Source organism: Coregonus lavaretus, assembly GCF_964263955.1.
Source record: "Coregonus lavaretus genome assembly, chromosome: 16".
NCBI classification, from domain to species: Eukaryota; Metazoa; Chordata; class Actinopteri; order Salmoniformes; family Salmonidae; genus Coregonus; species Coregonus lavaretus.
In genome coordinates, this window is record NC_140003.1 from 12,965,365 (window position 1) to 13,109,543 (window position 144,179).

A 144,179-nucleotide genomic window follows, 5' to 3' on the forward strand; every position below is an offset into this window, starting at 1 on the left:
CTCTCCTTCTTGATCAAATAGCCCTTACACAGCCTGGAGGTGTGTTTTGGGTCATTGTCCTGTTGAAAAACAAATGATAGTCCCACTAAGCGCAAACCGGATAGGATGGCGTATCGCACAGAATGCTGTGGTAGCCATGCTGGTTAAGTGTGCCTTGAATTCTAAATAAATCAGTGTCACCAGCAAAGCACCATCACACCACCACTTCCATGCTTCGCGGTGGGAACCACACATGCAGAGATCATCCATTCACCTACTCTGCATCTCACAAAGACACGGTGGTTGGAACCAAAAATCTCAAATTTGGACTCATCAGACCAAAGGACAGAATTCCATTGGTCTAATGTCCATTGCTCGTGTTTCTTGGCCCAAGCAAGTCTCTTCTTCTTATTGGTGTCCGTTAGTAGTGGTTTCTTTGCAGGAATTCGACCATGAAGGCCTGATTCACGCAGTCTCCTCTGAACAGTTGATGTTGAGATGTATCTGTTACTTGAACTCTGTGAAGCATTTATTTGGGCTGCAATTTCTGAGGTGCAGTTATTCTAATGAACTTATCCTCTGCAGCAGAGGTAACTCTGGGTCTTTGTCACGAGAATTTCTATCTCTAATTAATCAAACTTAATGCTCTGAATAATTCCCAGAGGGTGTAAGGCTCTGGTTTAATCATGAATTAAACAAAGGTCCACAACCATCAAGAATGATCTGTATGTTTAATCATGGAGAGCTCTGCCGCCAAAAAACACATACAGCCTATATACCACTTCACACAAAGGCACTTTGCTCCGCCCACCTTTAGGAGGCCTTTAACCAGTTTCTCAGTCCCCTTCATCCTGGAATGTTTGTCTCAGCAGTTTCTAACTCACCCCCTCTGTTAGTGGGTTTATAATGATAACCCTAACACAGTTCACACAGTCATCATCAGTATTGGGGTTAACAATTTTAGTCATAATCATAATCCCTCTATCAGTCTTCCTTTCCTGTGGCGGTCCTCATGAGAGCCAGTTTCATCATAGCGTTTGATGGTTTTTGCGACTGCACTTGAAGAAACGTTCAAAGTTCTTGAAATGTTCCGGATTGACTGACCTTCATGATGGACTGTCATTTCTCTTAGCTTATTTGAGCTATTCTTGCCATAATATGGACTTGGTCTTTTACCAAATAGAGCTATCTTCTGTATACCACCCCTACCTTCTCACAACACAACTGATTGGCTCAAACGCATTAAGAAGGAAATAAATGCCACAAATTAACTTTTAACAAGGCACACCCGTTAATTGAAATACATTTCAGGTGATTACCTCATGAAGCTGGTTGAGAGAATGCAAAGCTGTGGCAAAGTGCAAAGGGTGGCTACTTTCAGTGTTTTTTTTTTTGTCAGATGTTACTATGGTATACTGAAGTATAATTACAAGCACTCCATAAGTGTCAAAGGCTTTTATTGACAATTATATTAAGTTTATGCAAAGAGTCAATATTTGCTGTGTTGACCCTTCTTTTTCAAGACCTCTGCAATCCGCCCTGGCATGCTGTCAATTAACTTCTGGGCCACATCCTGACTGATGGCAGCCCATTCTTGTATAATCAATGCTTGGAGTTTGTCAGAATTTGTGGGTTTTTGTTCGTCCACCCGCCTCCTTGAGGATCGACCACAAGTTCTCAATGGGATTAAGGTCTGGGGAGTTTCCTGGCCATGGACCCAAAATGTTGTTTTGTCCCCGAGCCACTTAGTTATCACTTTTGCCTTATTGCAAGGTGCTTCACCAAACTGTTCTTGGATGGTTAGGAGAAGTTGCTCTCGGAGGATGTGTTGGTACCATTCTTTATTCATGGCTGTGTTCTTAGGCAAAATTGTGTGTGAGCCCACTCCCTTGGCTGAGAAGCAACCCCACACATGAATGGTCTCAGGATACTTTACTGTTGGCATGACACAGGACTGATGGTAGCGCTCACCTTGTCTTCTCCGGACAAGGTGTTTTCCGGATGCCCCAAACAATCGGAAAGGGTTTCATCAGAGAAAATGACTTTACCCCAGTCCTCAGCAGTCCAATCCCTGTACCTTTTGCAGAATATCAGTCTGTCCCTGATGTTTTTCCTGGAGAGAAGTGGCTTCTTTGCTGCCCTTCTTGACACCAGGCCATCCTCCAAAAGTCTTCGCCTCACTGTGCGTGCAGATGCACTCACACCTGCCTGCTGCCATTCCTGAGCAAGCTCTGCACTGGTGGTGCCCCGATCCCGCAGCTGAATCAACTTTAGGAGAAGTCCTGGCGCTTGCTGGACTTTCTTGGGCGCCCTGAAGCCTTCTTCACAACAATTGAACCTCTCTCCTTGAAGTTCTTGATGATCCGATAAATGGTTGATTTAGGTGCAATCTTACTAGCAGCAATATCCTTGCCTGTGAAGCCCTTTTTGTGCAAAGCAATGATGACGGCACATGTTTCATTGCAGGTAACCATGGTTAACAGAGGAAGAACAATGATTTCAAGCACCCTCCTTTTAAAGCTTCCAGTCTGTTATTCTAACTCAATCTGCATGATCGAGTGATATCCAGCCTTGTCAACACTCTCACCTGTGTTAACGAGAGAATCACTGACATGATGTTAGCTGGTCTTTTTGTGGCAGGGCTGAAATGCAGTGGAAATGTTTTTGGGGGATTAAGTTCATTTTCATGGCAAAGAGGGACTTTGCAATTAATTGCAATTCATCTGATCACTCTTCATAACATTCTGGAGTATATGCAAATTGCCATCATAAAAACTGAGGTAGCAGACTTTGACAATTAATATTTGTGTCATTCTCAACTTTTGACCACGACTGTAGGTAATCATGGCATTCTGCAATGAATAGACGGCAGACAGGGTATAGGCCAGGATGGTCCACCAGGTAAACGGGCTTTTCTGGTCCTGCTTCTTCTGCATCATCTTGTGACCTATTGAAAACAGTACAACAATGATTTAGCAAATGTAAGATGCATTATGTATGCCTTTTGTTTTGATGACAAAACAAAGTAGCCCACACACCTGTGGACGTCTGTCACTTTCAGGGTCCAACTCAAGCTCCAACTGACAGGCTGTTTTTTTAAAAAAAATTTGAAGGGGTAAGGCCATATCAAATTCCAATCAAATTGTATTTGTTGCATGCTTCGTAAACAACAGGTGTAGACTAACAGTGAAATGATTACTTACGGGCCCTTCCCGACAATGCAGAGAGAAAGAAAAGGCAATCAGGCTGTGTATGTAAATATCTAATTTCATATTCAATTCAGTTTCCTAATGCAGTAGCCCAAGGGAGGCTCAGGGATATATATATATACACACACACACACACACACACACACTGGGGGGAAAAAAGTATTTAGTCAGCCACCAATTGTGCAAGTTCTCCCACTTAAAAAGATGAGGCCTGTAATTTTCATCATAGGTACACGTCAACTATGACAGACAAATTGAGGGAAAAAAATCCAGAAAATCACATTGTAGGATTTTTAATGAATTGATTTGCAAATGATGGTGGAAAATAAGTATTTGGTCACCTACAAACAAGCAAGATTTCTGTCTCTCACAGACCTGTAACTTCTTCTTTAAGAGGCTCCTCTGTCCTCCACTCGTTACCTGTATTAATGGCACCTGTTTGAACTTGTTATCAGTATAAAAGACACCTGTCCACAACCTCAAACAGTCACACTCCAAACTCCACTATGGCCAAGACCAAAGAGCTGTCAAAGGACACCAGAAACAAAATTGTAGACCTGCACCAGGCTGGGAAGACTGAATCTGCAATAGGTAAGCAGCTTGGGTTGAAGAAATCAACTGTGGGAGCAATTATTAGGAAATGGAAGACATACAAGACCACTGATAATCTCCCTCGATCTGGGGCTCCACGCAAGATCTCACCCCGTGGGGTCAAAATGATCACAAGAACGGTGAGCAAAAATCCCAGAACCACACGGGGGGGGACCTAGTGAATGACCTGCAGAGAGCTGGGACCAAAGTAACAAAGCCTACCATCAGTAACACACTACGCCGCCAGGGACTCAAATCCTGCAGTGCCAGACGTGTCCCCCTGCTTAAGCCAGTACATGTCCAGGCCTGTCTGAAGTTTGCTAGAGTGCATTTGGATGATCCAGAAGAGGATTGGGAGAATGTCATATGGTCAGATGAAACCAAAATATAACTTTTTGGTAAAAACTCAACTCGTCGTGTTTGGAGGACAAAGAATGCTGAGTTGCATCCAAAGAACACCATACCTACTGTGAAGCATGGGGGTGGAAACATCATGCTTTGGGGCTGTTTTTCTGCAAAGGGACCAGGACGACTGATCCGTGTAAAGGAAAGAATGAATGGGGCCATGTATCGTGAGATTTTGAGTGAAAACCTCCTTCCATCAGCAAGGGCATTGAAGATGAAACGTGGCTGGGTCTTTCAGCATGACAATGATCCCAAACACACCACCCGGGCAACGGAGTGGCTTCGTAAGAAGCATTTCAAGGTCCTGGAGTGGCCTAGCCAGTCTCCAGATCTCAACCCCATAGAAAATCTTTGGAGGGAGTTGAAAGTCCGTGTTGCCCAGCGACAGCCCCAAAACATCACTGCTCTAGAGGAGATCTGCATGGAGGAATGGGCCAAAATACCAGCAACAGTGTGTGAAAACCTTGTGAAGACTTACTGAAAACGTTTGACCTGTGTCATTGCCAACAATGGGTATATAACAAAGTATTGAGAAACTTTTGTTATTGACCAAATACTTATTTTCCCCCATAATTTGCAAATAAATTCATTAAAAATCCTACAATGTGATTTTTCTGGATTTTTTTTTCTAATTTTGTCTGTCATAGTTGACGTGTACCTATGATGAAAATTACAGGCCTCTCTCATCTTTTTAAGTGGGAGAACTTGCACAATTGGTGGCTGACTAAATACTTTTTTTCCCCTGTGTGTGTGTGTGTGTGTGTGTGTGTGTGTGTGTGTGTGTGTATATATATATATATATATATATATATATATATATATATATATATATATATATATATATATAAAACATTTTTTTTTATAATACCTTAAGTGACTTAGACAGTGACAATTTTAAATAACATTTTAAAAGACTGCATGGGGACTTTAATCTTCTCTGAACAATTTGAGAACATGACTTTAAATAGAACCATGAGGAAACCTGTAGGAAACATTATGCTGAAGTACGGAAATTCCCCATAGAAGAGCGTTGTTAACGTTCTCTGAACTATTTGAGAACATTCCCAATGTCAAACCAGTTTGAGAATGTTCCTAGAACATTACATTCTGTTAAAGTAATGAAATACCAAGAAAATAACGTTCCTTAAATGTGCTGCTGATAATGTTCCAAAGCCAAGCAATTATCCTGCAGAATTCCCAGAAAGTTGTGGGAAGGTAATATGCAAAATAACCAAAGGACAACCACGCTCTCACCAAGGTCTAAGAAACGTATGGTTCTCAGAACATTTATACATTATACAATATTTATGTGCTAGCTGGGTTTAGCCCACTGATAAAGACAAGTGAATGAGTGCTGAATATCCTGGTCTGTTTAATCCATTTAAATTGTGGAGCACACTTGTCTGTGATGAACAAAATCTGCAGCCTACATTCAATACATGTTCCATTTATAAAATTGTCCTGTGCTTGGGTTTTCCCAAAACAACATAGCAGTCAAATGAAAACATTGTTTGTGAGGTATGATGACTCACCTCTGCATCTGGCACCACAATCAACTCTATTCTCCTTTTCTGATTCACCTATGTAGGCATATCAGAAGACAATACCACCTTGATCCAGTAAATAAATATTGTCACCAGAATCAACATGTAAGATAAGCAATATTTAGATTTCCCATTTCACAGTTTCTAAACTGCTTATAATCCCTATAATAATATAATATGCCATTTAGCAGACGCTTTTATCCAAAGCGACTTAGTCATGTGTGCATACATTTTTACGTATGGGTGGTCCCGGGGATCAAACCCACTACCCTGCCGTTACAAGCGCCATGCTCTACCAATTGAGCTACAGAGGACCACATATCGTGTTTATAAAGGGTACCTTGAAATAAAGTGGTGTATCTACCAACTAATTGTCCATCTAAAACCAATGGTCAAACTAACCTGATACATTTGTAATTCACCAGGGATACCAAAAACACATGAACACACATTGTTTTAATTGATGAAAGGCCATGGTGAATGCTATCTGCATATACCGGTAGGTGCTATACCAGTAAAATACTGTTCCTACTGTTGCAAATGTGTAGGGATTCACCAGAGCTGGACACAACCTTGCAGCTGTCAGTGTACAGTGTACAATCAAAGCCATTACACCAAGGCGTCTCACAAGTGATTTACTTCAGCCTCTGTTTACACTTGGCGCCAAACTACATGGTACAATAGCCAGGGCACTGCACTAGCGCCATATACTGTATGCACCCTGCAAGCTGTTCTACGGTACCTCAAGCCCCGGCATACCTCCTGGTCCGGTCACATGGTCAGGAAAAACTCAGCCCAATTTATAGCCTCTCGGCAACGCCATTCCAGTTATGAAAACAATGTAGTACATTTCGAAGAAAAAAAACTGTACTTCTCTGCTCAACAGTCCCTCACCCCCTGGCATGCCTCTGGTGTAGTCTGGGACTCTGTCCTCCATATCAGGTCCCTAGTGTAGATTTAAGTGCTGTAACTTTCAGAATGTAGAGGTCAGCCAACTGGGCAACAGAATAAGGTTAAGGGTATTCCATATACAGACCAAGTCCAACAACCACTCGAGTACTGTACTATTTACTGAATCCTTGCAGGACAGTGGAACTTGATAAAAAGTGCTTCTTTATTGACGAATGCGTCCTTAGCCATCAGGTTTTAACAATAAACACTTCCACTGTCCTTCAAGAATAGATTTATTTCCTCTTGCACCTTAGTTGAAGGGCGAGGTAGCGGCAGTGTTCCCTTCCTATCGTCTGTGAATCTGACTGAAGGCCTCCCATACAGCTACCTGCATGAACATCACTACACAACAGCCATGGGTGACCACATTGTATGCACTGACTACTGTAAGTCGCTCTGGATAAGTGTCTGCTAAATGACTAAAATGGAAATGTAACCCATTTCGAACCTACTAGCAAACCCTCTTTGAATGTGGGGGTTGTATTCACTTTCATTCTCACCTGATCTCTCTAGTCTTCAAGGCCAAGGCTACCTAAATGACATGCTGCCCCTGGATAAATAGCACAGCTTCAGGAGATGGAAAGAATGAGAGAAAGCAACAGAGAGGGAAAGCGAAAGGGGTGTGTGTGTGTGTGTTTTCCGTGGTGTCAGGCTGTGTAGGAAGCTGAAAAAGCAACTGCTTCAAAGAAAATGATTTGCCAGCTTAGTGATGAAGTTGGACAAATGAACTCTAGAAATGAATATGAAGAATTCAAGGCCCTCAGGATCTCTGAGCTCTGTTGAAGGATCATTATCACCACAGGCAACACTTTGCTTCAATGTTTTAATTGAAAAGCTACCAAACCTAAAAGCTGAGGGAAAACAAGTACACAAATAATATGCATTGCTGTCGTTTAGCAGTCCTGTAGTGGGAATTAGTCTAAAAAGCCATTTTCTATAATTTGCATGTAAATGGGAAGCAAAGTGAGTGAACAACAGGCCTGATACACAAAGCAGCGAAATTAGACCTTGTTAAAAACTACATCTGGTCATTGTGGATCAGTTCACAGTAAGTCAGGAGACCGATAAAATGGCAGTTAATATTGACCGTGGATCAGTCTCAAATGGCACACTATTCCCTATAAAGTGCACTACTTTTGACCAGATTGGTATTGGCCTTGGTCAAAAGTAGTGCACTATATAGGGAATAGGGTGCCATTTGGGACAGACTCATATTTCCTAGGATGTTGTCTATAAAATATTCTAAATTTGGAGATGCTCATTTTGGGTGCCAGTCAGTCCTGGCAGACAACTGACATCCATTGCTTTGCCCTTTACCGGCCCCATGCTGATTCAGGAATACAAATGAGTGCAGGTGACACCATTTACTGTACCATTCTAGACCTGCCTTTTGTTTCTGTTCGGGCAGGTGCTCCACAATTTTTAAGCAGCTCAATTTAGTCATTAGGGCCTAGCAAACCCTCTGACATTTCCCAAATGAAAATGTATTTGTTGCATTTTACAGCTGAGATTGAGCAGTGTTTAATATGGAAATGGATTAACATGCCCTACATACTTTGCTGCATTTCATTATTTGTTTAGTAGTCGACAAACTGGACACAAGAAAAGTTCCTTTGTGCAGTGAACAGCTGCAGGTCAGTAAGACTTTAGGGGCTGCGCCATGCCAAGGCAAGAGAACTGTCTAGCCCGGGGGGACAAAGGAAAATATGCAGAGCTGATGAAATTAAAATACGCTCTGGATTTGCATAACAACCACTGCTAGTACTCACCACGAGCATATTACTTATCCTGACATAGTTGCAAAACTGTGGTAACGTTCACAAACTTCAACCAGGATTGCATGGAAAACCTGGAAAGTATTCCAGATTTACTGTTTATTCCCACCTAAAGTCTGTGAATCTTCCAACTGTCATTTCTGGAAAACCTGGGGATTTTGGGAAGGTTACCAGAATTTTGCAACCCTATCATGGCATGTTGTAAACTGTGACAGATGAGACAGATGGCATCTACATGTTTTCTCTATTTAATTAATAGAAATCACTACTTTGATATAAAATGTAAAAAATAAAAAAGGGCTGAAGTCTGACTTCAATTACTTTGACAATGCACAAATTAAGACAATTACTTTACAGGCATACCTTCTGCTTCTGTATGAATTGAGTTCAGCGTCATCTAGTAAATCTTTTATTTGCTCTTTTAGGATTTGTCTCAAAGCTGATGAAACAACCAAACAAAGAACAGGTACATAATGTGAAATGTATGGCGATATAAAAAGTTTCTGCGACAGGATATGTTAGATGACATCTCCGAAGGAAGAAGTAAAGAGTGGCTATAACTGTCTGCAGCACAATTCTACAACACAGTGTGTTAGCTAAATTAGTTACAGGTTGGATGAAATACCAAGAGAATTGTTCTAACAGTATTGTAAACAGCAGTGCAAGAGAGATGCAGTCAAAGTAAAACTTAACTATTTTCTCCTCATTCTGATTACTGTTAAGATAGGGAGTTTGTATGGACTATAAACCAAAACATTTTTGGCAAGTTGTTTTTTTCCTAATGCAACAGTGCAAGCCAAGAATGCAAAGATTGCTAGTGCAATAACAGCAATAAAGCACAGCCAATATTGCTAAATTAAATATGTTCAGACGTTTCTCAAACTTAAGTCGTGTCAAAGAAAAATCGGCAGCTCTAAAGCGATATACAGTACTCAAATGCCCAGGTAACAGTTTCTTCCTTGAAGAACGTGACTATTAGTTCAATATTCCTATGTCTTAAAAGGGATAGTCACCTAATATCCAAGACTATTGGCAGTCTTTTAAATGCCCTCTAAGCCATCTTTGGATGCCAAAATGTGTCCCACCAAGGGTTTAAAAATAAATACAATGTGCCACTTTAAGAGCACTGAGCCCAACCAGTCCTTTTTTCTCCTGTGTGTTGTCCAGGGGAACCGAACTGCCTGCTGGACGTCTTTAAAGGCCTTTAGGTCTCCTCTCCCTTCGCACCAATGAGGAAGAAGCTCAACAGTCCATTTTAATTTTGTCCAGAGAGTTGTCGATTTTTGTCAGTGTCTTTTTGATGCGTAGTGCCGTTAATCTGGCAGATGGATTCTGGTACCAGCACTCCTTCATAAGTTTTGCGATGGACGTTAAAGTCTGGAAAGCAAGAGGAAATCAGAGTTAAAGTCCATCTCCAGCAATTCTTTTACTTTTCACGTTTCAAAATGATATCCCAGGTATAAAGTAATGAACACACGCAAAATAACGTTGTTTTCTTCTCATTCTTTTACTGTGAAAGTGTATAGTTCCGCAAAGCAAAGGGTAAAGCAATTATTCTTAAAATCAAATATGTTTATTGGTCCCATACACAGATTTGCAGATGTTCTTTCAGGTGCAGCGAAATGCTTGTGTTTCTAGCTCCAACAGTGCAGTAATATCTAGAAACAATACAATAACCAAAAAAGTATTTAAAAATATATAAACTCAGCAAAAAAAGAAACATCCCTTTTTCAGGACCCTATCTTTCAAAGATGATTCGTAAAAATCCAAATAACTTCACAGATCTTCATTGTAACATGCACCTATGGAACGGTCGTTAAGACACTAACAGCTTACAGACGGTAGGCAATTAAGGTCACAGTTATGAAAACTTAGGACACTAAAGAGGCTTTCTACTGACTCTGAAAAACACCAAAAGAAAGATGCCTAGGGTCCCTGCTCATCTGCGTGAACGTGCCTTAGGCATGCTGCAAGGAGGAATGAGGACTGCAGATGTGGCCAGGGCAATACATTGCAATGTCCATACTGTGAGACGCCTAAGACAGCACTACAGGGAGACAGGACGGACAGCTGATCGTCCTCGCAGTGGCAGACAGGATCGGTACATCCGAACATCACACCTGCGGGACAGGTACAGGATGGCAACAACAACTGCCCGAGTTACACCAGGAACGCACAATCCCTCCATCAGTGCTCAGACTTTCCGCAATAGGCTGAGAGAGGCTGGACTGAGGGCTTGTAGGCCTGTTGTAAGGCAGGTCCTCACCAGACATCCCCGGCAACAACGTCGCCTATGGGCACAAACCCACCGTCGCTGGACCAGACAGGACTGGCAAAAAGTGCTCTTCACTGACGAGTCACTGTTTTGTCTCACCAGGGGTGATGGTCGGATTCGCGTTTATCGTCGAAAGAATGAGCGTTACACCGAGGCCTGTACTCTGGAGCGGGATCTATTTGGAGGTGGACGGTCTGGGGTCTGGGGCGGTGTGTCGCAGCATCATCGGACTGAGCTTGTTGTCATTGCAGGCAATCTCAATGCTGTGCGTTACAGGGAAGACATCCTCCTCCCTCATGTGGTACCCTTCCTGCAGGCTCATCCTGATATGACCCTCCAGCATGACAATGCCACCAGCCATACTGCTCGTTCTGTGCGTGATTTCCTGCAAGACAGGAATGTCAGTGTTCTGCCATGGCCAGCGAAGAGCCCGGATCTCAATCCCATTGAGCACGTCTGGGACCTGTTGGATAGGAGGGTGAGGGCTAGGGCCATCTCAGCCTCCAGTATTTATGCTGCAGTAGTTTATGTGTCGGGGGGCTGGGGTCAGTTGGTTATACCTGGAGTACTTCTCCTGTCTTATCCAGTGTCCTGTGTGAATTTAAGTATGCTCTCTCTAATTCTCTCGTTCTCTCTTTCTCTCTGAGAACCTGAGCCCTAGGACCATACGTCAGGACTACCGGGCATGCTGACACCTTGCTGTCCCCAGTCCGCCTGGCCTTGCTGCTATTCCAGTTTCAACTGTTCTGCCTGCGGTTACGAAACCCCTACCTGTCCCAGACCTGCTGTTTTCAACTCTTAATGATCGGCTATGAAAAGCCAACTGAGAGACCTGAGCCCTAGGACCATACGTCGGGACTACCGGCCGTGGTGACTCCTTGCTGTCCCCAGTCCGCCTGGCCTTGCTGCTATTCCAGTTTCAACTGTTCTGCCTGCGGTTATGGAACCCCTACCTGTCCCAGACCTGCTGTTTTCAACTCTTAATGATCGGCTATGAAAAGCCAACTGAGATTTATTCCTGATTATTATTTGACCATGCTTGTCACTTATGAACATTTTTGAACATCTTAGCATGGTTCTGTTATAATCTCCACCCGGCACAGCCAGAAGAGGACTGGCCACCCCTCATAGCCTGGTTCCTCTCTAGGTTTCTTCCTAGGTTTTGGCCTTTCTAGGGAGTTTTTCCACCGTGCTTCTACACCTGCATTACTAGCTGTTTGGGGTTTTAGGCTGGGTTTCTGTACAGCACTTCGAGATATTAGCTGATGTACGAAGGGCTATATAAAATAAATAAAATAAAATTGATTCCCCCCAAAAATGTCAGGGAACTTGCAGGTACCTTAGTGGAAGAGTGGGGTAACATCTCACACCAATAACAGGCAAATCTGGTGCAGTCCATGAGGAGGAGATGCACTGCAGTACCTAATGCAGCTGGTGGCCACACCAGATTCTGACTGTTACTTTTGATTTTGACCCCCCTTCGAATAATGTGTCCCTGAACAATTTCTATTAGTCACATGTCTGTGGAACTTGTTCAGTTTGTGTCTGTTGTTGAATCTTATGTTCATACAAATACTTAGTCTTCCCATGTAGCTCAGTTGGTAGAGCATGGCGTTTGCAACGCCAGGGTTGTGGGTTCAATTTCCACAGGGGGCCAGTATGAAAAATGTATGCACTCACTAACTGTAAGTCGCTCTGGATAAGAGCGTCTGCTAAATGACTTAAATGTAAAAAAAAAAAAAAAAAAAGTAAAGTTTGCTGAAAATAAACGCAGTTGACAGTGAGAGGACGTTTCTTTTTTTGCTGAGTTTATTTCAGAATTAGTAATATAAAGGCTAGAATTCTAAGCACAAAAGATTTAAACCGCCAATCAGACCGTATTATGTTTTCAATGGAGCTGGGAAATGAGGTTGGCGGCTGACAGGCTGTTTACAGAGACACAAGTAACCGTCTGATGAAGGACAACCTAGCAGACAGTGCAGCATTCTGCACAGTTTATAAATAGACAGATTTGGAGAGGCTCGTATTATTTATGATTAACATATTAGCTAGTTCTCCACCTCTGCTTGTCTTTGTCTCTGTACTCACTGGGTCTGAGAACCATCTGTTGGGGATGTTGGGTCTCTGCTGGTCCACACACACCACCTTCTTCATGTCTTCAAAGCTGGGGTCGCTGGGCACCACGTCATGGAAGGGAGGCTTGTAGTCCTCTACAATGCCTACACAGAGTATGGGGGAAAATACACAACATAGAAATGTCTGAGATCTCCAATCTGCATGGGAATTTTAATATTGAGCAATATGCAAGTAACAGAGATTAGGAAAAATACATGAAAAATACATGTCCTCCTCTGAAGTCACATTCACTCATTTCATCAATGAGACTGTCAGCCCAAATATTGATTTGAATCATTGACTTGTTCTGCCAACAGCCAATGCAACTTTGTGAATAGCAAAGTGATACGGCAGTTTTGCTATTCGATTGCTAGACTTTCTGCGAAAGGAACACTTCCAGCTGGACACTAAATGATGTTCTACATATTATTATAGGTTTTCATTATGCCCTGACAGGGACATCAAATAATATTCCAAGAACAGCATGCAGACACAGACAGGCAGGTAACAGACAGATACCTACAGCAGCTCTGTATGATCAAACTACTACATGTCATGTAGTAAATGCATGACATTCTAGATGTTTGTTTTTATTCTACTTTTTACTGAATGCTTGTTATAGTTGCTGCACTGTTTGAGAGGAGAGCTTGCAAGTAAGTATTTCATTGTACTGTATACACTACACTGTATTCTGTGCATATGACAAATCAACTTTGATTTGATGGTAGATGAGTAAAGGAGTGAGAGAGAACAGAAGAAACCATTCAGCGTGTATTGTACTGACCGTTGCTGACCGTGCTCCTTGCAATCTCCCACAGGACCAGGCCAAAGGCCCAGATGTCCACTCTCTTGAAGGACTCAAAGCAGTCCATCTGGATGGAGTCGTCCAGGACCTCTGGAGCCATGTAGCGCTTCGTGCCTACTTTAGGGTTGTTGCCCACGTCTAACTCATTTGTGTCTTGGAAATGCATCACAGCAAGACCTAGGACAGAAAAATACATGATTTTTTATTAAATCACATTGCAAAATCATTAAAGGATTCAATATGGTGTCTATGTACCAAAAATGATTGTCCCTATAAAATGAATATATCCAAAGTAGAGTATACTGTCCTCCTGGTGGATTTGATTAAAATAGGAATGGTAAAACAACCAGATAGCTTAGGACTGTTGTCAAAAACAACCCTATTTATGAAATGACATCACGATCATGTCACGACAAAAACAACATCTTCTATGCGAGCAGAATGCAGCTCATAAACAACTTAATAAGGGTGACGGTCGTGATCGTAGTAGTAGTCTCAAAGAGTAGCCAGCGCTACCTGAAATGACTCACACTTTTATCATTAGCACCGAGAACTTTGAGTATGGGACATGAGTGCCCCTTAATGCATGTTTGGTTAAGGCTTAAAAAGCTTCATGCCCTGCTGTTCTTCCTCTAATGCTCAACAAACAGGGTAGACCGAGGGAAGAGGGTTGGTGACAATTTGAAAAGAAGCAATTACCACCACTTTTACAGCATCACAAGAAACAAAACAGGGCATTTTCTCCGCAGTTTGTTTTATCACAATATATAATATGGACACAATAACAGAACACGGTCACATTAAATTGATTAATTTACAACATCTAGTGAACAACAACCAGTGGAGGCTGGTGGGAGGAGCTATAGGAGGATGGGCTCATTGTAAAGGCTGGAATGGAATAGATGGAACAGAGTAAAATATGTGGTTTCTATGTTTGATACGGTTCCATTTATTCCATTCCAGCCATTACATTGAGCCCATCCTCCTATAACAACTCCCACCAGCCTCCTCTGACAACAACCTATACAAATTTTGAATGAACGCATACAGTTTGCTTTATATCCACAACACTATGCTCTTACCCAGGTCAGCGATGCAGCACTGGCCGTTCTTGTTGACGAGTATGTTTTTGCTTTTGAGGTCTCGGTGGGCGATGGCCGGCTTGCCCTGGGTGCCGAAGATCTCCACGTGGAGGTGTGCCAGGCCGCTGGCGATGGACAAAGCCATGCGCAGACAGCTGGCTGTGTCTAGGGTGCTCAGCTGCAGGTAGTCGTAAAGCGAGCCCATCTCGTGGAAGTGGGTGATCAGCCACAGCTGTGTACTCGAGTTTCGAGAAGTCATGTCCGAAGCGATGAAGCCTGCAGTCAAGGACGCACACAGACAGCTATTAGAGCTCAGGGAAAAGCTGGGAAAGGTCTTTCTTCAAAATCAATATGACACAGAAATCTTTTCACTAAAATAAAAAACACTGCCAGACAGATAGCGGTGAATCCTAACTCCCACAGGTCAAATTTTCACTTAGTCTTCCATTGACACCAATGCAGGACTAAGTAAAAAAAAAAAAAACATTCCACTTCAGTGGGAGTTTGGATTTGCCCCATATAGAGCAGCTCCTGTCAGACTGGGTTGCTTCGCCCAGAGCGTATCTGGAGGTACGTACCCAGGATGTTCTCATGCCTCAGCAGCACTGTGTTGTAGATCTCAGTCTCTCTGAACCAGGACTTCTCATCTCTGGAGGAGAAGATCTTCACAGCCACACTCTCCCCCTGCCACTGGCCTCGCCAAACCTCACCATAGCGCCCCTTACCTATAGCAGGGGGAAACGGGGGAAGAGATGAACACAGCAGACGTTCTCAATAAGCCCTGCATTCATAAGTAGTGTTGACCTAGGATCAGTTTAGCCTTTTAGATCATAATGAATTAAATGATATGGACAGGGGTGACCTGATCCCAGATTAGCACTTTGAGGTGTTTTGGGAATAAAGATCTGGCCATAAATGACAGAATGGCATCCATCAAATACAGTGGAAAAATATAAACCCATCAAACTACGACATGAATACCCCCAATGTTCTCTCCCAACTCAAATGTCAGAATCTCTGTATATAGAGATCGTTTTGCTGATTTGATTGGTTTTATAAAAGGTAGTTACACAAAACTGCAGACCATTAGTTAATGGAATACGCAGTACTTTTATTTTGGTCATCTTACTCAACTTGACCTTTTGCATGAACTACATCTAACTATATCCCCATTTGACATGAAACTCTTAAAAATATTTTTGTTGCCAGTTACATTGGCCATTTGGCCATGTTTCAGACCGAGCTGTAAGAAAACGAAGAAAAAGAAAAATAATACTAAGAAAACTCCCAGGGTCAGGGAACAGCACTGGCTCTGTTTTGCAAAACAAATCTGTTCCAAAGGTGCTACACTTTACTCCAAAACCATGTCCATGCATACAATGGATGCCCTGAGCCTAAATGTACACCTCAGTTACTGAACAAAGAGAGAACAGACTGTATTGGATACTGACCCACACACTCGTTGAGTGTGATTTGTCGGGCGACGGTTCTCTGAACTAGGAAGGGGAGTCCTGAGCCACTTCCCGACGTGCACGAGTGATCCAGCAAATCCTGAGAGAAGGGGAGGGACAGCCAATAAAGGAACAGCATCCAGAGGGATCAGATCAACCTGTAGTCCCTAGATGAAAAAGGTGGCCCTGCCCCAGACTCAACATAGCAGAGCATTTGGGATTCAGATGGGGAGCTAACATGGTCCCCCCTCTTTGATGTGCCTGATTGGAGCGGGAGTTGCTCAGTGCTCATACTGCTCAGACTCCAAGGGCTATCTAGCCGTCTCCCTGTCTGGGTAGTGGCCACGCTGGAGAGATGTCTGTCTGTCTGTCAAATCAAATTTTTGTCACATGCTTCGCAAACAACAGGTGTAGACTAACAGTGAAATGCTTACTTACGGGCCCTTCCAAACATTGCAGAGTATAATAGTAACACAAGGAATAAATACACAATGAGTAACAATAACTTGCCTATATATATGGGGTACCAGTACAGAGTTTATGTGCAGGGGTACAGAGTAATTGATGTAGATATGTACATTAAGGTAGGGATAAAGTTTCTAGGCAACAGGATAGATAATAAGCAGTAGCAGCAGTGCATGTGATGAGTCAAAAGAGTTAGTGCAAACGTGGGTCAATGCAGATAGTTCGGGTAGCTATTTGGTTAACTATTAAGCAATCTTATGGCTTGGGGGTAAAAGCTGTTCAGGGTGCTGTTGGTTGGTTCTGTCTGTCTGGCCTCCCTGGAGCAACAGAGAGGTCTCTGATGGGTAAACAACAGCAGTTCCTGGTGATTAGTGAGCTGAAGGGGCTGATAGATTTGATCTAATCCCAGCCCTAGACTCCAAACAGGCACAATGCTGCTAAATCTTTATTTTGTATCTCTCCAGGCCTCTGCAGGGCACCATGACTGACACAAGGGGGCAGTGTTTAGCAACTCCTTCAAATACAGCTGAGAAAAACACTAACAAGCAGAGAGGAATAAAATTGAAACATTTAAAATATAGATGCTGCATGCGTAAAACAACAGCTGTGTGAAAGCAAGTAAAGGGAAGGAATGGTAAATAGAAGCCGTAAATCCAAATGACGACTCATTTTGTCGTGAGTTTAACATCTCTGTTTGGTGGGAGGGCAGATCTGGGCTGTTCAGTGGAAGGGGAGAGAGGAGCGGTGGGAAATTCAGCCACAGCATTACCATAATCATAATCACCACAGACTTAGGCACCCAGGGCTACAGAGGGAGCTCTACGTGTGTTTTAAGGAAATGTGTTTACATTGTCTACTGAAACCACTGCTCCTAATAACTTTTCTCTGGGTGCTGCCAAGCACTTTTTAATTATACTGAAACAAACATTCTGCGGCAGCATATTTGGGGATTCCGTTGCCAAGTTCTCTGATGGGCTTTGAAAATAGCTTGAAATAGATCCAACATCAGCAATTCCTAGTCTAGCACACCCCAGCCCAGTGTTATCAGGGAGACTGGTCAGTGGTCACACTTTGCTGTAAACACTCTGTGTTTAGTGTTTTCCTTAAAGTTTTTAATTACATTTATGGGTTTTTCTTGGGTTTATCAAACAAATGCTGATTACAGTTGCGAGCTTAAAGCATTCTATCACTAGAGTAACCAAAATTCTACAAAACAAGCAATTTTGTTGAAATCATGTGTATCCGTGAAACACATGCACTCAATTTGCTATGGCAAAACAATACGACTATTTTCCATCACAGTTGTAGAACAAATACTTTAATTCCCAATTCACAGGACAAAAATTGAATCCCGGCACAGTTGATATAGGCCTACTACATGGACAACCAGGAACATGGAGTGCATGACTACCTAGCACACATTCTCTAGTCTAGCGCACACAAAAATGCTCTTTGGGCTCAACATAATGACATAGTTTGAGAGTCCATAAATGTTTTCAGTGCTGTACTGTGTGGACTAACCACTTAAACCACAGCACCACACCCAGCCCATCCCAGACCTTGGCCCATATTTTTAAAGCCTCTCACCAGAGTAGAGTGCTGATCTAGGATCAGTTTTAACTTTGAGATCATAATGAAATTACATTATTATGGACATGCAGGACCTGATCCTAGTAAAGCTCTCCTGCTCTGAAATTCTGATAATATGGGCCCTGGTATGGTATGGTACAGTATGATCATGTCCTACTCACCGCCAGAGTGCTCTCCCCCACGTTGGAGGCTATGAGTCCGTCTATTGTGCCGTACTCAGCCTCCCGGGCCGTCAGCCTCTCCATCTGGTTCTGGTGGATCCGTCTGAACACCAGGATGGCGATGCCTGAGAGGATGATGAGCACGATGACCGGAGCCACGATGACAATGGCCAGTGTAGTCAAGCTGTAGTTGGGAAGGTCGCCTGCTACGAGGACAAGAAAGAGGTTTAGGTTCATTTGAACATCTTGATACATACAGTACCAGTCAAAGGTTTAGACACACCTACTCATTCATTTTTACTATTTTCTACATTGTAGGATAATAGTGAAGACCTCAAAACTATGAAATAACACATGGAATCATGTAGTAACCAAAAAAGTGTTAAACAAATCAAAATTTGAGATTCTTCGAAGTAGCCACCCTTTGCCTTGATGACAGCTTTGCACACTCTTGGCAATCTCTCAACCAGCTTCATGAGGAATGCTTTTCCAACAGTCTTGAAGGAGTTCCCACATATGCGGAGCACTTGTTGGGTGCTTTTCCTTCACTCTGCAGTCCAACTTATCTCAAACCATCTCAATTGGGTTGAGGTCGGGTGATTGTGGAGGCCAGGTTATCTGATGCAGCACTCAATCACTCTCCTTCTTGGTCAAATAGCCCTTACACAGCCTGGAGGTGTGTTGGGTCATTGTCCTGTTGAAAAACAAATGATAGTCCCACTAAGCGCAAACCAGATAGGATGGCGTATCGCTGCAGAATGCTGTGGTAGCCATGCTGGTTAGGTGTGCCTTGAATTCTAAATAAATCACGACAGTGTCACCAGCAAAGCATCCCCACACCATCACACCTCCTCCTCCATGCTTCACGGTGGGAACCACACATGCAGAGATCATCCATTCACCTACTCTGCGTCTCACAAAGACACAGCGGTTGGACCAATTGCTTGTGTTTCTTGGCCCAAGCAAATCTCTTCTTCTTATTGGTGTTCTTTAGTAGTGGTTTCTTTGCAGCAATTCGACCATGAAGGCCTGATTCACGCAGTCTCCTCTGAACAGTTGATGTTGAGATGTGTCTGTTACTTGAACTCTGTGAAGCATTTATTTGGACTGCAATCTGAGGTGCAGTTAACTGTAATGAACTTCTCCTCTGCAGCAGAGGTAACTCTGGGTCTTCCATTCCTGTGGCGGTCCTCATGAGAGCCAGTTTCATTATAGTGCTTGATGTTTTTTGCGACTGCACTTGAAGTTCTTGACATTTTCCGTATTGACTGACCTTGATGGACTGTTGTTTCTCTTTGCTTATTTGAGCTGTTCTTGCCATAATATGGACTTGGTCTTTTACCAATCAGGGCTATCTTCTGTATACCACCCATACCTTGTCACAACACAACTGATTGGCTCAAACGCATTAAGAAGAAAGAAATTCCACAAATTAACTTTTAACACGGCACACCTGTTAATTGAAATGCATTCTAGGTGACTCCATTAACATTTTAGTCATTTAGCAGATGAATCTGGTTGAGAGAATGCCAAGAGTGTGCAAAGCTGTCATCAATTCAATGGGTGGCTACTTTGAAGAATCTCAAATATAAAATATATTGGGAACCAAAAACTCAAATTACATGCTTCCAGTACTGTGTTTGGACTATGAGTTAGAAATCATCAGTACAACCAAGTGCCTTCCCCGTTAGGCTCAGTCAAGGGGTCAAACACAGTGTTTACTAAAGCCCTCAGCTTTAGGAGGCATCATTCAAGGAGATGCGATGATAATTAGTTATGTTAAAGAATATATTCTCTCCCTCCTCCGCTGTCCGCTTGCCTGCCTTCCCGTCTGGACCACACTGAGGGGGACCAACCAGAAGCAGGCAGGGAGTCGGAGGTAAGAGCATGCTGCACACACTGCAGCATACAGCCACGGGTGGGTGGGCTACACAACCACAGGCTGCAGGGCTGCAGATCAGAGCCCACCACCACCAAAACCAAGCCTGGGGATATGACTGACTACTCCACATTCCAGGGAGGAAAGACTGCAGAGACTGCAGCACAGACAATGCTCGTCCTTTTCTCCCTTGCATACTGAACTCTTTCTCCTTCGCATAGCACACATAGTGGAATTCAAAGAGGCTAACCTAGCTCAGAATACACAGCATAGAAAACAACTGATTTTAGGGAGAAATTATGGCACTCAAGTGTCAATAACATTCTATACTGGTGAGACTTGCACACGGGAACAATAGAAAATATTGACAATATTTTCTACTGTTCCCGTGTTCAAGTCTCACCAGTATAAAATGTAATTGCAGCAGTTTATTGCAGCAGTGGCCAGTTTATTAGGTACATCACCCCGTTCACGAAAATGGTTCGCTCCTACAGACAGTGAGTCACGAGGCCGTGGCTTGCTATTTAAAGCAGGCAGACAAGCATCGAGGCATTCAGTTACTGCTCAATTGAACATTAGAATGGCAAAACAAGTGACCGAAGCTACTGTACTTTGAACGTGGTATGATAGTCAGTGGTAGGCGTGCCGGTTCCAGTATCTCAGAAACAGACAGCCTCCTGGGCTTTGCACCTGCGACAGTGCCTCGGTTTTACAGAGACTGGTGCGACAAGCAAAAAATAAAACTATACAGTCAGCAACAGTCCTATGGACAAATACAGTTTGTTGAGCAGTCAAAGGAGAATGGCAAGAATTGTGAAAGCTAACAGGCGTGCCACAAATAGGAAAAGAATGGCGCAGTACAACAGAACGGCATCTCAGAATGCACAACTCGTCAATCCTTGTCATGGATGGGCTATTGCAGCAGACAACCACAGTGGGTACATGATCACCAACACTGGACAATTGAGGAGTGGAAAAACATCGCCTGGTTGCGTTATGCTGATGGCAGAGTCAGGATTTGGCGTAAGCAGCATGAGTCCATGGCCCCATCCAGCCTGGTGTCAACGGTACAGGCTGGTGGCGGAAGTGTAATGGTGTGTGGAACGCTTTCCTGGTACATGTTAGGTCCCTTGATACCAATTGAGCAACGTTTCCATGCCCCGAAGAATGCAGGCTGTTCTGGAGGCAAAGGGGGTTAGACCCGTTGCTAGATGTTGTACCTAATAAATCGCATGTGTTTGTGTCTAATGCAAAACCGGGTCTAATCTCAAGGAAATATTGATATTTCAGAAATAATTCCATGTAAACTCAGCAAAAAAAGAAACGTCCTATCACTGTCAAATGCGTTTATTTTCAGCAAACCTAACATGTGTAAATATTTCTATGAACATAACAAGATTCAACAACTGAGACATAAACTGAACAAGTTCCACAGACATGTGACTAACATAAATTTAATAATGTGTCCCTGAACAAAGGGGAGGTCAAAATCAAAAAGTAACAGTCAGTATCTGGTGTGGCCACCAGCTGCATTAAGTACTGCAGTGCATCTCCTCCTCATGGACTTGCTGTGAGATGTTACCCCACTCTTCCACCAAGGCACCTGCAAGTTCCCGGTCATTTCTGGGGGGAATGGCCCTTGCCTTCACCCTCCGATCCAATAGGTCCCAGACGTGCTCAATTGGATTGAGATCCGGGCTCGTCGTTGGCCATGGCAGAACACATTCCTGTCTTGCAGGAAATCACGCACAGAACAAGCAGTATGGCTGGTGGCATTGTCATACTGGAGGGTCATGTCAGGATGAGCCTGCAGGAAGGGTACTACATGAGGGAGGAGGATATCTTCCCTGTAACGCACAGCGTTGAGATTGCCTGCAATGACAACAAACTCAGTCCGATGATGCTGTGACACACCGCCCCAGACCATGACACACCCTCCACCTCCAAATCGATCCCGCTTCAGAGTACAGGCCTCGGTGTAGAGCTCATTCCTTCGACGATAAAACGCGAATCCGACCATCACCCCTGGTGAGAAAAAACGTGACTCGTTAGTGAAGAGCACTTTTTGCCAGTCCTGTCTGGTCCAGCGACGGTGGGTTTGTGCCCATAAGCGACTTTGTTGCCGGTGATGTCTGGTGAGGACCTGCCTTACAACAGGCCTACAAGCCCTCAGTCCAGCCTCTCTCAGCCTATTGCAGAAAGTCTGAGCACTGATGGAGGGATTGTGCGTTCCTGGTGTAACTCGGGCAGTTGTTGTTACCATCCTGTACCTGTCCCGCAGGTGTGATGTTCGGATGTACCGATCCTGTGCAGGTGTTGTTACACGTGGTCTGTCACTGCGAGGACGATCAGCTGTCCGTCCTGTCTACCTGTAGCGCTGTCTTAGGCGTCTCACAGTTCGGACACTGCAATTTATTGCCCTGGCCACATCTGCAGTCCTCATGCCTCCTTGCAGCATACCTAAGGCACGTTCACGCAGATAAGCAGGGACCCTGGGCATCTTTCTTTTGGTGTTTTTCAGAGTCAGTAGAAAGGCCCTTTAGTGTCCTATGTTTTCACAACTGTGACCTTAATTGCCTACCCTCTGTAAGCTGTTAGTGTCTTAATGACCGTTCCACAGGTGCATGTTCATTAATTGTTTATGGTTCATTGAACAAGCATGGGACACAGTGTTTAAACCCTTTACAATGAAGATTGTGAAGTTTATACACACACACACACACGGTGTACAAAAACATTTAAATATTTTGTCTTGCTCATGCACCCTCTGAATGACACACATACACAATCCATGTCTCAAATTGTCTCAAGGCTTTAAAATCCTTCTTTAACACGTCTCCTCCGCTTCATCTACACGGATTGAAGTGGATTTAACAAGTGACATCAATAAGTGATCATAGCTTTCACCTGGAGCAGGTGTCCTTAATGTTTTGTACACTCAGTGTATACAGTGCATTCAAAAAGTATTCAGACCCCTTGACTTTTTCCACATTTTGTTACATTACAGCCTTATTCTAAAATGGATTATATAATTTTTTCCCCTCATCAATCTGGGTATGACACTACAAGCTTGGCACACCTGTATTTGGGGAGTTTCTCCCATTTCTCTCTGCAGATCCTCTCAAGCTCTGTCAGGTTGGATGGGGAGCGTCGCTGCACAGCTATTTTCAGGTCTCTCCAGAGATGTTAGATCGGGTTCAAGTCCGGGCTCTGGCTGGGCCACTCAAGGACATTCAGAGATTTGTCCCGAAGCCACTCCTGTGTTGTCTTGGCTGTGTGCTTAGGGTCGTTGTCCTATTGGAAGGTGAACCTTCGCCACAGTCTGAGGTCCTGAGCGCTCTGGAGCAGGTTTTCATCAAGGATCTTTCTGTACTTTGCTCCGTTCATCTTTCCCTCGATCCTGACGAGTCACCCAGTCCCTGCCACTGAAAAACATCCCCACAGCATGATGCTACCACCACCATGCTTCACCATAGTGATGGTGCCAGGTTTTCCTCCAGACGTGACGCTTGGCATTCAGGCCAAAGAGTTCAATCTTGGTTTCATCAGACCAGAGAATGTTGTTTCTCATGGTCTGAGAGTCCTTTGACCTCATGGCTTGGTTTTGCCCTGACATGCACTGTCAACTGTAGGACCTTATATAGACAGGTGTCTGTGCCTTTCCAAATCATGTCCAATCAATTGAATTTACCACAGGTGGACTCCAATGACGTTGTAGAAACATCTCAAGGAAACAGGATGCACCTGAGCTCGATTTCGAGTCTCATATCAAAGGGTCTGAATACTTATGTAAATAAGGTATGTATTTCTTATTTTATAAATTTGCAAAAACTTCTAAAAGCCTGTTTTTGCTTTGTCATTATGGGGTATTGTGTGTAGATTGATGAGGGAAAACATTTATTTAATCAATTTTAGAATAAGCCTGTAACGTAAAATTTTTTGGAAAAGGGAAGATGTCTGAATACTTTCCGAATGCACTGAACAAAAATATAAATGCAACAATTTCAATGGTTTTACTGAGTTACAGTTCATATAAGGAAATCAGTCAATTTAATTAAATTCATTAGGCCCTAATCTATGGATTTCACATGACTCGGCAGGGGCGCCATGGGTGGGCCTGGGAGGGCATAGGCCCACCGACTTGGGAGACTGGCCAACCCACTGGGGAGAAAGGCCCAGCCAATCAGAATGAGTTTTTCCCCCACAAAAGGGCTTTAATACAGAAATACTCCTCAGTTTCATCAGCTGTCCGGGTGGCTGGTCTCAGACGACCACAGCTATATATCGCATTCAGTCTGTGTCCCAAATGGCACCCTATTCCCTAGTACACTACCCCATGGGCCCTGGTCCAAAGTAGTACACCATATAGGTCAGTGTTTCCCAACTCCAGTCATCGATTTCCCCCAAAAGTACACATTTGTATTGTAGCCCCAGACAAGCACATCTGATTAAACTTGTCAACTAATCATCAAGCCCTTGGTGAGTTGAATGAGGTGTGTTTGTCCGGGGATACAACTAAAATGTGTACTGTTGGGGGTACTTGAGGACCGGATGTGGGAACCACTGATTTAGGGAATAGGGTGACAATTGGGATGCATCTCAGTTCTGTTCTGCTTTGCCCTAGAGCTCTGTGTCAAACCGCACTGACAATCTCAGAGAGGACAGAGGAGGAAGTAGACCGTGACTAAACAATATTCAAACGTCCGTCTCTTTCCTTAACTCTCCCCTCCTCTGCTGTGGCTGTGGAGGTGCTCATGGTGTAACCGCCACACAGACACTGAAAAGCAAACCAATAGATGGCCGTGCAGCAAACGGATCTGGCAGACAATTTCACACACCGCGGCGTCGTGCCCTCGCTGGAGAATGGCCAAGTGGATGGAATGAGCGTCCCTCGGACCTTAAACACGGGCAGAACTAAACCTTACGGACGGATACGTACAGTCCTAATTGGAAGAGGAAACCTAGTCTTGTTTGCACTTGGCCTGACAATAAGGCTAATCTGGCAGAGCATCATGAATGGGTAAGAAAAGTATATCCCAAAAGAAAATCACAGTGCCTCGACACCATTGGTTTATCAATTGAGCACCTGCCTGTGAACCGTGTCAGTGAATCCATTACAGACAGCAGATCACCAAAAGCATCTGGCACAAAAATGTTTTTGTTTTCCTGGCATGAATAACCTTGGTTTGAATGCAAATGTGCATCACACAGACCTCTCGTTAGAATAGGGATTGCATATAAATGAATGTGAGCCATTGTATTGTGTGTTCCAAATGGCACCCTATTACCTACAGTTGAAGTCGGAAGTTTACATACACTTACAGTGGGGAAAAAAGTATTTAGTCAGCCACCAATTGTGCAAGTTCTCCCACTTAAAAAGATGAGAGAGGCCTGTAATTTTCATCATAGGTACACGTCAACTATGACAGACAAAATTTGAATTTTTTTTCCAGAAAATCACATTGTAGGATTTTTAATGAATTTATTAGCAAATTATGGTGGAAAATAAGTATTTGGTCAATAACAAAAGTTTCTCAATACTTTGTTATATACCCTTTGTTGGCAATGACACAGGTCAAACGTTTTCTGTAAGTCTTCACAAGGTTTTCACACACTGTTGCTGGTATTTTGGCCCATTCCTCCATGCAGATCTCCTCTTGAGCAGTGATGTTTTGGGGCTGTCGCTGGGCAACACGGACTTTCAACTCCCTCCAAAGATTTTCTATGGGGTTGAGATCTGGAGACTGGCTAGGCCACTCCTGGACCTTGAAATGCTTCTTACGAAGCCACTCCTTCGTTGCCCGGGCGGTGTGTTTGGGATCATTGTCATGCTGAAAGACCCAGCCACGTTTCATCTTCAATGCTCTTGCTGATGGAAGGAGGTTTTCACTCAAAATCTCACGATACATGGCCCCATTCATTCTTTCCTTTACACGGATCAGTCGTCCTGGTCCCTTTGCAGAAAAACAGCCCCAAAGCATGATGTTTCCACCCCCATGCTTCACAGTAGGTATGGTGTTCTTTGGATGCAACTCAGCATTCTTTGTCCTCCAAACACAAGTTGAGTTTTTACCAAAAAGTTCTATTTTGGTTTCATCTGACCATATGACATTCTCCCAATCCTCTTCTGGATCATCCAAATGCACTCTAGCAAACTTCAGACGGGCCTGGACATGTACTGGCTTAAGCAGGGGAACACGTCTGGCACTGCAGGATTTGAGTCCCTGGCGGCGTAGTGTGTTACTGATGGTATGCTTTGTTACTTTGGTCCCAGCTCTCTGCAGGTCATTCACTAGGTCCCCCCGTGTGGTTCTGGGATTTTTGCTCACCGTTCTTGTGATCATTTTGACCCCACGGGGTGAGATCTTGCGTGGAGCCCCAGATTGAGGGAGATTATCAGTGGTCTTGTATGTCTTCCATTTCCTAATAATTGCCCCCACAGTTGATTTCTTCAAACCAAGCTGCTTACCTATTGCAGATTCAGTCTTCCCAGCCTGGTGCAGGTCTACAATTTTGTTTCTGGTGTCCTTTGACAGCTCTTTGGTCTTGGCCATAGTGGAGTTTGGAGTGTGACTGTTTGAGGTTGTGGACAGGTGTCTTTTATACTGATAACAAGTTCAAACAGGTGCCATTAATACAGGTAACGAGTGGAGGACAGAGGAGCCTCTTAAAGAAGAAGTTACAGGTCTGTGAGAGCCAGAAATCTTGCTTGTTTGTAGGTGACCAAATACTTATTTTCCACCATAATTTGCAAATCAATTCATTAAAAATCCTACAATGTGATTTTTCCTCAATTTGTCTGTCATAGTTGACGTGTACCTATGATGAAAATTACAGGCCTCTCTCATCTTTTTAAGTGGGAGAACTTGCACAATTGGTGGCTGACTAAATACTTTTTTTCCCCACTGTAGGTTGGAGTCATTAAAACTTGTTTTTCAACCACTCCACAAACTTCTTGTTAACAAACTATAGTTTTGGCAAGTCGGTTAGGACATCTACTTTGTGCATGACACAAGTAATTTTTCCAACAATTGTTTACAGAAAGATTATTTCACTTATAATTCACTGTATCACAGTTACAGTGGGTCAGAAGTTTACATACACTAAGTTGACTGTACCCTTAAACAGCTTGGAAAATTCCAGAAAATGATGTCATGGCTTTAGAAGCTTCTGATAGGCTAATTGACATAATTTGAGTCAATTGGAGGTGTACCTGTGGATGTATTTCAAGGCTTACCTTCAAACTCAGTGCCTCTTTGCTTGACATCATGGGAAAATCAAAATAAATCAGCCAAGACCTCAGAAAACAAATTGTAGACCTCCACAAGTCTGGTTTATCCTTGGGAGCAATTTCCAAACGCCTGAAGGTACCACGTTCATCTGTACAAACAATAGTACGCAAGTATAAACACCATGGGACCACGCAGCCGTCATACAACTCAGGAAGGAGACGTGTTCTGTCTCCTAGAGATGACTGTACTTTGGTGCGAGAAGTGAAAATCAATCCCAGAACAACAGCAAAGGACCTTGTGAAGATGCTGGAGGAAACAGGTTAAAAAGTATCTATATCCACAGTAAAACGAGTCCTATATTGACATAACCTGAAAGGCCGCTCAGCAAGGAAGAAGCCACTGCTCCAAAACCGTCATAAAAAAGCCAGACTACGGTTTGCAACTGCACATGGGGACAAAGATCGTACTTTTTGGAGAAATGTCCTCTGGTCTGATGAAACAAAAATAGAACTGATTGGCCATAATGACCATCGTTATGTTTGGAGGAAAAAGGGGACAGCTTGCAAGCCCAAGGACACCATCCCAACCGTGAAGCACGGGGGTGGCAGCATCACGCTGTGGGGGTGCTTTGCTGCAGGAGAGACTGGTGCACTTCACAAAATAGATTGCATCATGAGGAAGGAAAATTATGTGGATATATTGAAGCAACATCAGTCAGGAAGTTAAAGCTCGGTCGCAAATGGGTCTTCCAAATGGACAATGACCCCAAGCATACTTCCAAAGTTGTGGCAAAATGGCTTAAGGACAACAAAGTCAAGGTATTGGAGTGGCCATCACAAAGCCCTGACCTCAATCCTATAGAATATTTGTGGGCAGAACTGAAAAAGCGTGTGCAAGCAAGGTGGCCTACAAACCTGACTCAGTTACATTTGACCCAAGTTAAACAGTTTAAAGCCAATGCTACCAAATACTAATTGAGTGTATGTAAATTTCTGACCCACTGGGAATGTGATGAAATAAATAAAAGCAGAAATAAATCATTCTCTCTACTATTATTCTGACATTTCACATTCTTAAAATAAAGTGGTGATCCTAAATGACCTAAGACAGGGAATTCTTACTAGGATTAAATGTCAGGAATTGTGAAAAACTGAGTTTAAATGTATTTGGTTAAGGTGTATGTAAACTTCCGACTTCAACTGTATATAGTGCACTACCTAGGGAATAGGGTTCCATTTGGGACGCAAGTGTTTTATTTACCTATGACAGGCAGCGCCACAGTGATGTTCATGTTACACAGGTGGCCCTGGCAGCACTCAACGATCTGGTCGCGGGAGGGTGGCGTCTTGCAGGTCATCCTGCTCTGCTCGTACACCTTGAAGCAGCCCTTCTGGTAGGCCAGGTCTCCGTCGCTGACCGTCAGACTGGAGAAGCAGTGCTGGCCCATACAGCGCGGCCCGGTGACACATGAGCGCCCCTCGCACACACACTCGTGCTCGCCGGCAGACTTCACTTTATCCTCTGGACAGGTAACAGAAAGACAGAGTAGGGTGAAGTTGCTCCTAGACGCTGATCTTGGGTAAACTTTGAATATTTCCCACTAATGGTTAAGGTTAGGATTGGGTGATGGAAGCTGATCCTAGATCTGTACTTAGGGGACACTTCACCCAGGAGCAAGTTATTCCCCATTCTAACATTTGCTTTCCTGTTTGTAAACAAAATAAATGTGAAGAAACACTATATAGCCTAAAAAATTATATAATAATAATAGAATTGTGATACCATGGATGGTCAGTCCTTGCATCCTATAGCTCTGTCTATGAATTTGAGAGTGGTAACATTTCTCCAGCCCCATCCCGCAGTTATTTACCGAAACATGGGCAGGGATACTCTTTGTTATTGTTTCAACTGCTGATTGCTGCTTTAAGGAATTTCTGTACCTCTAATCATTAATTAAATCTAAATGAATCATGAAACAAAGAAGTGAGATGGACCTTCAGTGAAGCCATGATTATAAAAAATTACAGTAATGATTTCAGTGAAAACAGGGTGGTGGGTTACCTTTCACTGGTGCTTCCACAGTGATGTTCAGGTTACACAGGTGCCCGTGGCAACACTTGACTATGTGGCTGGGAGAGGGAGGGGTGGCGCAGGTGGCTCTCCCCTGGTCGTCATCCTGAAGGCAGCCCTTCTGGGGAACCACAAACCCGTCACTGATCTTCACAGAGGAGAAACACTGCTGGCCCGTACAGCGCTCTAAGCCCTCACACGACCGCCCCTCACACACACACTCATTGTCTTGCAAGACAGGCATCACTTCCTCATCTGTTAAAAAAAAGGAGAGGGAGATCAGAGAAATCCATGAATGCTTGTAATTCTCATTCATTTAGGAGAATATAACAACTCTTCCAGGAGTTTTGTTTATGCACGGATTTCACTTATGTACCCAACTGGCCTTGACGCAATTGAACAATGTAAATGTGTCATTAGCTAAATCTATGTGCAAAGTGGTCATGTGCTGCTTAGGTAGGTAGGTATCGGTAGTGGAAATGTTTATGACTCAGCACATTGCTAGTGCTAAGCCTAGGTTGAAGGAGGGATAAAAGCTTGTGTGCGATGACTCTAATCCAATGAGAACAATGTGTCACCTCTCGCTGGTGTTGCCATTGTGACATTCATGTTACAAAGGTCGCCATGGCAGCACTCCACCGTCAGATTATGGGATGGGGGGCTTTCGCAATTTATGGACTCCTCGCCCCGCCCCACAATGCATCCCTTCTGCTGGACGGACATGGCGTTCTGGACGGAGAGGGCCGAGAAGCACTGCTGGCCAAAGCACCGGTCTCCTCTGTCGCATGACGGCCCACCGCACACACACTCGTAGTCGCTCACGCTCCCCTTAACTGCACAGGAAACACAGTCAGAAGAACAGAAAGACATTGGATAGAACCGAAAAGGAAACACATTTTAAAACCATCGATAATTACATTTACATTTTAGTCATTTAGCAGACGCTCTTATCCAGAGCGACTTACAGTTAGTGAATACATATTTTTTTTATACTGGCCCCCCGTGGGAAACGAACCCACAACCCTGGCGTTGCAAACACCATGCTCTATCAACTGAGCTACATCCCTGCCGGCCATTCCCTCCCCTACCCTGGACGACGCTGGGCCAATTGTGCGCCGCCCATGAGTCTCCCGGTCGCGGCCGGCTGCGACAGAGCCTGGATTCGAACCAGGATCTCTAGTGGCACAGTTAGCACTGCGATGCAGTGCCTTAGACCACTGCGCCACTCAGGAGACTTTGGCATACAGTATACTATGTGGATGTTCGGCATTGTGAATATCATGGTCATATTGTGGTCATGTTAGTGCAAGAGCTTTGGTATATCCAACCTGCCTCATTTACTTCTCTCTTTGATTTGAGAGTTTTATCATTTAGCTGCAACTCTACAGTAGATTATGCAGAATAATAAGTATCCCCAGCCAGACAGTGACAGTGAGAAATCCTCAGTTCTCCCAGAGCTCAGTCTGAGCCTGTCACTGCAGTTGTTAAAAAATGCTGCAAGACAGCGGGGGGAGAGGGAGAGAGACATAGGGAGAAAATGAGAGCCATAACATGCCCTTGACAGGAAGATGTTTAACTCACTACACAGTTTCGGAGCCGTGTACTTGGCCGAATGAATGTGTGTAGTCTCTGAAGAGACACCCTAATGTACCCCAATCTCTTTGTTAGTGAGAGTAGCCATGTTTTTTTAAGGAGATGTGTCAAAATCTTACCTTTCACACTGGAAGAGGGTAAAACCAGAAGTATGAAGACCAGGAAAAACATGTCGCCATCTAACATTGTAGACCTGGAAGACAGGGTAGAAGTTGCGATTAGACCACCAAATTACATTGGAATAATGTGTTCACTAAACATGGACCTGCCCAATAGCTTACAATCTATGTACTCAGAAGATTCCCTGACAAGACGCACACATTTATTTGCATCACACAGAAATTGACAAGCAGCATCTGTATAAATGCCTTTGTCATGTTCACTAAAAGGAATTCAAGCCATTGGTGTGACGGGATAAAAGGAAAGAAAGAGATGAAAGTAAAGGGATTAGATCTAAGAGCACCATGACAGAGGGGAATTTTACTGAGAGAGAAATACCTTCCCTTGTTTTCAGTAAAGAGTCAACACCAAGTTTAAAATGCTCAAGTAAAGTGGGTCTCATGCCTTCCTGTTGTCCTGGCAACAAGGCATTGAGTGGCAAGCAATTGGGCGACTGGTGCTCTCCTATTGGCTGAGCTGTACTGTGAGAGTGAGAGACAGCCTGCTTGGCAGTGAGTGGAGCAGACAGACGCAGGAGAACGAGGAGGAGGACTAGATGATCACAGCAGGGAGCCCAAACAGAAACATTTCAAATGAAGAGGCTGCCTCTAACCCTTCAATATTGCATATGTCTTTAGGCACAACGACATAAATGTACATTTACCTCTGTTTGATTTCAGCTGTGATCTGTCTGACTGATTCAAGCAGAGCCCACCACACTCTACAGCAACACATCCACACTATTCCTGTACCAATTCCACATTGATAAGATTTGATGATTGTTGCTGTTGGCATAAATCTCCCTGCAATTCCGGCACCTATTCCCCATGCAGCGTGTTTTTGACATACTAAGCCCAGGCTGACCGATATCTTGGTAGTGTTTGTGTCTGCCAACTGATAAATACCCCAGTGTGTTTCCCCAAAGCCTTTGTGCCTGCTCCCAGACATAAATGATTAAGCACGTAATGTTAGCATTACCCCCACGTTGCTGTATGGCCCCGCTCACACACAGACCACATGCTGCTTCTTTAATCAGAGCACAAAACAGAGGCTGCCACTGAGAGATAATCAGGGGCTCTGTGCAGAGCAGAGAGGGGGCAGGAGGACAGAGGGGGGCACCCAGGGGGCACAAAAGTATGGCCAGGGGGCAACGAGAGGGCAGAGGGAGGGAGGGGGGGGGGGGGTTCCACTAGATAATGTAGGCAATCTTTCACAAACACAAAGTCCAAATTGGCTACACAAATGTAGGGTTAGGCATAAGGTTAGCATTGTGGTTAAGGTTAGGGTAAAGATTAGGTTTAAAATCAGATTTTAAGAATTACATGTTTAGAAATAGGCGAGCTTTAGCCATAATGACTTTGTGGCTGTGTTAACTAGTGACGACCAGGGAGGGGAGGACACTGAGGAGGAAAGGAGGGGGGCAGGTGAATAGTGGGCCACCCAAAAAGGAAGACAGGGCACAGACAAGTAAAGGGGTATTTATGCCCAACGGAAAAGCATGATTCGGAGCTCCGAAATTCGACATACTCCTGTGCCACATGAAAATTGGAATGTGCCTTATCATTCCTTGCGCAGCCGTGGGTGCAGTGATTCTGTATTTTACCACCAACTCGCTTTGTTCCTTGATCTGATCTACAGTGCCTTCGGAAAGTATTCAGACCCCTTGACTTTTTCCACATTTTGTTACGTTACAGCCTTATTCTAAAATGATGAAATGTTTTTTTTTTTTTTTTTTATCCACACAAACAAACACACATACACACAATACCCCATAATGACAAAGCGAAAACAGGTTTAGAATTTTTTGCAAATGTATTACAAATAAAAAAGAGACTCGAAATTGAGCTCAGGTGCATCCTATTTCCATTGATCATCCTTGAGATGTTTATACAACTTGATTGAAGTCCACCTGTGGTCAATTCAATTAATTGGATATGATTTGGCTGTGGTCTGTGGTCCTCTGTAGCTCAGCTGGTAGATCACAGCGCTTGTAACGCCAAGGTAGTGGGTTCGATCCCCGGGACCACCCATACACACAAAATAATGTATGCACGCGTGACTGTAAGTCGCTTTGGATAAAGCGTCTGCTAAATGGCATATTATTATTTGGAAAGGCACACACACGTCTATATAAGGTCCTACAGCTGACAGTGCATGTCAGCGCATAAACCAAGCCATGAGGTCGAAGGAATTGTCCGTAGAGCTCCGAGACAGGATTGTGTCGAGGCACAAATCTGGGGAAACGTACCAAAACATTTCTGCATCAATGAAGGTCCCCAAGAACACAGTGGCCTCCATCATTCTTGAATGGAAGAAGTTTGGAACCACCAAGACTCTTCCTAGAGCTGGCCGCCTGGCCAAACTGAGCAATCGGGGGAGAAGGGCCTTGGTCAGGGAGGTGACCAAGAACCCAATGGTCACTCTGACAGAGCTCCAGAGTTCCTCTGTGGAGATGGGAGAACCTTCCAGAAGGACAACCATCTCTGCAGCACTCCACCAATCAGGCCTTTATGGTAGAGTGGCCAGACGAAAGCCACTCCTCAGTAAAAGGCACATGACAGCCTGCTTGGTGTTTGCCAAAAGGCACCTAAAGACTCTCAGACCATGAGAAACAAGATTCTCTGGTCTGATGAAACCAAGATTGAACTCTTTGGCCTGAATGCCAAGCATCACGTCTGGAGGAAACCTGGCACCATCCCTACGGTGAAGCATGGTGGAGGCAGCATCATACTGTGGGGATGTTTTTCAGCGGCAGGGACTGGGAGACTAGTCAGGATTGAGGCAAAGATGAACGAAGTAAAGTACAGAGAGATCCTTGATGAAAACTAGCTCAGCTGGTAGAGCACGGCGCTTGTAACGCCAAGGTAGTGGGTTCGATCCCCGGGACCACCCATACACAAAAAAAAATGTATGCACGCATGACTGTAAGTCGCTTTGGATAAAAGCGTCTGCTAAATGGCATATTATTATTTATTATTAAAACCTGCTCCAGGGCGCTCAGGACCTCAGACTGGGGAAAAGGTTCACCTTGCAACAGGACAACGACCCTAAGCACACAGCCAAGACAATGCAGGAGTGGCTTCAGGACAAGTCTCTGAATGTCCTTGAGTGGCCCAGCCAGAGCCCGGACTTGAACCCGATCGAACATCTCTGGAGAGACCTGAAAATAGCTGTGCAGCGACGCTCCCCATCCAACTTGACAGAGCTTGAGTGGATCTTCAGAGAAGAATGATAAAAACTCCCCAAATACAGGTGTGCCAAGCTTGTAGCGTCATACCCAATAAGACTAGAGGCTGTAATCGCTGCCAAAGGTGCTTCAACAAAGTATTGAGTTAAGTGTCTGAATAATTATGTAAATGTGATAGTTTTTTATTTTTAATACATTTGCACAAATTTCTAAAACCCTGTTTTTGCTTTGTCATTGTGGGGTATTGTGTGTAGATTGATGAGGGAAAAAACAAATGTAATCCATTTCAGAATAAGGCTGTAACGTAACAAATTGTGGAAAAAGTCAAGGGGTATGAATACTTTCCGAATGCACTGTAGGCTATGCATCAAAGTAGTATATTTTTCATTGATAACCAAATATATTCATAGCGACTGTTCAAACAATAAACCAAACAACAACGTAGCCTTATTAATCCCCCCAAAAATGTATTTTGTTTAGAAGTAATAACTAGTGATTCCAGGCTATTTTGGGTTTTTTTAAACTGCGAGTCATGTGCTTTTTCTCCACGACTAAAACATGACATATTGTTTGCTGATATGGGAGTGAATACATTCAAGCATCACACTAAAAACTGTGATAATGTTGTAGGTTACACTAGCAAGTAAAATAATATTTTTCAAATTATAAAGCTGATAATTTCACATGGCGATGTGGGAAGCTAATCAACTTCAAAATCACTTCAATTTCAAGATTGCTGTCTTGGTTTAGCTTGGCATTAAACAAGCAGCCCATTTTGCATTAATAACCTAATATAATCCCTGTGACTGTTCAAACAATAAACCAGACAACGTTGTAGCCTTTATTAGAATCCCCCAACATGGTATTTTGTTTAGAAGGGATTACTATGTTATTCTATGCTATTTTGGAAATACAGCTGTAGTCATGTGCTTTTTTCTATCCATGACAAAAAATGATGACATTCTATTTTTAGCTGATATGGGAACAAATACATTGAAGTAGCATATCAAATTGGGTTAATGTTGTAGGTTACACTGACAAATATACAAATATTTGCCAGGGCATATTTTACGTAAATATACATCGGAGCGCAGTGGTCTAAGGCACTGCATCGCAGTGCTAGCTGTGCCACTAAAGATCCTGGTTCGAGTCCAGGCTCTGTCGCAGCCGGCCGCGACCGGGAGACCCATGGGCGGCGCAGAATTGGTCCAGCATCGTCCAAGGTAGGGGAGGGTTTGACCGGCAGGGATGTGGGTTCGTTTCCCACGGGGGGCCAGTATGAAAAAAAAAAAAAAAAAACATGTATGCATTCACTAACTGTAAGTCGCTCTGGATAAGAGCGTCTGCTAAATGACTAAAATGTAAATGTAATTATTTCACATGGAGATGTGGGAAGCTAAAAAGGCTAGCTAGCTATGTTTTTAGCCAGGCTAAAGCTAGCTGCTACTGCTACTACTACTAGCAACTAGCAAGGGCAGACAACTTTTGCTTGCTTTCACCACAAATAAGAAGACAAACAAAAAGACAGCCATCGCCCCCTTGTGAATGGGAGTCTAGGAAACACGGACCGGCGAGGTTATCATGTTACCAAAAGGTGTTTGCTGCTCCAAAAATCAGACTCCACCCACACTCGCATAGATCAATGGAACGAAGCTTGTATCGGCCTTAAGCAAGGACAATGAGGGGGTAGGTTGGTTACAGTGGACAGTATATTTTGGTTAGGGTTTGGTTAGGTTGCAAAATTACGGTAATTATCCCAACATTTTCAGGTTTTCCCAAAGTACTGGTTGGAAGATTCTGGATTTCCTCCTTATTTCCTCCTGATTGCAGAGATTTTGGGGAAAGATACCAGATTTTTGCAACCTTAGGTGAGAACAAACAATACGGGTGCAGAAGCAGATAGGGATGGCATAAAATGACACAGATCTCCCCAACACCCTGATACAGGATGTGGCCCTCCAGGCACTTAATATCCATCCTGACGGATCAATATATCACCTCAATTATCTGCCCAGTGCATCTCAGCCACTTCCACTTAATCTGCCACTAGCCTTTAACTAAATGGGGTGTTTCATTTGCTATCTTTTACATCCCCAAAAAAAATCACTGTCTGTCTGCAGTCTGCCTCCACACAAAGACGAGAATGCAACCCAATTTCTTAAGAGGATAGCCTAGCTTTTGAACCGTATCAAAGGCAAAACCCTATCGCCATCTTGAGAGGACAGCTAGCACCAATGCCGGTGATGAATAACAAGTCGGGTCGGGCAAGGCAGAGTCAGACTGATCTGATGCAGTAGTTTTGTTGAGGGATTAACATGCGCTCCCTCCTGATATTAGAGACCTCCGAGTTGGAGACAAACAAGGCCAGCAGCATCTGCAGAACACATTGAGCAAAGCAGAAAGAGCAGTACGTTTTTAGAGTTGTGTGCCTGTGTTCCCGCTGTCCCTGCATATTGAATTCCCTGGCAGTCTCTTAGCTGCAGTGAGTTCACAGAGTCGACATCCTGACAGGGGTGTGCTGCTTCCCAAACTCCCCGCAACCCCCCCTCTCTCAGTCTCAGGGAGGGAGGCCAGGCAGTTGTCGTTGGCTGCCATTTTCTGTATCTTGGGCTAGTATCTAGTATCACTGTAATAGTCATCCAAGGGAAGGCTAAAACACAAGAGGGGAGATCAAATACAGAGCGCCCTCTACAGTACATAAGCAGAGGATTGGAGCTGGGGTTGGCAGTGGAAAGGCTTTGCTGGGATGTTGTCGTTGAGGACCAAGTGGGACCAAACAAAAATGTGGCCAAGTTGTGGTCAAGGCAGTTCAAAAAAGAATCACGTTTCATGCAGTCTTCCTTCGCTTCCTAAAACTATTCAAAGTCCCTGCTCCTTTTCAAAACCCTAAATTTGCATCAAAATGAACATTTCAGTGTTGACTGTTGAGTCACATGCATACACCAGATATTTGGATTCATCCTCTTTTACCCAACCATCATGATTCCATCATATGTTTGGTTGGTTGTGATATGATTAGATAGTGCTCAAGTAACGATTGGTTCGATGCAGTGTATATTGAGTGAGTGAGTGAGTGAGTGTTGCTTGGGAGCCCTGCAAGAGTTGCAGAGTCATCAGGCTGCCGAGCTAGGAGACAGGAGGTGGAATCTGTGTCTGAGCTGGCATAGTTACCATGGCACAAATAGCCCCAGCGCCAGGGGAGCCACAGGGAGAGAAAGCTGGGCAGAGCAGGGCATAGCTGACCCAGTCTTGGCCTGCTCCGGGGCCCATGCCTCCCCTCACATGTCCCCGTCCCACTCAGCGAGGAGCGTGACACCAGGAACACGCAGATGGCCCGCTCCGAGATAGATGTGGGTGTGACACAGACAGCGCTGGGGGCAAACTAGCCCTCTGTGAGCTCACCTCGCGTTCACACAGCAGACTAGCACAGCATATCGAATCAAACACTCCTCCACCTCTTTCAGAGGGGCAATCTCTGCTCACAGCCAAGTGAATCAGAGCGAACAAAGTAAAGCAGACATAGATTTGCAGTGTTTATTTCGGTTGTTTACTAGACCTGTCTGGAAACTCTAAAGAGAGAGAACCGAGAATAGTCTGAGTTAAAGATAGGTGCAGCTACGATAAATAGAAATACTACTATAGGTTATATGAGGAACAGGCGTATCTCATAACTGCACAACAGATTGCAGCCCATGACTGGTTGTGACATGAAGAACGCCATATACAAACACAAAACAATCCCCCATTCAAATTGAAAATGTGCCAATTTCAACAAACACATTAGATGTTAATGTTTGTTATTACAGTGTACTAGGAGCAGGGAAGAAAATGTCCTTGCTTCCAATTGAACAGCAGAGAAATGCTGCACTTAAGTGTAGTGCTTAAAATCAAGAGCAAGGACAACTTCTGTCTTCCCCAGGCACTGCTGTTTAACTCATCCAATGATTAATCATCGTTTTTTTTGCTTCCATATTTATGCTGCATTTTGCACTTCCATTTAGGGACATTACACTTCAAGAATGTGTCATCCTACAACAAAAAATGCAAACAAAAGAAAATGAATAATCTACAGCGAGAGAGACTGCGCTGTAAAAGCGAAACAATCTAAAGAATTCCTGGGGCCGCAAACAACTCTGCTATGTTAATTAATTACGGCACGCTAGACAGCTAACAACTGGGGGTTGCCATAATCACACTAAATCAGTTCATTGGAAGAAAACACTCATTAACCTATGGAAATCCTCCTCTTTCCTTGCTAGGGGCCTCATCAAATGGGAGATTAAAGATGAAGTGAAAAGCCCCCAGGCAGCCCTCCGTGGGCCCTAGGACCCTATGGAATCTACGGTGGCCCAGTCGGCTCATTCTGACCCTACCGGAGCCCTGCCTGGGTCCGGGCTCTCTCTCCTTTCTCTCTCCAGGGCTTCACTCAGCAGCCGACTTGCTCACAACGTAAGGAATGTCATCAAATGCAAAATGGGCCTTTTCTTGTAAACTCACAGTACTGACACTCCTATCCTGGTAAGAGGCGAGCGCAGCAGGTTTGGTTCTAGGATATTGCAGGAAAGGGTCATTTCAGATACACACATAGGGGCATAATATGTATTAGATCATTTGTAATCAGAGACAAAAGATGTCTTCTCTTTCAGCAGTACTTTTTTTTACCATCACTCTGGCTTCGACAACAACCAGAGACCCTCCTGAAAACAGGCCATTTTGTTTCTCCTTAGTCTCAGATTATCCATTCCTCACTGAGTAGAATGAAGGATGTTGGCAGGGACTAATGATATAGTCAGACAACCTTGTTTACCTTGAAATTACATTGGATTGAGGAGATGGAGATTGCTACAGGTTTGATCCCATTGAATACAGCAGAGGATCTGAACGAGACATAACTCTGTAGCCTTCAGCCTCAACCTCTGACACTTTGTACAGGTGAGACTTGAGAGCAAGAAAGGAAAAATGTATGATTGCACCATCACAGAAGCTCTAAAATGTTCTAAAACCTCAAGCATAGAGTGAATTCCTGAACAATCAAATAAAGAAGGTGGTTTGTGCTACAGAGATGAATCAAGGGCAATTATTCAAGCACCACTGAAGACATTCCAAGACAAGAAGTCAGCATATTGATGGCCAGAGTATACTGCACCCGGCCGCAGTCACCATGGCACTGCGAAGTTCACTGTAGGGACCACCATCACAACACTCGACACGGCCAATTCAAACACTGTCTTTATGACCTTTAGCAATGTTTGCCTAAAGTGGAATGCACAAACATTCTCCCTCCGAATGACCCACTGATAAAGTTTAGTGTGCTGGAGTGACACGGCTCTCCAAGAGCACCTTGATTTGTAGCACACAGACCCTTGTTCCACCTCTTCTCCATTGTCAGACCTGATTGGTCACATTGGGCTCCCGGACAAGGATCCAAAGATACAGTGTGGGCTTCGAGAGGCGAAACGTCTTAAGACTATAAAACTACAGTATGGTAGCAATGAGAAGAAGAATCATAGGCGACATCACCAAGCACAGAATTTAAATCTGTTTCTATTGATTTTATGTCCTGTGGCAGAAACAGCCCATTCTCAATGGCAAAGCTGACTTTCTGCCACAAGATCAGTCTCCCCAGCCACACACATCACCCCCACTCTAGTCCTGCGTGTCTACCTGTCAGCTTGAGTCTTCCCACACTGACTGAGTCCCACACAGCACTACTGCAGCTGGACCATCACAGTCACACCTTCCTGTCAATGGAAGCTTTATGACCTGGGTTTTCTGATATTCCTGAGTGAGAATTCTTCGTAGGAGTGGGACCAACTCCCATTCAATTGTTCTTTCAATTACAGAGAATAGGTGACAAGACATTATAGATTATCTGGTGGATCTCCGCTCTCATTGATCTTGAAGCATAGGAGCACACAAAAGTTTCACTGTTCAATAGCATTTTTTTGTGTCTGGTTATGTTGTTGAATAATCTGGGAACATAATGTCATATTGAGAACAGAGATAATAGGTGACAGATTTGGGGCTCTTTATAAATGTATAAAAATATCAGGTGTTAGCTAGCTTCCTTACAAAGCCATGGAGATATAACAAATAACAGCATTGTAACAAGTGTAGAGAGGAGTAGGCAGGAGGCAGTCGCAGGTTTAGAACTACTGAATTTATTAAAGCACCATAGCTTAAAGCGGGACGAAACCCACAGAACTAAATATAAAGTACTCAGGAAATACAGTGGGGGAAAAAAGTATTTAGTCAGCCACCAATTGTGCAGGTTCTCCCACTTAAAAAGATGAGCGAGGCCTGTAATTTTCATCATAGGTACACGTCAACTATGACGGACAAAATGAGGGAAAAAAATCCAGAAAATCACATTGTAGGATTTTTAATGAATTTATTTGCAAATTATGGTGGAAAATAAGTATTTGGTTAATAACAAAAGTTTCTCAATACTTTGTTATATACCCTTTGTTGGCAATGACAAAGGTCAAACGTTTTCTGTAAGTCTTCACAAGGTTTTCACACACTGTTGCAGGTATTTTGGCCCATTCCTCCATGCAGATCTCCTCTAGAGCAGTGATGTTTTGGGGCTGTCGCTGGGCAACACGGACTTTCAACTCCCTCCAAAGATTTTCTATGGGGTTGAGATCTGGAGACTGGCTAGGCCACTCCAAGACCTTGAAATGCTTCTTACGAAGCCACTCCTTCGTTGCCCGGGCGGTGTGTTTGGGATCATTGTCATGCTGAAAGACCCAGCCACGTTTAATCTTCAATGCCCTTGCTGATGGAAGGAGGTTTTCACTCAAAATCTCACGATACATGGCCCCATTCATTCTTTCCTTTACACGGATCAGTCGTCCTGGTCCCTTTGCAGAAAAACAGCCCCAAAGCATGATGTTTCCACACCCATGCTTCACAGTAGGTATGGTGTTCTTTGGATGCAACTCAGCATTCTTTGTCCTCCAAACACGACGAGTTGAGTTTTTACCAAAAAGTTATATTTTGGTTTCATCTGACCATATGACATTCTCCCAATCCTCTTCTGGATCATCCAAATGCACTCTAGCAAACTTCAGACGGGCCTGGATATGAACTGGCTTAAGCAGGGGGACACGTCTGGCACTGCAGGATTTGAGTCCCTGGCGGCGTAGTGTGTTACTGATGGTAGGCTTTGTTACTTTGGTCCCAGCTCTCTGCAGGTCATTCACTAGGTCCCCCCGTGTGGTTCTGGGGTTTTTGCTCACCGTTCTTGTGATCATTTTGACCCCACGGGGTGAGATCTTGCGTGGAGCCCCAGATCGAGGGAGATTATCAGTGGTCTTGTATGTCTTCCATTTCCTAATAATTGCTCCCACAGTTGATTTCTTCAAACCAAGCTGCTTACCTATTGCAGATTCAGTCTTCCCAGCCTGGTGCAGGTCTACAATTTTGTTTCTGGTGTCCTTTGACAGCTCTTTGGTCTTGGCCATAGTGGAGTTTGGAGTGTGACTGTTTGAGGTTGTGGACAGGTGTCTTTTATACTGATAACAAGTTCAAACAGGTGCCATTAATACAGGTAACGAGTGGAGGACAGAGGAGCCTCTTAAAGAAGAAGTTACAGGTCTGTGAGAGCCAGAAATCTTGCTTGTTTGTAGGTGACCAAATACTTATTTTCCACCATAATTTGCAAATAAATTCATTAAAAATCCTACAATGTGATTTTCAGGATTTTTTTTCTCAATTTGTCTGTCATAGTTGACGTGTACCTATGATGAAAATTACAGGACTCTCTCATCTTTTTAAGTGGGAGAACTTGCACAATTGGTGGCTGACTAAATACTTTTTTTCCCCACTGTAGTAGGAGATTCCTCTCAGGAAAACAAGCAACATATACAATGACCAACAAAGACAAATGACAGAGGGAGTATATATACAGTGATAGAGTGGGGATTGGAACCAGGTGTGTGTAATGATGACGGGACAAGTCCGGGGGTTGATGAGTGAAGGGCGTTTGCCAGCAGCAGGTTCGGCAGCAGCTAGAAGGCCGGCGACGCCGAACGCCTGAGCTGGACAGGGGGGGGAGCCAAACCGAAGGCTGGTGTGACAAGCATCACAAAATGGAAAAGGAAAGGAAGTCCAAGTTGAACTGCAGCACACCACAGACGCACATATGTTCGATATTAGAGAGTGTAACTAATGTTAGTCTTAAAGGGATACTTCGGGATTTTTGTAACAAGGCCCTTTATCTACTTCCCCAAAGTCAGAAGAACTCATGGATACCGTTTTTATGTCTATGTGTCCAGTATGAAGGAAGTTAGAGGTAGTTTTGTGAGCCAATGCTAACTAGCGTTAGCACAATGACTAAATCTATGGGTATCTGCTAGCAGATAAATAAATCCTGGAAACGATGTTTGGTTGCAGAGGAGAGGCTATAGGGTCTTCTCAAACTCATGTAATGAAACGTAATGTGATACTTTGAGTATTTACAAGTCATGCCAAAAATGGCGTCTTTGTTATTCTCTTCAACCATCAGCTTATTACATAAGTATTAAATCACACAAAACCGTACATGCCACACAATTCTAATACTGCTCATTTTAACTTTCCAAACACAGACTTGACTTAAATAAGGGAATCCTTAAATAAATGAATGTACAATCACACAAATCAAGGGATCGATCAAAACAGAGGTCACTGCTAAATTAGGGAATTGATCATTGTTTAATTCTATTAGTAAACTAAATCCACTCCAAAGCCCAGGAATGGAGAGAGGCAGAGAAACCAAACAGAGCCATAACTTTCCCCCTAACAACTGAGCGATAAGAGCTTTGAAGCGAGTGAAGCGCTCATAAAATGTGTATTGCAGATGGTCTCCAGTGCAGTCATGGGGTAATAGGAGAGAGGGGCCAGGAACACTGCAGATCTTTGTCTGCTTTAGTCTGCATAGACAGCAGACTCCAGTCTCCTCAATTTGCCTTTCACCCACATCTGCAGAGAGAATAGAACTAGAAATCAATAACCCACTGGAGAACCACCAAAGGAGAGGAACCTGGAAGCAGACACACACACACAGAAGTAGGACCAAAGTCTGGCTGGGGCACAGTCGCTGTCTGACTTCCTGTCTAGCACCAAGCCGAGGCTACAGAGCCCGCTAAGCCCCAGACGACTAGGCTACACTCATCCTGATATGTTTCGGCTGCACTAGGCTTATGATTATTAAAGGCTCAAGGATGTTAACTAAAAATAACACTGTCCTAAAAAGCAGTGGAAAATGGGGTGAAACAGGCAATGCAACCCACATGCTGTGTTCCTCTGCAGCCCCGCCTCATCCACAACTGCTTGGTCCAATGCTAATCCAAACAGAAAACTAAAAGTACAACTTACTCGCATGTCAGCGTGCGGCACATAAGGTCAGGAGTGCCAACCTCACAGCTGATGGGTCCTTAAAACCTCATCAGTCCCAGGAAATGCCACAGTGAAAAAGCTCAAATTCACTACTTTCATTCATCTGCTTTCTCTGCCCTCATATTTAGCCTCACAACGAACTGTTTTACCATTTGCTTTTCAGGACAACCAGGGCTACAAGGAGAACACAAAACAATTTGAAATAAACCGTTGCATTCATGAGTTTTATTGACAAATGTCAATAAAACATTAAAGTCCGCCAAGCAAAAACCGGGAATTTTTTATTTATTTATAAGAATGCTGTAAGTACAGAAATTGTTTGCTCAGTGGGAAATTAATATCCAAGTAGTCAGTGACAACTGTGTGGAGTTTAACAACAACTATGTGAGCTTATTACAGTATTATAGGCACCATGTCCTGGGATTTCCTATGATCTTCTATGTAGAACTTCTTACCTTCTAACGACTCGTGTAGCTTGTAAGCGTCATAGAGCGAAACACAGCTCTAGCTCAGGACCCGTTAACGAATGGTTGGTATTAGCGGATGCAGAAGAAATAGACGAATCAAATGCAACAACCCAGCAGTCTGTAGCTCAAACACACAATGTTTAAAATGGGTTAGAAATCCAAAACGCGCAGGCGTCATGGTGAGACTGTAGGAGATTGCTGCTCTGTCGTTGGAGTCTCTGCCAAGTCCCACCCCCTCTCTCTTCCTCCGTCCCTCCCTCCCCTTCTCTCTCTCTCTCTCACACACACACATTCATACACACAGGGATACAACCAACCAACCACACACAGAGTGACACTACCTCCTATTCTCTCTCACCCCCAGGCTGGTTTGAGACGGAGGCACTTACACCACCACGCCTGAGCCAGCCCCAGATTCCTGCTCAGACTTGAAGCCCTGCGTCTCCGTGCATGGCACAGACTGTTGTTAATGACAAAGTGTGTAACTTGATCCTCTCGCAGTCCAGCCAGGGCTCCCTCGCGCTCTCTCGGAGCAAGGCAAGCTCTTCCCTTCTCCCTCTGCTCTGCTCTCGTATTGTCTCAGCCCATACTGCCAGCTGTTTCTGACAGCCAAATTACTGTGCACAGAGAAATGATTGCTGTCGGAGGACTATTTTTCCATCTCGCTCTTTCTTTCTCTCTCGCCTCTGCATTCTGAAATGTTCAGGCCTCAGTGGGCAAATTATACACTTTGTGGTGCACTGAAAGAGCAGCTGCAGAACGGATCTGCTGAGGAGAGGCCAGCATATCTGCTCCAATAGAAGTGGATATCATGTAATGTGGAAATAATGACTTTGATAATGTTTATGAGAGAGAATTAGAAACCTGAGTTTGGGAAACCCTGAACTAACCCAACATGAACACTTGGTATTGAAATTAACTTGAACAAAATATAAACATCAGAAAATAGAACATTTCTGGTTGCTGTACTCAGGCATAATATCCCAGTAGATAAAGGGTGCATGAATCAAACAGCCTCTAGAGATCCGTAGATAATAGTCCATAAGTAAAATAAAGGTTTGAAAATACATTAAGGAGTTATAATAAGGGAAACATGGTAATATCCAGAATCACATAGGCAAGATATCATTACAATAATATGGGTTGTTCCACCATCAGCAAAGCTTTAATAAACCTTTTCCATTGCTTTGACGGCTACTTGAAATTAACTTTACATCTTTATGGAAGAAAGGAGTGCTAAAGCTCTGAGGAGTCTACCATAGATTTTCACAACATTCATTAGTGTCACTGTCAGGAGGGACACTGGAGAAAGAGACCTTATCAGGACGTTATGGGTGAGCAGGCATGATCAAGTCAGATGGACCTTTCACGTCAGCTGAATAGAGTGGGAGCCCTGTCTCCGTCCAGACTGACTGACATCGTGCTATCTGACCACTATCAGCAGACTCTAGGAATCAGCTAACCTAGTGAGACACTCCAGATCACCAACGACTCACAGCTCCATTAGTAGGTACAAACATCCAACACAGCTCTACTATTCTGAACAACTTTCCTCATAGCAATTTCTATCAATTATATGCACCATTTCTAGCATTGTTTCATAGACAGGTCAGAGCTACAGATTCCCTTCAATATTGATGCCAACCAAAGAAATGACTAGTGATCAACACTCATTTGTGTATTCCAAACTGTCTAGAAGTCTATTCCATGACCAAATTCACCTGCCAATACACACATTGTTCACATGTGTGACAATGTCAACAGTAGGGCAGTCAATCATCAGCTTCAAAAATAGACTATTTTCAAGGTTCTAGGTGAGCTGTGAGGCATACCTGCCTCGACACATTACGATGATCTCACATAGTAGTCGCCACTGTAACCAGATTACTCAGACAGCCAAACATTTACACAACATCATCATGACCTCTTGACTCATTTGAGCATGGAGGCTAACCTTGGAGACTTTATGACACACTGATGCCTATGGGATGTAAGGAGATGATTTGTTTCATCAATTAGAAGGGACTAAGGGACAACTGATAATATTAATATTGACATTCACAGCCAATAACTGATTTAGTGTGTGTATAACCTGTTTGAGAAGTGTATTGAAAAAAGCAGGACCTCTAAATGATGATACCAATGACTTGTAAGTGTTACTATAAGGATTTTTGTTTAGTCATCATTCTTTTCAAATGAAATATGCACCACATTCAGATGCACCAGTCTGCTTTCTTTGCCTTGCAAATGCGTTTCAAATCTTCAAACCCATGATAATTGTATGACTTTTTTTTGCGCCTAATTTCTGTGATAGGGTTTGTCTTAAAACATACTAGTGCAACACGTAATGCAGAAATATTGAATACGTACATGCTATATAAAAAGTGTTCATATTATGTAATGTAGCCCAAGTGAGGCCAAAATTAATTAGTTAGTGTGCTGTCTGTGCATGCTCTTAATTAGTTAGTGTGCTGTCTGTGCACACAAAGTGAACTGTGAACTATCAGGTAGTAATCAATGTGTGCTCCAATGTCGTTAAATATTTATAGTTCTTCCCCCTCTCTGGCTACAGGACCATTGTGATGCTTATTGCCCAGCGTGGGCTTGATGGAGGCACACGATCAAGAAGGAGTGATGCTCCCAACAAAGTCTACATGACAAAGACACACTAACAAAGTGAAAAAATGTGATGCAATTTTCAGCCTACGAGTGACTGTAACCGCTGAGCATAGAAAATCGCCGCCAAACAAATACCCAAAATCTTCACATATTTCAGTTAACGGGAGTTTGCGTTGGCTATTGTGGTATTCCTGTCTAGGCTTCTGTAAATAATAACACAAATGTTTTCCTCCACAACAGTAATTTTCTATTGTTTCTTGTTTCTCCAGATTGAAATTTGTTTTGCCTAAAGAATAGTATATATAGGCCTAGTATTTCAAAGAGAGAAATTCACCTTATCTGGTTGACTTAAAGCTTGTCAGAGACTGAATGTGGCACTCGCTGCCTTATTAAGCGAGAAAACAACTGTGATAGTGGGCTACAGACAAGGCTACATTTGTACTATTTAGGGTCCCCGCAAGTCCAAAGAATAGGCTACGCCTAGAACTCTAGCCTACAGGTAGCCACACATTCCTAATAAAATATATAATTCTAAAAACAAACCAAAACAACTTACCTTGCATGTAAAACTTCCGAAGTGATTTGAGGACGCACAGACGTAGTCAGGCTATTCTGCAAGTCAGGCTATTCTGCAATCTCCCGAAAATTCACCGACAATAGCCTAACGTTATTTGTTTTGTTTCTTAAAAGCAAGACTCCGGTTTCAGCCGACATTGCCCTTCTTCGGCGTCGATACTATGTTACAATTCAACGAATGTTCATAATCTAAAGTGATGCAAAGTTGCGGTCAGTAACTTTGCCAGCGTTCCATAAGCTTTGGTGTTCTTCACTCGATATACGAACGGTAAAAACCCCTAACACCATATCTTATGTAGCGGAGCTAGGCTACGGCAAATCCTAGGAGGAAGTAGCCTGCAACTCACTGTAATTAGAGGACCATTACCACATCATTTCCTCTGCGCATATTTCCACACCAGCCACCTGGGGAGGCGGTCATCTATGACATTTGAATTTGAAATGTATACATTTTCAGTCATCTGACTTGAAAAACATGCATGTTAGGAAAATATTATAGCCAATGTAATAGTGTTCAACAAATTCTCATCCATGAGACCTACATTCAAGAACAAAAAATCACTGAATAGCCATACGCTACTTTATAAAATATACGGAGCCATAATATAAAACCAACCTTAGACATATCAAATCGAGTTAGATCAGTATGGAAGCTCATTCCTGCCACCAAAAATAAATACCTCTGACTACCAGTTATGAGATAGTAAGCAGGGTTGGTTAGGTTACTTTCTAAATGTAATCCGTTACAGTTACTAGTTACCCGTCCAAAATTGTAATCAGTAACATACTTTTTTGATTACCCCCAACTCAGTAACGTAATTTGATTACTTTCGATTACTTTTAGATTACTTTCCATTTAAGAGGCATTAAAAGAAGGCAAAAATGAATATTACCAATTGAACGATATCTATTGCAGGATAAATCAATGTTAGAGTTTACATTGCTGGCCATTAATGGATGTTGCATTTTACTTTATGTGTTGGTTATGTAGGCTTCTTTTAACCCATTGCTTTCTACTACAGATAAAAATACGATTAGTTTATATCTTTACATTAAAAACCAAAGTCTATCAGATTTCCAGTCATTCCAATTAATTGAATACCCCTTGATCTTCAAGAATATGACTTGGAAATATAGATTTGCCAAATTGTTTTACCTGAGCATAATCATTTTTTGGAACTCAGTCGGGGGCTCAACTTACTGTTGAGAGTTAGAATAGTAGGATAGACAAGATGCAATTTAGAAATGCTGTTGTGCATCTGCAGTTTTTCTCATGTTATGTCAGTCACAGACTGTCACTCAATTAGCCATGTCAGCTAACAATTTTTACATTGTTAAGTTATTCTAGCCAGCTATCTAAACTTGTATTAATAATGGCCGAATACCAACTGGGCATGCAGGGCACGTGCCCAGGTGCCCTTACCTCCAGGCAGCCCCCATTGATTTTGTTAGTCACTCTCACTCAGATATCATTGACATGTCATAAATCATGGCAAAATGTGTAGAAATGCAGGTAATTAGCTTTCTCTCTGCTGTCAGGAGGGGGGTGACTAAAGTGTTTTTTCCGTGAGGTAGGGGGCACCCATCCAAATCTCACTTAGGGCCTGTCATGCCAAATAGTGTCCCCCTGCCAGCTAGCTAGCCAAATAGTTTTATTTAGCTAAAGTTAGCTAGCTAGCTGGCTAGCTACTGTAACTGGTATGGTAGCGTTCTGTTTGTATGTAACTTGCACTTCAATGACATCCCTCGAGGAGATTTTCTTTTATCTTTCCAACCAGGCAAAGTACTATGAAGGCACCACTGATCTCGACAAGAGGCATAACATTCAGAGAAATTCACAATTCAGGGTAACGTTAAGCAGTTAACTTCTAGTAGATAACTGGACGAATCAAACTATGTACAACCATTTTCAACAACCATTTTCTATATAGCTAGTTGGTCATCTACATGTTACTAGCTATACATATATAGTTATATGTCTGTCATATTGAGGTATCTAGCTATAAATTAAACCTGATCAATCAAATGGATAGGTTTAACCAATTATGATAATTCCAAATGCCCTTAACTAGGTGTCTTTGCTAGACAGACACAGAGAGATAGAGAGGGGGGGATAGAGAGGAAGAAAGTGAGAAAGAAAGGATGAAAGTGAGAGCGGGAGAGAGAGAGAGGTGGGAAGAGAGTGGAAGACAGACAGAGAGAAATATGTAGAGAGAGAAATAGAGAGAGAAAGACAGCAGTGCAAATGTACTTAGACTTGAGTATTTCAACAACTCGTCTCTTCCAACTTGTTAGGCAATCACATGTATCTACGGTGTTAAGGATGGCCTGCCACACAGAAGGGTGATTTTTACTAAGGAGGAGAAGGAGGCCGTGCTGACCGAGATGCATGCTGGCCATTTCGGAGTGAAGCGCATGATTGCCAAAATCAACCTACGCTTCTTCTCACGGGGAATTGACAAGGAGGTGGACAGCTGGGCAAGTGAAATAAGCTTTGTTTACCAATCACATTCTATTATATCTGAAATTATTATGATTTCAATTAATGTAATATCAGAGAGCACACAATGTCTCAATGTGTCACTTTTTGCTTAAAGGTCAGTACCCTGTCTAGCCTGCTAGAAGTTTGAGAGGGTGAAGACTGTGGCGCCTGTGTTGAAGTCCATCAAAGTTGTTTCACCATGGCACATGATCGGTAAGTGTCCCAATTCAAATTTTGCCCTGATAAGTTGTTTTGTAACGGTTGCTTCATTTGACCACAGCAGAGTTCAATATTAAAGAATGTGTGTGTGTGTCAGTATCCTTAAAAATATGAAAATCTGCATACTGTATGACACAGATACGAGTAAGTATAAATTCATCTTCTCTCTAACACTTTAAATGTTAGGGGTGGACCTCATTGGACCCTTCACAGAATCCAGGAATGGCAACAGCTGGTGTCTGACGGTGACCGATCACTTTACCAAGTGGGTGGAGGCAATACCCATTAAGGTCAGTAAAGGAAGAGAACATGCTTAACTCTAAATTCCCTTCTGTAACCCATCAAAAAGGGTGCTTGGAACCAAAAATTGATTTTCGCTTTGTATGATACCCATCAAGGACGAGACTGGCAAGGCCACCTCCAAGGCGACGATGGACATCTTCCACACCCACGGTTCTCCTGAGGTCATCTTGAGTGACCGAGGTCATGAACGCTGGAACAAGGTACGGATGTTATAGGTTATATTCTATCACCAATGGTTTGTTTTATTAATTTTTTACAATTTGTTTTTGTTTTTCCATGGTACATAATCAGACATATTTCAATATCTTACAGTGTCAATAGATATCGCTTTCCTACCCCCCTCCTCCAGGTTTGGTGAATGGACCAACCAGAACCTCAAGACTGCCATAGGCAAGTCCCTTGACGGGTACCAGGAACGGTGGGAGAACAACCTGAAGGTAATTATCTTTGCACACAATAGCAGTGTCCAGGCCTCCACCAAGTAGGGACAGAGGTAAACAATGCAATTGTATATACAATTATTGCATATACTGTAGTCTTTCAAATTTGTGATTGACTTAGTGTTGTTTGTCTATTGCTATTTTTGTATAACGTACTTTCAGATCACTGAATCCCCACCTGATGTGGTGGAAATTGTCAAACCAGATCAGCACGCCTTCGAGGACCACCTTCAGGCACGGACTGAGAAGGATGTGGAGGTTTATGACCAGGTAAAAATGATTGTCCGCTGTTAATTTATTTTCTGGCCCTCCAAGAGATATGTAAGAAATGTATTTGTAATATGAAACATAATCGCATTTATTCCTGTTATCAATCAAGGTGAGACTGAACATGGAGAAGGCGCAGGAGAAACAGAAGGAGAGCTACCGGAGCAGAATCAAGAAGGGGACCAAGTGCTTCAACATCCGGGTGAATGACTTGGTTTGGAAGAAGGAGGAAAAGAAGGCAAGACCTGGGAAACCTCGCTGCTCTTTTGCTCCTAGCTAGGGTCACCATCTGTTAACGTGAATATAAAACATGACATTTACATTTTAGTCATTTAGCAGACGCTCTTATCCCGAGCGACTTACAGTTAGTGAGTGCATACATGTTTTCATACTGGCCCCCCGTGGGAAACGAACCCACAACCCTGGCATTGCAAGCGCCATGCTCTACCAACTGAGCTACATGGGGCACACAAAATAACCTAAAGCAAGTTTTAGTTTACCTAACACTGATATTTTTTACATTTTCTCTTCCTAGGGTTACCTCGGTGGAAGCCAACAATCTTCCCCAGTTGGATGGTCGACCACTGAAAGCCCTGACGCCCTACGTTCCCACGGGGGGCCAGTATGAAAAAAAAAAAAAAAAAAGTGTAATGTAAGTCGCTCTGGATAAGAGCGTCTGCTAAATGACTAAAATGTAAATGTAAAAATGTAAAGCCCAATAGACAAAGTATGTTAAGCTTTGGTGGACATTTGAGAAAGCAAGAAATGGTAGTAATGCTGAGCTTATAAAGATATACCTCTTCAATTTACCTTTCCAAATGACTTTAGGACCATCGACTGTCCGAGCCCCCCAGGAGGTATCCCATCCACCAGAGCCAGTGAGTTCGGATCAGTCTGATTCTCTGTGCGCTGAGTCGGAGGGGGACCAGCTTGAGGTAAGCTATACCTTTCAAAACTGTTGAAAGTACATATCTCCCATTTATAATACTGCACTAATCCATCAAATCTTCTCACAGTAAAGTGTAACCTGTGTGTTTGCTTGTTTACGTCTCTGTATCCTACCCTGTTCCCTTTAACTCTGCTCCTGTTCTCCAGGACCTAGGGGTTCTGCCCAACACCCAGACATGGATCCACCTGATGTCCTCCATTACCAACCACCCTCCAACTTTTCATTACATAATCTACAGCTACGGTTATTGTCATGTTCTCATTATCTGCTAAAAGGTTTTCTTGCTCTATCATAGAGAGCATCAGTGCCTGGACTTTGCAGTCTCCCTCTTCAAGTCTCCCTTCCGAGACTGGCTGCCTGTTGAGAACAAGTCACAGGTAGTACCTCCCACCCACACAGCAACCACCTCCTCTATATTCCACACACCAGAATTCAGTATTTTAGTCTATGATTGCCATGTGTACAAAAAATCTGTGAAAAAAAATGAATGACACAACTGTACCAAAAAAGTATCAACGTTTATGTATTAAAATCTTTAATATTGCCAGGTTGGTTTTCACAGCTGTTTCAAAAGATGTTGATTATTGTAGGTTGTAAGGTATCCTTTGATGGTATTTATTTGTTCCACATTATTAATTGTTGTATACTAGGACCTACAATAGATACATATACAGTGCCTTTGGAAAGTATTCAGACCCCTTGACTTTTTCCACATTTTGTTTGGTTACAGCCTTATTTAAAATAAAATAAAAATAAATTGTTTTTCCCCCCTCATTAATCAACACACAATACCCCATAATGACAAAGCAAAAACAGGTTTTTAGACATTTCTGCTAATTTATACCCAAATAAATATCACATTTACATAAGTGTTCAGACCCTTTACTCAGTACTTTGTTGAAGCACCTTTGGCAGCGATTACAACCTCGAGTCTTCTTGGGTATGACACTACAAGCTTGGCACACCTGTATTTGGGGAGTTTCTCCCATTCTTCTCTGCAGATCCTCTCAAGCTCTGTCAGGTTGGATGGGAAGCGTTGCTGCACAGCTATTTTCAGGTCTCTCCAGAGATGTTCGATCGGGTTCAAGTCCGGGATCTGGCTGGGACACTCAAGGACATTCAGAGACTTGTCCCGAAGCCACTCCTGCCTTGTCTAGGCTGTGTGCTTAGGGTCGTTGTCCTGTTGGAAGGTGAACCTTTGCCCAAGTCTAAGGTCCTGAGCGCTATGGAGCAGGTTTTCATCAAGGATCTCTCTGTACTTTGCTCCGTTCATCTTTCCCTTGATCTTGACAGGTCTCCCAGTCCCTGCTGCTGAAAAACATCCCCACAGCATGATGCTGCCACCACCATGCTTCACCGTAGGGATGGTGCCAGAGTTCCTCCAGACGTGACGCTTGGCATTCAGGTCAAAGAGTTCAATCTTGGTTCATCAGACCAGAGAATCATGTTTCTCATGGTCTGAGAGTCCTTCAGGTGCGTTTTGGCAAACTCCAAGCGGGCTGTCATGTGCCTTTTACTGAGGAGTGGCTTCAGTCTGGCCACTCTACCATAAAGGCCTGATTGGTGGAGTGCTGCAGAGATGGTTGTCCTTCTGGAAGGTTCTCCCATCTCAACAGAGGAACTCTGGAGCTCTGTCAGAGTGACCATCGGGTTCTTGGTCACCTACCTGACCAAGGCCCTTCTCCCCGATTGCTCAGTTTGGCTGGGCGGCCAGCTCTGGGAAGAGTCTTGGTAGTTCCAAACTTCTTCGATTTAAGAATGATTGAGGCCACTGTGTTCTTGGGGACCTTCAATGCTGCAGACATGTTTTGGTACCCTTCCCCAGATCTGTGCCTCAACACAATCCTGTCTCAGATCTCTACGGACAATTCCTTCAACCTCATGGCTTGGTTTTTGCTCTGACATGCACTGTCAACTGTGGGACCTTATATAGACAGGTGTGTGCCTTTCCATATCATGTCCAATCAATTGAATTTACCACAGGTGGACTTCAATCAAGTTGTATAAACATCTCAAGGATGATCAATGGAAACAGGATGCAATCAATTTCGAGTCTCATAGCAACGGGTCTGAATACTTATGTAAATAAGGTATTTCTGTTTTTTATTTTTAAGAAATTAGTAAAAAATTCTAAGAACCTGATTTTGCTTTGTCATTATGGGGTATTGTGTGTAGATTGTTGAGGGAATTTTTTTCTTTAATCCATTTTAGATTAAGGCTGTAACGTAACAAAATGTGGAAAAAGTCAAGGGGTCTGAATACTTTCTGAAGGCAACCACAAGGGTTTACTAATGAGCCATGCGAGATAGAAAAAAATGAATCATAATAGAGGACTACTGAAATTATATTATTTCACTGTAGATAAGGGAAGGGCAGGTTCAAATAAAAACATGACAGCCAGACAAGCCAGTGTATGAATCAAACGGATTTGCATATTAATTGAGTGGCAATGAGCTGACTTTGTGATCTGTAAGGTAAGTAACTTTAATGTGTCAAGTAGATTACATGTTTTCTTTGCTATTTCAGAAACATAGCAACGTTTACATGTTGTAATGTTAACAAGGTACCCAAAACACCAGTCTCAATGTCAACAGTGAAGAGGCGACTCCAGGATGCTGACCTTCAAGGCAGAGTTGCAAAGAAAAAGCCATATCTCAGACTGGCCAATAAAAAGAAAAGATTAAGATGGGCAGTCTGAGATATGGCTTTTTCTTTGCAATTCTGCCTAGAAGGTCAGCATCACGGAGTCGCCGCTTCACTGTTGACATTGAGACTGGTGTTTTGCGGGTACTATTTCATGAAGCTGCCAGTTGAGGACCTGTGAGGCGCCTGTTTCTCAAACTAGACACTCTAATGTATTTGTCCTCTTGCTCAGTTGTGCACCGGGGCCTCCCACTCCTCTTTCTATTCTGGTTAGAGCCAGTTTGCGCTGTTCTGTGAAGGGAGTAGTACACAGCGTTGTACGAGATCTTCAGTTTCTTGGCAATTTCACGCATGGAATAGCCTTCATTTCTCAGAACAAGAATAGACTGTTTAGTTTCAGAAGAAACCTGTAATCGAACCCCCAATTGCTGATGCTCCAGATACTCAGCTAGTCTCAAGAAGGCCAGTTTTATTGCTTCTTTAATCAACCGTTTTCAGCTGTGCTAACATAATTGCAAAAGGGATTTCTAATGATCAATTAGCCTTTTAAAATGATAAACTTGGATTAGCAAACACAACGTGCCATTAGAACACAAGACTGACGGTTGCTGATAATGGGCCTCTGTACGCCTATGTAGACATTCCATTAAAAATCTGCCATTTCCAGCTACAATAGCCATTTACAACATTAACAATGTCTACACTGTATTTCTGATCAATTTGATGTTATTTTAATGGACATAAAAATTGCTTTCTTTCGAAAAACAAGGACATTTCTAAGTGACCCCAAACTTTTGAACGGTAGTGTGTATATATATATATATATATATATATATATATATATATATATATATATATATATACAGTGGGGAGAACAAGTATTTGATACACTGTCGATTTTGCAGGTTTTCCTACTTACAAAGCATGTAGAGGTCTTTAATTTTTATCATAGGTACACTTCAACTGTGAGAGACGGAATCTAAAACAAAAATCCAGAAAATCACATTGTATGATTTATTAGTAATTAATTTGCATTTTATTGCATTGTGTATATATATATATATATATATACAGTACCAGTCAAAAGTTTGAACACACCTACTCATCCAAGGGTTTGTCTTTATTTTTACTATTTTCTGCATTGTAGAATAATAGAGAAGACATCAAAACTATGAAATAACACATATGGAATCATGTAGTAATCAAAAAAGTGTTAAACAAATCAAAATATATTATATATTTGAGATTCTTCAAAGTAACCACACTTTGCCTTGATGACAACTTTGCACACTCTTGGCATTCTCTCAACCAGCTTCATGAGGTAGTCACCTGGAGGATAAGTTCATTACAGTTAACTGCACCTCAGATTGCAGCCCAAATAAATGCTTCACAGCGTTCAAGTAACAGACTCATCTCAACATCAACTGTTCAGAGGAGACTACGTGAATCAGGCCTTCATGGTCGAATTGCTGCAAAGAACCCACTACTAAAGGACACCAATAAGAAGAAGAGACTTGCTTAGGCCAAGAAACACAAGCAATGGACATTAGACTGGTGGAAATCTGTCCCGTGGTCTGATGAGTCCAAATTTGAGATTTTTGGTTAGTGAGATGCAGAGTAGGTGAACGGATTATCTCAGCATGTGTGGTTCCCACCGTGAAGCATGGAGGAGGAGGTGTGATGGTGTGGGGGTGCTTTGCAGGTGACACTGTCAGTGATTTATTTTGAATTCAAGGCACACTTAACCAGCATGGCTACCACAGCATTCTGCAGCGATACGCCATCCCATCTGGTTTAAGCTTAGTGGGACTATCATTTGTTTTTCAACAGGACAATGACCCAAAACACACCTCCAGGCTGTGTAAGGGCTATTTGACCAAGAAGGAGAGTGATGGAGTGCTGCATCTAATGACCTGGCCTCCACAATCACCCAACCTCAACCCAATTGAGATGGTCTGAGATGAGTTGGACAGCAGAGTGAAGGAAAAGCAGCCAACAAGTGCTCAGCATATGTGGGAACTCCTTCAAGACTGTTGGAAAATCATTCCTCATGAAGCTGGTTGAGAGAATGCCAAGAGTGTGCAAAGCTGTCATCAATTCAAAGGGTGGCTACTTTGAAGAATCTCAAATATAAAATACTACATGATTGGTTACTACATGATTCCATATGTGTTATTTCATAGTTTTGATGTCTTCACTATTATTCTACAATGTAGAAAATAGTAAAAAATAAAATAAAGAAAAACCCTGGAATGAGTAGGTATGTCCAAACTTTTGACTGATACTGTCAAAGTTTGGACATATATATACAGTACCAGTCAAAATTTTGGACACACCTACTCATTCCAGGGTTTTTCTTTATTTTTTACTATTTTCTACATTGTAGAATAATAGTGATGACATCAAAACTATGAAATAACACATATGGAATCATGTAGTATGTTACAGGAGGGGGTCGCAGTTCCGGAGCGACCCACTAGGTGTCATCCTCCGACAACCTTAGGCACCTCCTCACTCACAGTCGGGACTAATCATCTTCCTATTGGTGTCACCTGTGTCTGTCTGATTCACCTGTGTATTTATGCCCTCACTTCCCTATGTTCCCTTGCTCAGTTTTCTCTGCTAGTTTCACTATGCCAAGCAGTACTAATCAGTGTCTGATCACAGGACGTATGGACAGGTAAGTGAGAAGTGTTCTCCCTGTTTATTATTTCAGTCATTGTTAGTATTTCGTATTTTTGGCTGTCTGCCTGTTTTTTGGAGTCTTATTTGCTCTGCCTTTCTTTTATTGTGTTAAGTCTGTTGTTTTGTATCCTGGCTTCGGGACCATCAGTAAAGTGCACTGCACCTGGGTCACACCTCACACCAACCCTTACAGTAGTAACCAAAAAAGTGTTAAACAAATCAAAATATATTTTATATTTGAGATTCTTCAAAGTAGCCACCCTTTGAATTGACAGCTTTGCACACTCTTGGCATTCTCTCAACCAGCTTAATGAGGTGGAATGCATTTCAATTAACAGGTGTGCCTTCTTAAAAGTTAATTTGTTAAATTGATTTCCTTCTTAATGCGTTTGAGCCAATCAGTTGTGTTGTGATAAGGTAGGGGGGGTATACAGAAGATAGCCCTATTTATGGCAAGAACAGCTCAAATATGCAAAGAGAAACAACAGTCCATCATTACTCTAAGACATGAAGGTCCGTCAATACGGAAAATGTCAAGAACTTTGAAAGTTTCTTCAAGTGCAGTCGCAAAAACCATCAAGCACTATGATGAAACTGGCTCTCATGAGAACCGCGACAGGAATGGAAGACCCAGAGTTACCTCTGCTGCAGAGGAGAAGTTCATGCGAGTTACAAGCCTCAGAAATTGCAGCCCAAATAAATGCTTCACAGAGTTCAAGTAACAGACACATCTCAACATCAACTGTTCAGAGGGGACTGTGTGAATCAGGCCTTCATGGTCAAATTGCTGCAAAGAAACCACTACTAAAGGACACCAAGAAGGAGAGACCTGCTTGGGCCAAGAAACACAAGCAATGACATTAGACCGGTCCAAATTTGAGATTTTTGGTTCCAACTGACATTTCGTTGTGTGGGTGAACGAATGATCTCCGCATGTGTATTTCCCACCGTAAAGCATGGAGGACGAGGTGTTATGGTGTGGGGGTGCTTTCCTGGTGACACTCTCTTTTGATTTATTTAGAATTCAAGGCACACTTAACCAGCATGGCTGCGACAATATTCTACGGTGATATGCCATCCCATCTAGTTTGGGCTTAGTGGGACTGTCATTTCAAGACTGTTGGAAAAGCATTCCAGGTGAAGTTGGTTGAGGGAATGCCAAGAGTGTGCAAAGCTGTAATCAAGGCAAAGGGTGGCTATTTGTTTACTACATGATTCCATATGTGTTATTTCATAGTTTTGATGTCTTCACTAGTCTACAATTTAAAAATAAAGAAAAACCCTTGAATGAGTAGGTGTGTCCAAACTTTTGACTGGTAGTGTATGTTTCTCTGCCTCAAGGGTCCCTTAAGAGCTTCAGCCCCTGTAAGCCTCTGCATTAAACAGGCCTTGGATCAGCTCTATGCAGCTGTTGCAAGAGCAAATTTTTCACTGGCTGTCCATGGTCGCAAAAACAATGATAGATGGGCAGCTTCAACTTATTCAGTTCAACCATTATTGGGTTAAAATACACAGACATTTGTGAACAGCCATCCACAACAACCACAATCGGCGAGGGGCAAAAATCTAAACGAGAGAACAGCAGTGTGATTCACATCAATGCACTATGTAGATATAAAAAGTTATATCCGTATCGCCTGTAGGCTACACCACTGCTCTCGTCATTACCCCCAAGTGTTTATTTAAGTTGGATGATCTTTGGATGCCGACAGCAGGCACACCATTGGAAGACAGCTTTGACTGTGGCTTATAAACACCTGTTCCTGCGATCCATCACACACATTTTTACATTTTAGTCATTTAAGAGACCCTCTTATCCAGAGCGACTTAGCGTTAGTGAGTGCATACATGTTCATACATATGGTGAGTCATCACAGTGGTCTCCGACTTGTGGTCAGACTCGCTCAGGTGGAACAAACTTAAACTTGCGCCTTTTTTCAATGCTGATTTGAATGTCATTGAGAACCGAAAGGTGTCAGATTTTTTTTCTGCAAACATCCGGTCTGAAAAGTAATCCTAGAAGTAATCATCTAGTTCTTAAAGTATCTGTAATCTGATTACAATATTATTGCTTTCACACCTACTCCCGCTCGACGTCGCCATTCTACTAACCACCGGCCCTGGCAATCATCATTGCACACACCTACTCCCCATCGTTACGCACACCTGGACCTCACCGTCACCTTGATTATTCTCCCTTTATTTAGCCCTCAGTAGCCGCAGTATTGGTTTTTGTCACTTCGGCACGCTTCTCCTGTTTTTGTGTATCTACCTTATCATTAGACTTACCTTCTGCACCTGCTTCCTGACTCCAAGCATATATGTTACATTTGCTGGTAATTGAACGGATTACTTAATATATATATATATATATAATCCGTTATATATCCCCAACCCTGATAGTAAGTCAATTATGAGATAGTATATCATAATAATGAGAAACAAAGTCATAATTATGAGAAAGTATTCACACCCCTTGACTTTTTCCACATTTTGTTGTGTTACAGCCTGAATTTAAAATTGATCAAATGTACATTTGTTGTCACTGGCCTACACATGACGTCAAAGTGGAATTATGTTTTTTGACATTTTTACAAATTAATAAAAAAGAGAAGCTGAAATGTCTTGAATCAATAAGTATTCAACCCCTTTCTTATGGCAAGCCTAAATAAGTTCAGGAGTAAACATTTCCTTAACAAGTCACAATAAGTTATATGGACAATAATAGTGTTAACATTATTTTTTAAATGACTACCTCATCTCTGTACCCCACACATACAATTATCTGTAAGGGCCCTCAGTCGAGCAGTGAATTTCAAACACTGATTCAACCACAAATACCAGGGAGGTTTTCCAATGCCTTGCAAGGGCACCTATTGGGAGATGGGTAAAAATAAGAAACAGACATTGAATATCCCTTTGAGCATGGTGAAGTTATTAATTACACTTTGGATGGTGTAACAATACACCCAGTCACTACAAAGATACAGGCGTCCTTCCTAACTCAGTTGCCAGAGAGGAAGGAAACCGCTCAGGGATTTCACTGAGGCGCATGGTGACTTCTAAACAGTTACAGAGTTTAATGTCTGTGATAGAAGAAAACTGAGGATGGATCAACAACATTGTAGTTACCCCACAATATTAAGCTAATTGACAGAGTGAAAAGAAGGAAGCCTGAACAGAATATAAAATATTCCAAAACATGCATCCTGTTTGCAACAAGGCACTATTGTGATACTGCATAAAATGTGGCAAAGCAATTGACTTTTTTGTCCTGAATATGAAGGGTTATGTTTGGGGCAAATACAACACATTACTAAGTACCACTATCCATATTTTCAAACATAGTGGTGGCTGCATCATGTTATGTGTATGCTTTTAATTGTTAAGGACTGGATAATTGTTCAGACTGAACCAGGTTTTTCATTTTTCAGAAACGGAATGGTGCTAAGCGCAGGCAAAATCCTAGAGGAAAACCTGGTTCAGTCTGCTTTCCACCAGATGAATTGTGAAGACAATAACCTAAAACACAAGGCCAAATCTTCACTGGAGTTGCTTACCAAGAAGACCGGGACTGTTCCTGAGTGGCCGCCTTACAGTTTTGACTTAAATCTACTTTAAAATCTATGGCAAGACCTGAAAGTGGTTGTTTAGCAATGATCAACAACCAATTTGACAGAGCTTGAAGAATTTTGAAAAGAATAATGGGCAAATGTTGCACAATCCAGGTGTGGAAAGCTCTTAGACTTACCCAGAAAGACTCAATCGCTGCTAAAGGTGCTTCTACAAAGTATTGACTCAGGGGTGTGAATACTTATGTAAATAGGATTTCTGTATTTCATTTTCAATACATTTGGAAAATGTGTCTAAAAACATGTTTTGACTTTGTCATTATGGGGTATTGTGTGTAGATGGGTGAAATGTGTTATTTATTTCATCCATTTTGAATTCAGGTTGTAACACAACAAAATGTGGGATAAGTCAAGGGATATGAATACTTTCTGAAGGCACTGTAAGTCATACTTATGAGATAGTATGTCATAATTATGAGGTAGTAAGTCTGAATCATGGACATTGAATAGTCCTGCAGGTGGACACCTTTTTAAAGGGGCAATCTGGGATTCAAACAATAACAAAGTGTACTCCACATCACTTTATTTGGTAAACAGCTGAGGAATGGGGCAGGAGAAATATGACCACTCTCAAATACATAGACGCAAGGACTCTCACATATGAACCCAAAATATAAGCTTGTTTACTCCATTGTTTGTAAACAATGTAGATGTAAACAAACACTGTATAGCTTCAAAACATGGTCAAGTCAATCATTTTGATCTCATTGATGGTCAGTCCTTGAATCATTCTTCAAGAATCAATGGCTATATATTAATAATTTTAACTTCCCAAAATGGATGTACCAATCCCAGATTGCCCCTTTAATTTAATGAATTAAAGAGATTATCCTGTACTTTTGTATACTTTTTATCCAGTAGTTCTGAAAGTAGAGGGACAAATTGCGTACGACGTCATATATATATATATATATATATATATATATATACAGATATGTGCACCACGTCATTGCTCTCTCTCGCTCTGCTGTGTGTCCATCTTGCTAGCTTTCACTCAAATGGCGAGGGGCTGAAGCTCATTGGCTAGAACTCTAATTGCTAGGGTGCTGCCCAAAGTGGAGGAAACTGTAGGGAAAATGGCGCAGCACTAGTCTGAGTACCAGTCTCTCTCTTTAGCTAACATTCCACTTGCCACTCCTTGTCAATGCCAAAGAGACTGGCCTTTCAGCAATCTCAATGTTCAATATGCACTGGATTTATGGCGGAGTTGCTCATTGGTTGTTGGAAATAACTTTAACATTTTCCATGACAAAATGTGGAGCCTCGAAACTATAATGAAAATGTATAACAAAGTCAAAAACAAACATTTAGCTGTTAGCTAGGCTAGTTGTATTTTGAGGCTTAAAATCAAAACGAAGATGTTTTGAGGTTGAAATTGCAGTATGTATTTAGTTTGAGAATTTAGACGTGAGCAAGCAACTGTTGACAGACTGGTTTCTAGACAAACAAAAAATGGATGCTGCGCAACCTGATACCAACATGTTCTGTGGAGAAAAAAGTGGAAGAGTTCCAATATTTGCATAATTGTTGTGATTTGAGGATAGCTGTGAGGGTGATTGAGTCAGGATCAAATTCTCTGTTCTCTTCGAGCACATTAATGATAGAATGTTCATATTTGAAGATGGCAGAAAGGCCAGTCTCTTTGGCACATGACATGGAGTACATGGAGTGGATTAGCTAAAGAAACTGGTACCCAGACTAGCGCAGCACAGCTTCCAGAAAAACTATTGCTTTCAAACTAGGGATTTCGAGGTTAATTGGGGTAAAACAGTAATTCTGCTCAGAGATTATGCATGTATGAACTACTAATTGACACATCCAGCCCAAAGCGGGAGGTTTAAAAAATACTTAGTAGTCGCCAAAGTTCCAGAGCATGTCTGTAATTAAATCTGATGTCAACCAGATGTCATCAAACAGGCACCAACTCACATCAACAAAACGCTCCACTCCATTAATATGGAACAATATCACCATTTTTTACATTTACATTTTAGTCATTTAGCAGACGCTCTTATCCAGAGCGACTTACAGTTAGTGAGTGCATACATTATTATTATTTAAAAAAAAAAAAAATCATACTGGCCCCCCGTGGGAATCGAACCCACAACCCTGGCGTTGCAAACGCCATGCTCTACCAACTGAGCTACATCACCACAAACCCCCTCTCTCTTTCTCTCGCTCTCTCTCACACACACGCACACTCACACACGTGATTGACTATAGGATATACATAAGGTAATCCTTGAAAGTTGAGGGCCCGATGCAAAGTGCACATTGGATTCATGTGATACAGATCGCCTAAAAGTATCTCATAATAATGACTTGCTATCTCATAATTATGACTTTCTTTCTCATAGTTATGACTTAGTAAGTCATGATGATAATAATATACTATCTCATAATGACTTACTAGCTCATGACTTACTATCTCTTTATTATGACTTACTATCTCATAATTATGACTCGCATATCTCATAATAATAACAATTTCATTATTATGACTTAATATCTCATAAGGACATACGATCTCGTAATAAGGACATACGATCTCATAATAAGGACTTACGATCTCATAATAAGGACTTACGATCTCATAATATTGACTTACTATCTCATAACTTGTAGTCAGATTTTCTGTTTTTGGTGGTGGGAACGAGCTTCCATAGATCAGAGACAGGAGGAGAGAAAGATGTTGTTTTTTCATTTGCTGCATTGCAAGGTAATTCATGGAAAATTAGCCTAATGTTTTAAGACTAGGCATAATATAGGTCTAATTACAAGGTATTCAAATAATAAAGCAGAAGATGAAATATTGTTGTTATTTTTAAATCTCATTTTATTTTTAAACTATATTGTGGGTTATGGATAGGCTACAATAACTGGCAGATAAAGGGTTTGGTGGATTATTCATAATTGAAATATCTTTATTTTCATGTAATAAACAGTCCAAAACAAAATATAGATATCAGCTCTGATTTAATTTAAACCCATTCACGAAAAGAGGTTATTGAACACATCCCTAAAAAGGCAACGCTCCAGCCCTGTTTCCATGGTAACAAAACACTCAGCACAGTCGGACGTTTGTTTTGTCACTCGCTGCCAGCTAGCTCAAAATCCATACTCGGGTTTTCTCCGCTCTCTTTTGCCGGTGTCCAGATTTGCAACCGCTGTATAGCTGGAAATGTAAGTAATGTTTTGCAATGACATCACATTAACTTACTAGCTACCTACACTTACATCCATGTACTAAAACGAACACGTATAGATACAGCTAACTAGCTAATGCTAGCTGGCAACGCCTTATTGCGCTAAGCTAACATCGTTACCGAGCTAGCCATTTGGCCAGCAGTGTTGGCTAGGATGACAATGTACTGCGTTCTTTTTCCATCAGAAAGACGACAGTAGACATGAACACTGACACAGATCGCCGACAAAACGACAATGGCAAGTACAGAGGGTCTTCAAATGTGCAAAGCTGACTAGCTAGCTAACTTAGCTAGCATAGCTAACTCCCGTTAGCTGTGAAGGCCTAGCTAATACCTCTGACTCTCTTGGCTAGCTAGCTACACCTCTTATTCTAACGAGCCTCTAAGATGTAACGTTACCAGGTGAAGGTGCTAGCTAGTTGAAGTAGCTAACGTTAGCTAGCGAACTAGCTACAACTTGAAGCAAAGCCTTATAATTGTGTTTGTGTTTTTTAGGCGTTGCCAATGGCGATGATTCAACAAAAGCTGCCCCGACCTCCCAGATTCCTGGGCTGTCTGAAGATGCTAACAATGGTCCTGAGGAGAGGTCTAAAGGACGCCGTACGGGAGTTAATGAGTCCGATTCTGCTTATACTAAACTGGCTAAACAAGGAGGACAGAGGGGTAAAAACTGTATTCTGTTTTAACTAGAAGTAACAAAGATTATCTCCCCTTTCATCTGTGGAAATAAAGTAAGTTATAGCTAGCTATCTGTCTAGCTCATAGACTGTAAAAAGGTGCAGCTAGGTAAAAGGACACACCCATCCAGTTTGGAAGGATGGCCTAGCGAGACTACTAACGTTAACTGGCAAACTCACTCGCTAACTAGCAAATAACTAGTAGTATTCCAGGGGATCCAAAACGTTTTCACTCAGGCCCCCCTTTCAGCATAGGGGAACATCCCGCATGACAGGAGGAAAACTGATGATGCACTACCCAATTTCAAAATTGCAGCTTGTGCATACTACTATTACAACTTTAAAGAGTAAGTTGAAAGCCGGACTGAGTTCCTTTAAAAAGGGAGCCCCTGCTGATCCCTGGGGCACGCCCCACAGTTTGGGAACCACTAGTGTACAACATTGATAACCAAGTTCTTTTCATTCATTTACAGGTTTATTGTGGCACGAGGAGACCAATTTGGACACCAAACCTAACTCTGCATCATCTTACAAAGCTCCTAACTGGTTCTCTGGATCTCCAAAAGCTCAAGAGCAAGCAAGGTAAAGGCAAATTAAGATGAGAATAATGACAGTCACTCTGGAATTAAAAAGTAATCTATTTGTGAAGGTAGTTTGTTAGTAATTTATGCCTACTTAGCTAGGCCAAGATGGATTGTGTGCATTGATCATTCAAATTGCATATTTGTTTAAGGTTGTATGGCATGTACCCTATTGTAAAACGGGTGTGTTCAGTTTATTAAATGTTTTGCTACATTGCGTGACGGTTTGTACCGAATGACACGTTTTCCCCAAACGGTGCCCACCGTTCTTCAACAGCCTTTGTATGTTTGTATGGAGTGTGGCCTGATCAATATGGGCGCGGTCACCATTTGAAATCGCAAAACTCATGCAAGACACTGTATACACATTCACCCTCTGGGCCACCGTTATCACAACATCCTTCAACTAGTCATTCAGAACAGCACCGTCTCTGTCGTATCAAAGCGTCTGCTAAATGACTTAAATGTAATGTAAATGTATCAAACATTGCACATTGTTGAGTCCAGCTGAACGCAGCCCAGTTATACAGGCTAAGGCTATTATTAGTATAATGGATTATTTGACATTTGTACATTTTGTCTTTCTTCCAGCCCAACTGAGAGCTTCCAAAACTACATGTCAACTAATGCTCCCTTTGGGAGTGATAATAAGTCAACTTGGGAAAGGGACTTTGATGACAAAGAGAAGGTAAATGGAGAAATCCTTGCAATTTCACTTCAGCAAATGTAACATTATTTCACCATTCATATCATATTGTGCTACTATAAATTGAGTTAATAGTTTATTCTCAGGTCTTCGAAGTACAGTATGCAGACAGACCTGTTTAGATTATTTAGATTTACTGATCTATTTCAGACATTGACTTCCTTTTTTGGCAGTATTATCACCTGCCTATCACCTATCATGAAAAGCTAAATGATTTTGGCGCAGTAAAAATAATAACAATATTAGCGAACAATGAATAGGGTTCTCAGACTTAACACCTACTGAATCTAGTAAACTTATAACCAACCACTATACCACCATCTTTGGCTATGTCAACCTTTGTTGCTGAAATGTATTTGATTAGCGTCAAATTGTCACTGGCGTTTACGATATTTGAATTATTCTAGATTTATAAGATTCCTCTCTTGCTGTTGCAGGGATTGAGTAGAACGTGACCAGTATGAAAAATGTATGCACTCACTAAAACTGTAAGTCGCTCTGGATAAGAGCGTCTGCTAAATGACTATAATGTAAATGTAGGTCCAATAGAAGCAGATTTTTGCCAACTGAAATAGGGGGTTTCATCTCTGTTCAATCCTGACGTGATTCCAGATGATAAATTACTATTCAAGACACTTTTGGTTTTGCTGTCAGATCTCTCCCAACAGCCAGATGGAGAACTTGTCCATAGCATCAGGAAAGAATGAAGATGCAGCAGGCAATTTCAAGAAAATGTGAGTGACCCCTTTGAAATATTTGCACCATATATCCACAAGATGGCAATGTGCTACTTTTTCATTCACAGCACAGAAGAGTGCAGCTCCAGACAGCTTGGGCACCTTTACAATATGTAACTCTTTGTTATAGGCTCAAAGATTCAGTCATATATATATATATATATATATATATATATATACTGTACAAAAATATAAAGGCAACAATTTAAACGATTTTACTGAGTTACAGAAATGAACATTCAATTCTCTGGCAACAGCTCTGGTGGACATTCCTGCAGTCAGCATGCCAATTGCACGTGCCTTCAAAACTTGAGACATTTGTGGCATTGTGTTGTGTGACAAAACTGCACATTTTAGAGTGACCTTTTATTGTTCCCAGTACAATATGCACCTGTGTAATGATCATGCTGTTTTAATCAGCTTCTTGATATGCCACACCTGTCAGGTGGATGGATTATTTTGGCAAAGGAGAAATATTCACAAACAGGGATAGTCTACAAATTTGTGTGCATAATTTGAGAGAAATAAGCTTTTTGTGCGTATGGAAAATGTCTGATCTTTTATTTCAGCTCATGAAACATCGGACCAACACTTTACATGTTGCATTTATATTTTGTTCAGTGTATTTACAGTCAAATAGAAATAGAGGTCAAACACATGACTTCAGTATGTAATTCATATTGATTGTTAATGATATGGGATTCTTTGTACTGTAAGGATACAAATAATTATAAAGTACTGTTTTGTAATGTAAAAAAATGGTAACAGCATTTCTGTGATCATTCTAAAAAATACTTCATAAATTGTGACAAAGTGTTTGAAGTAATATGGGAAAAATATATAATATGTTGCCGGTTACTGGTTTTGATAGAACAGGGGCCAGCTCTTAGGCCTATGTAGGATGAACATACTGTGGAAACAAACTAAGCTGCATATCGCCCCAAAATAGCCATAGTATTGTGTACTTGTTTACTGCACACATTATATAATGATAGAACCATGCAAACAAATGTTGGAATAGTTTTTTGCACATAAAATGGCCCTAAAATATACAAATGCAAAATCAATTTTATAAATAAAACAATTTGCCATATGGAAACACTGTGACAACGGTAATTCGTAAACTACAAAAATCATAACAAATGTTGGTTTCTAATATAAAGTAGGTGTTTGAATTATAATTGTATCGTTCTTATTCATTCACACTCTGAAATTATGTTTTCTTGAAATAAAGAATTCACTCTGGCCGTATTTTTAGTTTTACTAATGGATATTATACATTTAATTGTACTGTATTATCCATATGTATATAAATACATTGTTTGGCTATATGTTATCTTTACAAAAAAATATGTTAAATTCATATGACTCATGCCAATATTACTTTAAAATTACAGAAAATGACTTTCACTGTCTTTTGCCTAAGACTTCCAGGAACCTCCCACTTGAGTTGCAGTGCCATCGCACAGTGTTTTCATTTGGCAACAAATATATCTGATCAGTTTCCTAAGAACAAATACTTGGAAAATCTGATTTAATGTTTAATATCTCTTGAGATTGAGTTTCCATTTTTTATTGAAGGAGATATGTACAGATAGTTTTATGAGAACAATTTGTGGAGCATTTCAATAACGGCTAGCTATTTCTGCGTTCGCGGCTAGTCGGAACTAGGAAACTCTGACATTTCCGACTTGCTAACTGGTTGTAGTTATACAAGTGCTGCGTTCAACCAGTTAGCAAGTCAGAAATTTCAGAGTTTCCTTATTCCGAATAGCACATGATCGCGTCATGTGTGCGGGAGAGGAGGTGCATGTCATGTGACTTCACCAAAGGACATCATTGGCTAGTCTAAGGCCCCCCCCCTTTTGTCAAGTTCAATGGTGTTTGTATTTCTTCATTCATGGAAGCAAGTGGGTGAAGAGAAATGGTATGTTGCCACATGGCAACATTTTATGCATCAAATGTGAAAAGTAGACTCATTTACCAAGCTCAACAGTCTTCATGAGTGTTAATTAAAGCTACACTCTTGGTGTATTTGTGTTTCAGCCCAGCAACCCCGCTACCAATTGATGGGGCTGAAGAAATGTAACTATTTTAACATTTACAGACCGCTTTGGATGCAATTCCATGATATCATCAACATAGTTTTTAAAATGTTTGAAGCTATATATTGTTAACAAACGCATTTGTTTAAAAACAATGGAGTAAAGCAACATTAGATTTTGAGTTATGAAGGGTTAAGACCGTTTTACTCACAAGCTCGAGGCAAGTTATGTTATGCAATTTTTATTACATTATTCAAGAATCAATAGGTATTGGCCTCTTTTTATTTTGGTGACCAAAATCGGCTGCAAATATCCCAGATTGCACCTTTGTCACTCCAGAAGCTTGCAGATTCAATGTGCTGACAATATTCGCTGTGGTAGTCTTGGAACTGGCCTCCCTAGTTCTCATACAATATAGCACTACCCAAAACTCCTGCCCCACACTTTTTAAGAATGGATAAGGCCGCTGTGATGTGGCCAAGGCATAGAGTTAGTTAAATGACTCCTCTTTCTATCTGTCCCATTATGGCATCTGTAACAGCACGGGCAGCACCATTGAAGCCATCTCCATTTTGAAGTAGTCCGTTTTCTTCTTCTTTTGTGTTTGAAAAAAAGCATAAAGCTAATAATGGTGATTTACCACCACCTGCAGTGCTGGTGACCTGAACCCAATCTTGTCATTGATTTATTGTGGACACCAGATGGCGATGACATTTACAAACCATAGTTAAGTCAATTTGAAGAAGTAGACAATAGTGATGCGTGGGTCAGCTGTTTGTTCACCCGCACCCACCCGCAATTGCTAATAACCCATCCGCAACCGCCCGACTATATGTGATCAAGTGAAAATCTGGGACCCTAACCCACAAATAGGCCGATAGAAAATGTGATGTACAGTCAGACGGCAGAACAATTTTTCGACAGGGGGTGCAGGATTTCTTTTTTTAAGACTAATTTAGATATGTTTCTGCTTTTCAACTTGTCTATAATTAGATACATGCAGCTTTTCTTCTGTCATTACTGCCCTAGAAGACTAAATACACCCTGAATAATCAAACATCAATGTCATGTCATTAATCGACGAATTCAATCTAGTTGACATTGTTAAAGTTCCCTTTCATCTCTGCTTCTCTCCTGCAGCAGACATTTAGGGACTGGAAGAAAATGCAATAACCCCCAAATCTACAAATGACATCATTTTGACTGGTTTTAAGGAAATTAATAGCAGTGAAAAATAAATATTTCTGATAAGATTTAAATTAGTCTTGGATGCATATTTTATGTGGTTGAAATACTATCAGCTTTTAGGACGCTGATAAAGATGGCACCTTTACAGACGGTCCCTAACCGCGCATTCATTCTTTCAAGATGCTGAAAGAAATCACATTTCTCCATTCCTGTTCCCGAGTCAAAATGTACATTTGGTGTATCATTTTACTGCAAGAAATGCTTAATTCTGCAGGAGTTAATATTATATTAGGCTAAGTGAAGAGTTAATATTATATTAGGCTAAGTGAGAGGTTATACAGTGCAATGAAAAAGTATTTGCCCCCTTTCTAATTTTCTCTACTTTTGCATATTTGTGATACTGAATGTTATCAGATCTTCAACCGAAACCTAATATTAGATAAAGGGAACATAAGTGAACAAATAACACAACAATTACATATTTATTTCATAAACAAAGTTACGCAACACCCAATTCCCCTGTGTGAAAAAGTAATTGCCCCCTTACACTCAATAACTGGTTGTGCCACCTTTAGCTGCAATGACTCCAACCAAATGCTTCGATCAGTCTCACGTCGCTGTGGAGGAATTTTGGCCCACTCTTCCATGCAGAACTGCTTTAACTCAGTGACGTGTGGGTTTTCAAGCATGAACTGCTCGTTTCAAGTCCTACCACAACATCTCAATTGGGATTAGGTCTGGATTTTGACTAGGCCATTCCAAAACTTCCAATTTGTTGCTTTTTAGCAATTTTCATGTAGACTTGATTGTGTGTTTTGGATCATTGTCTTGCTGCATGACCCAGCTGCGCTTCAGCTTCAGCTCACAGACGGATGGTCTGACATTCTCCTGTAGAATTCTCTGATACAGAGCAGAATTCATGGTTCCTTCTATTAAGGCAAGTCGTCCAGGTCCTGAGGCAGCAAAGCATCCCCAAACCATCACACCACCACCACCATGCTTGACCTTTGGTATGATGTTCTTACTGTGGAATGCAGAGTTTGGTTTTCGCCAGGCATTACTGGAACCATGTCGTCCAAAAAGTTATACTTTTGAATCATCTGGCCATAGAACGTTCTTCCAAGAGTCTTGATGATCATCCAGGTGCTTTTTGTCAAACTTGAGTCAACATTTTGGACGAGATGGGTCCCATTATGCCTGGCGAAAACCAAACACTGCATTCCACAGTAAGAACATCATACCAAAGGTCAAGCATGATGGTGGTGGTGTGATGGTTTGGGGATGCTTTGCTGCCTCAGGACCTGGACGACTTGCCTTAATAGAAGGAACCATGAATTCTGCTCTGTATCAGAGAATTCTACAGGAGAATGTCAGACCATCCGTCTGTGAGCTGAAGCTGAAGCGCAGCTGGGTCATGCAGCAAGACAATGATCCAAAACACACAATCAAGTCTACATGAAAATTGCTAAAAAGCAACAAATTGGAAGTTTGAATGGCCTAGTCAAAGTCCAGACCTAATCCCAATTGAGATGTTGTGGCAGGACTTGAAACGAGCAGTTCATGCTTGAAAACCCACACGTCACTGAGTTAAAGCAGTTCTGCATGGAAGAGTGGGCCAAAATTCCTCCACAGCGACGTGAGAGACTGATCAACAACTACAGGAAGCATTTGGTTGGAGTCATTGCAGCTAAAGGTGGCACAACCAGTTATTGAGTGTAAGGGGGCAATTACTTTTTCACATAGGGGAATTGGGTGTTGCATAACTTTGTTTATGAAATAAATATGTAATTGTTGTGTTATTTGTTCACTTATGTTCCCTTTATCTAATATTAGGTTTTGGTTGAAGATCTCCCAACCCATAGGAATCTCCACCCAGTTAACTACTGAAAAATGGTGGAAGGCCTTAATGGCAATGTCCATACAAATATGGGTCCTCTAACTCTATGGGCCAATGCCATACATGCCTGTCTGCAAACCTCCCATGCCTGGCTGCAAATAATACTGATCAAAGAGCACAGATGTCCTCACAAACCGTTCAGCTCAGTTAGCAATATGAACCAATACATCAACAAGTCAATACAGGTCTAAGATTGAATCATACTACACTGGCTCTGACGCTCGTCGGATGTGGCAGGGCTTGAAAACTATTACAGACTACAAAGGGAAGCACAGCCGCGAGCTGCCCAGTGACACAAGCCTACCAGACGAGCTAAACCACTTCTATGCTCGCTTCGAGGCAAGCAACACTGAAGCATGCATGAGAGCACCAGCTGTTCCGGATGACTATGTGATCACGCTCTCCGTAGCCGATGTGAGTAAGACTTTTAAGCAGGTCAACATTCACAAGGCCGCAGGGCCAGACGGATTACCAGGACGTGTACTCCGAGCATGTGCTGACCAACTGGCAAGTGTCTTCACTGACATTTTCAACATGTCCCTGACTGAGTCTGTAATACCAACATGTTTCAAGCAGACCACCATAGTCCCCGTGCCCAAGAACTCTAAGATAACCTGCCTAAATGACTACCGACCCGTAGCACTGACGTCTGTAGCCATGAAGTGCTTTGAAAGACTGGTCATGGCTCACATCAACAGCATAATCCCAGAAACCCTAGACCCACTCCAATTTGCATACCGCCCCAACAGATCCACAGATGATGCAATCTCTATCGCACTCCACACTGCCCTTTCCCACCTGGACAAGAGGAACACCTACGTGAGAATGCTATTCATTGACTACAGCTCAGCATTCAACACCATAGTGCCCTCTAAGCTCATCACTAAGCTAAGGATCCTGGGACTAAACACCTCCCTCTGCAACTGGATCCTGGACTTCCTGACGGGCCGCCCCCAGGTGGTAAGGGTAGGTAACAACACATCTGCCACACTGATCCTCAACACGGGGGCCCCTCAGGGGTGCGTGCTCAGTCCCCTCCTGTACTCTCTGTTCACCCATGACTGCATGGCCAGGCACGACTCCAACACCATCATTAAGTTTGCCGACGACACAACAGTGGTAGGCCTGATCACCGACAACGATGAGACAGCCTATAGGGAGGAGGTCAGAGATCTGGCCGTGTGGTGCCAGGACAACAACCTCTCCCTCAACGTGACCAAGACAAAGGAGATGATTGTGGACTACAGGAAAAAAAAGAGGACTGAGCACGCCCCCATTCTCACCGACGGGGCTGTAGTGGAACAGGTTGAGAGCTTCAAGTTCCTTGGTGTCCACATCACCAACGAACTATCATGGTCCAAACACACCAAGACAGTCGTGAAGAGGGCACGACAAAGCCTATTCCCCCTCAGGAGACTAAAAAGATTTGGCATGGGTCCTCAGATCCTCAAAAAATTCTACAGCTGCACCATCGAGAGCATCCTGACTGGTTGCATCACCGCCTGGTATGGCAACTGCTTGGCCTCTGACCGCAAGGCACTACAGAGGGTAGTGCGTACGGCCCAGTACATCACTGGGGCAAAGCTCCCTGCCATTCAGGACCTCTATACCAGGCGGTGTCAGAGGAAGGCCCTCAAAATTGTCAAAGACTCCAGCCACCCTAGTCATAGACTGTTCTCTCTGCTACCGCACGGCAAGCGGTACCGGAGTGCCAAGTCTAGGTCCAAAAGACTTCTCAACAGCTTCTACCCCCAAGCCATAAGACTCCTGAACAGCTAATCATGGCTACCCGGACTATTTGCACTGCCCCCCCACCCCATCCTTTTTACGCTGCTGCTACTCTGTTAAGTATTTATGCATAGTCACTTTAACTCTACCCACATGTACATATTACCTCAACTACCTCAACTAGCCGGTGCCCCCGCACATTGACTCTGCAACGGTACCCCCCTGTATATATAGCCTCCCTACTGTCACTTTATTTTACTGTATATATAGCCTCCCTACTGTCACTTTATTTTACTTCTGCTCTTTTTTTCTCAACACTTTTTTTGTTGTTTTATTCTTACTTTTTTTGTTTAAAATAAATGCACTGTTGGTTAAGGGCTGTAAGTAAGCATTTCACTGTAATGTCTGCACCTGTTGTATTCGGCGCATGTGACCAATAAAATTTGATTTGATTTGATAACATTCAGTATCACAAATATGCAAAAGTAGAGAAAATTAGAAAGGGGGCAAATACTTTTTCATAGCACTGTAGACCTACAGTCAGTGTCCAGTTTTCAGTTAGGCTACAATTCCCTTGACGTGCCATATTTGAGAAAATAATAATAATAATAATAATATTTGAAGTCCCTGTCTTTTGACTCTCGAATTTGTGTAATTCATCACACATAACATAGTCGGCACTGCGATCATCCTCTTTTACCACTTCACCAAATCTTTCCCAAACATTACTTTTCTGGCCCTCCCTTTCAACTCTCCATTTCGCCGCTTTTCTCTTATTGAATTAAACTCCAACATTGTCCTTTTTGCCTCAGTGGACCGACGTTATTTCCTCCACCCAAGTTCCCAAAAGCACAGTTAGGCCCTAAAGCTAAGGCTTGCGCACTAACGGCAGATACAAATAATGAAAGAAACCTCAGTGTAGCCTATAGACATGAATTGCACAAGAAATATATTTATGGATTTTAAATGCATTGTTTTCTCTTTATTCAACCCGCCACCTACCCGCCCTTCAGGGGACTGCGGTTATGAGTCACCGCCCTACGGATATAACCGCGGGGACTGCGGGTTATGAGTCAACGGGTTATGAGTCACTAGTAGACAATGCTCTCAACATTGTCTGATCGCTCCCAACCCATAGGAATCTCCACCCAGTTAACTACTGAAAAATGGTGGAAGGCCTTAATGGCAATGTCCATACAAATATGGGTCCTCTAACTCTATGGCCCAATGCCATACATGCCTGTCTGCAAACCTCCCATGCCTGGCTGCAAATAATACTGATCAAAGAGCACAGATGTCCTCACAAACCGTTCAGCTCAGTTAGCTATATGAACCAATACATCAACAAACAGATCGCTAGCTTCAAATAGTGTGATGACATGACCACCCCCTGACTTAGTTTTTGCTTCCAATGTGGTCATTACTCTACAATTCAAGTCATTGTGCAAATGTTTTTTAAATGTGCCACCTGTCAGTGACCTGTGACATTGACCTGTCAAACATGGGCCTACAGATGTCTCTTTTAAGCATATAGCATGATGTCAGAGATGGCAAATAGCTACGGCTACACAGTCAATAAATTATTAGAACCATAATGAATAACAGGACATTTTAAAATGTAAAGATATTGTTGATCCATTTTGTAGGGTATAAAAACATGTATTAGTTCAACTGTAGCTCAGTTAGAGGTGTTTTCAGGGTCCAAATTCAATGTTTGCTGTTAGTGTACTCCCTCTCACCATATCAATATTACCATCAGCTGACTGATTCTCCCACTGTTTTTATGGTTGTTCTGAAGTTTTATGGTTATGAACCCTCCACTAGCTCTAAATGTTCAAGAGCTCAATGATTTTTACGTTTTGTTTCCGCATTTTGTTTAGGCCCCATTTTGCCTCCCGCTGTTTTTTAAATGGTTGCCTTTTGGTCTTGCAGATCTCAGAAATCTCAGAATTCGACCCCTGTCAACATGTCTACGCTCTTGAGCTTCGGCTATTTAGAGGACAAGAAAGGGGCACCAAATACGCATTCATCAAGTAAGTAGATGTTAGTGACTGTGGGTTGATGTTCGAACTTCAAGGTAATTTGAATTCAATTGGCAATTTGTCTCATTGCTCAGAAGCACATGCCCCATAGACTAACTAATAAAATATTGAATGAATATCAAGTAGTATAGATTATCTTTGATGACAAATCATGTATAGATCTACATAATTGATACAAAGGGCACCGAAGTAAGGTTGCAAAATTACAATGCATGTACTGTTCAGACATGATGATATGCCTGTCGGGAAAATTGGAAATCCTGACTTGCATTGTTATCTGTGATCATGGGGTGGGACAGCAAATGAAAATGTGTGGGGAAAACGCGCACACACAAATGAACTTGTGTGTATTCCTGCAGGTTCCAACGAGTAGAAGGGAGCAAGGGCAGTGGCGCACGACTGACTCCTCAATGTTCTCCTCCACAACGTTCCTTCACCAGGTTTTGCCTGTTCACAACCGCATATAGGTGAATTAAAGCAGTTTGTTTTGGTTCAAGTCAGAGTTATAGCACTCTTGTCATGCTACATGTTTATGCTTGTCCCAAGAAGTATACACAACTGCAAAATTAGATTGCACTCAGACCCGCTCTGTTCTGTGCCTGAAGTTGTTGCTAATGAACTGCATTTGCACTGTAACACTAATAACAGCTAATGTACTAGCCTGAGCTATGCTCTTGTTCGTCTGTTGTAGTTTTGGGAAAGATTGTTTACTTTTAAAAGGTGTCTATGGCTTAGAAGGGCTCCTCTAAAAATGCCTGCTGTTTGAAGTGTTATGTGTTTTTTTTGTGCCTCGTTATGGTTGCTATAAAGATTTGTTTTAAAAAAAATAAATGTGTTGTGCATGGAAATATTGGATGTGTTCTCATTCTCTTTGTGTGCTTAATGAAGCACTCGTCACTATTTGAAATGGCACCTAGACATGTATTTGTTGAAATGTGACTCATAGCTAGATTGCTCCAGAGACCTGTGATCTCTGAATTTACTTAATTGTTCCTTCCTCTTTCCCACTGTCATCATAGTAGAAATTATGTTCTACGGATGTAATTGACACAGGATACAAAGTGAATATGCAATATAATTGGACATGTTTCTCCCCATAATGATTAAACAAATGACTAGGATATGCGGCATATCTGAAACATCTGGTTAAGGTAATATATTTTGTTGATACACACACAGTCAAATATTTGTGCACACTCAATTCGTTTGGAACCTGAACATCATGAGATCCCCAGGATTCTGTGAAAATTACATAAGTCTAGCTCGTGTTTGAAAACTTGCCAGGACATAGCGACGTTGTTTATGTAACTTCATTCGTCACGTTTTTTAGAATGGTTGAATGCACCTGGCAATCAGAACATTGACTTGGCTTTTTACTATTTCACTACTTTTCAATGGCATGGCCGTTGTACAGGATTTTACACCACTGAAGTAATTCATAGGTTTTCAAAAAGATATACTGTGTCGAGTCATGACTTTGGATCTGGGCCAAGTATTTGTAATGTTTGGAACAGTGTTTGTTTGAGATCAGTTAACGTTTCAGTGGGAGAGACTGGACCAGACAGTCACTACCCCTCTCTCCACAACCAATCACTCCTGAGAGAGGTCACAGGTCAAAGCTATATCAGCCCAAGAGGCAGAGACAGGCAACGCGTATTTGGGAACTGCTACACAGCACAACAGAATATTACCCATTGAATTCAGAAGAACCTTTCTAGCCTGAAAGGTATGTGTTGCACTTGTGGCTGTATGTAATATTGTGCTTATAGTACATTGTGTGTAATATTGTAGCTCTAAGTATTGTGTTTATAATATATCGTGTTATAACTCAACAGTTGATAGTAATTATACATGTTTTCTTCATATTTATTTTAGTATACAGTGAACAACAGCCATGTCACCTATTTTACTGAACGGTATGGGGATTGTCAATGACCATTCTGAATATATTGAGTGAGTATATGTATTTTACTTTGAGGTTTTATTACACTACTGGTTATTGTTCTGCACTAGAGAACCTTCTGTTATGCAATTCTCATGTGCTCTCTCATATCAATGTTATTACAGACCCGAGGTCCCTTTCAAGAACCCCCAGATCCATGTCAAGAACCCCCACTTGGATACAATGGAAGAGGACATTCTCTATCACTTCAACCTGGGGACCAAGACCCACAACCTGCCTGAAATGTTTGGAGACATCAAGGTTTGTGAAAGTTGCCCAGACAAAATATTTGCAATACCTGATTACGAAAGCTAGTCTCATAGACAGAGGAATACAATGGTCTTTCTATCTCCCCATTAAGTTTGTGTGCGTCGGTGGCAGTGCCAATCGGATGAAGTCCTTTGCCCAGTTCATTCACCAGGAGCTGGCCTTGCCCGGAAACATGGATGACATCACAGATATCTGTGAGGGAACCGACCGCTACTCCATGTACAAAGTGGGACCCGTACTTTCTATCAGTGTAAGTATTGCACAATGGATACATCTCCCTCACACAAGATAATGATCTGACTTTCGATAGCCTGTATAAGACTTTAGAACTTGATAAGTGAAGATACTTTATGTAAGCCAGTGACTGACACCTGAAATGATGTAATATTATCAAATGTTTGTCCAGTTCGGTGTATTGCTGTATCTTATAATAATTGTTTGGATTTATATAGCGCTTTTCCACCTAGATGCTCAAAGCACTTTATGGCACCCACCTGGGTGATGCACAGCAGCCATTTTTGTGGCAGAATGCAATTCAACGTCTATTCCACGTTGGTTCAAAGAAATGTCATTGAAATGACGTGGAAACAATGTTGATTCAACCAGTGTGCCCAGTGGGAAGAGTGCATGTCGACCTGAGTTGCTTCCCACTGCACAGCTGTATCACTGTGTCGCCGGCAGTAGCTAACGTGGCCAAATGTTTTCCTCCAAGTAAGGTAGCAGCCTTCATGAAAAAGAATTGTTAATTTGGTAATCATCTGGATGTCACTGTGACCGTCTACTCGTTGGAGAGAGCATGCACGGCAAGTCGGTGTTTCACAACACCAGGACATAGTGTCCTTCGCCACCCCACCTGCGACGCACTGCTTTCCCGCAGTTCTGTTAACGTTAGTCGGTAAAGATTGTTAAGCTCACCCTTCTGTCTCTGCAGCATGGAATGGGCGTCCCTTCCATCTCCATCATGCTCCATGAGCTCATCAAGCTGCTGCATCATGCCCGTTGCATCGATTTTGTCCTCCTCCGCATTGGCACCTCCGGTGGAGTTGGTAAGAGCATCCTCCCCTCTTCCATTCTTCTTTCAAATGTTGATACACATGTTTATATAATTGAGTGCCACTGCTCTCTAAATCATGTCACTGGTGTCCCGTCACAGGTCTGGCACCAGGAACAGTAGTGGTCACAGACAAGGCGGTGGACTGTTTCTTCCGTGCCCAGTTTGAGCAGGTGGTTCTAGGTAAGGTGATCACAAGGGGCACAGAGCTGGACGTGGGTGTCTCCAAGGAACTGTTGCAGTGCTCCTCCGAGTTAGAGGATGTGCCCACCATCATCGGAAACACCATGTGCACCCATGACTTCTATGAAGGTAACCACATCATGTATCTCACCTCTGTACGCTCTGCTACACAAAAGCCCTAAGTTAAAGATAGTCTGCAAGTTGTTTTGTTTTTCGAAACGCAGACTGCCCCTTTAACTTAGGATGTACGTTCCCAATGTTGCCTCCTGGCCTTGATCGAACCCAGTCTGTTTTCTGTTGTGGTCCACCAGGTCAGGGTCGGCTGGATGGAGCTCTCTGCTCCTTCTCCACTGAGGACAAGCTGGAGTACCTGAGGAAAGCCTATAACACGGGAGTCAGGAATATTGAGATGGAGTCCACTGTCTTCGCAGCCATGTGTCGTGCTTGTGGCATCAAAGGTGTTATTCCAAATACATGACTGTCCCACTGTCTCCAATGCCACTAACTTTGACAGAGAGAACCTGTAATCAAATATGTTTTTTCTTTGTTTTGCCACTTTTGCATGATTTTTGTTTTACATTGTTTTGACATTTGTAACAGATTTCACTTTTTCTCCGCAGCTGCAGTCGTATGTGTGACTTTGTTGAACCGTTTCGATGGGGACCAGATCTCCACCCCTCATGATGTGCTGGTGGAGTACCAACAGAGACCTCAGGTTCTGGTGGCCCACTTTATCAAGAAACACCTGGGCCTAATCGTCTAAGCTCCCTCCGATCACCTCTGCTGCCCATGAAGTGTATATAGCTACAGACCCAACCGATATGTGGATATATGTATAAACATGTTGATATGTGATAAGATATTATTTAAAGAGTTCTAAGAGTACATGAAGATACATTTTACAGATTTGTTTTACGAAAATTGTGGTATTTGTGTATATTTGTATGGTATTATATATTGTGTTACTTTGACTGTATAGATTAAATTGTTGTTTGTTACTACTTGATGAAGTTAAGTCCTGTGACTTTTAAAATGAATAAAATACTGAAACAAAGAAGCTCTCTTCTGACTGTAATTGGATCAACCGTCTCATGGCTCAGGAGTTAGGCACTGGTGTTGCCGGGCTATATTTAAAAATGGAAATACATCTGACTTCATTGTACCTGACATTTTAAAATCCTGAATACATTCCCTTCAGGTCTGGCTGATATGGGTCCACATCCTCTTATTCCACATGGATTAGTAAGAAATTATTAGCTTCAAAATGGAGATGACACTACAGGATTGCAGCCAGAAAATAGTCTGAACTTTGCACTGACACGTAGCTGATGGTTACAACATCCATGTATGTCAAATGAGCAAATATATACAGCTAAATAACATGCCTGTCATGACAAACCTTTCATGTAAGTTTTATCTAACGTCACAGTGGCATGAAACACAGACATTGTGTTAAATGATGTATCAGATATTGATGGATTGCAGAGGGAGGCATATAACATTTTACAAGGAGTACATTAAAAGTTGAGCCAACATGGTCTGCATTGACAATCACAGAAGTAGCCCAAAGAAGACATACTGACAATACTCTGTGGACAAATTACTTTTTATCTTTATCTGTACCTGCAGCCAGGTTTCCAAGTTGCGTAAAAAGTAATTCAACTTCACATCAATGCAAATATGCTCTCTCACTGGCCTGGGAAAATGCTATTTACATTATGACTTATTCCGGACATCTGGTTAGTGGTTTTGATTGAATAGGGCTAAACACTCTTTGAGGAAGACTTGAACCCTGTGGAATCAGTGTCCCATCGAGGTGGTCTGGGTGGCTGGACTCCAGAGAGAACCTCCTTAGCATACAGTGTGTTGTGGAGTCCTGTTTAATCCTTACTCTTGGATCAGACACAATCTGGGATACAGTAGTAATAGGGCTCTGGTCAACAGAAGTGCACTATATTGGGAATACGGTGCCATTTGGGACACACTCATTGTAAGGTCCAAAAGGCACCAAAAAAAAAGATGAGGACGATACTGTTACACCCTTGTTCGTTATTCTTTATGATATTCTGGTATTCTAGTCAAACATGTCTATGTGTGTTCCTCACATTCCTCAAACCAAGGTCAGTTAGTTATTGATCACAAGTTTCAATTGGAGGAGATGATCTAACCGTCACTGGCCTGATTCCACAATAGACTGCAGGTAAACAAGTGTGCTCTCCTGCACAGTGGAGTCTTGACAAAATGTACCAGACAGATGTACTGTATGTTGATTCACCCACCGGCCTTGAGGGGAGGTCGTTTAAAGGTCTGTCTGCACGAGGGTAAGGTTTGGTTTAGCCAGGTCAAACATTGTTGTGAATGATTTTCTGGGTTTTATGTCAGTGTGAGGCAGAAAAGCAGTAAACACAAAATAGTACATTGACACGTTAACAAACTTGGGAACTAGTGGTGAAAACCAAACACTTAAAGCAGAGGTGTCAAACATATGGCCCGCATCCGGCCCACGAGGGGGTCCGATCCGGCCTGCGGGTGGTTTGAGTAAAACATTTTAATAATACAAAATGTTTAAAGGCCCAGTGCAGTCAAAAATGTGATTTTCCTGTGTTTTATATACACTGAGTGTACAAAGCATTAGGAACACCTTCCTAATATTGAGTTGCACCCCTTTTTGCCCCCAGAACAGCCTCAATTCATCGGGGCATGAACTCTACAAGGTGTCGAAAGCGTTCCACAGGGATGCTGGCCCATGTTGACTCCAATGCTTCCCACAGTTGTTTCAAGTTGGCTGATGTCCTTTGGGTGGTGGACCATTCTTGATACACACGGGAAACTGTTAAACGTGAAAAACCCAGCAGAGTTGCAGTTCTTGACACACTCAAACTGGTTCGCCTGGCATCTACTACCATACCCCATTCAAAGGCACTTAAGTATTTTGTCTTGCCCATTCACCCTCTGAATGGCACACATACAATCCATGTCTCAAGGCTCTCCTCCCCTTCATCTACACTGATCTACGAGTGACATCACTAAGGGATCATAGCTTTCACCTGGATGCACCTGTCAGTCTGTCATGGAAAGAGCAGGTGTTCCTAATGTTTTGTACACTAAGTGTATATTTCCACACTGAGGTTGGAATAATACTGTGAAAATTATGATAATGCCCTTTTAGTGTAAGACATTTTTGAAAAGACTGCCTGAAATTTCAGCGTGTTTTGGTGGGAGGGAGTTTTGGTCTTCCTTGGTGACATCCCCATGCTGTAAATAGACAATAAGAGAGTTCCAAACCACTCTGCCAATAACAGCTAATGTTCAGTTTTCCCCTTCCCACTCAAACCACTCCCAGACAGTCCTAGCAAAATTCTAGCTTGAGAAATTGCTCTTTGCTAAGAAGCCATTTTTGTTTATTTTTGACTATTTTAATTGAAAACAATTACAGTAAGGGGGGGACTCTATAATTTAAAATAACTACAATCAAATTGAAACTGTGTAGAAATGATAATGGTTTCAATACTGTGTCCAGCTCGCTAATAAAAATCTAAATGAAAATTCCCCAAATGATGGATATTTTATAAAAGGCCTCCGTATCTCCCATCATCCTCTCTGGGTCTGGCTCTGCCATCACTCCCAAATTGACCGTGTGGAGGGTGGGAAAAACCCTAGTAATTTCCTTGTATTGCTCCATCCCACCAGAAAGTGGCAGTGATGCCTCAAAACCAACATGAAACAGGGTCAAAACCCTCCACAAATCTTACCTGGCATAGCATTTTACATGGCAGATCCAATCAGGGCAGCTAATGGGAATAAGTGCTGATAAGAGACGTACCTAATTTCTCAGGGCCTCCTGACGACTGTCTCTCCTCTTCCCGCACCTCCCTCTACTCCCTGCGCTGCAGCAGCACCTCCTCGCAAAACTGAACCCTGAGGGCAGTAGGGACAGAAAGGGGGGAGGGAGAGAAGTGGCCAAGGACATCAGCCCAGGCACCACCTATCTGTGGTGGCACAGCGGCCCTGCAGGTTGAGAGAGCTTTACAAGCTGCCAGAGAGCTGCTCCTCACAGTCACAGCTATCTCATCTCCCCTCAGTCCTCCTCACCCTGCCCTGACTAACTCAACCTCTATCTCTTTCTCCTAGCACGGTTTAAATGCCAGGGGCTTGAAAGGAGGATACAATTTTAGCAAAGACCATGGATAAAGAGGAGACGCACGGAACAGAAAAGAAAACACTACATCGAATCATACCAGTGGTTCGTGAAATGCATGGGATATTTCCTCAATTTGTCATGGACTTGTATATACATCTCCATAAATGAGTCATTGTTAAACATAAAGAATAACATACAGAACATCATCCAAAGCCTGAACTGTCTTTCAGTCAGGTGTCGAGCTCTCTCCTTTAGCGTCCTTGAGGCTAAGCTGCTGCTGCTGCAGTCATGGCCCATAATGCATGCTTACCTCTCCTTATCACTCTTAGCTTGCTCTGCCATGAGTCTCCTCAGCTCTGTCAGTCTCTGCTGACCTCTACTCTCCAGCTCCTCTCTCCTCCTCTGTTTCTCCGCGTAATACAGCTTCACCTGAGATACAGAGGAACAAACATTCACAACACAAAGCAACTAAAAAGTTTACAACAATGCCCGCAGCGAGTCAACACGAGGGAAACTTTACTGTAATATCTTCAAGTCCTATTGATTGTGACATTGCGAAATCAGATAAGAGTAAATCAAATGAATGAGATAATATTTCATTGTCTGCAAGATGATTGTGGAGAAGTATATGTAATCCATTTCAGCCTAAACGGAATCATTAATCAGAGATTCTCCCAGCTGTTCTGTGCTACTGTAGCAAGCCCCACAGGAGGGGCGCAATTAAAAACAAGACCGGCACCCCTACACACCCTGGGGGGATGCCAGGGGCAATGCGGGTCAGGGACCACACACACTCACACACACGCACACGCACACACACGCACACGCACACACGTACCATTTTACCTCATTCAGCTGAATATACAATTAATCAAGCTAATGAAAATCATCATGACACACACGTTCCCTAACAAACATAGATAGGTCATTTCCATCTGACAACATTATAATCCATGGAGTTAAAACATTCAAATGAACCTGGGACATACTAACATTTAATGGATACTAAGCTGTTATTATACACTGTCAGAGAATCTGAAGAGCACAGAACACGTTCAAACATAGTATGACTGGGGACAGTGCAATATGCTGGAGAGTGTCGGGTGTAAGGAGTAAGTGGTCTTGACTTTCTCTTTCTGCAGTGACCTCATGGCCACGTCTCCTGCTCCCTCCTCAGTCTGTCCTCCTCTTCCTCCTGCTGCCTAGCAACAATGGCTGCCTCCAATGTGGCAACCTCCTCCTGATAGACACGCCATTGCTGCAGCTGGACACACACATGCATGGACGCGCACAAATGAACAAGCACGAGCCACACACACAAAATAACAAGCACACACACACACACATAAACACAGAGGCCCGTAGGTTAGTGCCGATACGTGATTTGCCTCTCTTGACCAAATCACGTGACCAGATGCCCAGCTGGGTACCAGCCCCAGAGTCTGGTGTAAAATGGAAAGGAAAGAGAGGTGTTGAAACAGCACATCTGTGTTAGAATACTTCAGGACAGTACAGAGACCCAGAAAACCCTGCTCCCACACTGTAATGTACGGGTAACTGCCAAAATAAAGGAAACACCAACATGAAGTGTCTTAAGAGGGAGTTGGGCCACCACGAGCCAGAACAGCTTCAATGCGCCCTGGCATAGATTCTACAAGTGTCTGGAACTCCATTGGAGGGATGCGACACCATTCATCCACAATAAATTCCTTAATTTGGTGTTTTGTTGATGGTGGTGGAAAACACTGTCTCAGGCGCCACTCCAGAATCTCCCATAAGTGTTTGATTGGGTTGAGATCTGGTGACAGCCATGGCTTATGGTTTAAATTGTTTTCATGCTCATCAAATCATTCAGTGACCACTTGTGCCCTGTGGGTGGGGGCATTGCCATCCTAGAAGAGACTACTCCCATCAGGATAGAAGTGATTCACAATATGCCTGTGTATTTATTGGTGTTTACCTTGCCCTCTAAGGGGTTGAGTGGACCTAAACCATGCCAGGAAAATGCACCCCACACCATAACAGAGCTGCCAGAACCCTCATTTACTCACGTGTTTCCTTTATTTTGGCAGTTACCTGTAGCACTTTATGCCCTAACCTGCACAACACTTATTTCATCAACAACATCCTGCCAAGAGCTATGGTCTCACAGTGACACTCACTCAACACATACAGTACCACCCACCCAATCAGACCTGGGAAAAAACACACACTTTACATATGCAATCAGACTGTGTGAAAGTGCGAGTACACACGCATGTGCACACACAAGCACACATACACGCACACACACACAGTTGTTGAGGAGTGAGTGACAGGTTGGTTATGCATCAGGGTCCCTGTGGCAAGATGTGCAGTGAAGTGTTGCATTCCAAACAGGCAGACAGATTTACAGATCCATCAACATAGGGCTTAGGAATCCCCCAAAGAGAGCCAAGCATTAACAGTGTCTATCACACATTAACACCAGCAACATCATAAATTCAATCAGCCTGCCTGCCTGAGAGGAACCAACAACTAGCTGCTGTCTGTCTGTTTGTGGAAAGCTTAGAGGAAATAACCTACCCTGCCTTAATCAAATTACATTAGGGTGTGTCTCAAATGGCACCCTACTCCATTTAGTGCACTACTTTTGAGTAGTGCACTAAATGGAATAGTGCACTATGAGAATTGGGTGCCAGTTGGGATGCAGACTTAGTGTTGGAAATATATGGAGTTTCATGTTTACATTAAGGCTCCTCAGACTGCCCGTAGATCAGAGCTGTGGGAAGTTGTCTCTCAGGCTTCAATATGCCAGTATAGTGTCTAGTCATCCTTGTTGTGGTGAGAGAGACAAGAGAGAGAGAGGTAAGTATCAGATGCTCAACATGCTCTGCTCACACCTACTGTAATGGTCCGAGCCTAAACCACACGAAAACAACACCAGACGCTATGGAACACAAAGCTTTTACTATTTCATCTTGGAATATACAAGGTCTGAGGTCATGTGCCTTTGGCCAAAAGAGCAGGAAACCTCATCAAATAAATTGGAAATACATCCACCAAACTACCAGGTGTGAAACAGGGAAGAGACTCAGGGGGTATGCTAATTTGGTATAGAGCAGACCTAACCCACTCTATTAAATTAGTCAAAACAGGAACATTTGACATCTGGCTAGAAATGAATAAGGAAATTATCTCAACAGAGAAAAATGTCCTAATATGTGCTACCTATATCCCCCCAATAGAATCCCCATACTTTAACAATGAAAGCTTCTCCATCCTAGAGGGGGAGATCAACCATTTCCAAGCCCAGGGACATGTACTAGTCTGCGGCGACCTAAATGCCAGAACTGGAAAATAACCTGACACTCTTAGCACACAGACGGACAAACACCTTCCTGGAGGTGAAAGCATTCCCTCCCAAATATGCCCCCCTAGACACAACTATGACAAAACAACCAACAAAAACAGGTCACAACTCCTGCAGATCTGTCGCACGCTGGGTCTGTACATTGTGAATGGTAGGTTTCGAGGGGACTCTTATGGTAGGTACACCTACAGCTCATTCCTTGGCAGTAGTACTGTAGATTACTTTATCACTGACCTCAACCAAGAGTCTCTCAGAGCGTTCACAGTCAGCCAACTGACACCCCTATCAGATCACAGCAAAATCACAGTCTACTTGAACAGAGCAATACTCATTCCTATGGCATCAAAGCCAAAGGAACTGCATAATATTAAGAAATGCTATAGATGGAAGGAAAGTAGCGTAGAAACCTACCAAAAAACAATTAGGCAACAACAAATGTAATCCATTCTAGACAACTTCCTGGACAAAACGTTTCAAATCAAATCAAATCAAATTTTATTGGCCACATGCGCGGAATACAACAGGTGCAGACATTACAGTGAAATACTTACTTACAGCCCTTAACCAACAGTGCATTTCTTTTTAACAAAAAAAGTAAAAATAAAACAACAACAAAAAAAGTGTTGAGAAAATTAAGTAAAATAAAATAACAGTAGGGAGGCTATATATACAGGGGGGTACCGGTGCAGAGTCAATGTGCGGGGGCACCGGCTAGTTGAGGTAGTTGAAGTAATATGTACATGTGGGTAGAGTTAAAGTGACTATGCATAAATAATTAACAGAGTAGCAGCAACGTAAAATGATGGGGTGGGGGGGCAGTGCAAATAGTCCGGGTAGCCATGATTAGCTGTTCAGGAGTCTTATGGCTTGGGGGTAGAAGCTGTTGAGAAGTCTTTTGGACCTAGACTTGGCACTCCGGTACCGCTTGCCGTGCGGTAGCAGAGAGAACAGTCTATGACTAGGGTGGCTGGAGTCTTTGACAATTTTGAGGGCCTTCCTCTGACACCGCCTGGTATAGAGGTCCTGTATGGCAGGAAGCTTGGCCCCAGTGATGTACTGGGCCGTACGCACTACCCTCTGTAGTGCCTTGCAGTCGGAGGCCAAGCAGTTGCCATACCAGGCGGTGATGCAACCAGTCAGGATGCTCTCGATGGTGCAGCTGTAGAATCTTTTGAGGATCTGAGGACCCATGCCAAATATTTTCAGTCTCCTGAGGGGGAATAGGCTTTGTCGTGCCCTCTTCACGACTGTCTTGGTGTGTTTGGACCATGATAGTTCGTTGGTGATGTGGACACCAAGGAACTTGAAGCTCTCAACCTGTTCCACTACAGCCCCGTCGATGAGAATGGGGGCGTGCTCAGTCCTCTTTTTTTTCCTGTAGTCCACAATCATCTCCTTTGTCTTGGTCACGTTGAGGGAGAGGTTGTTGTCCTGGCACCACACGGGACAATGGTAGGTTTCAGTGTAATAGTGAAGGTGTAAACTTGGCAGTCGAAAACCTAAACAGTATTTTTGACCTCTCAGCTTCCCTATCAAATCTAAAAGTGTTAAGCAGACAACCTAAGAAAATTAACAACAATGACAAATGGTTTGATGAAGAATGCAAAAACCTAAGAAAGAAATTGAGAAACCTATCTAACCAAAAACAGAGACCCAGAAAACCTGAGCCTATGCCTTCACTATGGTAAATCACTAAAACAATACAGAAATACACTATGGTAAAATAAGGAACAGCATGTCAGAAATCAGCTCAATGTAATTGAAAAATCCATCGAAAATAACCACTTCTGGGAAAATTGGAACAAACTAAACAAACAACTACACGAAGAGTTATCAAAACAAGATGTATGGATAAACCGGAGCCTGCTGGTTTTCTGTTCTACCTGATGATGAATTAAACACACCTGGTGTCACAGGTCTAAATCAGTCCCTGACTAGAGGGGAACAATAAAAAAATTCAGTGGAACTGTCTTCAAGGTCCAGAGTTGAGTTTGAGGGATATACATGATCAAATACAAATCTTAAAATCAACTATTAAAGATTACCAGAACCCACTGGATTCTCCAATTACAATGAATGAACTACAGGACAAAATACAAACCCTCCAACCCAAAAAGGCCTGTGGGGTTGATGGTATCCTAAATGAAATGATAAAATATACAGACAACAAATTCCAATTGGCTATATTTAAACATTTTTACATCATCCTCATCTTCCCCAATATTTGGAACAAAAGTGGAGACAAATTTGACCCCAATAACTACTGTGGGATATGCGTCAACAGCAATCTTGGGAAAATCCTCTGCATTATCATTAACAGCAGACTCGTACAATTCCTCAGTGAAAGCAATGTACTGAGCAAATGTCAAATTGGCTTTTTACCAGATTACCGTACGACAGACCACGTATTCACCCTGCATACCCTAATTGACACACAAACAAACAAAAAGTATTCTCATGCTTTGTTGATTTCAAAAAAGCTTTTGACACAATTTGTCATGAGGGTCTGCTATACAAATTGATGGAAAGCAGTGTTGGGGTAAAAACATACAACATTATAAAATCCATGGACACAAACAACAAGTGTGCGGTTAAAATTGACAAAAAACACACACATTTCTTTCCACAGGGCCGTGGGGTGATACAGGGATGCAGCTTGAGCCCCACCCTCTTCAACATATATATCAACGAATTGGCGGGGGCACTAGAACAGTCTGCAGCACCCTGCCTCACCCTACTAGAATCTGAAGTCAAATGTCTACCGTTTGCTGATTATCTGGTGCTTCTGTCCCCAACCAAGGAGGGCCTACAGCAGCACCTAGATCTTCTGCACAGATTCTGTCTGACCTGGGCCCTGACAGTAAATCTCAGTAAGACAAAAATAATGGTGTTCCAAAAAAGATCCAGTTTCCAGGATCTAGACACCGTTGCCCTAGAGCACACAAAAAACTATAAGTACCTCGGCCTAAATATCAGCACCACAGGTAACTTCCACAAAGCTGTGAACGATCTGAGAGACAAGGCAAGAAGGGCCTTCTACGCCATCAAAAGGAACATAAAATTCTACATATCAATTAGGATCTGGCTAAAAATACTTGAATCAGTTATAGAACCCACTGCATGGAGAATTCCTCAGTGTACAACGTAAAACAACAAATAATACACGCAGAGCAGAATTAGGCCGACACCCGCTAATGATCAAAAATCCAGAAAAGAGCCGTTAAATACTACAACCACCTAAAAGGAAGCAATTCCCAAACTTTCCATAACAAAGCCATCACCTACAGAGAGATGAACCTGACAAACACAAACAGAGCCCCAAGACAGCAACACAATTAGACACAACCAAATTATGAGAAAACAAAAAGATAACTACTTGACACATTGGAAAGAATTAATAAAAAAAACAGAGCAAACTAGAATGCTATTTGGCCATAAACAGAGAGTACACAGTGGCAGAATACCTGACCACTGTGACTGACCCAAAATTAAGAAAATCTTTGACTACAGTATGTACAGACTCAATGAGCATATCCTTGCTATAGAGAGATGCCACTGTAGGCAGACCTGGCGCTCAAGAGAAGACAGGCTATGTGCACACTGCCCACAAAATGAGGTGGAAACTGAGCTACACTTCCTAACCTCCTGCCCAATGTATGACCATATTAGAGACACATACTTCCCTCAGATTACACAGACCCACATATCTATTGGGTGAAATACCACAGTGTGCCATCACAGCAGCAATATTTGTCACCTGTTGCCACAAGAAAAGGGCAACCAGTGAAGAACAAACACCATTGTAAATACAACCCATATTTATTTTCCCTTTTGTACTTGAACTATATAGCCATAATATGACATTTGAAATGTCTCTACTCCTTTGGAACTTTTGTGAGTGTAATGTTTACTGTACATTTTTTATTGTTTATTTCACTTTTGTTTATTATCTATTTCACTTACTTTTGGCAATGTAAACATATGTTTCTCATGCCAATAAAGCCCTTTGAATTGAATTGAATTGAGAAAGAGAGAGAGACAGAGAAAGTGAGACAGAGAGAGAGAAAGTGAAACAGAGAGAGACAGAAAGTGAGAGAGAGCGTGAGAGAAAAAGAGAGAGAGAGAGAGAGAGAGAGAGAGAGAAAGAGAGTCCTGTCATTTGATGTTAATGAGCAGCCTGTGGATATTGCAGCAGCAGCTTCTGTGGGCGGCGTCCTCGTCCAGACTGAGCTCTAACGAGGTTAGAGGCATTTCTAAATGAGACCCTCACGTCTCAGATGAGTTCACTGTAATTGCAACAGCACTAACATGGAGTGACCCTGCCTGAAGCAGACAACTCCAGAGTGGAAAACAAACGCTTCCCATACATGAGTACTGGACCACACTCTTACAGTGCATTTGGAAAGTATTCAGACCCCTTGACTTTTACACGTTTTGTTACGTTACAGCCTTATTCTAAAATGGATTAAATAGTTTTTTCCCCTCATCAAACTACAAACAATACCCCATAATGACAAAGCAAAAGCAGGTTTTAAGAACATTTTCCTAATTTATTAAAAATAAAAAACAGAAATATTACATTTACATAAGTATTCAGACCCTTCACTCAATACTTTGTTAAAGCACCTTTGTCAGTGATTACAGCCTCAAGTCTTCTTGGGTATGACGCTACAAGCTTGGCACACCTGTATTTGGGGGGTTTCTCCCATTCAGGTTGGATGGGGAGTGTCGCTACACAGCTATTTTCAGGTCTCTCCAGAGATGTTCGATCAGGTTCAAGTCCGGGCTCTGACTGGGCCACTCAAGGACATTCAGAGACTTGTCCCGAAGCCACTCCTGCATTGTCTTGGCTGTGTGCTTAGGGTCGTTGTCCTGTTGGAAGGAGAACCTTCGCTCCAGTCTGAGGTCCTGAGCGCTCTGGAGCAGGTTTCATCATGGATCGCTCTGTACTTTGCTCTGTTCATCTTTCCCTCGATCCTGACTAGTCTCCCAGTCCCTGCCGCTGAAAAACATCCCCACAGCATGATGCTGCCATCACCATGCTTCACCGTAGGGTTGGTGCCAGGCTTCCTCCAGACGTGACGCTTGGCATCCAGGCCAAAGAGTTCAATCTTGGTTCCATCAGACCAGAGAATCTTGTTTCTCATGGTCTGAGTGCCTTTTGGCTAACTCCAAGCGGGATGTCATGCGCCTTTTACTAAAGAGTGGCTTCCGTCTGGCCACTCTACCATAAAGGCCTGATTGGTGGAGTGCTGCAGAGATGGTTGTCCTTCTGGAAGGTTATCCCATCTCCACAGAGGAACTCTGGAGCTCTGTCAGAGTGACCATCGGGTTCTTGGTCACCTCCCTGACCAAGGCCCTTCTCCCTCGATTGCTCAGTTTGGCCGGGCGGCCAGCTCTTGGAAGAGTCTTGGTGGTTCCAAATTTCTTCCATTTAAGAATGATGGAGGCCACTGTGTTCTTGGGGACCTTCAATGCTGCATAAATTTTTTGGTACCCTTCCCCAGATCTGTGCCTCGACACAATCCTGTCTCGGCGCTCAACGGACAATTCCTTCGACCTCATGGCTTGGTTTTGGCTCTGACATGTACTGTCAACTCTGGGACATTATACAGACAGGTGTGCGCCTTTCCAAATCATGTCCAATCAATTGAATTTACCACAGGTGGACTCCAATCAAGTTGTAGAAACATCTCAAGGATGATCAATGGAAACAGGATGCACCTGAGCTCAATTTCGAGTCTCATAGCAAAGGGCCTAAATATACATTTGCACAAATGTCTAAAAAACAGTTTTCGCTTTGTCATTATAGGGTATTGTGTGTAGGTTGATGAGTACATTTTCTTTTTAATCAATTTTAGAATAAAGCTGTAAGGTAACAAAATGTGGAAAAAGTTAAGGGGTCTGAATACTTTCCGAATGCACTGTATATGAAACTCAGAGTATTAAATAAAGTAAGCCTTTTCCCGAGCCAGAACAGTCTATAGGTCAGGAGGTTCTATAGCGTGAGGAAGCTTAATGCACTTGTACACCCCCTGGAAAGTCTGTCGCAGGGCTTGTTATTAATGATTGAGTTAGACAAAGACTTAGATATTCAGTTTGCTGCACATTACTGTAAGAGCCAGAGTGCATGGATGTAAGCTCTCTGTGTCAACATACAGTATATTACGTATTTTGAATTTGATATCTGAGTCGAAATAGTTGTGCAAAGTCTGAGCTGTGTTCGAATACTCACACTAACCGCACTTACCGTACTATTTGTGACATAAATATAATATATTATATATATAGTATGCTTATTGGTCATAGTATGGATATAGTTAGTATGCCAAAAGTTCCCGGATGTCGTACAACATTTGCCAAAATAGGAAGTATACAAACAGTGGACACTATTTCTGTTCTGTTAGGGCCCATAATGCGATTCTTCAGAAAATGGGCGTGGCTTCACATAGTTTTCAGATTTGAAGAAAATTGCTGAAAATATGCAGCCGAAGTCCAACGAGAGCAGATACAAATTCATTGCTTTAACTAATTATGACAAATGTTAAGAAAATGTTGAACAATGTAATAAAGTAATGACTTTTCAAATACGTTACCTTACACCAGGGTTCTTCAATTCCGGTCCTGGAGGGCCAAAACACCTCTGTTTTTCATCCTCTCCTTCTAATCAGGGGCGAATTCAGACCTGGGACACCAGGTGAGTGCAATTAACTACCAGGTAGAAATAAAAAACAGAAGTGTTTCGGCCCTCCAGGACCGGAATTGAAGAACCCTGCCTTACACGTTATGTTGGCTGACAATTTGTTAGCTACTCTACAAACCACATAGCATATCATCACAGCAGTATGTACCGGTATGTTAGCTAGCTACCTAACGTTAGTTGGCTACTAATACATCAAACTTGCCAGTATATTATCTATATGCTATCTAACTAACTAACCAACGTTTATTGACTTGATTATTCCCGTCATTCTTAGCTAAGTGGTATAGTCGTTGTGCGTTCTCAACGGACATTCGGGTGCTTTCGTAAATTCCCTCTGGCGATCTACTCCGATTTCAGAGCACTCTCGTCTGAGTGTACCAGAGCGCAGAATAACTGATGAATTTACGAACGCTCAACACCCGTTGAATATGGCCAGTGTCAGTAAACGTAGTAAAAAAAGGGTAAGTAAATTGTTGCCAACACCACAGTTACAGTCACCAACGCTCTGGATAACATGAAAACTAAAAAAAATATAATCTTCCATACACCAAAACAATACTTACAAACGCACAGACAATCAACTAATTGTGATTAAAAAGTCCCTTTTGATCAATACCTATTTTGTGTGCACTGTTTCTCAACCTGAGAGGCTACTCTCATGGATATATTATCTGTCTACGTCTCCAATGGCACCCAATTCCCTACACAGTGCACTACTTTTGACCAGAGGCTATAGGAGGTAATATAGTGCCATTTAGGACACACCTTTGTTATGTAACCAATGGAGGTGAAAAAACCCACCAGAGAAAATCTAGGTTTTTAAAACCCTCGATAACTAGCACACATATTGCACCATCAATCAAACTCTGCTCTGGCCTAGATAAGATAGGTGCTTGATGCTGGGAATGTGGAGAAATGTGAGGGAGGCAAACAACCTGGTTTTGTGTGTGTGTGTGGCCCCGTGTAGCTCAGTTGGTAGAGCATGACACTTGCAACGCCAGGGTTGTGGGTTCGTTTCCCACGGGGGGCCAGTATGAAAAAATGTATGCACTCACTAACTGTAAGTCGCTCTGGATAAGAGCGTCTGCTAAATGACTCAAATGTAAATGTGTGTGTGTGTGTGTGTGTTTTCTGCCATTGAAATCCTTGGGCGGGCCGCCTAAGCGTTTTTTCGGGATGACTAAGTCCAAACAGTGTAAAAAATATATATTTTTGAGAACTAACACTTTATTTGGATAGTCCGGATTGTCCATCTGTAGAGCAAACCATCTGTTGATAAGCAACTGCTTGCTAAGGTTACAGTTAGGGTTAGGTTTATAATAAGGGTAAGGGTTAAGGTTAGGGCTAGGGTTAGGGTAAGGGTTAAGTTTAGGGTTAGGATATGGGTTAAGGTTAGGGCTATAGTTAGGGTTAGGGCTATAGCAGATAGTTAGTTGAAATGTCACTGATAGTCTATAGAGCATCTACAGATGGACTATTCAAATAAAGTGTTACAGATTTTGTTATGTTTGAGCAAAACAACACAGCATTAGCCATGTCAAAATCCATAGAATTTAAGGAAATTTGCTTTAAAACAGCAACATTTCTCGCAGCTCCATGGAGAAATGTGTAGAATTGTAGGAAATTGGCATAAAAATATTAACATTTCTCTACACCACCAAGATGGGGTCCTCTAAACTGTTAGCTAAAATTCAGCCACGCCGACTGCGCCCATTGCCACACCCCCTGTCACATCCTCCTCACGCCCACCTCCAAAGCCCCTTTTTGATCCAGAAAAAACACTGTGTGTGTGTGCGTGCATGCCTCTTTCTGTCAAGTTAGCCCTTTAGCCAGTCTTAGTGTTTATCATGTCCTCTCCTGAATATGACTATGTAAATATGAAGAACCAAACAGCACAGTGTAGTGTCTGTCCATCATAGCCAACTGACATCTTAAACTAATCTTACTTAATCTTCCCCAAGTTCCCAAGAAAACACTGAAAACTATGCCACAACAGTTGAACTGATTGGGTATGTCTTGCTTGTTTAGGGCTGGATGAAAATGCATTTTTGAGAACACAAGTGGAATAATATGCTCATTACGTACAGTCTACAACAATTCATCACTACAATCTCACTTTCTGTGCCTCGCTGCCAAATACAAACATACTTTTTGAACATGACAGCCTTAAAAAATTAAGACTAAATCTAGAAATGTCAGAATGATAGAAGCTCAGCTGCCTTTTACATCTGCAAGCCCTGCCTTCCCCAAACCAAATTCTAACATGGCTCTAATGTCTGCCTCTGATGTCTGCCTCTTTGATGCTGGTGGGGGGGCAATAGGTTCCCATTTCACTTTACTCACTGACAGACTAACCAATGAGTGATCAGCCAAGATATTCACAGCATCAATTTGTACAATTCCTTGTACAATAAGAAACAGTGATGGTGAAGTGGATATGAAGATTGAGTGTGGCACTGTATGGTACCACTGTAGCTCTCGCCATGCAATACTACACTTCTGGCCATGATTGTGGTAATTTCTATGGAGAAATACAATGTGTTTCCCAAATGGCACCCTTTTCCCTACATAGTGCACTACCTTTGACCAGAGCCCTGGTTAAAATAATTGCACTATATAGGGAATAGGGTGCCATTTGAGATACTGCCTATATTTATTGTGTCAGTCTGGGTGTGACAGAGGAAAAGGATATTGTAGACTCCACTCCAGTCATGTGCGTTTAAAGGGACAGTGGACTAGGCCTTTGTCTTCAGGATGATAAATCCTGTGGGAGATCAATTTGACCCAGATTAGTATCTAATTATTGGGAACTGGCAGCTCAAGCACCTTGTGTGGCCCATGCACAGTCTTACACACCACCAACTGAAGCTCCCTAAACACCAGTCCATCACATGCAGGCTCTCTGTCTCTCTGCTGGGTGCTGAGCAGAACCTGAACCTCCTACTCACCATCTTCAGAACACCATACCCTGAAATCAGCGCATTATGTACCAAGTCTCTCAGAGTAAGTGTGCTGATTTAGGATCAGGTCTCCCCTGGCCATGTAATCTTATTCATTGGGAGATAAAAGAGAAAACAAAGCACTCGTACTCTGAGACCCCTGGTATACGGCCCCAGAAACCCTTCCTCCAGACACTGAGGCTACGGGGGGGATACACAGAACATCTGCCTGAACACAAGTTAATTTATAACATTGTTGTTGCTACTGCCAAGTACTACAGATAGCACTGACTCAAAAATGAGCTCTTCCCCCATCTTACCAATAAAACCTCCCTCTTTCTCTCTTTTTCATCATCTGGTGTACAGGATTGATTTCCAACGCAATCCATAATCTAAATGGTTAATTTGTTGATGTGCTAAGCATAATAGTTAATCATATATCTAAACGGGAGACAGCTGTGGAGGAGTAAATGAACAATGTAAACAAGGCTATTTGGGTCCAACTAGCCTAACCATGGCAATGTCCTTACAAGTGGTAGTCTTAAAATGGGGGCCAGAACAATGTACAGTCGTGGTCAAAAGTTTTGAGAATGACACAAATACTAATTTTCACATAGTCTGCTGCCTCAGTTTTGATGATGGCAATTTGCATATACTTCAGAATGTCATGAAGAGTGATCAGATGAATTGCAATTAATTGCAAAGTCCCTCTTTGCCATGAAAATGAAAATCCCCCAAAAACATTTCCACTGCTTTTCAGCCCTGCCACAAAAGGACCAGCTGCCATCATGTCAGTGATTCTCTCGATAACACAGGTGAGAGTGTTGACGAGGACAAGGCTGGAGATCACTCTGTCATGCTGATTGCGTTAGAATAACAGACTGGAAGCTTTAAAAGGAGGGTGGTGCTTGAAATCATTATTCTTCCTCTGTTAATCATGGTTACCTGCAAGGAAACACGTCCCGTCATCATTACTTTGCACAAAAAGGGCTTCACAGGCAAGGATATTGCTGCTAGTAAGATTGCACCTAAATCAACCATTTATCGGATCATCAAGAACTTCAAGGAGAGAGGTTCAATTGTTGTGAAGAAGGCGTCAGGGCGCCCAAGAAAGTCCAGCAAGCGCCAGGACCGTCTCCTAAAGTTGATTCAGCTGCGGGATCGGGGTACCACCAGTGCTGAGCTTGCTCAGGAATGGCAGCAGGCAGGTGTGAGTGCATCTGCACGCACAGTGAGGCGAAGACTTTTGGAGGATGGCCTGGTGTCAAGAAGGGCAGCAAAGAAGCCACTTCTCTCCAGGAAAAACATCAGGGATAGACTGATATTCTGCAAAAGGTACAGGAATTGGACTGCTGAGGACTGGGGTAAAGTCATTTTCTCTGATGAATCCCCTTTCCGATTGTTTGGGGCATCCGGAAAACACCTTGTCCGGAGAAGACAAGGTGAGCGCTACCATCAGTCCTGTGTCATGCCAACAGTAAAGCATCCTGAGACCATTCATGTGTGGGGTTGCTTCTCAGCCAAGGGAGTGGGCTCACTCACAATTTTGCCTAAGAACACAGCCATGAATAAAGAATGGTACCAACACATCCTCCGAGAGCAGCTTCTCCCAACCGTCCAAGAACAATTTGGTGACGACCAATGTATTTTCCAGCATGATGGAGCACCTTGCCATAAGGCAAAAGTGATAACTAAGTGGCTCGGGGAACAAAACATCGACATTTTGGGTCCATGGCCAGGAAACTCCCCAGACCTTAATCCCATTGAGAACTTGTGGTCGATCCTCAAGAGGCGGGTGGACAAACAAAAACCCACAAATTCTGACAAACTCCAAGCATTGATTATGCAAGAATGGGCTGCCATCAGTCAGGATGTGGCCCAGAAGTTAATTGACAGCATGCCAGGGTGGATTGCAGAGGTCTTGAAAAAGAAGGGTCAACACTGCAAATATTGACTCTTTGCATAAACTTAATGTAATTGTCAATAAAAGCCTTTGACACTTATGGAATGCTTGTAATTATACTTCAGTATACCATAGTAACATCTGACAAAAATATCTCATAACACTGAAGCAGCGAACTTTGTGAAGACCAATACTTGTGTCATTCTCAAAACTTTTCACCACGACTGTACTCTAACAAAAAATATATAATTAAGTCAGTGAACACGAAGTCTGCTTGTACATTGTGTGAAATATCTTAAGAAAATAACTATTGATTACGTTACATTATTTTCAATTTCAGCTAGCAGATGTGTTTCTTAGCTAAACTCCACTTTTCTTGGAAATTACATTTACATCATTTAGCAGACGCTCTTATCCAGAGCGACTTAAAAATTGGTGCATTCAACTTAACCAGTGGGACAACCACCTTTTTGTTTTATGGGGGGTGGGGGGGAAGAAGGATTACTTTATACTATTACCTAGTCTAGTTCTCGATTCCATATTCATTTATGGAAATGTGCCAACTCATTATCTATGCACCAACATGGGGGACTCTCAAATCAAGATGAAGTAGCATCAATAAACCTACAGCTGTACAATCTGTAATGTAATAGAAAAACATCTGTAGATAATAATTGATGTCATCTCTGTCCAGACTTGATTTTCCCCACTCCCATGGGAGTTTCGTCAGCCTAGTTTCCCTTGATCCATGCAGCCATCTGTGCTGCCTGATCCACAGCGTAGCTAGCAGGGGTGTCATGCACCCCAAAAATCTGAGGGGGCACAAATTACGTAAGGATGGCTGGGGAGGGGGGGTATCTGGTTTTTTATTAGGATCCCCATTAGCTGTTGCGATAGCAGCAGCTATTCTTCCTGGGCTCCACACAACACATGAAATAATACAGAACATGAATAGACAAGAACAGCTCAAGGACAGAACTACATACATTTAAAACGTCACACATAGCCTACATAGTAGGACATACACACAACATTTCTAGGTCAAATAGAGGAGAGGCGTTGTGTGGTGAGGTGTGTCTTTATCTGTTTATGAAACCAGGTTTGCTGTTCACTTAAGCAATCTGAGATGGAAGGGAGTTCCATGCAATCATGGCTCTATATAATACTGTACGTTTTCTTGAATTTGTTCTGGATTTGGGGACTGTGAAAAGACCCCTGGTGGCATGTCTGGTGTGGTAAGTGTGTGTGTCAGTGCTGTGTGTAAATTGACTATGCAAACTATTTGGAATTTTCAACACAAGAAGTGATGCAGTCAGTCTCTTTTGTTGCTGTCTCAGGTTCTTGTTTGTTAATGTCTCCTTTGTCTATCCTCTTCTGTTATGGCCTGTTCTTTTCTTTTAGTGTTTCTCTCCATCAACTATTATTCTGTTGCTGTCTCTGTGTCTTGTCTGGTGTATTTTTTTATTGTGAAACAAACAAGAAATAAGACAAAAAAACTGAAAACTTGAGCATGCATAACTATTCACCCCCCCAAAGTCAATACTTTGTAGAGCCACCTTTTGCAGCAATTACAGCTGCGAGTCTCTTGGGGTATGTCTCTATAAGCTTGGCACATCTAGCCACTGGGATTTTTGCCCATTCTTCAAGGCAAAACTGCTCCAGCTCCTTCAAGTTGGATGGGTTCCGCTGGTGTACAGCAATCTTTAAGTCATACCACAGATTCTCGATTGGATTGAGGTCTGGGTTTTGACTAGGCCATTCCAAGACATTTAAATGTTTCCCCTTAAACCATTCAAGTGTTGCTTTAGCAGTATGCTTAGGGTCATTGTCCTGCTGGAAGGTGAAACTCCGTCCCAGTCTCAAATCTCTGGAAGACTGAAACAGGTTTCCCTCAAGAATTTCCCTGTGTTTAGCGCCATCCATCATTCCTTCAATTCTGACCAGTTTCCCAGTCCCTGCCGTTTCTGGGTCAATTTGGCCCAGAAACATTTATTCTGGGGCTCCTCCCACTGCACACCATAATAACCCACAGGAGAGCTGCTCAGTGGGTCATCAGTATCAGTCTACAGTATACAGCAATAAGCACACAGCCCAACTCCCAGCTCCCAATGATGCCAGCAGCCCAGCACCACCAGCAGGCCTTCTCCAGCACCACCAGCAGGCCTCCTGCAGCACCACCAGGCCTTTTCCAGCACCATCGCCAGGCCTCACCTCCTCAGGCTCCATGATTTCAGTACATCACAGAGAGGATCATGGGGAGGCTTGAAGCATGATAGGGGTAGGGAATCATACTGATTTACCAACATGTCCCCTCAAATTATGATATAAAATACAACATTGTTTGAATTGTGCATGTGAATCAAATTTTTTATAAACCAATTTAAATCATACTTTACCAAAGCTTTACAATAGTATGCAATGAAATATACTGAACAAAAAATAGAAAGGCAACATGCAACAATTTCTAAGATTTGACTGAGTTACAGTTTATATAAGGAAATCAGTCAATTTAAATAAATTCATTAAGCCCTAACCTTTGGATTTCACTTGACTGGGAATACAGATATGCATCTGTTGGCCACAGATACTTAAGAAAATGTAGGGGTGTGGATCTGAAAACCAGTCATTATCTGGTGTGACCACCATTTGCCTCATGCAGCGTGACACATCTCCTTCGCATAGAGTTGATCAGGCTGTTGATTGTGCCCTGTGGAATGTTGTCTCACTGGCTGTGCGAAGTTGCTGGATATTGGCGGGAACTGGAACACGCTGGCGTACATGTAGATCCAGAGCATCCCAAACATGCTCAATGGGTGACATGTCTGGTGAGTATGCAGGCCATGGAAGAACTGGGCCATTTTCCGCTTCCAAGAATTGTGTATAGATCCTTGCGACATTGGTCTGTGCATTATCATGCTGAAACATGAGGTGATGGCGGCGGATGAATGGCACGACAATGGGCCTCAGGATCTCGTCACGGTATCTCTGTGCATTCAAATTGCCATCGATAAAATTTTATGCCTGCCCATTCTATAACCCCACCGCCACCATGTTGCACTCTGTTCACAACGTTGACATCAGCAAACCGCTCGCCCACACAACTCCATACATGTGGTCTGTGGTTGGGAGGCCAGTTGGACGTACTGCCAAATTCTCTAAAATGACGTTGGATGCGACTTATGGTAGAGAAATGAACATTCAATTCTCTGGCAACAGCTCTAGTGGACATTCCTGCAGTCAGCATGCCAATTGCACGCTTCCTCAAAACTTGAGACATGTGTGGCATTGTGTTGTGTGACAAAACTGCACATTGTAGAGTGGCCTTTTATTGTCCCCAGCACAAGGTGCACCTGTGTAATGATCATGCTTTTAAATCAGCTTCTTGATATGTCACACCTGTCAGGTGGGTGGATTATCTTGGCAAAGGATAAATGCTTACTAACAGGGATGTAAACACATTTGTGCACAACATTTTATAGAAATAAGCTTTTTGTGCATATGAACATTTTCTGGGATCTTTTTCAGCTCATGAAACATGAGACTAACACTTTACATGTTGCGTTTATATTTTTGTTCAGTGTAAGATAATGAAGTTGCAGAAGTGGATTTCATCCTGATGAATATGTAAATAATTGTTCATTTAGCAGGGCTCCTGGAAACAGACAAAAGCTGCAGAAACAAAGCATTTGTAAGAAGGCTGACAGAATGGCAAAGAGAATCCATTTTGTGCTCTGTTCGTGTCACTGTGTCAGGATGATAAAGGCCCTGAGAACCCAGGAGAGATTTGGCTGGAGGGAGACTTCCTTTGTGCTCCAACTCCACTCCAGCACAGAAATATACAGTTTGACTATAATGGAACTCATATAAGGTAAGGTTGGTAAAGACTCTGATTAAGTTGGCAATGCGTTTGAATGAGCGCACAAAATGCATGAATTCCCTCTATTACAGTCTGTGCATTGTGCACCGAGGGGGCCATCTATAGGTCATGGGACTATTATTTTCTCTCTATGTGGGCCATAGATATGATATGATCACTTTTACCACAAGGTGTTGGTGAGGCACTGATGTGTCCATCTAGTGTATGTATTTTTGTGTATCTACTGTATGGTACAGTATGTGGGTAATAGATATGACAGGCCAGGTGATGTTAATGTAAACAGTGCGTGGGAAGCCACGTGTCCACATGTGTACTATGGCTACTTACACCAGGTCATTAGGAGTTAGTCCAGGTCATAGAGCTTCGTTATCTAATCAGCTTCAGTACGACTTAAACCTCCAAGCCCTCATAACAAGCATGCTATAGACGGCTACATAAACAAACAGAGGTTTTCATCATTGACAAGGAAACCTAATTATGATGCCACACAGCAACAGTGGGGGAGTTTTTCCATGTACGCAACTTCGTTGTTGAGCGAACCAAACATACCCAAGACAGTTAGATCATATCAGCAAGACAAGGCTGTCCTTATTAGCTTGTTAGCATTCACAGCCCATCCCCAGTGGCTGCCCAAACCGAGCGTGAGAAGCTAGCTGGCAACAGGAAGTGAGTGTGAGTGTGAGTAAGCTGCCTCCTTAGTGGAGACCTTCTGCACAGTCAGACAGAGCGTGTATTTGTATTTAGTAAGGATCCCCATTAGCTGCTACCAAGGCAGCAGACACTCTTCCTGGGGTCCAGCAACAATAAGGTAGTTAAATACAATAAAAATATTCCATGACCTTATATTTCATAAACTACTAGAACACAGCACGGACATCCATACATACTCCACAAGACATGCCACCAGAGGTCTCTTCAAAATCCCAAAGTCCAGAGCAGACTATGGGAGGCACACAGTACTACATAGAGCCATGGCTGCATGGAACTCCATTCATGCCTGGTGACATTAATATTATTAATGTTAGCTCTCCGTGTACATTTAAGGGCCAGCCGTGCTGCCCTGTTCTGAGCCAATTTGTGGCACCTGACCACACGACTGGACAGTAGTCCAGGTGCGACAAAACTAGGGCCTGTAGGACCTGCCTTGTTGAAAGGATAGATCCCGAATGGCACCCTTTCCCCTATATAGTGCACTACTTTTGCCACGGGTTCTGGTCAAAATAGAGCACTATATAGAGAATAGGATGCCATTTCAGATGTAGGATGTCATTTCAGTGTACCCCATATACCTCTACCCTGTCTCTTAAGCGGGAGAAGATGTCCTGATGGTGCTGGCAGTCTGTGTGGAGGGCCTGCCTGGCCGCCTCCAGGGTCACCAGGGCTTTGAGCAGCAGGTCAGCTCGTTCCCGCTGCCAGCTCTGGGCCACCACACTCAGCTGGGTCGGGGTAAAGCGATGCCAGTCCAAGCTCCGCTCGTGTTCCGTCTGCAACAAGACAGCCATGGAGATATAATTACAACTATAACAGAAAACAGAACAGGATTCGCTGCAGTGGTTTCTATTCTAGTTTTTTCTTAACCTTTATTTAACCAGGAAAAGGCCCTTGAGGTTAGAAACCTATTTTGCGACGGGGACCTTCTGCTAGGTTTATGTAGCGATATAGCCTGTAACAACAGTGCTATCACAAATTGGTCATAGTGACATATAGTAATATGTAACATATAATATGAAACAACATATAGCATATACAGTTGAAGTCGGAAGTTTACATGCACCTTAGCCAAATACATTTCAACTCAGTTATTCACAATTCCTGACATTTCATCCTAGTAGAAATTCCCTGTTTTAGGTCAGTTAGGATCACCACTTTATTTTAAGAATGTGAAATGTCAGAATAATAGTAGAGAGAATTATTTATTTCAGCTTTTATTTATTTAATCACATTCCCAGTGGGTCAGAAGTTTACATACACTCAATTAGTATTTGGTAGCATTGCCTTTAAATTGTTTAACTTGGGTCAAACGTTTCGGGTAGCCTTCCACAAGCTTCCCACAATAAGTTGGGTGAATATTGTCCCATTCCTCCTGACAGAGCTGGTGTAACTGAGACAGGTTTGTAGGCCACCTTGCTCGCACACACTTTTTCAGTTCTGCCCACAAATTTTCTATAGGATTGAGGTCAGGGCTTTGTGATGGCCACTCCAATACCTTGACTTTGTTGTCCTTAAGCCATTTTGCCACAACCTTGGAAGTATGCTTGGGGTCATTGTCCATTTGGAAGACCCATTTGCGACCAAGCTTTAACTTCCCGACTGATGTCTTGAGATGTTGCTTCAATATATCCACATAATTTTCCTTCCTCATGATGCCATCTATTTTGTGAAGTGCACCAGACCCTCCTGCAGCAAAGCACCCCCACAGCATGATGCTGCCACCCCCGTGCTTCACGGTTGGGATGGTATTCTTCGAATTGCAAGCGATCCCCTTTTTCCTCCAAACATAACGATGGTCATTATGGCCAAACAGTTCTATTTTTGTTTCATCAGACCAGAGGACATTTCTCCAAAAAGTACGATCTTTGTCCCCATGTGCAGTTGTAAACCGTAGTCTGGCTTTTTTATGGCGGTTTTGGAGCAGTGGCTTCTTCCTTGCTGAGCGGCCTTTCAGGTTATGTCGATATAGGACGCGTTTTACTGTGGATATAGATACTTTTGAACCTGTTTCCTCCAGCATCTTCACAAGGTCCTTTGCTGTTGTTCTGGGATTGATTTGCACTTTTCGCACCAAAGTACGTTCATCTCTGGAGACAGAACGCGTCTCCTTCCTGAGCAGTATGACGGCTGCGTGGTCCCATGGTGTTTATACTTGCGTACTATTGTTTGTACAGATGAAAGTGGTACCTTCAGGCGTTTGGAAATTGCTCCCAAGGATGATTTTCCCATTATGTCAAGCAAAGAGGCACTGAGTTTGAAGGTAGGCCTTCGAATACATCCACAGGTACACCTCCAATTGACTCAAATGATGTCAATTAGCCTATCAGAAGCTTCTAAAGCCATGACAACATTTTCGGGAATTTTCCAAGCTGTTTAAAGGCACAGTCAACTTAGTGTATAAAAACTTCTGACCCACTGGAATTGTGATACAGTGAATTATAAGTGAAATCATCTGTCTGTAAACAATTGTTTGAAAAATTACTTGTGTCATGCACAAAGTAGATGTCCTAACCGACTTGCCAAAACTATAGTTTGTTAACAAGAAATGTGTGGAGTGGTTGAAAAACAAGTTTTAATGACTCCAACCTAAGTGTATGTAAACTTCTGACTTCAACTGTATGCAGCACAGCAACACGTAAACCTGTATTCATACATTAGATTAGACTAACGCGCTAAAGCAGATATTCAGAGATTACAGAGTAACAACCAGGTCTTGATATTGGCTTTAGATACACTATATATACACAAAAGTATGTGGACACCCCTTCAAATTAGTGGATTTGGCTATTTCAGCCACACCCGTTGCTGACAGGTGTATAAAATCGAGCACACAGCCATGCAATCTCCATAGACAAACATTCACAGTAGAATGGCCTTACTGAAGAGCTCAGTGACTTTCAATTTGGCACAGTCATAGGATGCCACCTTTCCAACAAGTCAGTTCGTCAAATTTCTGCCCTGCTAGAGCTGCCCCGGTCAACTGTAAGTGCTGTTATTGTGAAGTGGAAACGTCTGGGAGCAATAATGGCTCCGCCGTGAAGTGGTAGGCCACACAAGCTCACAGAACGGGACCGCCGAGTGCTGAAGTGCGTAAAAATCGTTTGTCCTCGGTTGCAACACTCACTACCAAGTTCCAAACTGCCTCTGGAAGCAATGTCAGCACAACAACTGTTCATCGGGAGCTTCATGAAATGGGTTTCCATGACTGAGCAGCCGCACACAAGACTAAGACCACCATGCGCAATGCCTCGGCTGGAGTGGTTTAAAGCTCGCCGCCATTGGACTCTAGAGCAGTGGAAACGCGTTCTCTGGAGTGATGAATCACGTTTCACCATCTGGCAGTCCGACAGACGAATCTGGGTTTGGCGGATGCATAGTGCCAACTGTAAAGTTTGGTGGAGGAGGAATAATGGTCTGGGGCTGTTTTTTAATGGTTTGGGCTAGGCCCCTTTGTTCCAGTGAAGGGAAATCTTAACGCTACAGCATACAATGACATTCTAGATGATTCTGTGCTTCCAACTTTGTGGCAACAGTTTAGGGAAGGCCCTTTCGTGTTTCAGAATGACAATGCCCCTGTGCACAAAGCGAGGTCCATACAGAAATGGTTTGTCGAGATCAGTGTGGAAGAACTTGACTGGCCTGCACAGAGCCCTGACCTCAACCCCAACAAACACTGTTGGGATGAATTGTAACGCCGACTGCGAGCCAGTCCTAATTTCCCAACATCAGTGCCCGACCTCACTAATGCTCTTGTCGCTGAATGGAAGCAAGTCCCCGCAGCAACATCTAGTGGAAAGCCTTCCCAGGAGAGTGGAGGCTGTTATAGCAGTAAAGGGGGGACCAACTCCATATTAATGCCCATGATTTTGGAATGAGATGTTCAATGAGCAGGTGTCCACACACTTTTGGTCATGTAGTGTATGTGGTGTAAAATTGACTTTTTCCTTTATGGTAAAATGTGCCAGAGGAAACCTCTAGGGTTTTCCATGAGGGTCGTCTGTAGCCATTTATCATTGTGTCAGCGATCACACAGAGGCAGCTTCACTTGGTTACCTTTTTGGAACAGAGGGAATGATATTAATCTATGGACTAATAGTGGCTAACTGCCGGTGTAAAGGCATTATGCGGCTGACTGGTTTTATTGAAAGTGAGTGAGCTGACAGATCTGCCAATGTAACATTCGGCGCCACGCCAGAGGCAGCCGAGCATATCTTGTTTATTGATGCACAACTTTACAACTTCAAGAAGATCCATCATTCTTTTCCTTCTCTGTCTCTCTCTCTCTCGATGTTTCTTTCTCCCTTGCTCTTTCGGAATTTGTGTGTGTGTGTGTGTGTGTACAGTGCATTCTGAAAGTGTTCTGACCCCTTGACTTTTTCCACATTTTGTTACGTCACAGCCTTATTCTAAAATTGATTAAATAAATACAAATCCTCATCAATCTACACACAATACCCCAAAATGACAAAGTGAAAACAGGTTTTTAGAAATGTTTGCAAATGTATTAAATATAAAAAGACAGAAATACCATATTTACATAAGTATTCAGACCCTTTGCTATGAGACTCAAAATTGAGCTCAGGTGCATCCTGTTTCCATTGATCATCCTTGAGATGTTTCTACAACTTGATTGGAGTCCACCTGTGGTAAATTCAATTGATTGGACATGATTTGGAAAGGCACACACCTGTCTATACAAGGTCCCACAGTTGACAGTACATGTCAAAGCAAAAACCAAGCCATGAGGTCGAAGGAATTGTCCGTAGAGCTCCGAGACAGGATTGTGTTGAGGCACAGATCTGGGGAAGGGTACCAAAAAATGTATGCAGCATTGAAGGTCGCCAAGAACACAGTGGCCTCCATCATTCTTAAATGGAAGAAGTATGGAACCACCAAGACTCTTCCTAGAGCTGGCCGCCCGGCCAAACTGAGCAATCAGGGGAGAAGGACCTTGGTCAGGGAGGTGACCAAGAACCCGATGGTCACTCTGACAGAGCTCCAGAGTTCCTCTGTGGAGATGGGAGAACCTTCCAGAAGGACAACCATCTCTGCAGCACTCAACCAATCAGGCCTTTATTATAGAGTGGCCAGACAGAAGCTACTCCTCAGTAAAAGGCACATGACAGCCCGCTTGGAGTTTGCCAAAAGGCACCTAAAGGAGTCAGACCATGCGAAACAAGATTCTCTGGTCTGATGAAACCAAGATTGAACTCTTTGACCTGAATGCCAAGCGTCACGTCTGGAGGAAACCTGGCACCATCGCTATGGTGAAGCATGGTGGTGGCAGCATCATGCTGTGGGGATGTTTTTTCCACGGCAGGGACTGGGAGACTAGTCAGGATCTAAGGAAAGATGAACGGAGCAAAGTACAGAGAGATCCTTGACCTCAGACTGGGGCGAAGGTTCACCTTCCAAAAAACCTGTTTTTGCTTTATCATTATGGGGTATTGTATGTAGATTGATGAGGGGAAAAAACAATTTAATCAAGTTTAGAATAACGCTGTAACGTAACAAAATGTGGAAAAAGTCAAGGGGTCTGAATCCTTTCCGAATGCACTGTATATGCGCGCCTATGTGTTCATGTGTGTGCATGTGAGTGTGTGTGCGTGTGCTCATATTCTATAATACAGCAGTATTAGTTCAGCTGCTGACTGACAAATCCATGCAGAGCCCGAGCCATCACTGTGAGGGCTGAGGCAGCCGTACCATGATGGGAAGGAAAGTAAAGACAAATCCTCCAAGCCACTAGAAAAGATTAAAGAACCTAAATTAATTCCATAAATGCCAAGGAACATTATTTGGTAGCTCCATTGAATGTTAATAGCAGACAATTGGCCTCTCACTTTTCTTTAGCGGTGACATATGACAAGGAAACCATGACCATTAGAAATGGAAACATTCACCAGCCATATCCACCAGGGGGCATAGTGCACTCTGTCAAATGGACGGCAAACCTCAGCATCCCTCTAATCCAGGGAGGAAGTCACTTTTTCCCCATCCCTAGCAAACACAGCTGATTAAACTAATTGGATTTTAAACTGAAGATCATGATTAGTTGATTATTGGAGTCAGGTGTGTAAGCTGGGGCTGCGGCAAAAGTGTGACACCAATCAGGCCCCCGAGGACTAGAGTTGTCCATCCCTGATAATCATCAAATGACTATGGGTTTAAAAACACCTACTATATTTTCATATCAAAAAGGGGGGGTCGTGCATCCCAAAAATCTGAGGGGTACAAAGTACGTGAGGATGGCTGGGGGGGTAGTCAGGAGGGGGGCTAAGTTGGAGAATTTTGCATTTTTCAAACACCTGAAACAGCTTTTTCCTGCAATAATGATTATGCTTATAGAAACAAATAAGGAAGGGGAGCGCTGCTAAGGTACACAATACTACATTTTTGTAGACAGAAGGTGCTCTTTGGTAAAAGGGGTAAATTGGTTATCAAAAAGAAAGGAGGACAAAGGAACTCTTCATATAACTAATTCAAATGTTAAATGGAAACAAAGATTAAAAACTGACGCATTTCGGCTGCATGGCCTTCGTCAGGGAGTACAAAGATATGATAATACTATGTCCTCTTTTGAACAGCATTTTCCAACCAACCCTGATTTGAAGAGGGAGTGTTTACATAATTCATTGGACAACACCTAGTAAGCAATACTATACACATTAAAAAGTGAAATACTGTAGATATGTTATCAAAATGCAAATCAAGGCTAGAAACATCAGAACCCCTGTATTTTTTCTGCATATCTAAGCATACCTTTCGAGCTGTCTGTATCCTTTTTTAGGTTTAATTTATTTGCACCAAAGAAAAGATGTGAAAGACAAAACAGTACAGATAAAAAACAGTGTGCAGGTGAGGTTGGAAGCCCAAAAGGGCTTATGAAAACCACACCACAAATATATGTACAAAAACCTTTGTTCAGTCAGTTAAACAAAACATATGAATTATAATTGTACATGATATACTCAGTATACAAGAAAAAACATGTTTGATTATGTGTGTGTGTGTGTGTGTGTGTGTGTGTGAGAGAGTTAGGCTACATGGAGGGGAATATTGGGTAGTTTGGTTCATCAGGCTGACCCCCAGTCTTCGCTTGAAGTAATTGAGGGATAATGATGTTTTGGCAATGTGATGATAAGAATTCCGGAGTATGGTACCTCTGTATCTGATAGAGAATTGACTATGTGAGGTGTGGCAGTGGGGAGGGTGAAGCTTATCACAGAGTCTTATGTTATATAGATGGATTTCAGAATTAACATGGAAGAATCCATTGAAGGGTTTAGGTAAACTGGGAGGTATGAGTATCTGTAGATGAAAGTGCATAATTGGTGTACATTAATGTCGTAAATAAACAAGACATTGAGTTTCTTAAACAAAGGTGCAGATGGAGCCAGGTAATTAGAGGAGGTGGCTAGTCTTGCAAATGTATTTTGTATGATGAGTAATCATCAGTAAATAGTGTACTGGCCCAGACAATATTACAGTAAATTAGATATGGGTAAATTAAGCTGTAGTATAGAGTTAGGAAGCAAGCCTGATAAACCAAACCACTAGTCTGTCTGATGATACCAACAGATTTCCTCACTTTGCTACAGACACATTGAATAGGATCTTTCCAGGATAACTTTCCATCAATTAGAACTCTGAGGACTGAGTACAATCTGGGTAAAAGATTGAAAGGAATGTGAGTCTACATTTAGTTATTTCTTGCTTTTCTAGAGTCTACCAACCTTGCCAGCAGGCATGCCAGCTAATATAGTTAGACAAGCTAGCTACTCTAACTTGATTGATGCCTGAAATGGCTACTTTGTAGCTAGTTATGAGGTTGGGAGATTGGGAACCTACAGTGAGGGAAAAAAGTATTTGATCCCCTGCTGATTTTGTACGTTTGCCCACTGACAAAGAAATGATCAGTCTATAATTTTAATGGTAGGTTTATTTGAACAGTGAGAGACAGAATAACAACAAAAATATCCAGAAAAACGCATGTCAAAAATGTTATACATTGATTTGCATTTTAATGAGGGAAATAAGTATTTGAACCCTCTGCAAAACATTACTTAGTACTTGGTGGCAAAACCCTTGTTGGCAATCACAGAGGTCAGACGTTTCTTGTAGTTGGCCACCAGGTTTGCACACATCAGGAGGGATTTTGTCCCACTCCTCTTTGCAGATCTTCTCCAAGTCATTAAGGTTTTGAGGCTGATGTTTGGCAACTCGAACCTTCAGCTCCCTCCACAGATTTTCTATGGGATTAAGGTCTGGAGACTGGCTAGGCCACTCCAGGACCTTAATGTGCTTCTTCTTGAGCCACTACTTTGTTGCCTTGGCCGTGTGTTTTGGGTCATTGTCATGCTGGAATACCCATCCATGACCGATTTTCAATGCCCTGGCTGAGGGAAGGAGGTTCTCACCCAAGATTTGACGGTACATGGCCCGTCCATCGTCCCTTTGATGCAGTGAAGTTGTCCTGTCCCCTTAGCAGAAAAACACCCCCAAAGCATAATGTTTCCACCTCCATGTTTGACGGTGGGGATGGTGTTCTTGGGGTCATAGGCAGCATTCCTCCTCCTCCAAACATGGCGAGTTGAGTTGATGCCAAAGAGCTCGATTTTGGTCTCATCTGACCACAACACTTTCACCCAGTTCTCCTCTGAATCATTCAGATGTTCATTGGCAAACTTCAGACGGGCATGTATATGTGCTTTCTTGAGCAGGGGGACCTTGCGGGCGCTGCAGGATTTCAGTCCTTCACGGCGTAGTGTGTTACCAATTGTTTTCTTAGTGACTATGGTCCCAGCTGCCTTGAGATCATTGATAAGATCCTCCCGTGTAGTTCTGGGCTGATTGCTCACCATTCTCATGATCATTGCAACTCCACTAGGTGAGATCTTGCATGGAGCTCCAGGCCGAGGGAGATTGACAGTTATTTTGTGTTTCTTCCATTTGTGAATAATCGAACCAACTGTTGTCACCTTCTCACCAAGCTGCTTGGCGATGGTCTTGTAGCCCATTCCAGCCTTGTGTAGGTCTATAATCTTGTCCCTGACATCCTTGGAGAGCTCTTTGGTCTTGGCCATGGTGGAGAGTTTGGAATCTGATTGATTGATTGCTTCTGTGGACAGGTGTCTTTTATACAGGTAACAAGCTGAGATTAGGAGCACTCCCTTTAAGAGTGTGCTCCTAATCTCAGCTCGTTACCTGTATAAAAGACACCTGGGAGCCAGAAATCTTTCTGATTGAGAGGGTGTCAAATACTTATTTCCCTCATTAAAATGCAAATCAATTTATAACATTTTTGAAATGCTTGATTTTGTTGTTGTTATTCTGTCTCTCACTGTTCAAATAAACCTACCATTACAATTATAGACTGATCATTTTTTTGTCAGTGGGCAAACGTACAAAATCAGCAGGGGATCAAATACTTTTTTCCCTCATTGTATCTGGGCTAGCTACAGCCAACTTCATAAAATTGCTAGGTGGCTAGTAGTACTACAGAGAAACAACAACAACAACAACAAAATTATCCATTATGGGCATGACGCCTCTGATATCAAGTGTCTCCGCGTGTCCATTGGTGAGGACAGGGACAGTGGCCGGAAAGTACAACTTGAATAGAGGTCAAGGTAGAAGTGATTGTTAGAATTGATCATAAGTGCACTGTCTAAGAGTCCAGAGAGCCGTTCATTCGGAAGAAAACGTATTTGATAGAGCAACCACACCTCAGGTAAAGTGTACTACAGAGGAAACAAAACAGGTCATAATATCAAAGCTTTGACTGGGCTGTTGACCGTTCCATTCATCTCCTACTGCTCTGGTTTGATCAAACATTACTCCCTTACCGCTCCTCAAATGTGAATGAATTGCAAATGATGGACAATAGCTTACAATCATCCCCCAAAAAAATCTCCCCAAAGTAAATAAATGAAGACGGAATGGGAGAGTAGTTGAACAAAGCCCTGTTAACCCTGGTATAATGACAACCATCTTCCGCTCTGATTTTCAACTAGCGAACTGTAGCCAAAAGCTAAGTAGTAAGTAGTTGTGGTTATATGACTTCTCTAATCCTCATGTTCACGATTAGGCTTTACAATGGCCACATATGTCTATGGATGAGCTCAGAGAATGATGTTTTCCAACAACACACACACAGGGAAAATGTGGCAACAACACAGCTGCGATGCAGTAAAGTTGACGTGTCTAATGGTGCAAACCGAGTGTGAGGAACACATATTTCTATTATCACTGTCAGTGTATTATGTCAATAAAACTGTTTGTACCATTCACTGTGTGTATATTGTGAGAGTAAAAGTATGTTTCTACCATTCACGGTCTATGTATTTCGAGAATAAAACTATGTTGAAATAACTGTCTGAGCTTGTTTTTCATTTTCATCGTTGAGGAAAACGTTTCACCATGGGACATATCCTTTTTCATCAATTTGAGATCAATGTGAGAGTTTGGCAATGCAAATACTGCTTAAGGAAAGAAGACTCTGCCTTTTTCGTACCAAACTTCACAACAATGAGGTTTGCCATTTTGCTCAAGGGGCTGATTACCAATAAGAATTGAGCCAACCTAATTGTGACTAATAGCCGTATTCGGTGCAGTCTGCACTACATTGACTGTGTCGGGTTGGAAGATGAGGAACGGAGAGTGCAGGAGAAAATGGCTAGATCTATCTCATCACAGCCACTTGAGGCTGAATGTGGCCCCTAAGTGTAGCACCCAGCTGGAACAGATATGAGGAGAGGTCTGGAAAAGGAGGGAGAGGAGGGAGAGAAGGGGGAGGAGAGGACCTCCCTGGCGGTTGTCATGGAGACGGGGGAGCGGAGGCAGTGGTGTGAGGGCTGAGATGTGTCCACATAGGGTGACACGGCACATCCTGCAGCCTGCCAGGCACATAATTCACTAACCAGGGAGATGGAGAGTAGAGACAGAGAGTCTCAGAGCTCTGGAAGAGGATGTTTGCATGTAAAGGGGTGTGATGACAAATAACTTTGCTGGGCTGAGTCCTAAGTGGTACCCTATTCCCTATATAGTGCACTATAGTGTATACACTGAGTATATCAAACATTAGGAACACCTTCCTAATGTTGAGTTGCATCCCCCCCCCCCCCCCCCTTTGCCCTCAGAACAGCCTCACTTCATCGGGCATGGACTCTACAAGGTGTCGAAAGAGTTCCACAGGGATGCTGGCCCGTGACATCACTAAGGGATCATAGCTTTCACCTGGATTCTCCTGGTCAGTCTAGGTCATGGAAGGAGCAGGTGTTCTTAATGTTTAGTACACTCAGTGTATATAGAGTATACTTTCGACCAGGGCCCAAAGGGTGCCATTTGGGACGCATCAATAGAAAATCCAGAGTGGTAACTGTTGTATAATGACAGCTCCTGTCTGAATCTGTGTGGGAACAGTCATGGCAGCATGTCCACGTACATGGCTCTGTGGTTGTGCAGGTCATCAGGGTACTGGCTCACAGTCATCTGGAAGCGCAGATGGTCATCTGCCGACCAGCCACAGAACCTGGAACAGTTTGGACAGAGAGCAAAGAGAAACATGTCTGGATCACCCACTGCATACACAACAAAACACATGCTGAGAATTTTTGTACAATGACAACCACTCTTAATGTCTCATTCCTGGCAACATTACATTTTCACCAAAGAACGTCTGTATGATGAAGATCTGAGTCTTTTTTGAGTGTGTGTGTAACTGTGTTTAGCAACAATGGAGATGAAAATCAAGGTATTAGTAGATTAGTAATCAACCCCCTGGTGTGTTAGACTCGACTTGTTTAACAGACCGCCTCCCTGGGGAGAGTAAAATCACTATGTACATATTTGCTCTGCACATTGTATGCTGTAGGGGGGAGAGAAATCACTAGATATGCTATTCTCTAGAGTCTAGAGTCTACATATGCTCTAGGCACCAAGCTGACACTCATCTCTTATCAACATCCACACTGTGCACCATTGTCTTGTCATACGGCAGGATCTCTCTGCATAAAAACAAGAGCTTTACATTGATTCGTTTTGAGCAAGATATCAAATCAAAATGGTGGACTCTCAATCACCCCGTCGTATACTGTATCCGCTCAAGAGGAGCTACAGCCTTCAGGCAAAGACCACTATAGTTGTGATCAGTCAGTGCTTTACCTATCCAGTCTTTGTAGGCGGTCCTGAGCACTCTGCAGTCTGAACTGGTACATCTCAGACAGGGATTGGAACTCTGGATTAAGGACGCTGTCAGTTCAGGGTAGGAGCACTCTGATTACAAAACCTCCTCTGGAACCTGGTCTACCTCAGCCAGACAGCTGGCAGTTTTGGTGGGACACTCCTGGAAGGATTATGTGGTTATGCCTTTTGAAAGACAAAAGACTCGGTGGCAGCACAATCAAACAGCATGGTGAGAGATAAGGTTGGGAAAATGTTCCGATTCCCACCCCTCCTCCCCCGAAATCCTGGGTGAAAGATAAGCAGGAGGGAATAAACAGGAATACAGGAATCCTGATAACATAATCTCTGGAAAAATCTGGGAATTTGGGATCAGAATTATGCAACCCTAATGGTGAGAGACCTACAGTTGAAGTCTGAATTTTACATACACCTTAGCCAAATACATTTAAACTCAGACATTTAATCCTAGTAAAGATTCCCTGTCTTAGGTCAGTTAGGATCACCACTTTATTTTAAGAATGTGAAATGTCAGAAGAATAGTAGAGAGAATGATTTATTTCAGCTTTCATTTCTTTCATCACATTCCCAGTGGGTCAGAAGTTTACATACACTCAATTAGTATTTGGTAGCATTGCCTTTAAATTGTTTAACTTGGGTCAAACGTTTTGGGTAGCCTTCCACAAGCTTCCCACAATAAGTTGGGTGAATTTTGGCCCATTCCTCCTGACAGAGCTGGTGTAACTGAGTCAGGTTTGTAGGCCTCCTTGCTCGCACATGCTTTTTCAGTTCTGCCCACACATTTTCTATAGGATTGAGGTCAGGGCTTTGTGATGGCCACTCCAATACCTTGACTTTGTTGTCCTTAAGCCATTTTGCCACAACTTTGGAAGTATGCTTGGGGTCATTGTCCATTTGGAAGACCCATTTGCGACCAAGCTTTAACTTCCTGACTGATGTCTTGAGATGTTGCTTCAATATATCCACATAATTTTCCTTCCTCATGATGCCATCTATCTTGTGAAGTGCACCAGTCCCTCCTGCAGCAAAGCACCCCTACAGCATGATGCTGCCACACCCATGCTTCACGATTGGGATGGTGTTCTTCGGCTTGCAAGCAACCCCCTTTTTCCTCCAAACATAACGATGGTCATTATGGCCAAACAGTTCTATTTTTGTTTCATCAGACCAGAGGACATTTCTCCAAAAAGTACGATCTTTGTCCCCATGTGCAGTTGCAAACCGTAGTCTGGCTTTTTTATGGCGGTTTTGGAGCAGTGGCTTCTTCCTTGCTGAGCGGCCTTTCAGGTTATGTCGATATAGGACTCGTTTTACTGTGGATATAGATACTTTGTACCTGTTTCCTCCAGCATATTCACAAGGTCCTTTGCTGTTGTTCTGGGATTGATTTGCACTTTTCGCACCAAAGTACGTTCATCTCTAGGAGACAGAACGCATCTCCTTCCTGAGCGGTATGACGGCTGCGTGGTCCCATGGTGTTTATACTTGCGTACTATTGTTTGTACAGATGAACGCGGTACCTTCAGGCGTTTGGAAATTACTCCCAAGGATGAACCAGACTTGTGGAGGTCTACAATGTTTTTTATGAGGTCTTTGCTGATTTCTTTTGATTTTCCCATGATGTCAAGCAAAGAGGCACTGAGTTTGAAAGTAGGCCTTGAAATACATCCACAGGTACACCTCCAATTGACTCAAATGATGGCAATTAGCCTATCAGAAGCTTCTAAAGCCATTACATCATTTTCTGGAATTTTCCAAGCTGTTTAAAGGCACAGTCAACTTAGTGTATGTAAACTTCTGACCCACTGGAATTGTGATACAGTGAATTATAAGTGAAATAATCTGTCTGTAAACAATTGTTGGAAAAATTACTTGTGTCATGCACAAAGTAGATGTCCTAACCGACTTGCCAACACTATAGTTTGTTAACAATACATTTGTGGAGTGGTTGAAAAACGAGTTTTAATGACTTCAACCTAAGTGTATGTAAACTTCCAACTTCAACTGTACGTACCACTCCCAGAGGCAGGGTGTCTTCCTCTATGGCCAAATACTCTTTGTGAAGTTTTTCATTGATGGCTTCCTGCTGGTCACAGAATGAATTGTTGAACACAAACTCAGTTTCAAGAAATTACTAATTCAGTTCTCTTTCCTCCTCTACATCCAAAAAATAACAGTCTGCCATCCTTCTCTGATATCCATCATGGTATAAGGAGCTCTTTATCTGATGAAATATAATGAGAGGAAACGTCTCTGTTAGAGTACAGAACCCATAGAAATCGAATATTTCCCTTTCCTCCTGTAGTTTTTCTTCATTTTCTACTTGGTGGACAAATACAGTGAATCCTATAATCAGAGCAATTCACTGACGGCAAGTTATCGGTAATCATACCCTCTTTCTGTTTCTAACAGGTTTGATTTTTGATGCCACTCAGAGGGAGGAAACTCAGGAAAGCAGTTTATTGTGAAAGAGTACAGTGCCTTGCAAAAGTATTCATCCCCCTTGGCGTTTTTCCTATTTTGTTGCATTACAACCTGTAATTTAAATGGATTTTGGGGGGGATTTCATGTATTGGACATACACAAAATAGTCCAAATTGGTGAAGTGAAATGAAAAAAACAACTTGTTTCAAAAAATTCTACAAAATAAATAACGGAAAAGTGGTGCGTGCATTTGTATTCACCCCCTTTGCTATGAAGCCCCTAAATAAGATCTGGTGCAACCAATTACCTTCACAAGTCACATGGTCCTCTGTAGCTCAGCTGGTAGAGCACGGCGCTTGTAACGCCAAGGTAGTGGGTTCGATCCCCGGGACCACCCATACACAAAAATGTATGCACGCATGACTGTAAGTCGCTTTGGATAAAAGCGTCTGCTAAATGGCATATTAACATAATTAGTTAAATAAAGTCCACCTGTGTGCAATCTAAGTGTCACATGATCTGTCACATGATCTCAGTATATATTCACACCTGATCTGAAAGGCCCCAGAGTCTGCAACACCACTAAGCAAGGGGCACCACCAAGCAAGCGGCACCATGAAGACCAAGGAGCTCTCCAAACAGGTCAGGGACAAAGTTGTGGAGAAGTACAGATCAGGGTTGGGTTATAAAAGACTATCCGAAACTTTGAACATCCCACGGAGCACCATTAAATCCATTATTTAAAAAATGGAAAGAATATGGCACCACAACAAACCTGCCAAGAGAGGGCCGCCCACCAAAACCCACAGACCAGGCAAGGAGGGCATTAATCAGAGAGGCAACAAAGAGACCAAAGATAACCCTGAAGGAGGAGGGGGGGGGGGGGCGGGGGTGAATAGTTATGCACGCTCAAGTTCAGTTTTTTTGTGTTATTTCTTGTTTGTTTCACAATAAAAAATATTTTGCATCTTCAAAGTGGTAGGCATGTTGTGTAAATCGAATGATACAAACCCCCAAAAAACCCATTTTAATTCCAGGTTGTAAGGCAACAAAATAGGAAAAATGCTAAGGGGGGTGAATACTTTCACAAGTCACTGTACATACTAGATCACAAAGATAACCCTTAGATTGTCCTTCCTGCTGCACATTCTCATTAAAAACATACAGGAAAAGTGAGGAAATTTCGACTTAACCATTCAATTTAATGTATAGTGGAGAGTGGCAGTGAGGTCATTTTCGCTCACCTTCTGAAGCCTTAATGCAGTGCAGTACGTCTCAGACAGGCCATTAGGCACCCTATTCCCTATACAGTGCACTACTTTTGACCAGAGCCCTATGGGTCCTGGTCAAAAGTAGTGCACTATAGGGAATAGGGTGCCATTTGAGACGTAACCACTGTTTTAAAGCCATACAAAACGTCTCAGGTTAATCTCAAACCTCAACCCTTCCCTCCAAACAAGTATGGAGTCGTAATTAAGTGTTTTAAGGGAATGGTATTTAGCATGGTGGGTCACTGAGTACAAGAAGTATGCAGGCGGCTAGAGAGAGGAGAGGAGTCAGTAACTCCATTATGGTGAGGCTCTCAGGTGGGCAGGACTGAGTGGGGGGGACAGCAGGGGCTGGATGAAAGAGAAGATGAGTGGGGGATGGAGGTACGCCAGAGACTGACTCACTCACACAGGGGCAGTCAGGCAAAAATGGCTGGCAGTGTCTTCCTCATCCCCCTATATGGCCCAGTTTCAAAGACATCCCTCCTCCTGCCTGCTCTTAATCCCACCATTCTCTCCCTGAGAATGAAAAAGCCTCCAGGAGTCAAAAGGAGAATGAACTTAAGAGAGGTGACTTACGTAGCGTGGAGTTCTAACAAACACCAGATTCATGGGGAATGAATGTTGCACTGTGGGCAACCAGAGGACTTTTGGTAGGATCTGCAGAGTACGGTCTATTAGTTTGGTACCTGTAGAGATTGAATGCCTTAAGATTCATCGCAGTATATTGTGTGGATTGAAAAAACAGAACCACAGTTTTCACAAACAAATTCAAGGGCTCCACTTTCATATGAAGAAAAGTAAGTTCCTCTGCAGCTTTCTGAAACAGTGGGCACAGAGCTCCTCTCTCAGGTTATGGGATGCGTCCCAAATGTTACCCTATCCCCTATCTAGTGCACTACTTTTGACCAGAGCCCTATGGGACTCCCTATGGGTCCTGGTCAAAAGTAGTGCACTACATAGGGAATAGGGTGCCATTTGGGACGCAGCCATGTTGTTACCTAACTGCTGGAGTACCTGCTCTCAGTCTGCCAGCTGAGGAGGCTGGTGGTGCTGCTGGTGTTGGACTTCACTCAGTCTGTACTGCAAGTCCTCCCTCAGCTGCCAGATGGGCTCCACAGTTGCACACCTGAACGCCTCCCGCTCACTCTCCAGAAACAGTGCACATAAACATGCGTTTGTGTACAGACACACACGTCATGTATGCCCACACAAACACACACACAGCATGGTCAGCATGGTATTGTCTCACTCTATAGGGACTGAAACAGTATCTATACACTCAGGACTGAGAGGGGTACTGTACCGTGGTCCAGTAGCTCAGAGAGGATTGCCCATATCTGTTCTACTGGCCAGACCATTTGGTCCCAGAAATCCTTGTAGCTCAGCTTCAGCCTTTTCACTGCAACATGGAAAGAGAGCAAAGGGAATTCCATTAAGCATACAGTACCAGCACTACTGAACACAGGCAACTTCCCAAATGGCAACCTATTCCCTATATAGTGCACTACTTTTGACCAGGGCCCATAGGGAATAGGGTGCCATTTGGGATGCATCAACACAGTGTGCTCATCCAATAGTCCCAGCTAAAATATAATGGGATTGTAACTATAGAAACAAACTTTTTCTCCCTTATCTTATATCACCTTCACACTAATGAATTCAGTGGCTATGTGCGGTTGCTGTGGTGCAGTCGGTCGATCTGTGTGTCTGTCTTCAGAGAAGGCTCATTACAGGAACCCACGCTTGTGTACACCATTAACTTTGGATCGCGCCGACACAGTCATTACCCCGAGAACAGGCTACACCCCAGAGCTAGCGCTGCCCTTCTCACTTCACAATGCATGACACCAGCGGGCTGTGGCAGCCCAATGCTTCCTCTGTCTCTGCCTCATCATCACACTAGGGAGTCAATTTTACAATGCTACATCAGCTAGCTAGCAACCTCCACTGAGCTACCCCTTCCCTCTCTCGTTGTTTCTCTCTCTCTCTCTTTCTGTATTTCATTCTTTCTGTCTTTCTTTGGTCACGGAAAGCCATTTCAATTCCCCCATCTCATTTTACAGGGGCTTATTTTAGTTTTGAGCAGTGTTTGCCAGAACTGAATGGGGCTGAGTAGGGTGGATAGTAGGCTACAGACTACAATACAGTATATGGTGTAGTGGTTCATGGTCATGTGTGTGCTGGGAGGGGTTTCTTACCCTGCATTGACTCATCTGCTGTTCTCTCTGCTCCACACCTGTCTGTGCTGCTTCAGTAGGGAGCTCTCTTTGGTCTCCTTGGCTGCACGGAGAGTCCTTTTCACCTGAAAGACAGCTCTTAAATCAGCCAACAGCTAACTGTGGAACACTGTGGTCATTATAAAATGTCCTCTCACAAGTTTATGATAACATGATCACGTAATGATAGCATTATCATGTAATCGCTGATATCATTATGACCAATCATGACCAAAGCATAGACTGCAATCATGGTAGATTATGGCTGCATCCCAAAAGTCGCAGCCTAAATTAACTTTATGTTCTTTTGACCAGGACCTATGAGTAAAAGTAGTAGGCCTCTGGTCAGAAGTAGTGCACTATGTAGGGAATAGGGTGCCATTTGGGACCCAGACTATGAGTAATACATGGTATAAACATTACCAAAAAGGAGTCTTCTCCTTAGTGCTCTATGTTCCTAGTTTACTGAGCAATACAGAATGAGAGATTGGTCCATTTGTCCTTGTTATGCGTCACGGGGAAAAGGACCTTTATTCAGCAGTTCAGTCAGTGTGTGTGTGGTTTTGTCTTTGAAATATTTACTTTGAAAGGCTCCTGATCTGCAGGAATTCATGTGAAACATTATCGCTGTTGAACACTTGAAAGGAAAACACACATTGGAAAATTGAAATATTCAGGTGGAATATACATAAGGTGTGTTTCTGGTGGGAATAGAAGGAGGGGGTGAAGACCTTAATCTCCTTCCATTTAGTTGCCTTTTCCATTATGAAAATGCACCCTCTGTGCAGCCCTTGATATTGTCCTCTATCGCAGGGAATGTGCCCTTAGTTCTGTTCCATTTATACAGTCTAAGGAAAGAAAGGTGCTATCTAGAATCTTAAAGGGTTCATCGGCTGCCCCATAGGAGAACCATTTCAATAACCCTTTTGGGTTCCATGTACAACCCTTTCTACAGAGGGTTCTACATGGAACCCAAAAGGGTTCTACCTGTAACCAAAAAGGGTTCTCCTATGGGGACAGTCGAATAAGCCTTTTTTCTAAGAGTGTAAGGGGGAAAAGGATGTTTGATATTAACATGCGTAAAATATGTGAAACTACAAATAAAACATATCGGTGATATGAGATTAAACCACACACCTACAAGCACAGGCAAACCACTGCTCTCGATTACCCTGCTAGAAACCCCAGCCATTAAAGTAGGCTGTGAATTCTCCCTTTACTATGTGTTGACCTAGGGATCTTATCAGGATCTCTCCTTCAAAGATGTAAGGCCTTAGCATCTGATCACATCCTGCGGCGACTTAAGTAATTTATTTCCCCTCTATCACCACTTGGAAATCCACAACAGAAAGCCTGCCTTTCAGCGTGGCGGGCGTATGCAAACACTGGTTGCCTTATCTGGTCCATGCAGAGAGCTGAATTGGAGGGAGCCATGGGCAACCGTAATGAGACACACACAAAAAAGCTGCTGCCAGTTTACAAATTAAAACACTGCAGGTCTACAAGTATAATCCTCATGCCCCCTAGGGTTAACTTCTCACAGTGCTAGGATGCAGAGAGATTGGGAACTTCAAACAGCTTTATGGTTGATCCTCCTGCAGACTCATGAATATTCATATTTGATGTTGATATTCTTCTTAAATGCTATATATTTTGGAGAGCCCATATACAGTAGGTTATGTAATGGTCTGCTGTTTTATAGTAAATCCACTCCTCCGGATCATTGGTGTCACGACTTCCGCCGAGGCTGCCTCCCCTCCTTGTTCGGGCAGGTTTCGGCGTTCGTCGTCACCGGCTTACTAGCTACTGCCGATCCCATTCTCATCACTCCACTTGTCATGTCTTGTCTTGTCAATCACACACACCTGGTGCTCATTCCCCTAATTAGTATGTGTATAAGTGTTCCCTCTGTTCCCCTTGTCTTTGTGAGTGATTGTTTCATTGTGAGAGCGAGCAGCTCGGTTGAGCTACTCTTCCATTTGGTTTTGCCAAGGTGGAATATTTCCCTTGTGATAGTTTCGTTTTGACGCTGGGTGCGTTTTATTTATGTAAACGGAATAAACTCTGGACTTCTGTGTTTTACCTCCTGCGCCTGACTCCTTCATTCACACCTGTGTGTTCGTTCATGCCCATGATCTTTGAAACTCTGAATGAAGGTTTCTACCACCGTAAAACTGTATTATGATTCAGAAAGAGCTCATGGTTGTTAATTTGAGAAAGAACATCAATTCCACATATCATGCAGAGGCATGCATGCACTGTCTCAGTCTTTTACCGTCCCATTATGTCAACAGATCTGTCACCCATCAACTGTCTCCCTACTGAAAGTTGCACATACAGAATCAGTATGTTGCCTAAAAGAAAAGCTGAATTATTTAATGAACATGGTAGCTTGCACCTAAGGATGTTCAAGAACATACTGTACTATGGAATTACAAAATATATATCATACCAAATTCAACTTTTTACGTTATACATTCTTCAGCCCTTTGCTTCTGGTATGGGCTTGTATTCACACAGTGTCTCAGAGCAAATCAAATCAACAATATCTACCTTTTGCGCGATGTGTGCAGACTACAGTCATTTGGCTTTTTTTGTGCTTTTTGTTAGTCATTTAGCAGACACTCTTATCCAGAGCGACTTACAGTTTTTTAGTGAGTGCATACATTTTCATACTGGCCCCCCGTGGGAATCGAACCCACAACCCTGGCGTTGCAAACGCCATGCTCTACCAACTGAGCTACACGGGACTATGGCATCAACTACGGCTTGTAGTTTCTCATATTCAGCCGGTTTATACTGAGCTTCCAAGTCCATCCTTCATCAGTAGAGTCAGTTTCAAAGAAAGAAAGCATCAACTACAAGATAAAGCTGTGTTCTAGTAAGCATTGATCATGTGAAAAGTACATTAACCATCACTCACTCAATCAACTGTCAATTCTTAGGTCAGGTGTTATTTATGCTGATGACAGCAGAGGAAGGAAGTGAGATGGAAATGGCACATTCTCTGACCCATCCTCTGTCTTCCACTGCATCCCAAATGGCATCCTATTCCCTATGTAGTGCACTAATTTTGGTCACTACTTTGGGAATAGGGTGCCATTTGGGACGCACCCTTCATGATGAAAGATATCCTATATAGGAAGTAGCAAGGAGGGAGGGAGGAAACAAACTGGCCATGTCAGACAGGCAGGTCCTGACTAGTTCAGCTGTGTCTCCATGAGACAGGTGAATAAACACAAGCCATGTTGCTGCCACTGACAGCGCACACATCAAGGTCCTGGCAGACGGTTGAGACTGCAGAATCTCATAACACTGGGACTTCAGGTCAAATTTGCTTAAGAGAGCAACAGACTATGAGGTTAGTGAGTCTAGAGGAAAGAGCAGTCAGCATTGGTTCAGACTGGAGCTGAGCTGACTTACCTAAATCTTCTGTTCGGTTGCTGGTTATAAAGCCATGTAGGTCACTTCCACGCATAGCTTCACATCTGTTGATCAATAGTACATGTGATTTCAACAAGGAATTTAGGGTAACACTTTACATTCATTTGCCCGTATACCTGTGTGATGGTAACACAGTTATTACTCTCGTGACAACATTGTAGTAATATGTTATGTAATATTACAACATTGTAATCATAGAATTTTGTCAAGTAAAATCAGCCAGGAGGAAAAAATGAATATGTAAATAGAAAGGTTTGTTAAAGTTTGACAGAAAGGTCACCACACCACCTCATCACCTTCCTGCTGTTGCTTTAATCAGTTTAGGCCTATTCTAAGGATTAACATTTACATTAAAGAACTTAAATGGAGAAAACCACTATCACTCAACTTCTCCCAAAACAGCCTATTCAACATTCAGGGTCTAAGACGTTATAGAAATAACCTCTGAATTCTCATCAGGGCCCAGGTTTTCAAAAGTTATCGGTCTGAATTTCGCCTATCGTATAGGATTAAATGCATAGAAATAATATAATGGATTAATCATTGACTTGATTGGGGACTCCTGTTCTATTCATTCTATTTCTATGCATTTAATCCTATCCGATAGCCGAAATCCAGATAAGTTTAGAAAAACTGGGCCCAGATCTTCAAAGTGTCTGTGCATGAAAGTTAACGACAGATGGTACACTGTAAACAAAGTGTGGAACTGTAAAAAGTGTGGAATATCCTCCTAAATACATTCAGAATTTATCATGTAAATGACTTGTAATATAATTATTCTGGTGTGCTTTATTATGGTAAATTACACTCAATAAAAAAGTGAATTCATACAGTTTCTACCCTATCATAACATAAGCAAAACTGATAAATGGAGACTGACTTAAAATGTCATTTAAAGTAGAAATCAATTTAACATGGTAGGACTGTGGGAGGGTGTTGAGGAAAGAGAAAAACTGAATAATAATTCATGCTGAAGTGTTTTGAGGTTTCTTTACATTGTATTGGATTAATTCCATCCATACCTAAAGTGTGGAAGATTTTTTAAAGGCATTTTTGTATGGAGATCAATAAGATAGTGTCGAATTTGGTCAACAGAAAATGTAATTGCTAATTTGCTACATGAGTCTTATTTGATCGAATAGAAGTTTCGTAAGGGTTAGGTTGTTGTTACGAATGCACTGATATAATCGGACTTTGAAAAAAAAAACGTATATTGGAGTTGTGCCTGTTGTTCACACGCGTATCGGTCCATGCATTGTGCTAGAATGGTCCCACCTGATCTCGCCTCCTCCCGCCTGCCTTCCATCTTTAAGGACATGTAGGCCTATTTCCATTGTTAGAGCGGTCACTCGACTATCTTGTCAATATAAAACAAAATCTTTGCTTATAGGTCACTGACCAAATGGTGTATAGGTACACAGGTGACCGGAATCGTTAGCACGCCACTTCGATTTAAAGAGATTTCCGTAGCAGGTTAGGAGAGCATTTTCGCTAACCCTAACCCTTTTCCTAACCTTAATCTCAGTCTCCTAACATGCTGCATAAGTTCTCCTAACCTGCTACAAAAAAGTCACTTCGGTATCGAAGTGATGTGAAAAGAGTGTTTCCCGTTTTGACTAGGTGGAACTATACACAGAGACGGAAGTGGAAGCGAGACACCCCACTCACTGTTTTTTTCAAGATTTTTTTCTGTTTCAATGAACTATCTTTGGTATACAGCTACAACCGGAAGTTACTTATTCATAGCAGGTTAGGAGAACTGAGGAGAAACATCTCAAGGGTGATCAATGGAAACAGGATGCACCTGAGCTCAATTTCGTGTCTCATAGCAAAGGGTCTGAATACTTATGTAAATAAGATTTGTAATACATATGAAAAATATTCTACAAACCTGTTTTCGCTTTGTCATTATGGAGTATTGTGTCTAGATTGATGAGATTTTATTTTAATCCATTTTAAAATAAGGCTGTAACGTAACAAAATGTGGAAAAAGTCAAGGGGTCTGACTATTTCTGAATGCACTGTATTCACACACACACACACACACACACATACAGTGGGGGAAAAAAGTATTTAGTCAGCCACCAATTGTGCAAGTTCTCCCACTTAAAAAGATGAGAGAGGCCTGTAATTTTCATCATAGGTACACGTCAACTATGACAGACAAATTGAGAAAAAAAAAATCCAGATAATCACATTGTAGGATTTTTTATTAATTTATTTGCAAATTATGGTGGAAAATAAGTATTTGGTCACCTACAAACAAGCAAGATTTCTGGCTCTCACAGACCTGTAACTTCTTCTTTAAGGGGCTCCTCTGTCCTCCACTCGTTACCTGTATTAATGGCACCTGTTTTAACTTGTTATCAGTATAAAAGACACCTGTCCACAACCTCAAACAGTCACACTCCAAACTCCACTATGGCCAAGACCAAAGAGCTGTCAAAGGACACCAGAAACAAAATTGTAGACCTGCACCAGGCTGGGAAGACTGAATCTGCAATAGGTAAGCAGCTTGGTTTGAAGAAATCAACTGTGGGAGCAATTATTAGGAAATGGAAGACATACAAGACCACTGATAATCTCCCTCGATCTGGGGCTCCACGCAAGATCTCACCCCGTGGGGTCAAAATGATCACAAGAACGGTGAGCAAAAATCCCAGAACCACACGGGGGGACCTAGTGAATGACCTGCAGAGAGCTGGGACCAAAGTAACAAAGCCTACCATCAGTAACACACTACGCCGCCAGGGACTCAAATCCTGCAGTGCCAGACGTGTCCCCCTGCTTAAGCCAGTACATGTCCAGGCCCGTCTGAAGTTTGCTAGAGTGCATTTGGATGATCCAGAAGAGGATTGGGAGAATGTCATATGGTCAGATGAAACCAAAATAGAACTTTTTGGTAAAAACTCAACTCGTCGTGTTTGGAGGACAAAGAATGCTGAGTTGCATCCAAAGAACACCATACCTACTGTGAAGCATGGGGATGGAAACATGATGCTTTGGGGCTGTTTTTCTGCAAAGGGACCAGGACGACTGATCCGTGTAAAGGAAAGAATGAATGGGGCCATGTATCGTGAGATTTTGAGTGAAAACCTCCTTCCATCAGCAAGGGCATTGAAGATGAAACGTGGCTGGGTCTTTCAGCATGACAATGATCCCAAACACACGGCCCGGGCAACGAAGGAGTGGCTTCGTAAGAAGCATTTCAAGGTCCTGGAGTGGCCTAGCCAGTCTCCAGATCTCAACCCCATAGAAAATCTTTGGAGGGAGTTGAAAGTCTGTGTTGCCCAGCGACAGCCCCAAAACATCACTGCTCTAGAGGAGATCTGCATGGAGGAATGGGCCAAAATACCAGCAACAGTGTGTGAAAACCTTGTGAAGACTTACAGAAAATGTTTGACCTGTGTCATTGCCAACAAAGGGTATATAACAAAGTATTGAGAAACTTTTGTTATTGACCAAATACTTATTTTCCACCATAATTTGCTAATAAATTCATTAAAAATCCTACAATGTGATTTTCAGGAAATGTTTTTCTCAATTTGTCTGTCATAGTTGACGTGTACCTATGATGAAAATTACAGGCCTCTCTCATCTTTTTAAGTGGGAGAACTTGCACAATTGGTGGCTGACTAAATACTTTTTTTCCCCACTGTACATATTCACACACACATACATACAGTGCATTCGGAAAGTATTCAGACCTCTTCACTTTTTCCACATTTTGTTACGTTACAGCCTTGTTCTAAAAATGATTAAATAAATACAAATCCTCATCAATCTACACACAATACCCCATAATGACAAAGTGAAATCAGGTTTTTAGAAATGTTTGCAAATGTATTAAAAATAAAAAACATAAATACCTTATTTACATAAGTATTCAGATCCTTTGCTATGAAACTCGAAATTGAGCTCAAGTGCATCCTGTTTCCATTGATCATCCTTGAGATGTTTCTATAACTTGATTGGAGTCCACCTGTGGTAAATTCAATTGGATGGACATGATTTGGAAAGGCACACACCTGTCTATATAAGGTCCCACAGTTGACAGTGCATGTCAGAGCAAAAATGAAGCCATGAGGTCGAAGGAATTGTCCGTAAAGACAGGATTGTGTCGAGGCACAGATCTGGGGAAGGGTATCAAAAACATTCTGCATCATTGAAGGTCCCCAAGGACACAGTGGCCTCCATTATTCTTAAATGGAAGAAGTTTGGAACCACCAAGACCCTTCCTAGAGCTGGCCGCCCGGCCAAACTGAGCAATCGGGGGAGAAGGGCCTTGGTCAGGGAGGTGACCAAAAACCCGATGGTCACTGACAGAGCTCCAGAGTTCCTCTGTGGATATGGAAGAACCTTCCAGAAGGACAACCATCTCTGCAGCACTCCACTAATCAGATCTTTATGGTAGAGTGGCCAGACGGAAGCCACTTCTCAGTAAAGGGCACATGACAGCCCACTTGGAGTTTGCCAAAAGGCACCTAAAGGACTCAGACCATGAGAAACAAGATTCTATGGTCTGATGAAACCAAAATTGAACTCTTTGGCCTGAATGCCAAGAGTCACGTCTGGAGGAAACCTGGCACAATCGCTACGGTGAAGCATGGTGGTGGTAGCGTCATGCTGTGGGGATGTTTTTCAGCGGCAGGGACTTGGAGACTAGTCAGGATCTAAGGAAAGATGAACGGAGCAAAGTACAGAGAGATCCTTGATGAAAACCTGCTTCATAGAGCTCAGGATCTCAGACTGGGGCGAAGGTTCACCTTCCAACAGGACAAAGACCCTAAGCACACAGCCAAGACAACGCAGGAGTGGCTTTGGGACAAGTCTCTGAATGTCCTTGAGTGTCCCAGCCAGAGCCCGGACTTGAACCCGATCAAACATCTCTGGAGAGACCTGAAAATAGCTGTGCAGCGACGCTCCCCATCCAACCTGACAGAGCTTGAAAGGATCTGCAGAGAAGAATGGGAGAAACTCCCCAAATACAGGTCTGCCAAGCTTGTAGCGTCATACCCAAGAAGACTCAAGGCTGTAATCGCTGTCAAAGGTGCTTCAACAAAGTACTGAGTAAAGGGTCTGAATACTTATGTTATATTTCAGTTTTTTTTTTTTTATAAGTTTGCACACAAAAAAATATAACCTGTTTTTGCTTTGTCATTATAGGATATTGTGTGTAGATTGATGAGGGGGAAAAAACAATTCAATCAATTTTAGAATAAGGCTGTAATGTAACAAAATGTGGAAAAAGTAAATGGGTCTGAATGCTTTCCGATTGCACTGTAACTTAGCCTACTGTTCTGACTTGATGGTGCTTATGTAGCCTATTGCCAGTTTTAGAGAAATGTTATCGAACATTGTACGTAATTTCTTTGACTGCTTATATGCCCCTTTTATTTATCCTATGGTTCTGACTTGGTGTACAGGGAGAATCCTGTAAGAACGGCCCATGTTCTGAATTCTGTCACTGTACATTTCAAAAGTGCTGAACAAATAGTTATATTGACTACGTCTGTCCTAGCTCGCTCATTTATGTCTTAATTGAAATTACAGATTGCCTCTTATCCGCACGTCGTTCCCTTATGCCATAGTTTGTACATCTCAATTGTCAGTAGAAACCACATTTGTTTAAGCAAGTCAGCCATATCAGCTCTGTTTTTTTTTAAAGGCAGTTAATGAGGCTGAATGAACTGTTTCACTGCCAGACAAGGCTCTGCTGATAACCAGGTGTAGCGGTGGTAAGGATTCATTCCATGGTGCTGAAAAGAAAGCTCTGCTGTTGGGATAGCTTTATGAAGGCCCTAACAGTTTGTGGGCACTGTTTGTCACTGGTATTGTGCAATTAATGTATTTCGTGTTGTGTTGTGTAATGGCTTTGCTGGCGTGCATCAAAAAATGAAATAAATGTGTTTGCCCCACCAAGATTTATATGCTAAAATCCTCACTGATTACATCATATTGGTTGACTATCATTCATATTCCATTCACCCAGTTCAATGTAACATTGATAGGTTTAGGCTACTACATGATAATCTAATTTTCTCTATACCCATCATGAGGTTGCTACAACCTAGCCTATGAATGAACGTTTACAACGTAGGTGCACACAGGTCGAGCGAAAAATTTGAGGTGACAGACAGTGACTCATGGACAGACAGTGACACATTCAATACCGCCTTGCAAACTCTCGCCTGCATCTAGCTGATCTACGGTGTAATCATTAGTCCAACAGCTGCAAACGAGAGTTTCTATTGGACAAATCCAGGTATGTTTATCACCGTTTTGTTCTGTTTGCTTCTGTTTAAGAAACGTTTTACAACAGAATCGGCGGAATGAATACACCCCTGATCACACGTAAACACAGTTCACATTCATAGCAGCCACATTGTATTACTTCTCGCGTTTATGCGCTCTCCTCCTCTCACCTTTTCCCTTCGCTTGTGGACTTCAAATGCACAACACATCAGCTGTATGTGACCAGGCGAAAAAACCTTTCCAAGCCAAACCATATCATAACCGCTACACACAGCCTACATTGTTGTCACCATATTTGCTAAGGTAACATCATAGTCAACATAGCTAATAGAACTAACGCGTTAGTAAACCCGCTACAATCATGCAGTAACGTTACAGTTCAATAAGCAGTTACACCAGCGAGCCCCGGTGGCAATAAAATAGTAAAACCAAAAGCTTACCTTGACTTGGAAGAGTTCCAGTGTTGTGTTGGATAGTCATAGCCAGCTAGCTAACATAGCATCTCTCTGTTTGAGGGGTAGGGTAAACTAGCTAGCTAGCTGCATTTGCTAGCTAAGTAAGTGAAAGTGAAAAATAATATATACTGTATATATTTTTAATTAGTTGTTTATACAAAACTTTATTGCATTTTGTCATCATTTGAAAGCTTTGATAGTTGCATCCTTCCTCAGGGAACTGTGTGCAGATAGCTGACAACAGGGTGGCAGGTTTTTTGATGTGCTGCTCTAGAGTGCCACAGCCCAGCAGACTCATCTGGATAATAGTCTGGGAGACTTTTACTGGGAGGAGAGAGCATGAGTTTGCGTGAGTACAGTAAATCCAATCAGTGGCCCTGGATAATATGCTATGTATCATGCAATGTAAAGGAAAACAATAATATCATTTCTTACTAACACAGAGTGCTCCATGTTCCTGCTGGTAGCAAGCCTCAACCTGGATGCAAAGAAATGTCCTGTCTTGTAGTATGGTTGCATCTATCTCCACCAGGCTCCAATAAATCAGATGACAAACCTGCAGAGATGAAGAAAAGTAAATGCTACCTGTATTTAGGATTCATGCATCAGTCTGCCTACTTCACATGACAACAATAGAACTGATTAAAAGTATGCATGCCATTTTGTGATAATGGCTACGACCACGTATATGGCATACATGTGAATTTATAGCTAGCTAAGCTATTATTTATATTATGGCACCACATCTCGTCTCACTAACAATTGCTAAGGTGAACAGCAAATTCCACTATTGTGGCTAATCCTTATTCTGGCTAGCTTCACATAGGTGACTTATTCCATCATGACAACATCATGCTCCTCCTTATTTGACTGTAGGTAGCTGCTAGCTTAGATGCCTGTGATTGTTGAGACCTACTTTTGTAGCCAAACTGCTTCAAAGATCGATGATGTCGAGAATTAGCCTAGGTAGCTAGCTTTCTAGCTAAATGACAACCCTGATAAGTAACTATCCACTCTATCGCTTAATTCAGAAAGTAGGCTACACCTCTTAGTTACATCTGTAAGATACATTAGCTAGTTAGCTAATGTGATCTAGCTAATGTGAGATAGCCATCATGCATTGCTTCTGACACATGCTACGATCCTGCTTGCTTTACATCTGACAGATATTTAGCTACTGTAGCTAGCTAGATAATAATGGTTTATGATAATTGCAGTTTAGTTCATTATCTAGCTAGCTAGCCAAGTATAAAACTAAGAGTATGGCTGTAAAATGCAGATAGCTAGCTAGCCAACTCGACTTTATCAGTTGTAGTCAAACTAGCTAGCTTGATACTCACTCAGTAACGTTAGCTTACCATGATTTTCTGGCCAACTGGACATGAGCTATGTGTAAAACTGAGAGTATGGCTAAGTGTAAAACAGAGTCTGGCTGTAAAACGCAGCTAGTTAGCCAACTTGACTTTATCAGTTGTAGCCAAACGTTAGCTTACCATGCTTTTCTGGCCAACAGGACATTCCTCTCGCCAAACCCGGTCGACTCTTTCTTGCCTACTCCCATCTCTTAATCTTCTTCTAGGTTCAAAACTATATGGCTGTAGTCTGGTGCCTTATTGTCAAAAGCAACCAACTCGTAACACAGCCACCTGGTGCAGTCAATGGCTCAGTGTTCCAAAACTGTTCACCTGTTTCTAAGTAAAGCAAGGACAATGTTCCACTTGTTATTTTGTTTTTATGGTGCGCGTGTGGCACAGTAGTATATAATCAATTTAATCTCCAATGGCAAAAAAAAAAAAAAGGCTACATAGCTATATGCACTACACATTATTGTTTGGGGGGTGGTAATGTGGAACATGGTGTTTAAATGTTGAACATCGTTCTGTCATACTGAACGCAGCCCAGGCAAATGCAATCGAGCAATGTGCCATGGCATTGATCAACCAATGGTGTGTTTCATACCACCCACATACATTTGCTTGACAGCCCTTCATTATCATATTGGAGGAAGAAATACTTAAATAAATACATGAAATAATATAAATAAATAAAATGAAAGAAAGTGGGGTGAATTATTTAAATAATGATTTATCTATTTATGTGTGCATTCATCCATTTATTTATCTATTTATGTGTGCATTTATATATTTATTCACTCATTTCTAATTATGGCAGGTTTGGTCCTCCATACTTTCCATCTCACTAAAACACATATAAATGCATTGAAAGCAGTTCATGATGCGTTCACATAGAATTGGTATTAGTTGGGTGATTTACTTCAGAATATAACATAAATAGTTCCAAAACAAAAATGAGAGCTCATCACGTTTGTACGGTAATATTTTGGAATTACAACTATTTATGTTATATTCTGCAGTAAATCACCCAACAAATGCCAATTCTATGTGAACGCGTCATTAACTGCTTTCAACCTGTGCAAGTGGCGTTTCAAAGGGAATCAACACTACACTGCCTACATTTACAATAAAAAGTTGTTTTGGCCTACCTGTGCACTGCTCACTAATCGCATCCGGAATGTTGTGGACGTGGGGTGTAGAGTCTAACCTGGCTGGACAATAAACATGGATTAGGCCACAGGAGGTTGGTGGCACCTTAATTGGGGAGAACGGGATCGTGGTAATGACTGGAGTGGAATCAGTGGAATGGTATCAAGTACATCAAACACATGGTTTCCAGGTGTTTAATGCCATTCCATTTGCTCCATTCTGGCCATTATTATGTGCCGTTCTCCCCTCAGCAACCTCCTGTGGATTAGGCAATATTTATTATTAGGCCAACTCATGAAGAATATAAATTCATGTTTTATGCCGCTGTATAGGCTACTGTATAAAGCAATTAATGCGTAACCTAGGGTGGATATGACACAGAACAGACTACCCTACATAAAGGTCAGTGGCGGCTGGTGGGAGGAGCTATAGGAGGATGGGCTCATTGTAATGGCTGAAATTGAATAAATGGAACAGAGTCAAGCATGTGGTTTCCATATGTTTGATGTGTTTGATACAGTTCCATGTATTCCATTCTAACCATTACAATGAGCCCGTACTCCTATAGCTCCTCCCACCAGCCTCCACTGATAAAGGTACATAAAGGGACTGACATTGGGAAACAATTTACTACATGATTATGGTATCCTGCTTGACAAAATGTGTAACCAAGGAAACTATTTTTCCCTTACCATTGGTCTATTCAACAATGCGAGTCTCAAATGAAACGCCCTCTTTTCCAAACTAGACCCAATGAATACTGAAGCTGCAAACCTACAGTGAGGTGACGTCATGCATACTCGTATTCCTTTGGAGTGGAAGCGGAGAGAGAAGGGATCTTGTTCTTGACTATGGAGGCGAGTTACACTGCATGGGACTAGGAGCGGACTTGTAGAGGTGCTACTTCCATGCTGATGAAGTTACATGTTCCAATGTGGATCCACGCCAAAACACAGCGATCACAATAATACTCCTTAAGGTACAGGCTTTGTTTTCATTCATTTTGAAACCATGGAGAATATCTGTAAAAATGAAAACATCTGCAGGCTAAAGGTCTGCACTAGACAAGCTACTATTTAAGTCCTAAATTCATTTTATTTTTTTACTATACAAACAGTACAGCATGTGTTGTTTTATTTTCTGCTTTTGCCATAGCCTATACATAGCAAGCAAGGATATTAATGCAAACTAATCTTTCTCTTGTGACTGATTCACTACCACGCACACCTCTGAGGGTCATTCACTGGGTATTGAGTGTGCCCCTTGATACATTGTTGCCGAAACTTTTGACTAGTCCATTATTGTATCTTGTGGACGTTACACGAAGTGTTACTTTTTGTAGGACTATGACTCTGAACGAAATGCACCGGTCGAGAATGAATAGGCAGGTGAGTTTAGTGTGTGGGAATCTGAGGAATGCGAGGTTTAGGGGCAGAGATTAATGCTCTTCCCTACATCTTAATTTTCTCACGTTTATTTAGGTTTAAACTCACGACTGTATTCAATGCCCTTACCTGGTCTAACAGTCACTATATTTGCCATTGGCATAGATGCTTATTTTTTCCATTCTCAAATTACGTAGCAAGATTGTTTTACAGTTCTGCACCAATTTCGAACCAAAACGAAAAAAAATTGGTCACGCTCGAGAGTGACTCTCGTCCCTTAAATGTCGCTTAATTTAAGTTATAGGCCTAATAGTTGTATGCCTATCTAACATTAATACAATTTATTTGGGATTGACAATGCTGGTGTTTTATTTCGTCCGGTTAACATTTTCGTGTTTTAATTTCAACTAGTCTAAAGAAAGAAATCAGCTAGACTACTTCACGTGTCCCATGGCCGTTTGCTGGATTCATGCAAATCAAGGCAAAAGACGTTTGGGCAAATTGATACTAGGCAACTCGACTGAAAACTGCAAGTCGTGTCAATTTGAAGCCAGTGTGACCGGTCGTTTAGCTTCAGTAGCCTATTAAAGTGTAAGGAACATGGCAAGGTTTTAGTGTGCCTTTCTTTTCACAAGCGTGCACTATTGCCTAGATGTCTCAGTGGAATCACAGTGTCCAACTCAGGATAGATAGCAGGAAAACTGTTCCCAACAATTGAGATGCATAGCTAGCCTACTCGATCTCTTTGAAGTCTCCACGTTTTCTTTCAATTGAATTTATTTAAAATGAACCAATTGGAATGTTCACAAATATCTAAACTGATCGCTCCATATGAATGAGAGAAGGCAGCCACAACATTTAGAGGGAAAATGCTTTCATTATCACGAGTGACAAGTGGTTATATTTCTTGAACTGAAGTTGCTATTCCAAATAACTCAAACAATACAGGAATAGTCTGCTGTGCCATCATCACACTTTGTCATTCACAGACATATATCGTTACATTGCTGCCTTGCTTTGGAAGACCTTTACAAGGATATATGCACTATGCAGAAATAGATTGGCACATGTGACTGAGACCAGTACAACTGCCTCTGGACACTTGTAAATGATAAGAACATATTCTTACATCTCACAACATGTACATGAAGGCATTAGAATTTCCGTGGTTGTCAGGGCAGCTGAAACACTGCATAGGTTTTGTGTTTGGGCGATTTGTAATGGAGATTTGATGGACATCCGTATGAAATACAAATTTGTTTAGTTCTACCATTTACCAAATCACTTTAGGTCCAGTTGGTGACCTGCACTCTTTGGTGTGCAGAACTGTGTTCAAAATAACCCTTTGGTTATTCTAAGGAATTGTTTCTCACTGTGGTCATCTTCCAATGCTTCTCCATTGAACATGTCATTGATGTAGCATACTATAATATCATCAACAACATAAATATCAGGAAGATCTCTAGTCTCCAATCCTGGGTCTATTTGCTTTAGATGCTAGCTCTGGACATACCTAGCACTAAACTGTACAGTAGCTCACTAGGTGGTGGTGGTGGTGATATTTGAGGTCACAATTGTGCAACTATACTCTTAGTCTGTGTGCTCTTTGCCTAGCTCTCTCTCTCTGGCTCTACCTGGTCAGATGCACAATGCGATGCTCCTCATGATTCACATTACCCAAGCCACAGTCCCAACAGCTGACATCTATTGAAGGAATTCACTTAATATTTTTTTTTTTAAAGGACGATTTTTCATGAGGTATTGCAGCAAAGGCTCCAGATAAAAACCTTCTTTGTGCGAGTGTTCTGGTTTGGAGAATGTGGTTTTGCTCTTGCAGTGCACAAATGGTGAGGAGTTTTTTTTTTTTGTGTGGTTTTGCACCTTCATGGCACAATGGGAGACAATCGCAAATGTCTTATTGGAGTCTATAGGAGATGGAGCAAAGCTTGTGGGTTCAACAACAACGTTTGTTTGAATTGTCTGACCCCACGAGAGTTTCTGCCCCTCACTCTCCTCCTTATCTTGGTATAGATGCAATCAATTAATGCACCGTGCTCCTCTGTTGTAAGACCATGACTGTTGGCTGTAGATGAAGGCTGTGTTGTTTGCATGATGATGGGAACAAATGCTGCTGTTATAGTCTGAGTCTAAGCACAAACACAGCCAAGTTCTGTCCTAAATGGCACCCTATTCCCTAAGTCCATGGCCCAAAGCCGTATGGGCCATGGTCAAAAGTAGTGCATTATATAGGGAATAGGGTGCCATTTGGGATTCAAACTGCGTACTGCCTGCGAAAGGCCCTCTTTTATCTGTTTTGGTGTGGTTATTTTGACCCCATGCTCATGTCAGATTCTGTTGAACAGGAACTGACATCAGTCAGATGAATAGTTCAGCTGTTCTTAGACGCCCCTTGATAAGTCATTCTCTCTCTAATGCTGCTCAGACAGACAGTAGCATGGCAAGGCTCAGCTCACTCTGCTACATATCTAGGGCCCTGTAAAATCTGTTTTTATTTTTTACCCAAATTCAATTTTCTCAGTTTCTGTTTTTCCAGGTTTAAGTTTTTCCAGGTTTTCGCTCTCAAAAAAAAATAAAATTTAATAGAAAAACAACAATTGGATGTTCTAAGTCCACAACAATGTTTAAACCACATCAAGAGACAATTTCTGAGGTCTGGGAAAAATTGAAGAAGTTTAGATTTGTGGGTGTAGTTACCCTTTAATGCAAGTGCGCACCAGGAAGAGACCATTATTTGGGTAAGTGCTGTTGCTGTAGCACTCATGTGATTGCAGAGTTTGCAAAACAAATGGCCACTGGATTAATGGAAATAACCTAGTCAAAAGTCACGCAGTATATGTAGTTATTAGGGTGCCTTTTGGGATGCATCTCCATTACTCTACTGCGTCTGTGGCTGGCCTCAGTGGCTGCTATTACCCTTCTGCTTTAGAATCCCTCTATTTCCATCAAGTATTTTTTTCTTCTTTCTTTCCATCCCACATCTCCATGGTCTAAAGAGAGTTAGCCTACTCCTTGAAGACAACCACAAGTTGTAGACTTGAGCAATTCCACATTGAGCCTGTAACATCGATCCCTGTTTTATCACTTGGGAGACAGACTTTTCTGGGAATAGAACTGTGTGCGGAACATATTTTAATCGGTGACTTTGTCAACAGAACAAGAAGAGAAGAACCAACACCCACACATGAAAGTTTAAACCACTGACCTCACTAAACTGTAGAGTATTTTAATAAATACCCAGCATATTGCTGAATCTAGGCTAGTGCCCTATTATATTTAATGCTAGCCTTCATGTATTGTACTGTATATAAAATCAAGGTAATTAAAGGATAATGTTCCACATGCAGTGTGCATTCATACTATGGGCTGTTCGGTTGTGGTACAGTGAAATTATTTGGTGAGGCATGTGGGGCTGTCTGCCGCTCAGTGTTGATCTTACTGGATATGTAGATACGTTCCTGAAAGAGCTCCAGATTTCATGCTTTGGTTGGATCCTGGACGGCTGAAGATAATGAACACAAAGCATGTCAGCGCTTTGAGAGATTAAGCACACAATAGATTTTTCTCCAGTGAAATAGCCCTCCATAGTCCTGGCATGCTGAGTATGAAAGACCAGCGGCTCTCCGCTCTCCAGACTTGTGCTATGTGGAGTGGACAGCAGTGAATGGGAAAGAGCCATTTAATTTCAGTGTGAATTGCTCCAGATGTGGCTCACTCACCAAAGTATTTTCTGCTAGCTCCTAATCCTACCTGCGGTCTTACCTCGACGGGGAAGAGGAGGATGGCATCTTGTTGAATATTTCAAAGACAAAGTGCTTGTTACTGTATCACTCCGGGGTGCCCGCTCTCTGGTTACTAGAGGCAGAAGACTGAAGGGGACAGGCCGTCTCCCCACTGAGCACATTGCCTAACAAACAAGGCCTCCAGAGAATTCAGCAGCAGTCACTGAGCACTGGACGACATGACAACCTGGCATGACACCTTGTGATGAATGGACAATTGTTCATCCTAATGTCATATCGCCGTAAGTAATACACGTTCAGCTGTGTCCAAAATGGCCAATAGTTTTGTTGTTCTGGCTTCATTTGGATGATGGATGTATTTCGTCGGTATAGATGTTTTCCTTAATCGAGAACCCTATAGTTAGATGTATCACCTAGCCTAACTATTCAGTAGTGTGTTGACTGTTATAGGGTTCGGGTGAAATACTACACGTGTCGTATCGGTTGTCGTCCCAGAGTGGTGTGCAGTCACGCTTGGTTGCCGGATTTGGTTTGAGGTAGTCTTGCGTTGTCATACGCCAAAATCACATCGTTATCATGCCTCCATTGGAGGTCTGGAGAATGTTGTATTGCAAAAACAGTTTGAATGGTCAGCTGATTTTGATTAGGATGTTACATTTCAAGAACCCTCTCCCCACACGCCTGTAGAAGGGGTGCCGTGTGTTATGTGCGCACTGTTTGGACGGAAAACAGTGAAAGTGGTGAAGTTACGCTGGTAAAGTCAAACATCACAACACGTTCTAAACTGCTCTGGTGAAAAACACACTTTTTGCCTTCATTCGTCCACATGACTGCTGGCTGCGCTTTGCTACCACCGGAAAAATCTTGAAAATTATTTTGTTATTGTAAGGACCCAAAAAACGGAGGCAGTGGGAGAACCTATTCAAGTAAGTAAATACATTTTTGAAAATGTTCAACGATGTATTACAGTACTAGTAGTAGGCCACTGTAGGCTAAGTCTCCTGAGTGGCGCAGTGGTCTAAGGCACTGCATCGCAGTGCTAGCTGTGCCACTAGAGATCCTGGTTCGAATCCAGGCTCTGTCGTAGCCGGCCGTGACCGGGAGACCCATGGGGCGGCGCGCAATTGGCCCAGCGTCGTCCAGGGTAGGGGAGGGAATGGCCGGTAGGGATGTAGCTCAGTTGATAGAGCATGGTGTTTGCAACGCCAGGGTTGTGGGTTCGATTCCCACAGGGGGTATGAAAAAAATACATAATGTAAGTCGCTCTGGATAAGAGCGTCTGCTAAATGACGTAAATGTAAATGTAACTGAGCTGCTAGCTAGTTAACTTTATCCACAGTTTAGCTAATTGAATTAAATGTCATCAGCTAGCTAACGTTATCATTGTAAATTTAAAAAGTCTCCAAATGCATTTGCAGTTAGCAGCCATGGAAAAGGGTGAAATTGCAGCTCCAGCTGTCAGTAAAGGGAGAGAGTGTAGGCTACTGGATAGAGTAGGCTTTGTGGGAGGACATTATGAAAAGATTCTCCAGTTCCAGTCCCTAGAGGGGAAAAACGTTTGAGGACAGAGATAATAGCAATATAATTTACTAATTTGAGTATAATGAAGCTTGTTTCTTTGTGATGTTTTCTGTCCTCAGAAATGGAAAGCTGTGAAAGCCTGTGTTTGTAGATGAAGATGGAGGTCCCAAGAGACTAATGGCGTATTTCCATACAGGATTTACCCCAGTGTTTTACCCAAAAGGCTCAGACTTTTTGTTTCCATCTACACGGGCCGTCACCCGTGTCTCACTGGGCCATGGCTCCGGCGGACCTGCTCTCACATGGGACCAAAGCCAGGCCAATGGTACTTTCCAGCTTGCATTTACATAACAATGGCTAACTGTGAACTTTAACACCTTCTCACAAAGCAACTGTGTATAAAACGGAGATCACCATCGTATTCGTGAGAGTCCATAGAGTGGTCATATTAGTTTGTAGGCCGAACCGTTTCGGACGCTACAGACATTTTTGTGAAAATACTGTTTTTTGGGACGTCTCATGGTCTGACAAACAGCTGTAGCTCGGCCACCTTCCACTGCAGATGCGGAAGGCCGACCATAGGCGGATACGGTTGATTGAGACGCAGCCCATGCAAATAAACTGATATCTCTAGATTAAACTGATGGATTTTGATAGGGATTTTGTTTTGGGTTACTTCGATTGGCACAATAAAGAGGGGAAGTGTGCTGTTCTCTGTGTTCTCAAGTGAACATTTCCTTTTTGTCTAGTTGTAAGATCTCCAATCTGTTTTATTTGATTGTCACTCTGTCTCAGTATATCAGCTATCTGAATCCATTTGGCAGCTTATCATATGGCATGCATCGCCAATGCAGCCATAGGCCTACAGGATGATGGGATTACTGGCCTTATGGGAATCTGTCATCTGAAGCAGAGAATAGCTAAACTCAAACATTGTTTACATGTTGAGCTATATGTTCTCAAGTTAAAATGATACCGGTAGACAATGTATGAGGCAAACCATATAACAGATTTTGTACATGCCTTTTATGTGCTTGCATACAGTGGGGGAAAAAAGTATTTAGTCAGCCACCAATTGTGCAAGTTCTCCCACTTAAAAAGATGAGAGAGGCCTGTTATTTTCATCATAGGTACACGTCAACTATGACAGACAATATGAGGAAAAAAATTCCAGAAAATCACATTGTAGGATTTTTAATGAATTTATTTGCAAATTATGGTGGAAAATAAGTATTTGGTCAATAACAAAAGTTTCTCAATACTTTGTTATATACCCTTTGTTGGCAATGACACAGGTCAAACGTTTTCTGTAAGTCTTCACAAGGTTTTCACACACTGTTGCTGGTATTTTGGCTCATTCCTCCATGCAGATCTCCTCTAGAGCAGTCATGTTTTGGGGCTGTCGCTGGGCAACACGGACTTTCAACTCCCTCCAAAGATTTTCTATGGGGTTGAGATCTGGAGACTGGCTAGGCCACTCCAGGACCTTGAAATGCTTCTTACGAAGCCACTCCTTCGTTGCCCGGGCGGTGTGTTTGGGATCATTGTCATGCTGAAAGACCCAGCCACGTTTCATCTTCAATGCCCTTGCTGATGGAAGGAGGTTTTCACTCAAAATCTCACGATACATGGCCCCATTCATTCTTTCCTTTACACGGATCAGTCGTCCTGGTCCCTTTGCAGAAAAACAGCCCCAAAGTATGATGTTTCCACCCCCATGCTTCACAATAGGTATGGTGTTCTTTGGATGCAACTCAGCATTCTTTGTCCTCCAAACATGACGAGTTGAGTTTTTACCAAAAAGTTATATTTTGGTTTCATCTGACCATATGACATTCTCCCAATCCTCTTCTGGATCATCCAAATGCACTCTATCAAACTTCAGACGGGCCTGGACATGTACTGGCTTAAGCAGGGGGACACGTCTGGCACTGCAGGATTTGAGTCCCTGGCGGCGTAGTGTGTTACTGATGGTAGGCTTTGTTACTTTGGTCCCAGCTCTCTGCAGGTCATTCATTAGGTCCCCCCGTGTGGTTCTGGGATTTTTGCTCACCGTTCTTGTGATCATTTTGACCCCACAGGGTGAGATCTTGCGTGGAGCCCCAGATCGAGGGAGATTATCAGTGGTCTTGTATGTCTTCCATTTCCTAATAATTGCTCCCACAGTTGATTTCTTCAAACCAAGCTGCTTACCTATTGCAGATTTAGTCTTCCCAGCCTGGTGCAGGTCTACAATTTTGTTTCTGGTGTCCTTTGACAGCTCTTTGGTCTTGACCATAGTGGAGTTTGGAGTGTGACTGTTTGAGGTTGTGGACAGGTGTCTTTTATACTGATAATAAGTTCACACAGGTGCCATTAATACAGGTAACGAGTGGAGGACAGAGGAGCCTCTTAAAGAAGAAGTTACAGGTCTGTGAGAGCCAGAAATCTTGCTTGTTTGTAGGTGACCAAATACTTATTTTCCACCATAATTTGCAAATAAATTCATTAAAAATCCTACAATGTGATTTTCTGGATTTTTTTTCCTTATTTTGTCTGTCATAGTTGACGTGTACCTATGATGAAAATTACAGGCCTTTCTCATCTTTTTAAGTGGGAGAACTCGCACAATTGTTGGCTGACTAAATACTTTTTTTCCCCACTGTATATACAATTGTTTAGTGCAAATCCAACCCTTTTATTTTACCTTTATTTAACTAGGCAAGTCAGTTATGAACAAATTCTTATTTACAATGACGGCCTACACCGGCCAAACCCGGACGACGCTGGGCCAATTGTGCGCCGCCCTATGGGACTCCCATTCACGGCCGGTTGTGATACAGCCTGGAATCGAACCAGGGGGTCTGTAGTGACGCCTCAAGCACTGAAATGCAGTGCCTTAGACCGATGCGCCACTCGGTACAATATGAAAATAAGGAGATGACAGTTAGGCTACAGGAGATTAGCATTACAGGTAACATATGAGGTTCATTTTATTTTATTCATTTTAGCAATGTTGCTTGCAAAAAGGTTGCAGTTGTTCCCATAGTAGATAGTCCATGGGTATTCAACTCTTATCCTATGAGGTCTGGAGCCTGCTGGTTTTCTGTCCTTCATGACAGTTGCATCCACCTGCTGTCCCAGGTCTAAATTGGTCCCTGATTAGAGGGGAACAATGGGGGGAAGAAAGCAGTGGAACTGGCTTCGAGGTCCAGAGTTGAGTTTGATGGAGATAGACAGTACATAGTTGCTCTATGTAGGCCTATCACTGACCCTGGATGAGCTAGATACTGGGCTCACAGCTAACCTTTTTAGGTCAATAATATGCTGTTTTTATTAACATTTTGTTGGCTTTATAATCGTGAGAAATTTAACTAGCTTGTAGCAAGTTATACCTAGGTAGCTTACAAGGTTAGCTGACTTTTCTCGGCTAGCTACTTGTCCCTCATGCTAGTCTGCACAACCAAATATCACTCCAGAAACGTCAACATTTAAAATATTGAAATGGCCAGCATTATAAACAATTTTTCCCCTCTTGCTGCAGTTTTAGCTAATCTCTAAATAACAGAGAAATGCAGTGAAAATCAGCCTGCTGCAAACGTTCTAAAATGTTTTGTCACCAGTGCTTGTTTTGTTGAATTTTTTGCGGCACTAATCTGGTTAGCAAGGCGTTTGATGGACTTGTTGCGAGGCGTCACTG

The 144,179-nt window shown here is 42.5% G+C and overlaps 4 protein-coding genes, 1 long non-coding RNA gene and 1 pseudogene across 10 annotated transcripts in view; 3 read left to right on the forward strand and 3 right to left on the reverse strand.

The window, feature by feature from the left end:
* Positions 1–8,688: 8,688 nt before the first annotated feature.
* LOC311143599 (activin receptor type-1-like) lies at positions 8,689–47,911 on the reverse strand. Of its 3 annotated transcripts, none has more exons than XM_084179452.1 (12): positions 47,542–47,911; positions 31,292–31,365; positions 30,158–30,412; positions 29,571–29,834; positions 28,770–29,030; positions 18,399–18,604; positions 16,183–16,282; positions 15,310–15,456; positions 14,732–15,007; positions 13,629–13,826; positions 12,818–12,948; positions 8,689–9,831 (listed from the first exon to the last, which is right to left on the reverse strand). In XM_084179452.1, the coding sequence occupies exons 2-12, from the start codon at positions 31,356–31,358 to the stop codon at positions 9,697–9,699; spliced, it is 2,040 nt and encodes a 679-aa protein (XP_084035578.1). In that variant the 5' UTR covers positions 31,359–31,365; positions 47,542–47,911; the 3' UTR covers positions 8,689–9,696. The 3 variants fall into 3 exon arrangements, with proteins under 3 accessions (XP_084035578.1, XP_084035577.1, XP_084035576.1); XM_084179451.1 differs by having other exon boundaries at positions 18,399–18,601; positions 47,542–47,891; XM_084179450.1 differs by lacking the exon at positions 47,542–47,911 and adding an exon at positions 44,355–44,548.
* Positions 47,912–64,218: 16,307 nt separating this feature from the next.
* On the forward strand, positions 64,219–76,838 carry LOC311143603 (uncharacterized protein C7orf57 homolog). 2 transcript variants are annotated; one of them, XM_084179456.1, is made up of 9 exons: positions 64,219–64,364; positions 64,573–64,625; positions 64,883–65,050; positions 65,538–65,646; positions 66,237–66,333; positions 67,006–67,085; positions 69,135–69,173; positions 75,879–75,979; positions 76,348–76,838. In XM_084179456.1, the coding sequence occupies exons 2-9, from the start codon at positions 64,589–64,591 to the stop codon at positions 76,359–76,361; spliced, it is 645 nt and encodes a 214-aa protein (XP_084035582.1). In that variant the 5' UTR covers positions 64,219–64,364; positions 64,573–64,588; the 3' UTR covers positions 76,362–76,838. The 2 variants fall into 2 exon arrangements, with proteins under 2 accessions (XP_084035582.1, XP_084035583.1); XM_084179457.1 differs by lacking the exon at positions 69,135–69,173.
* Positions 76,839–77,606: 768 nt separating this feature from the next.
* Positions 77,607–80,491, forward strand: LOC311143602 (uridine phosphorylase 2-like). Its single transcript, XM_084179455.1, has 8 exons — positions 77,607–77,714; positions 77,864–77,941; positions 78,056–78,191; positions 78,292–78,450; positions 79,132–79,246; positions 79,354–79,563; positions 79,746–79,892; positions 80,055–80,491. Exons 2-8 carry the CDS (start codon positions 77,883–77,885, stop codon positions 80,195–80,197), a joined length of 969 nt encoding a protein of 322 aa, XP_084035581.1. The 5' UTR covers positions 77,607–77,714; positions 77,864–77,882; the 3' UTR covers positions 80,198–80,491.
* A 2,101-nt stretch (positions 80,492–82,592) lies between these two features.
* On the reverse strand, positions 82,593–119,568 carry LOC311143400 (coiled-coil domain-containing protein 148-like; annotated as a pseudogene). Its single transcript, XR_014615547.1, has 7 exons — positions 119,536–119,568; positions 115,226–115,406; positions 114,455–114,593; positions 103,645–103,833; positions 84,703–84,839; positions 83,886–84,004; positions 82,593–83,352 (listed from the first exon to the last, which is right to left on the reverse strand). The product of XR_014615547.1 is annotated as a coiled-coil domain-containing protein 148-like (transcript).
* An 11,957-nt stretch (positions 119,569–131,525) lies between these two features.
* Positions 131,526–132,958, reverse strand: LOC311143605. The gene is made up of 3 exons (XR_014614427.1): positions 132,823–132,958; positions 131,765–131,885; positions 131,526–131,653 (listed from the first exon to the last, which is right to left on the reverse strand). It is a non-coding gene; the product is annotated as an uncharacterized lncRNA (long non-coding RNA).
* A 1,703-nt stretch (positions 132,959–134,661) lies between these two features.
* The window catches only part of LOC311143596 (plakophilin-4-like), a 119,353-nt gene continuing 109,835 nt past the window's right edge, over positions 134,662–144,179 (forward strand). For both annotated transcript variants that reach the window (XM_084179446.1, XM_084179445.1), the window contains exon 1: positions 134,662–134,812. The gene's annotated coding sequence lies outside the window, so the exon portion shown is untranslated. The remainder of the gene's footprint in view (positions 134,813–144,179) is intronic.

Coding starts and splice junctions, on each gene's coding strand:
- LOC311143599 (XM_084179452.1), bottom strand. CDS start 31,358: ATGTTAGATGGCGACATGTTTTTCCTGGTCTTCATACTTCTGGTTTTA. Junction 13,827..14,731: donor GTGCTGCATCGCTGACCTGG/GTAAGAGCATAG, acceptor TTTCTGTCCTAG/GTCTTGCTGTGATGCATTTC. Junction 9,832..12,817: donor ACAGATGGTTCTCAGACCCA/GTGAGTACAGAG, acceptor CTTGCTTTCCAG/ACTTTAACGTCCATCGCAAA.
- LOC311143602 (XM_084179455.1), top strand. CDS start 77,883: ATGTCACCTATTTTACTGAACGGTATGGGGATTGTCAATGACCATTCT. Junction 78,192..78,291: donor AAATGTTTGGAGACATCAAG/GTTTGTGAAAGT, acceptor CTCCCCATTAAG/TTTGTGTGCGTCGGTGGCAG. Junction 79,893..80,054: donor TCGTGCTTGTGGCATCAAAG/GTGTTATTCCAA, acceptor TTTTCTCCGCAG/CTGCAGTCGTATGTGTGACT.
- LOC311143603 (XM_084179456.1), top strand. CDS start 64,589: ATGAACACTGACACAGATCGCCGACAAAACGACAATG. Junction 65,051..65,537: donor TAAACAAGGAGGACAGAGGG/GTAAAAACTGTA, acceptor ATTCATTTACAG/GTTTATTGTGGCACGAGGAG. Junction 65,647..66,236: donor AAAGCTCAAGAGCAAGCAAG/GTAAAGGCAAAT, acceptor TCTTTCTTCCAG/CCCAACTGAGAGCTTCCAAA.